Here is a 144,179-nt window from a genome sequence, read left to right on the forward strand (position 1 = left end):
TTTTTGGGGTATCTGTACTTTACTATTTATATTTTTGACAACTTTTACTTTTACTTTACTACATTCCTAAAGAAGTGTATGTACTTTTTACTCCATTCATTTTCCCTGACACCCAAAAGTTACATTTTGAATGCTTAACAGGACAATAAAATTGTCTAATTCACACACATATCAAAAGACCATCCCTGGTCATCCCTACAGCCTCTTATCTGGAGGACTCATTAAACACATGCTTCATTCGTAAATTATGTCTGAGTGTTGGAGCGTGCCCCTGGCTATCCACAAATAAAATTAAAACAAGAAAATGATGCCATCTGGTTTGCTTAACAGAAGGACTTTGAAATGATTTTGATACTTCAGAATGTTTTATCAATTACATTTACTTTTGATACTTAGTAAATTTCAAACCAAATACTTTTAGACTTTTATTCAAGTAGTATTTTACTGGGTGACATTTTACTTGTCATTTTCTATTAACTTCTTGGTGACGGGGCAGTATTCGGAAATTCAGATTAATAACGTGTCCAAATTAAACTGCCTGCTACTCGGGCCCAGAAGGTAGGATATGCATATTATTAGTATATTTGGATAGAAAACAAGTTTCTAAAACTGTTTGAATGATGTCTATGGGTATAACAGAACTCATATGGCAGGCAAAAACCTGAGAAAAAATCCAACCAGGAAGTGGTTTGTAGTTTTTCAATTGATTGCCTTTCCAAACTACAGTGTCTGTGGGGTCATTTTGCACTTCCTAAGGCTTCCACTAGATTTCAACAGTCTTTAGAACCTTGTTTCATGCTTCTACTGTTACTGGGGAGAGAATAAGGGCTGTCTCAAGCCTGGGACCAACGAGTTGTTTACTGCGCAGGTACACAGGCGCACCGTTCCTTCTTTTTCCTCTGTAATGGATACGCTATTGTCCGGTTGGAATATTATCAAAGATGTATGTTAAAAAGACCCTAAGGATTGATTGTAAACATCGTTTGACGTGTTTCTACGAACGGTAATGGAACTATTTGACTTTTCGTCTCTGGTTTTGCACTCGCGCATTATGCCTTTGGATTAGTGATCTGAACGCGCGAACAAAACGGAGGTATTTGGACATAAATATGGAGTTTATCAAACAAAACAAACATTTCTTGTGGAAGTGGGAGTCCTGGGAGTGCATTCCGACGAAGATCAGCAAAGGTAAGTGAAGATTTATAATACAAATTCTGAGTTTTGTTGACTCTAGAACTTGGCAGGTAACTGTATAGCTTGCTTTGATGGCTGAGCTCTGTACTCAGAATATTGAACAATGTGCTTTCGCCATAAAGCTATTTTGAAATCTGACACAGTGGTTGCATTAAGGAGAAGTGTTTCTATAATACTTTCAATAACTGTTGTAAATTTTATCAACGTTTATGATGAGTATTTTTGTAAATTGATGTGCTCATTCACCGGCAGTTTTGGAGGCAATACATTTTCTGAACATCACGCGCCAATGTAAAATAGGGTTTATGGATATAAATATGAACTTTATCGAACAAAACATACAGTGGGGAGAACAAGTATTTGATACACTGCTGATTTTGCAGGTTTTCCTACTTACAAAGCATGTAGAGGTCTGTAATTGTTATCATAGGTACACTTCAACTGTGAGAGACGGAATCTAAAACAAAAATCCAGAAAATCACATTGTAAGATTTTTAAGTAATTAATTTGCATTTTATTGCATGACATAAGTATTTCATCACCTCCCAACCAGTAAGAATTCCGGCTCTCACAGACCTGTTAGTTTTTCTTTAAGAAGCCATCATGAGGAAGGTGAGGGATCAGCCCAGAACTACACGGCAGGACCTGGTCAATGACCTGAAGAGAGCTGGGACCACAGTCTCAAAGAAAACCATTAGTAACACACTACGCCGTCATGGATTAAAACCCTGCAGCGCACGCAAGGTCCCCCTGCTCAAGCCAGCGCATGTCCAGGCCCGTCTGAAGTTTGCCAATGACCATCTGGATGATCCAGAGAAGGAATGGGAGAAGGTCATGTGGTCTGATGAGACAAAAATAGAGCTTTTTGGTCTAAACTCCACTCGCTGTGTTTGGAGGAAGAAGAAGGATAAGTACAACCCCATCCCAACCGTGAAGCATGGAGGTGGAAACATCATTCTTTGGGGATGCTTTTCTGCAAAGGGGACAGGACGACTGCACCGTATTGAGGGGAGGATGGATGGGGCCATGTATCGCGAGATCTTGGCCAACAACCTCCTTCCCTCAGTAAGAGCATTGAAGATGGGTCGTGGCTGGGTCTTCCAGCATGACAACGACCTGAAACACACAGCCAGGGCAACTAAGGAGTGGCTCCGTAAGAAGCATCTCAAGGTCCTGGAGTGGCCTAGCCAGTCTCCAAACTTGAACCCAATAGAAAATCTTTGGAGGGAGCTGAAAGTCCGTATTGCCCAGCGACAGCCCCGAAACCTGAAGGATCTGGAGAAGGTCTGTATGGAGGAGTGGGCCAAAATCCCTGCTGCAGTGTGTGCAAACCTGGTCAAGAACTACAGGAAACGTATGATCTCTGTAATTGCAAACAAAGGTTTCTGTACCAAATATTAAGTTCTGCTTTTCTGACGTATCAAATACTTATGTCATGCAATAAAATGCAAATTAATTACTTAAAAATCATACAATGTGATTTTCTGGATTTTTGTTTTAGATTCCGTCTCTCAAAGTTGAAGTGTACCTATGATAAAAATTACAGACCTCTACATGCTTTGTAAGTAGGAAAACCTGCAAAATCTGCAGTGTATCAAATACTTGTTCTCCCCACTGTACATGTAACATTGAGTCCTGGGAGTGTCATCTGATGAAGATCATCAAAGGTTAGTGATTCATTTTAGCTGTATTTCTGGTTTTTGTGACGCCTCTCCTTGCTTGCAAAATGGCTGTGTGGTTTTTCTTGTCTCAGCGCTGTCATAACATAATCTAATGTTATGCTTTCGTCGTAAAGCCTTTTTGAAATCGGACAATGTGGTTGGATTAACGAGAAGTGTATCTTTAAAATGGGATATAATAGTTGTATGTTTGAGAAATTTAATTATGAGATTTTTGTTGTTTTGAATTTGCCGCCCTGCTATTTCACTGGCTGTTGAATTGTGTGTCCCGCGGGTGGGACGCTAGCGTCCCACATACCCCAGAGAAGTTTAAGGTATCTGTACTTTTATTATGACAATTGGGTTCTTTTTCCACCACTGACTGTAAGCTACGCTTTCTCGAGCACACCAATTTATGTAATTCAGAAACACTTTGGTTTTGAATCATAAAGAAGCCTTTTCTATTCCACTTCCATTGTCGTGCCGTCAAACTAATATTGTTATAATGCAGCGTTTCCCAAACTCGGTCCTCGGGACCCCAAGGGGTGCACATTTTCTTTTTTGCCCTAGCAACTCAAATAATCAACTCATTATCAAGCTTTGATTACTTGAATCAGCTGTGCAGTGCAAAAACCAAAACGTGCACCCTTTGTGGTCCCCAGGACAGAGTTTGGGAAATGCTGGAATAATGTCTCTCACGCGTCCTGAAATTAGGGCTGGAAATAGACTATGATTTTGGAGCTCAAAATGATAACCATATAAATAGAATGATTAATAGTAATAAAATGCTTAATTATCCATTAGTCTCCCACAGTGGCGATTTTAGCATGTAAATCTTGGTGGGGCAAACAAAAAACATTATTTTTAGAGGCATGCCAGCAAAACCACAACACATCTCAACACTAAACAATATATTAATTGCATTATAACGGTGACAAACAGTTCCCACAAACTGTTAGGGCCTACATAAAGCTGTCCCAACAGCAGAGCTTTCTTTTCAGCAACATTGAGTGAATCCTTACCACTGCTACACTTGGCTATCAGAGGAGCTTTGTCTGGCAGCAAAAAAGTTCATTCAGCCTCATTTACTGCCTTTAAAAAAACATAACTTATATGACTGACTTGCTTAAACAAATGTGGTTCCTACTGAAAATAGAGATGTACAAACTATGGCATAAGGGGAGGAGAAGCGGATAAGAGGAAATCCGTAATTTCGATTAGACATTAATCAAGAGCTAGACAGACGTAATCAATATAACTATTTGTTCAGCACTTTTGAAATGTACAGCGACATAATTCAGAACATGGGCCGCTCTTACAGTATTCTCCCTATACACAAAGTCAGAATCGTAGGAAAATCAAAGGGGCATATAAGCAGACAATGAAAGCTCTTACAATATTCGATGATTACATTTCTGTAAAACAGGCTATAGGCTACATGTGCATCACCAAGTCAGAACAGTAGGCAAAGTTATGAGGGGGACAGGGACCAAATGATTTTGGTGAGGCACATCGGCTATTAACAGATTACTACACAACATACACTTAATATTACTTTCTTAGCTACAGTATACATATACCCCTGGTACTTTACATCATTTATGCGCAGCATACAACACATTTCTGACATTCTCTGGATTTAACGTGCTTCAAGAAAACTGGGAACTCGGGGGGGAGTCAGCGATCTTCAGAAAGAGTTCCCGACTTGGAATTCCGAGCTGGATGACCGTTCAAAACGTATTTGTCTTGAACCAGTTGTCTTGAACTCATTGAAGTCTGAAATGTCCCAGTTCCCAGTTTCCAGTTGTTCTGAAAACAGCAGAAGTCATGCTGGATTAACAGCATGGCCAATGTATTCAAACTTTTCTGGCCCATGGTGTTGAATATTTATCCTTTTAAGCTAGGAAAAGAGACCCTTAAACCCAGACTTGGACCACACACCCACTCCATTGAATAGCAGGCTAGTAACTGCTTTACAACACTTGCAGTTAGCCACTGATTCCTTCCAAAACACTCATTGTTGAATTTGCGATTTTCAACTTGTTGTGTAATGTTTATGTCCAATGGCAGATGAGCACGGATACGTTTTATCTATAATTTATCTTCATATGACAAGGGTTGAAAAGGATTTGCCAGTAGATTGTCAACGTGATTCATGATGACTGCTTGTCTAGCTTGCTAGCTAAGATTTTGAAAGTATGATGTTGACATGATCAGTCCAATCAAAGCTACGGCAGAAATAACGTGATTTGACGTCATTTTATCTGTGGCCAATGACCTTGAGCCTTCATGGATGGGCACTTCTAATGTAAATCTATGGCAGCACCCAAGGGGCTTGAACTTCCGAGCTCTCCGCATAGATTTTGCGGTGACGTAGTGTCCCGATGAGTGGCAAAACACTGAGCCAATCACGGTGCAACTAGAGAACATTACCAACCCCTATGATCCATATGTTCTGCTGGCTGCCCCACCACCACAGAAAGCACTGAGCTAGGCTGAAACACCTGCATTTTAAAGCTGCTTTACTCAAGAAAGCAAAAAAGAGACCATGTTTGTATGAGGCTTTATTAACTCATTGATTTATTTTTATTTTTATAGCTAAACAGGCTCTGCCCTACCTGCCCTGAATGACAGGTCGCCACTGATCTACCAGTTTCAGCATCAGACCTTGCCCAATTCCTAACCTGTTTCACCATCAGTCCTTGCTCAATTCCTAACCTGTTTCAGCGTCAGACCTTGCCGAATTCCTAACCTGTTTCAGCGTCAGACCTGGCCCAATTCCGAACCTGTTTCAGCATCAGACCTGGCCCAATTCCGAACCTGTTTCAGCGTCAGACCTTGCCCAATTCCTAACCTGTTTCAGCGTCAGACCTTTTCCAATTCCTAACCTGTTTCAGCGTCAGACCTTTCCCAATTCCTAACCAGTTTCAACGTCAGACCTTGCCCATTTCCTAACCTGTTTCAGCATCAGTCCTTGCTCAATTCCTAACCTGTTTCAGCATCAGACCTTGCCCAATTCCTAACCTGTTTCAGCGTCAGACCTTGCCCAATTTCTAACTAGTTTCAGCCTCAGACCTTGCCCAATTCCTAACCTGTATGCCACAGACTTTATTTCACTCAGGCCTATACATTCACATTACGTAACTGAAGCGTAATCCTGAACCTCACCACCCCTATAGGGAGATGTACTGTAAGTCTTATACAGGTGGGCAGGGTGGTCGTAGGAAACATTCCAGGTATAATTTGCCCCTAAGCACTCCTGACCACTTGACCTGACCCAATGCTAACTCTAAACCTTGGCTTCATTGAAATAGGGGTCACCTTGGTCAGTGTTATGCTTTGGGAGACACCTATCTGTCTTAGGATCCCACAGCATTTTGTTGTTTTGATTGGGTGACATGTTGGTTTTTAGGTAAAGTATGTCTGTGAGAGGTCTTGTGTTTTATGAGCGAATGTTTTATTAAGATTGAGATTATGTGAGGGTTAGGAGCTGATTCCACCTTAGATTCTCAGCGCTTTGCCCTTCGGGACACATTGTTCATTAAACCTTTTAAGTTACACAAGATGTCCCGAATGTTTGTGATGAATATCGTGTAGCATGTGGGCAATTCCATAGTAACCGAATTATGCCGAGACCCAGATTTTTTACCCTAAAATGTATGCCAAACAAAAAACATTGATTTCAAAGTTTAATAAACCATACAACTCTATGCAGAGGGACTACTTTGAACAATTTACACAGAAAATGTCACAAAACACATTTACTGGAAGAACTTTGCAGATGCAAAGTTTGGTAACAGAATTACGGTAAAGTCTCAACCACGTTTTCCAATAAACCCTATTAAATATATGCTCCGAATTTGACTTTGAAAAAACGTTTTGTTATTGAACTAGTGAAGTGGATTTACACCCGGTAACGGAATTACATCACGGGTCCCTGATCTGTACTAAACAGAAGTGCATAACTATGGAAATGAATTTCTTTCTCTTCATGGTGTTGTATCTTGAATAGGTATACAAAGCTAGAAATATGCAATGTCATCCTTTACATATATGGGTATTATTCTACACACTGGATATTATTCTAATGAGCTCCCCCCCCCCCCCAAACAAGACCAAATTTGGTTTGTCGAGAACAGACCAAATCTGAACCCATTATAGATGTCTATGTTACGCAACTTTGGACATCACAGTACAGCACAGTAGAGCACAGTATAGTGCAGTACAGCACAGCACATCACAGTACAGTAGAGTCCAGTACAGTAGAATACAGTATAGTTCAGTACAGTACATTAAATACAGTACAAACAGTACATTATACAGTACTCCAGTATGCTCTACTGGACTGTACTGAACTCTACTCTACTGTACTGTGCTTCACTGTAATGTGCTTTCCAAACTTGTGAAACATAGACATCTATGATTGGTTCAGATTTAGTCCAGTCATCGATCATGGACGTCTATGTTTGGGACTGGACCAAAAATCAACGCCTTTGGACGTTGAAATCAAGGCGCATGTGCGTACCGATAGTACGCATGGGGTGTGAGTAGCTCTGTTTTGTACCTCCAAAACTGTGGTTATATGTAGAAACCAGACAACAAAGTTTAAATCAATCCTCTAAAATAGATAAATCAACATATCCCTAAGCAGCTGGGAAAGTGTGAGCAATCAGTTATGTACAACCGCAAACCAATCAGTTGGAATCCAACAAGCCATGGCTTCCCCCAGAGGAAAAGACAAGGATCAATTTGGAGATGAAAATGAGAGTAACGAACTGTTAAAAGGCTATCCAGGAAAACATCGCTAAAATGCTCTCAATGCACACCAAAACTAACTAACTGGTACAATTGTTATTATAAAAGTAGATTTACTCGAAAAGAAAGTAGAAAGTCTCCTATCGTGTCAGACACGCACAATCAAGGTGTGTGCATGAATGAACAACACAACAAAATTTGCCTTTTGGAAAACAAAGTTGCAAACTTTAGAAGACAAATTGGACCAGCAAGAAAACAGAATGAGATTAAACAACATAAGAATATAGTCCTTACCGGAAAACAAGGAAGAAGGAGACCTTTACACCTGCATGGCCAAACTGATATCAGAGGAACTTCACGTGGATATAGATCTGGTGAAATATCCCCATAGGATAGCCGTGAAAAACAGAAGAATGCTAAATACCCACGTATAGTCATCTTCAAACTGTGGAACTATCAGACCAAAATAAACATTCTGAGGGCACAGGGAGAAAGGAGATCAAAATCCACGTTGGGTTCATTCGACCTGTCTGCTAGGCTGAGAAAGAGACGCAAGGAATACATTCCGATCAGACAGTCACTGGAGGAAAATGGGATCAAGTCTCAGCTCCGCTTTACGGCAGTTCTGTGGGTAAGGAAGGGAACACAAAGGATGAAATTCACAAGCGCCCGATGAAGCCCTAATCAAGCTACAAGAAACCGTCCCAGTTGAAGTAGGAGATCCCCCTACTCTGAGAAGAGGACGAAGTCGGATAAAACGATGAGCGCATTAGGCTACATTTTTTTTTTGTGTTATTTAACCTAATATATTTACATACAGTGATGCCTAAGACCAGCTTATCGTAAATTGAGACAGTGTCCTTTCTCCCTCCTCCCAATACAATCTATACTCTACTTTCCCCAAGTAACTGTTCTTCTCTATGAAGTAATGATAGAAGTAGCCGTTGCCAATGGGCTACATGGACACTGAAACGACAATTCAAAGGGGGACATATAGCATGTACTGTATGTCAATAACTGTTCTATGGATGTGCGTGTGTGGGGGAGTGTAGGTATGTACACTGCTCAAAATAAAGGGAACACTTAAACAACACAATGTAACTCCAAGTCAATCACACTTCTGTGAAATCAAAATGTCCACTTAGGAAGCAACACTGATTGACAATAAATTTCACATGCTGTTGTGCAAATGGAATAGACAACAGGTGGAAATTATAGGCAATTAGCAAGACACCCCCAATAAAGGAGTGGTTCTGCAGGTGGGGACCACAGACCACTTCTCAGTTCCTATGCTTCCTGGCTGATGTTTTGGTCACTTTTGAATGCTGGCGGTGCTTTCACTCTAGTGGTAGCATGAGACGGAGTCTACAACCCACACAAGTGGCTCAGGTAGTGCAGCTCATCCAGGATGGCACATCAATGCGAGCTGTGGCAAGAAGGTTTGCTGTGTCTGTCAGCGTAGTGTCCAGAGCATGGAGGCGCTACCAGGAGACAGGCCAGTACATCAGGAGACGTGGAGGAGGCCGTAGGAGGGCAACAACCCAGCAGCAGGACCGCTACCTCCGCCTTTGTGCAAGGAGGAGCAGGAGGAGCACTGCCAGAGCCCTGCAAAATGACCTCCAACAGGCCACAAATGTGCATGTGTCTGCTCAAACGGTCAGAAACAGACTCCATGAGGGTGGTATGAGGGCCCGACGTCCACAGGTGGGGGTTGCGCTTACAGCCCAACACCGTGCAGGACGTTTGGCATTTGCCAGAGAACACCAAGATTGGCAAATTTGCCACTGGCGCCCTGTGCTCTTCACAGATGAAAGCAGGTTCACACTGAGCACGTGACAGACGTGACAGAGTCTGGAGACGCCGTGGAGAACGTTCTGCTGCCTGCAACATCCTCCAGCATGACCGGTTTGGCGGTGGGTCAGTCATGGTGTGGGGTGGCATTTCTTTGGGGGGCCGCACAGCCCTCCATGTGCTCGTCAGAGGTAGCCTGACTGCCATTAGGTACCGAGATGAGATCCTCAGACCCCTTGTGAGAACATATGATGGTGTGGTTGGCCCTGGGTTCCTCCTAATGCAAGACAATGCTAGACCTCATGTGGCTGGAGTGTGTCAGCAGTTCCTGCAAGAGGAAGGCATTGATGCTATGGACTGGCCCGCCCGTTCCCCAGACCTGAATCCAATTGAGCACATCTGGGACATCATGTCTCGCTCCATCCACCAACGCCACGTTGCACCACAGACTGTCCAGGAGTTGGCGGATGCTTTAGTCCAGGTCTGGGAGGAGATCCCTCAGGAGACCATCCGCCACCTCATCAGGAGCATGCCCAGGCGTTGTAGGGAGGTCATACAGGCACGTGGAGGCCACACACACTACTGAGCCTCATTTTGACTTGTTTTAAGGACATTACATCAAAGTTGGATCAGCCTGTAGTGTGGTTATCCACTTTAATTTTGAGTGTGACTCCAAATCCAGACCTCCATGGGTTGATAAATTGGATTTCCATTGATTATTTTTGTGTGATTTTTTTTGTCAGCACATTCAACTATGTAAAGAAAAAAGTATTTAATAAGATTATTTCATTCATTCAGATCTAGGATGTGTTATTTTAGTGTTCCCTTTATTTTTTTGAGCAGTATATTTGTGTGTGTTTGTGTATATGAATGAGATTGTGAAGGAAGAGTGAGGGATGAAGAATGTGAATATATGTAAGAGGGTGGGAGAGAATGGCTATGTGGATGCATAGGGTATATGTTGGGCGGGAATGAATGAGAATGTGTGAGTAAGTCGGGATGGATGGATGGATGGATGGATGGATGGATGGATGGATGGATGTAAGTGTGTCTGAGTGGTAGGGTGGGTAAAGATAGGAAGTTGTGACAAGCTTGGTTTGGGTGGGCAAGGATGGGTAAGGATTGGAGGTTGGGACAAATTTGGCCTGGGTAAAGGGGGGAGAAAATCAGGAGGTGAGGTGGAGAGGGATGGTTTTGGCTTGGGAGAGAGAAACGGAAGGATTTAACTATTTTTAGCAAACCTGCTGTAAAAGGAATATGATTTCTGGACAGATTAGGAGAGGATGTTGAGTCGTTATTATTACTTGTTTATCATTATAGCAATGTATAGCTAATTCAATGGGGGTTATTGGTGAGAGTGGAGAGGGGCTCTATCTGAGCGATTGGGACGGGGTGACTGGTAGGGCATCAGACACTTCTCTGAAGTATGTGTGGGGCCTCCACTCATCTCACTTCAGTCTCTTGGTAGACCCACTCTCCCCAAGTAGGCCCCCACCAGACACTATACTTTAATTTACAAGGTAATACAAACTGACCACATTACTTAAGTGAGTCTTTCTCCAATGTATGTGGAATGACATAATCCACAGACTTTTGGTACATTAGGTGAGTAGTTGGAGCTTAAAACCCCTAAAAAGGCATGAGGCGGCTTTTGGTTTTAATTTAGAATCCTCCAATCCTCTATATGTAATTATTAGTCACGTCATATTGTCACGTCCTCACCAGTAAAAGGGGTTGTTTGTTATTGTAGTTTGGTCAGGGCGTGGCAGGGGGTGTTTGTTTAGTGTGTTTCAGGGTTTTTGGTTTATGTTCTATGTTTTCTATTTCTATGTGGTTTTTCTAGTTATTCTTTTTCTATGTTAGTTTAGTCAATGACCTCCAATCAGAGACAGCTGTTTGTTGTATTCTCTGATTGGAGGCCATATTTAAGTGTGTTTGTTTTCACTTGTGTTTGTGGGTGGTTGTTTCCTTGTATAGTCTGAGCACCTTACAGGACTGTTTTTGTCGTTTGTTAAGTGTTTTGTTTTTTCCTTCTAATAAAAAGAAGATGAGCAACATAACCGCTGCATATTGGTCCAATGATTTCTCCTCTTCAGACGACGAAGTTTATGACACATATTTTTCGATATACTGTATGCCTACCATAGGCGACATGAGTCTCACTAGTGTTGAGTAATGTGCTGTTAAAAGTAATGTAGGTCGTATTTATTTAAAGAGCATATTGAAGTTAGAAGCAATAGGATTTGAAGCACAAGGTATCAAAATACAGAGAGGTGTTGGTAAAGGTATATTGTCCTGCTAATAGCCCATAATGGGCTATTATAATACTGTACATGGTGTCCAGGTCAGGATAACCCAAACATTTCCTTATTAAAGACTATCAGAAATAATTTGGTACTTATTTATTTTGATCCAAAGCCATGAATGAGTGAGTCACTCAGCTTTATGTAGGTGCAAGGCTATATGACTGTGCCACGAACTTGATAATATATAATGATATTTTGGAGGTTATTTCGTTTTCAAAAAAGCTAAAGTGAGCGATTGTAATCTGAATAAAAGCCAAAATAATATTTGTGAAGGCCAAAACATTTATTTCTGTTTTTAGAGGGAGAGAAAATACTGGGCCAATTGTGCACCACCCTATGGGACTCCCAATCACGGTTGGATGTGATACATAATAATAATAATAATACTTTTTGTTGTATTATTTGTTTTGTCTTTTCTGATGGATTAAACTGAAATTGCAACCAATCACGGCTAACCTAACTAAGAAATACATTTGACGATAGAATTCTCCCCCTACCCTCCTTCGAGGCAAGTCTATTGTCCAGCTACCTGCTTATAGCCATAATGGCGCTGTACAACGTGACCATGTGTGTTTGAAAGAGTATTGTCCAGTAAGCAACAATTTGTTTACCTTCATTAGTAAACCTTGTTCCAATATTTCTGTAATTCAGTGATATTTATTCCCATAGTAATTCGTTCTGGATCCATAACTAAATAAACATTGGCATTTTGAAAGAGTATTTTTATCATTATTTTATTAACAAAAGCATAAAGATGCTGATGAAGAAATACAGTACTAAACAGTGTATGCTTTTACATTTGGATAATAAAGCATTTAAAGCATTTTGAAGATATAAGCCACCTGCATTTGTTTATTAGGCGTATTTATTTAAAGAGCAGCATAACGGTCCTAATGGACCTTGCTGTGCCTGGTGAGCAGTTGGTCAAATTCTGTTGTCAGAAGAGGAATGGAAATGTCAGGGTGAACCGACGACCTGATGAACCCGCCAGGTATGTTGACTCTGCCTGTCAGAGGTGGAGTTCCAGAGCTTACAGGTGCCTGGCATGGATTGTGACTCCATCTCGTTCCTCGCCCTCTTCAACGCGTCATCCTCTGCCTGATATTCCACCAATGCCGCCTGGCTCTGGACCAATGCATCAGCTGTCGCCCGTATCTCTGCCCTCAGATAATGTTTCTCTTTCTGCTGGTCTGCCTTCAATGACTCGATCTCGGTCTTCAAAGTTTGAATCTGATCTATGTGCACCTTCATCAAATGAGCAGAATGGTACCGCCCTGAGGCCCCATCGATTACAGTGGCCTATGAACAGGTACAGTAGGCGACAATACTGTAAAGTAGGCCTAATAATGCTAAAAAGAATGCTTAAATAAATCGACTACTGGTCTTTACTGAATGCTGCACATTTTTACATTGTATTCCATTTCCAGCGAGACTATTCAAGCCATCGACTCACTGATGAATGAAGATGATGAGGGATCGGCCATCTGTAATCTGATGGCATCACGGCACAACATCAACATCACTCTAATCACAGTCAGAAGACAGGTGAAGAAACTTGCGTGGACTTATGGAAACGCTCGGTAAGACATGTTTTATATAAATCTAATTTTTTTCAGAACATTAAAAACTTATTTGGGATCGGTGTCCTGTCCACGGGAACAGTTGAGCTTACAAAGGCTAATGCGATTAGCATGACGTTGTAAAGTAACAAGAACATTTCCCAAGACATAGACATATCTGACATTGTCAGAAAGATTAAATTCTTGTTAATCTAACTGCACTGTACAATTTACAGTAGCTATTACAGTGAAAGAATACCATGCTATTGTTTGAAGAGAGTGCACAATTTTGAACATGAAAAGTTATTAATAAACAAATTAGGCACATTTGGGCGGTCTTGATACAACATTTTGAACAGAAATGCAATGGTTCATTAGATCAGTCTAAACTTTGCACATACACTGCTACCAACTAGTGGCCAAAATCTAAAAAGCACCTGGGCTGGAATAATACATTATGGCCTTTCTCTTGCATTTCAAAGATGATGGTACAAAAAAACGGTATTATCTTTTACCAGATCTATTGTTATATTCTCAAATCAAATCAAATGTATTTATTTACATCAGCTGATGTCACAAAGTCCTGTACAGAAACCCAGCCTAAAACCCCAAACAGCAAGCAATGCAGGTGTAGAAGCATGGTGGCTAGGAAAAACTCCCTACAATGGCCAGAACCTAGGAAGAAACCTCGAGAGGAACCAGGCTATGAGGGGTGGTTAGTTCTCTTCTGGCTGTGCCGGGTGGAGATCTTCTACATTCCTTTCAAATGGTACCAAGAATATGCATATCCTTGCTTCAGGGCCTGAGCTACAGGCAGTTAGATTTGGGTATGTCATTTTAGGGATAAAAAAAAAGGGGTGGATCCTTAAGAGGTTTTAACAATGTGTGTTCGCTTGTTTTGTACTGTTCTGTAATTTTGACCCGATGATTCGTCTGACAAACGAAGAACTTTGCGTCCTGCAGGCCCAGGCATCAATAAAAGCTGGCGAGACATTCAATGATGTCATCTTCACAGACGAATCAACCGTGGCCATTGAGCAATTTGCTCAAAATTTCTACAGAAAAAAAGGAAGAAGGTCAAGCAAGCCGAGTCCTAAGCATTCGCTCAAACTCCATGTGTGGGGGGAAATTTCTCGTCAGGGACCAGGCCCATATTTGATTTTTGAGGGTAGGTTTGGCTATTTACAAATCAAAAGGTACATAAAATGTTGTAGCCTACACCGCACGGACTGCTATGTGTTCCACAATAATTCACTGTTGCCTCCTTTTTCAGGTATCATGGCTCAAAATTTCTTTCAGGAAGAAATCATTAAGAGGTATGCTGGACCCTATGTCAGAGAGGTGTTTCTGGGACCACATCGTTTCTTTCAAGGTAGGATTATAGCAATATTTTGTTATGTTTAGGCCTATGTACATGTATATTTCTAGTATTGTTGGCTGTTAGGCTGAATGTCTGCATTTGGAGAAGAAAAAAAGACAATGACCCAAAACACACTGCCGCCCGGGTTTGCATTGCAAATGAGGGCATAAACTGGGTCAAGACGCCAGCAGAGTAAGTAGACCTTTATGTAGGAAAATAAAGGTTAAATAAAAAATAAATAAAAATACTTACAACACCTACAGTAGGCCTACAGTATATCTAAAAATGTTTTTTTTTTATCTCTACATGTAGGTCTCCTGATTTAAACCCGATCTAACTTGTTTGGCATCAACTGAAAACATTCATCCATATCTCTTCCAAGCCTACAAGCAAAGATGAATTGGTCAAGGCCATCAAGACGTTTTGGCTAAAGAAATTGACGATACTATAATGTGTTAGGTTCTAATTCTCAGAGTAAAAACTCGATGGACACTATGAAAGTTTAAACCAAGTTTATTCTTCCCAGAGGGTCAATACAGCTGCATTTAGACAAAGACATTGTTCACACAAGCACTGATATTTAACCCTTTCTCTATGCTGAGTCTCCTCCTACACATCTGAACAAACATTGTGTCTTTATAGCTTAACATGCCCTGTACTGACCACAATGTACCGAAATCATGAACTACTCCAAATGCATATTGAGAATCAGTGTATATTGTCACATTCTCCCCTTCTGACAACCTACAGGCCTCAGCTAATGCATGTAACTCCGCCCCCTGGGCTGACACCGAGGCTGGCAGTGGGCCAGCCTTCATTATTCCCTTGTCATCACACACAGCGTACCCCGTTACTCTCTTCACTTCTATGGTCATGTAACTAGAGCCATCTGTATACAATACTTGTCCCGATTCCAATGCTGCCTCTTGCAAATCAGGCCTAGGCTTTGGAGTAATCTTATCTGGGTCACATGTATGCAATTCACCCTCCCCAGGCAACGGCATTAACGACGCAGTAGTCAAAGCACCAATCTTATGAAATTGTAGATTTTCCACATTTAACGTTAACTCCTATTTTGTCCATTTGCACTAGTAACATGTTGTGCTTTCGTGCTGTTAACTATGGTTGCTACTGCATGTGGAACATAGAAATCCACTTTTTGACCCATTGTAATCGAAGCCGTGTTATCCAACACCATTTCTGTTGCCTGTAGCGCCCTAAAGCACGGTGGCATTCCTCTCGCCACCGAGTCTAGCGATTTACTCCAGTACATAACTGGTCTTTCTCTATCCCCATGATTTTGCGTAACCACTGCGCTACAATGTCCTTCCTGTTCATGAACAAACATTTTAAAAGGTAATTTTAGGTTTGGCAATCCCAATGCTGGCGCTTGACACAATTGCTTCTTTAGCTCGACAAACGCTTCCTCGCACTCTTAACTCCACTCTATCCTTTCTTGGGGACCCTTCCACCCTTTTGTCAACTCTGTAAGTAGCTCAGCAATTTCAGAGAATGACGGAATAAAATGTCTCACAAAATTGAAAACTCCTAAGGTTTTCCTGAGTGTGCGAGGAATGTTTGGCCGTGCCAAAGTAAGCATTGTTTCTACCCGATCCCGTGTAATGTGTTCTAATGGCCCGTGCCTTTAGAAATCAAAACCAAAAAATATGTTACCTCTTGCTAAAAAGGTAAAAACTCGATGGACACTATGAAAGCTTAAACCAAGTTTATTCTTCCCAGAGGGTCAATGCAGCTGCATTTAGACAAAGACATTGGTCACACAATCTCTATGCTGAGTCTCCTCCTACACATCTGAAATACATTGTATCTTTATTGCTTAAGCAGTAAACTAAGTAATACAGGCCACAAAGTTGGATTTCTCCCTTATTGTGACCTGACCTGATCTCGACCCCCCTTCATCGCTAATCCATGGCTCTCTCTCCTTATCAATGCCTGCCACATGTGATCGCTTTCTCTACACTCAGTACATTCCAAGCTTAATTGCCCCCACCATATACTTTCCTCCTACAGATAACCATTAACCTCTGGTGTAGCCCCTCGGCTATGGCACCCCTCATTTCTCTTTACAACTAATGATTAATAAGGATTTAAACTTCATGAATACAAACCTATCAAATGTAACAAATACATTGATCATCTCAGCAAGGTTTAACCCGTGGTCGTGGAGCTGGGTGGAATTTCAACTAAAATGTAGGTTAAATAACCATCTGCATTTTGAATGTCTTTTTTATTGTTATTTTATTAACCTGTTAGGGCTAGGGGGCAGCATTTGCACGTCTGGATAAAAAAATTTACCCGATTTAATCTGGTTACTAATCCTACCCAGTAACTAGAATATGCATATACTTATTATATATGGATAGAAAACACTCTAAAGTTTCTAAAACTGTTTGAATGGTGTCTGTGAGTATAACAGAACTCATTTGGCAGGCAAAACCCTGAGACATTTTCTGACAGGAAGTGGATACCTGATGTGTTGTATTACCTTTAAACCTATCCCATTGAAAAACACAGGGGCTGAGGAATATTTTGGCACTTCCTATTGCTTCCACTAGATGTCACCAGCCTTTACAAAGTGTTTTGAGTCTTCTGGAGGGAGATCTGACCGAACAAGAGCCATGGAACGATGATGTCCCATTAGACACCTGGCGCGCGAGTTCATGTTGGGTACCCTCGTTCCAATACGTTATAAAAGAGTATGCATTCGTCCACCTTGAATATTATTCATGTTCTGGTTAAAAAAGGCCCTAATGATTTATGCTATACAACGTTTGACATGTTTGAACGAACGTAAATATATTTTTTCCCCTCGTTCATGACGAGAAGTCCGGCTGGCTTACATCATGTGCTAACAAGACAGAGATTTTTGGACATAAATGATGAGCTTTTTTGAACAAAACTACATTCGTTATGGACCTGTGATACCTGGAAGTGACATCTGATGAAGAGAATCAAAGGTAATGGATTATTTACATAGTATTTTCGATTTTAGATCTCCCCAACATGACGTCTAGTCTGTATCGCAACGCGTATTTTTCAGGGCGCAGTGCTCAGATTATTGCAAAGTGTGATTTCCCAGTAAGGTTATTTTTAAATCTGGCAAGTTGATTGCGTTCAAGAGATGTAAATCTATAATTCTTTAAATGACAATATAATATTTTACCAATGTTTTCTCATTTTAATTATTTAATTTGTGGCGCTGACTTGACTGCCGGTTATTGGAGGGAAACGATTTCCTCAACATCAATGCCATAGTAAAACGCTGTTTTTGGATATAAATATGAACTTGATAGAACTAAAAATGCATGCATTGTCTAACATAATGTCCTAGGAGTGTCATCTGATGGAGATTGTAAAAGGTTAGTGCATCATTTTAGCTGGTTTTATGGTTTTGGTGACCCTGTCTTTGACTTGACAAAACATTACACACAACTCTTGTAAATGTACTGTCCTAACATACTCTAAATTTATGCTTTCGCCGTAAAACCTTTTTGAAATCGTAAAACGTGGTTAGATTAAGGAGATGTTTATCTTTCAAAGGGTGTAAAATAGTTGTATGTTTGAAAAATTTGAATTTTGACATTTATTTGGATTCAAATTTGCCGCTCTTGAAATGCACCTGCTGTTGATGGAGTGCACCACGGGTGGCACGCTAGCGTCCCACCTAGCCCATAGAGGTTAACGAAACCATAAAGATGTTGATGAAGAAATACTGTACTGCTGTTTTGAGTTACAAATGTAACACTTCAGAGTACTTAAGCATCGAATACATTGCAGGTAGGGGGATGTTCACACCTACAGTAGCCGGGCTATAAAGAGTCTATTGTCCTGCTAATCGGGCTTCAGGTGTTTGAAAACCTGTTTTCAAAATGCCAAAAGTTTGGGATTCATTTGATTAATGGTGTTTCTATTCCAAGAAAAACGAAAAACCCTCTGGGTTTCTGTTTATTATGGAACGGAAAATATGGCGCTGTACAACGTGACGGTCGAGAGTAGGCTACAGTACTGGGCTATTTAGCTAAAGAATCCCTGTGTTGTGCGGGCACGTGGGAGACCAGGGTTAAATTCCCCAATGGGGAGGAAGGAGTAGGCTGTCCTTGTAAATAAGAATTTGTTCTTAACTGACTTGCCTAGTTAAATAAAGGTTACACTAAGAGCATAACATTTCTACACCCTCATTTTATAATTGTAGTGTAACCAATACCCAAACGGAGATTCAGTCAAAATAAAAATATAATTGATTTATCAAGACCAGTTCCCATGCTTGTCTCAGAGCAGCACGAAACAGTGCTAAAATAGTTGTAGGCTATTTGCTTCCAATTCCATTGCTTCTAACTTCAATATGCTCTTTAAATAAGACCTACACCACTTTTAACAGCACATTACTCAACACTAGTGAGACTCATGTCGCCTACGGTAGGCCTACAGTATATTGAAAAATATGACGTGACTCTCCGCCAATAATTATATATAGAGGATTGGAGGATATTTCTGTAATTCAGTGATATTTATTGCATAGTAATTAGTTACGAATCCATAACTAAATAAACATCGGCATTTTGAAAGAGTATTTTTATCATTATTTTATTAACGAAAGCATAAATATACCATTATTAGTTACATTATTTTAGTTTGAAAGTGCAGACTGGCACTACGAACAGCAGGTACGTTTCCCTAGTCCTTATTAGTGCAATGCCCTTTAAAGTGCTGCTCTGTACTACCCATTGTGGTGGGGTGGGGGTCCATCCTCCCTCTCCCTTCCTCCCTCTCCCTTCCCCATGGGCTAGGTGCGTCTTCTGTGTGCGACTCTGTGGCCCATCCCATGCCCCCTGCCCTCATGCCTTGAACCTTGCGCTCTTTCAATGGATACAGCTGGAGAACTGCAAGGCAATTCCATTGTGTGCCACTCGGGAGCCATGACCAATATGACCAATATATATTGTCCTGCTAATAACAGGGTTAATAATATATCTCTGAGAATATCCAAGGAGCTTTTATATCATTATAAATTATTAATAATAATAATCGCTTTGTTTAAAAAAATAACAATATTTTGGAGATTATTTAGTTTTCAAATAACATTAAAAGAGTGAGGCCAGCATGGGTATTGAACTAGCATCTAGTAGCAACACAGCTTGCACTGCCATGCAGCGTCTTAGACCGTTGCACCACTCAAGCACTGCACAACGTGACCAGTTGGGAATGGGCTAAACTACTACAGTAAGAGTAAAATAATCCTGACAAAATAAAATAATAAAAACCTTAGTGTAACAACAGATTTAGTAAGTAATACTAAAGTTGTGCACAATTATCAGTTTCTATTTAGGTTTATGTCGCCCATTCATTCTCAGTTAGAGACACAGTAGGACCCCCTAACTCCCCCTTGCGCTGGTCTGGTGCAATGAAGTGGTGACGCAGGGTACCGTACTAAACCACAAATTACCTCTAAGTACTGCAGCATAATCACACAACTTTTAGTGGAGCAACCACTGTAGCACCTCAAAGTACAAAGAAGTACTGTGCTTTATGTCTTTTGTGTGTTCTCTGTTAACTTCTTATGGATGGTGGCAGTATTGAGTAGCTTGGATGACTGACGTGCCCAGAGTAAACTGCCTGCTACTCACTCCCAGAAACTAAGATATGCATATTATTAGTAGATTTGGATAGAAAACACTCTGAAGTTTCTAAAACTGTTTGAATGATGTATGTGAGTATAACAGAACTCATATGGCAGGCAAAAACCTGAGAAATAATCCAACCAGGAAGTGACTTGTAGTTTTTCTATCTAATCCCTATTCACACTACAGTGTCTGTGGGGTCATTCTGCACTTCCTAAGGCTTCCACTAGATGTCAACAGTCTTTAGAACCTTGTTTTATGCTTCTACTGTTACTGGGCAGAGAATAGGAGCTGACTCAAGCGTGGGACCAACGAGTTGTTTACTGCGCAAGCACGCAGGTGTGCCGCTCCTTCTTTTCCTCTGTAATGAATACGCTATTGTCCGGTTGGAATATTATCGAAGATTTATGTTAAAAAGACCCTGGATTATTTTATACACCTATTTATGTCCCCTTTATTTTGGTGGCAAGGATAAAGTCAGATTTTGAAAAGCGGGGATTGTAAACATCGTTTGACATGTTTCTACGAACGGCTCGTTATGCCTTTGGATTAGTGATCTGAACGCGCGAACAAAACGGAGGTATTTGGGCATAAATATGGAGTTTTTTGAGCAAAAATAACATTTCTTGTGGAAGTGGGAGCCCTGGGAGTGCATTTCGACGAAGATCATCAAAGGTAAGTGAAGACTTATAATACTAATTCTGAGTTTAGTTGACTCCAGAACTTGGCGGGTAACTGTATAGCTTGCTTTGATGGCTGAGCTCTGTACTCAGAATATTGAACAATGTGCTTTCGCCGTAAAGCTATTTTAAAATCTGACACAGTGGTGGCATTAAGGAGAAGTGTATCTATAATTCTTTCAATAACTATTGTACATTTTATCAACGTTTATGATGAGTATTTTTGTAAATTGATGTGCTCATTCACCGGATGTTTTGGTGGGAATACATTTCTGAACATCACGTGCCAATGTAAAATGGGGTTTATGGATATAAATATGAACTTTATCAAGCGAAACGTACATGTATTTTGAAACATTGAGTCCTGGGAGTGTCATCTGATGAAGATCATCAAAGGTTAGTGATTAATTTTAGCTGTATTTCTGGTTTTTGTGACGCCTCTCCTTGCTTGGAAAATGGCTGTGTGGTTTTTCTTGTCTCGGCGCTGTCCTAACATAATCTAATTTTATGCTTTCGCCGTAAAGCCTTTTTGAAATCGGACTCTGTGGTTGGATCAAGGAGAATCTTATCTTTAAAATGGTGTATAATACTTGTATGTTTGAGAAATTTGAATTATGAGATTTTTGTTGTTTTGAATTTGCCGCCCTGCTATTTCACTGGCTGTTGATAGTGTGTACCGCGGGTGGGACGCTAGCGTCTTAGATGTCCCAGAGAGGTTTTAAGCCATTCCCATGGAGAAAAGCACCAGGAATCGACAGTTTCCTATAGAATAGTATTTAACATTTTGGGACAAAGTAGCGCCCCTATTTACACAAATGACAACACACGTCACTCAATTCAGTGCTTCCTAGTTCCATGTATCAAACAGTTATTAAGTTTTATTAAAATAGTCTCCTGCTAATTACAGACCCATAAGTTTAATAAATTGTGACAATACAATAATAACAAAGGTCATAAGCAACAGAATGGCAAAAGTCTTAGAAATAGACACTTACAAACAAATACAAGAACATGTTCCAGTTTAATGCAATATGCTAAAAAACAAGATATAGATTTATCAATAATTTCTGTTGATGCCAAAAAGGCTTTCGACCATCTTGAATGGCCGTTTCTATTCAAAACTTTGGAAGCTTTTAACCTGTTAGGGCTAGGGGGCAGTATTCGCACGGCTGGATAAAAAAATTTACCCGATTTAATCTGGTTACTAATCCTACCCAGTAACTAGAATATGTATATACTTATTATATATGGATAGAAAACACCCTAAAGTTTCTAAAACTGTTTGAATGGTGTCTGTGAGTATAACAGAACTCATTTGGCAGGCAAAACCCTGAGACATTTTCTGACAGGAAGTGGATACCTGATGTGTTGTATTACCTTTAAACCTATGCCATTGAAAAACACAGGGGCTGAGGAATATTTTGGCACTTCCTATTGCTTCCACTAGATGTCACCAGCCTTTACAAAGTGTTTTGAGTCTTCTGGAGGGAGATCTGACCGAACAAGAGCCATGGAACGATGATGGCCCATTAGACACCTGGCGCGCGAGTTCATGTTGGGTACCCTCGTTCCAATACGTTATAAAAGAGAATGCATTCGTCCACCTTGAATATTATTCATGTTCTGGTTAAAAAAGGCCCTAATGATTTATGCTATACAACGTTTGACATGTTTGAACGAACGTAAATATATTTTTTCCCCTCGTTCATGAAGTGAAGTCCGGCGGGCTTAGATCATGTGCTAACAAGACGGAGATTTTTGGACATAAATGATAAGCTTTTTTGAACAAAACTACATTCGTTATGGACCTGTGATACCTGGAAGTGACATCTGATGAAGAGAATCAAAGGTAATGGATTATTTACATAGTATTTTCGATTTTAGATCTCCCCAACATGACGTCTAGTCTGTATCGCAACGCGTATTTTTCAGGGCGCAGTGCTCAGATTATTGCAAAGTGTGATTTCCCAGTAAGGTTATTTTTAAATCTGGCAAGTTGATTGCATTCAAGAGATGTAAATCTATAATTCTTTAAATGACAATATAATATTTTACCAATGTTTTCTAATTTTAATTATTTAATTTGTGGTGCTGACTTGACTGCCGGTTATTGGAGGGAAACGATTTCCTCAACATCAATGCCATAGTAAAACGCTGTTTTTGGATATAAATATGAACTTGATAGAACTAAAAATGCATGCATTGTCTAACATAATGTCCTAGGAGTGTCATCTGATGGAGATTGTAAAAGGTTAGTGCATCATTTTAGCTGGTTTTATGGTTTTGGTGACCCTGTCTTTGAATTGACAAAACATTACACACAACTCTTGTAAATGTACTGTCCTAACATACTCTAAATTTATGCTTTCGCCGTAAAACCTTTTTGAAATCGTAAAACGTGGTTAGATTAAGGAGATGTTTATCTTTCAAAGGGTGTAAAATAGTTGTATGTTTGAAAAATTTGAATTTTGACATTTATTTGGATTCAAATTTACCGCTCTTGAAATGCACCTGCTGTTGATGGAGTGCACCACGGGTGGGACGCTTGCGTCCCACCTAGCCCATAGAGGTTAACTCTCCAGCTGAAAATAATAAACATTATAAAAATGTTATATAAATGTCCTAATGCAAAAATATACACAAATAATCTGATGGAATTGCTTTAGAAAGGGCACCAGACAAGGATGTTCTCTCTCCCCCTCCTATTTGCACTGGCAATTGAACTGCTGCAGAAATAATTAGACAGGACCCAAACGTAACAGGTATCAGTATTGGTAAACATGAATATAAACTTATTTCCAGATGATCTCCTGATATACCTGACCAATATTGAAAACTCAATGCCCCCCTTGCTAAAAATATTTTCAGAATACTCTAAAATCTCTGGATATGAAATGAATGTGGAAAAAAACAAATAATGGCAATAATGGAAAAATTAAAAGAATTGCAGCCATTTAAATGAACCACAAAAAATATAAAATACTTAGAATGCTTAATAAGTGACCACAAACAGCAAATACATAAAGATAACTTTATCCCACTACTCAACAATATGAAAGCAGAATAAACCTCTTCAGAATGGCATGTCTCCCAAGGTTTTAATATTTATTCTCGGTAATAATAAATACCCAAATGAAAACATTATTGAAAAAAAATACTTGGTAATAAAATACTTTATATAGCTTTTTATAGGTTTTAACCTTCCAGACTTGGAATTGTATCTTGCGACATATAGTTAAATACACTAAAGAGGAACAATGTGTACATATTGAAGATGCACATGCTCATCCAGCTCATCCAGCAAACTTGTCTATTTTCAAAGAATAAAGCAAAGAACATTATCAAGTTCATAGTTAAGAACACTATAACAATATGGAAGAAAATCTAATTCTACAAGAACCAATCTCACTTCCTAAAAACACAACCCTATAGAACAATCCTTGGATAACTTTTCAGAATTCACCGATAAATTGGTCCACATGGAAAACTAAAAGCATAGAAACTGTAAAAGACTTGGTATTAGGAAATAAATTTATTTCCATGACAGAATTAAAAGCAATGTTGGCCTGACCAATGAAGATATTTTCAAATACATGCAACTTAAATGTTTCATATCACAAAATTAGGATTTTAATATTTTGGACATCAGCGCAATCTTGAGGGAATCCTATTTGAGTCAGAAAATGATATGATAGGTAAGATATACAAAACCTTGCAGAGAGCCTATCCAACTGTCAGTCTTGTTGAACACGGAACGAGGGAGAGCTCGGTTTATTGTTTTGGAATGTTTGTTCTTTTGAAAGTGTATTGGAAAGTTTCTTAGTAGCTAGCTAACTTTTGAGTTTGGGTCTTGCAACGCAGTTGGTATCAGTTGCTGGGACTGCAACTCTCTGTCCAGTGATCCTGCCGACCAAGACCGGGTCTGAGGAGCTATTTGGCGTAGTAGCTAGCCTAGCTGCTAGCTAGCTGCTTATCAAGCTAGCAGGGTTTTCTTGAGCCCGCGACGCGGTTAGCCATTGTGTCACGGCTCCTCCTCTGCAGTGCAGGGGTGGTTCCCCCTGCAGGCAGAGGAGGGTCGTTAGTGATTGCAGCTGGTGTGATTGGAGCCACCTGGGCTCAGGGTATTTAACCAACTGCTCCACTAACCTCTCTCTGGTCTGTCGGGTCTGGCTCCTCGCTGAGCTTCTGGCTCGCTGGGCTTGCTCTCTTTCTCCCTGCTCCTCCAGGTATGATCCGGTTTTGTTTGTTCCTTTGTAGATGTATTTAGTTTCCACTCAGTCATGTTTACACATACATATTCACGCATCCATGCACCTTACATACACCTTACATTATGACATTTCCACACCTCATTCCTTTTTCTTTGTTTAAAGTTAATAGTTTTGTTTTATAATAAAGAACGTTTTGAATTGGCCTATACCAGTTATCGATGTCCTCTCATTTATGCCGCAGGCTATGAGCCGGCCTGTGACAAGTGGGGGCTTATCCATAAGTTGTGACAATTGTTGCTAGGACCACGGATTGTCCCGGGTTTGTGGCTGTCTAGATCCCTGCTGTTTGTTGTTTTCACTCTTCCCTGTAACCTGCCCTGTCTGGAACTGCCAGGAGTAACAGCATAACCTACGTTGCTAGCTACCATGACAAAGACCAAAGCCGGCAGGAGTACCGTTGAGGATTGGGGTCTCTCTATCACAGTTGAAGGATCTTTTAAACCATCAAAAATAACTCTACAAGCAGTTGTTACAACAACAAGAAGAAAATAGCATCAAGTGTTATGTCCAAATACTGGTGGATTCAACTAATAAAATTATGAACGACCTGACCAGAGAGGTCCAGGACCTGAAAAACAGTTTGCAGTTCTCCCAGGGTCAGCTCGAGGAGTTGAAACAGGAGAACAACAAGATGACAGCAATCTGTAAGTCATTGAGAGAGGACATCAGTTCTGTGTGTGAATTCATGATAACAATGAGAATAAATCTCGAGGGGCAATCAAGGCGGAACAACATGGTTGTGGACGGAATTACAGAATCTCCACATGAGACCTGAACCGAGTCTGAGGACAAAGTGAGGGAAATTATTTTTGAGAAATTGAAGATGGACCACAGGAAGATTGAGGTGGCGCGAGCCCACAGGACGGGAAGACCCACCACTGGCCCAGGTGACAGGCCCAGGCCGATAGTGGTCAAGTTCCTGAGGTTCTAGGACAAGGTAGCTGTTCTGGGAAGAACCAAGAACTTGAGAAGAATGTATCTCTTCCTCAATGAGGACTATCCTGAAGCTGTGGGCCAGAAGAGGAAATAACTTATCCCGGCCATGAAAGCTGCTAGAGCCCGTGGGGACATTGCTTACATCCGCTATGACAGGCTCATTGTCCACCCTCCCTCCCAGTAGACTGGAAGGGATGAGAGAGCCAAGCCTATGGTTTCGTAGCTTCAACCCCGCAGAACACACACACACACACACACCAATTGATCAATGGACTGCTGAATGTATATTCTTTCTATTGCTTTGTTTGCTCTTTTCCATATTATGTCTATCTCTGAGAAGCTACCCAGGAAAGGGTTAAAAGTAGCCCATATTAATATATGTAGCCTTATAAATAAGGTTCATGAAATCAATAACTTGCTAAGATAACATTCATATATTAGCTATTTCTGAGACTAACTTAGATAATTCATTTGATGAAACAGCAGTAGCAATACAAGGATATAACATCTATAGAAGAGACAGAAATGCTTATGGGGGAGGTGTTGCTGTATATATTCAGAGCCATATCACTGTAATGCTTAGAGAAGATCTTATGTCAAGTGTTATTGAAGTGTTATGGTTGCATGCTCACTTGGCACATCTAATGCCTTTTCTTTTGGGGTGTTGCAATAGGCCACCAAGTGATAACAGTCAATATCTAAATTCTTGATAGTGTATATGATGTAAACAGAGAGGTCTACTTTCTTGGGTACCGGAATATTGACTGGTTTTCATCAAGCTGTCCGCTCAATAGGAAGCTTCTCACTGTAACCAGTGCCTGTAATCTGGTGCAGGTTGTTAAACTACCTTCCAGGATTTTACAAACACTACAGGAACAAGTTCACAAGTTCCAAAAACTGGGCCTAAAATAATGTATAAGAGATCATAAAAAATATTTTTCTGTGACTCTTATGTGGATGATGTTAAAAATATTTGTTGGTCTGATGTGATTAATAAGGAGCATCCAGATGCGCACTTGATGAATTTATGAAATGTCTTCTTCCAATTATTGATAAACATGCACCTGTTAAGAAGCTGACTGTTAGAACTGTTAACCTCTTGGGGCTAGGTGGGACGCTAGCGTGCCACCCGTGGTGCACTCCATCAACAGCAGGTGCATTTCAAGAGCGGCAAATTTGAATCCAAATAAATGTCAAAATTCAAATTTTTCAAAAATACAACTATGTTACACCATTTGAAAGATAAACATCTCCTTAATCTAACCACGTTTTACGATTTCAAAAAGGTTTTACGGCGAAAGCATAAATTTAGAGTATGTTAGGACAGTACATTTACAAGAGTTGTGTGTAATGTTTTGTCAAGTCAAAGACAGGGTCACCAAAACCATAAAACCAGCTAAAATGATGCACTAACCTTTTACAATCTCCATCAGATGACACTCCTAGGACATTATGTTAGACAATGCATGCATTTTTAGTTCTATCAAGTTCATATTTATATACAAAAACAGCGTTTTACTATGGCATTGATGTTGAGGAAATCGTTTCCCTCCAATAACCGGCAGTCAAGTCAGCGTCAGAAATTAAATAATTAAAATTAGAAAACATTGGTAAAATATTATATTGTCATTTAAAGAATTATAGATTTACATCTCTTGAACGCAATCAACTTGCCAGATTTAAAAATAACCTTACTGGGAAATCACACTTTGCAATAATCTGAGCACTGCGCCCAGAAAAATACGCGTTGCGATACAGACTAGACGTCATGTTGGGGAGATCTAAAATCGAAAATACTATGTAAATAATCCATTACCTTTGATTCTCTTCATCAGATGTCACTTCCAGGTATCACAGGTCCATAACGAATGTAGTTTTGTTCAAAAAAGCTCATCATTTATGTCCAAAAATCTCCGTCTCGTTAGCACATGATGTAAGCCAGCCGGACTTCTCGTCATGAACGAGGGGAAAAAATATATTTCCGTTCGTTCAAACATGTCAAACGTTGTATAGCATAAATCATTAGGGCCTTTTTTAACCAGAACATGAATAATATTCAAGGTGGACGAATGCATACTCTTTTATAACGTATTGGAACGAGGGTACCCAACATGAACTAGCGCGCCAGGTGTCTAATGGGACATCACCGTTCCATGGCTCTTGTTCGGTCAGATCTCCCTCCAGAAGACTCAAAACACTTTGTAAAGGCTGGTGACATCTAGTGGAAGCAATAGGAAGTGCCAAAATATTCCTAAACCCCTGTGTTTTTCAATGGGATAGGTTTAAAGTCAATACAACACATCAGGTATCCACTTCCTGTCAGAAAATGTCTCAGGGTTTTGCCTGCCAAATGAGTTCTGTTATACTCACAGACACCATTCAAACAGTTTTGGAAACTTTAGAGTGTTTTCTATCCATATATAATAAGTATATGCATATTCTAGTTACTGGGTAGGATTAGTAACCAGATTAAATCGGGTACATTTTTTTTATCCAGACGTGCAAATGCTGCCCCCTAGACCCAACAGGTTAAGGCTCCATGGATTGATGAGGAATTGAAGAACTGTATGGTTGAAAGAGCTGGGTCAAAAGGCATGGCTAATAAATCTGGCTGCACATCTGACTGGCTGATTTACTGCAAATTGAGAAATTATGTGACTAAACTCAACAAAAAGGAGAAGAAACTGTATTATGAAGCAAAGCGCAATGATATAAAGACTGATGGGGGAAAAATTACAATTATATTATGTCCAGAAACACCAAAAATTGGCAACGTGGAAAAAATGTAGCAGGAAATGCCATCAATGAACAGTGAGCCATCAAATTCATGCATAAAAAATAAATCATGAAAGAAAAGCATTGCAAGTTTGAATTTCGTAAAGTTAGTGTGGGAGAAGTGGAGAAATTATTGTTATGGATCAATAATGGCATTGAAAACTTAGATGGAAAGCTACTGAGGATGGTAGCTGACTCTATAGCCACTCCTATATGTCATATATTTAATCTGAGCCTAGAGGAAAGTCTTTGTCCTCAGGCCTGGAGGAAATTCAAAATAATTCCACTACACAAGAGTGGTAAAGCGGCCTTTACTGGTTCTAACAGCAGACCTATAAACTTGCTGCCAGCTCTTAGCAAACTGTAGGAAAAAAATGGCGTTAGATCAAATACAATGCTATTTCACAGTAAACTAATTAACAACAGACTTTCAACATGCTTATAGAGAAGGGCACTCAACATGTATTGCACTGACACAAATGACTGATGATTGGTTGAAAGAAATTGATTATAAGAAGATTGTGGTAGCTGTACTGTTAGATTTCAGTGCAGCCTTTGATATTATTGAGCATAACCAGTTGATGAAAAAAACATATTTGTTATGGCTTTTCAACCTCTGCCATATCATGGATTCAGAGCTATCTATGTAATAGAACTCAGAGGGTTTTCTTTAATGGAAGCTTCTCTAATGTCAAACATGTAAAGTGTGGTGTACCACAGGGCAGCTCTCTAGTCCCTCTACTCTTTTCTATTTTTACCAATGACCTGCCACTGGCATTAAACAAAGCCTGCGTGTCCATGTATGCTGTACACGCATCAGCTACCACAGTTAATGAAGTCACTGGAACCCTTAACAAAGAGTTGCAGTCAGTTTTGGAATTGGTGACCAGTAATAAACTGGTCCTGAACATCTCTAAAACTAATAGCATTGTATTTGGTACAAATCATTCCCTAAATTCTAGTCCTCAGCTGAATCTGGTAATGAATGATGTGGCTGTTGAACAAGTTGAGGAGACTAAATTACTTGGCATTACCTTAGATTGTAAAAACATGGTCAAAACATATAGATTCAATGGTTGTAAAGATGGGGAGAGATCTGTCCGTATTAAAGAGATGCACTGCTTTTTTTGACACCACACTCCAAAAAGCAAGTCCTGCAAGCTCTAGTTTTGTCAAGGAAAGGCCTAGTTAACCTGCAGCTTGACCAGAACAGAGCGGCACTTCATGATCTTCATTGTAATCAGAGGGCTGATATAAATACTATGCTGCCAGTCTCTCTTGGCTAAGAGTTGAGGAGAGACTGACTGTATCACTTGATCTTTTTATAAAAAACATGAATGTGTTGAAAATCCCAAATTGTTTGCATAGTCAACTTACACAAAGCTCTGACACACACACTTACCCCACCAGACATGCCACCAGGGGTCTTTTCACAGTACCCAAATCCAGAACAAATTCAAGAACAGCGGACCGTATTATATAGAGCCATCTCATATTGCTCAAATGAACAGCAAACCTGGTTTAAAAAAAACAGACAAAGCACTGCACAACGCCTCTCCCCTATTTGACCTAGATAGTTTGTATGTATTGATATGTAGGCTACGTGTGCCTTTTTTTTTTAAAGTAATTTTTATTCTTTATAGTTATTTATTTACAGTGCCTTCGGAAAGTATTCAGACCCCTTGACTTTTTCCACATTTTGTTAGCTTACAGCCTTATTCTAAAATGTATTAAATTGTTTTTGTTCTTCATCAATCTACACACAATACCTGTCACGTCCTGACCAGTAAAGGGGTTATTTGTTATTGCAGTTTGGTCAGTATGTGGCAGGGGGTGTTTGTTTTATGTGGTTCAAGGTTTGTTGGGTTATGTGTTATGTTACTCAACCCGCTGCGCCTTGGTCCACTTCATACGACGGCCGTTACAATACCCCATAATGACATAGCTAAAACAGGTTTTTAGACATTTTTCTTAACTCTGGCAGCTCCGGGCAGACGGGCCACTCTGGCAGCTCCGGGCAGACGGGCCACGCTGGCAGCTCCGGGCAGACGGGCCACTCTGGCAGCTCCGGGCAGACGGGCCACTCTGGCAGCTCCGGGCAGACGGGCCACTCTGGCAGCTCCGGGCAGACGGGCCACGCTGGCAGCTCCGGGCAGACGGGCCACTCTGGCAGCTCCGGGCAGACGGGCCACTCTGGCAGCTCCGGGCAGACGGGCCACTCTGGCAGCTCCGGGCAGACGGGCCACTCTGGCAGCTCCGGGCAGACGGGCCACTCTGGCTGCGCCGGAGGACAGGCGGGCGATTCTGGCTGATCCGGCTCAGGATTCACCAGGCTGGGGAGACATGAGGGAGGCCTGGCTCTGGGCGCAGGCCCTGGACTCACCAGGCTGGGGAGACCCGCTGGAGGCCTGGTCTGAGGAGGCGGCACAGGAGAGACCAGGGTGGAGGGATCCACCGGGGGACTGGTCCTTGGAGGAGGCACAGGACGAACCAGGATGGGGAGACCCACTGGAGGACCGGTCCGAGGAGGAGGCACGGGCTTGACCAGGATAGGGAGACCCACTGGAGGACTGGTCCGTGGAGGAGGCACAGGCTTGACCAGGATGGGAAGACATGCAGGAGGCCTGGTTCTGGGCGTAGGCACAGGACATGCAGGGCTGGGAAGACATGCAGGAGGCCTGTTTCTGGGCGCAGGCACAGTCTTCACCAGACAACCAGCACGCACCTCAGGACGAGTATGGAGAGCTGCCTCAGGTGACATCATTTCCACGACACGCTCCGTAGGGCGAATGCCGTGCCTTATGCACCAAACTAGCAGCTCTCTCATCTCTCTCCTTTAATTTCCCCATTAACTCCATCACAGTCTCTGCCTCGTACCCCTCGCTCACCTCCAATGTCACCCCGGCTGGCTCTGGTTCCGACCTCGGCTCCGCCGACTGTCCCGTGTGACCCCCCCCAAAAAATTATTGGGGCTGCCTCTCGTGCTCGTTGCGCTCTCTCTCCTCGTAATATCGCCTCTCTGCTCTCGCCGCTTCAATCTTCCACTGCGGGAGGCGATAATCCCCAGCCTGAGTCCATGGTCCCTCTCCGTCCAGGATTTGTTCCCATGTCCACGAGTCCATCAAGCTGTACTCCTGTTGCTCCCTCCTTCTCCGCTGCTTGGTCCTGGTTTGGTGGGTAATTCTGTAACGGCTGTCTTTCGAGAGAGTGGACCAAATTGCAGCGGAGTTAGTGTTCATGATATATTTAATGAAACGGAACACTATACAATTACAAAAACAATAAACTGACAGCCAACACAGTCCTGTCAGGTGCAAACACTGTAACAAGAACAATTACCCACAACCCCCAAAGGAAAAGTAGGCTACTTATGTGTGACTCCCAATCAGCCACAACCCTCTACAGCTGTGCCTGATTGGAAGTCACACGGCCAAAATAAACGAAACAATCAAAACACACACTTCTTCTTCTGCCACGTCCTGACCCAACTACACCCTCTACTGGTCAGGACGTGACAGATCTTTTATTTCAGCTCATGAAACATGGGACCAACACTTTACATGTTGCGTTTATATTATTGTTCGGTATATCTCTCAAGCAAGAATATTGCTAGGACTGTCTGGGAGAGGTCTTAGTGGGGAGGGGAAAACTGAAATCTAGCTGTTATTGGCAGAGAGGTTTGGTAGTAGCTTTGTTATTGGTCTATTAACCAATTTACTGCAAGGTGATGTCACCATGGAAAGCTGAAACTCCCACCCATGCAAACCTGCTTATTAGAAGGTCCTGTGTAGATTGTATTTTCAACCAGCAACTATCAGGAAATAACACTCAACAAATGTTTTCACACTTTTACAGTGATTGTTTTAGCAGCCGTTGTACAATGTGATATAAAACACAGGGGAAACAGAATTTTGACTGTACTGGGTCTTTTAGGAGTGGCATATAGTACCAGTCAAAAGTTTTAGAATACCTACTCATACTCATTCAAGGGTTTTTCTTTATTTATACTATTTTCTACTGTCACACCCTGACCTGAGAGAACCGTTTTTCTCTGAGCACTTTCCTGAGCACTTACCACGCTGCACCTTGGTCTCCTCTCTACGACGTACGTTACAGAAGTTCCCACCACAAAAAGACCAAGCAGCGTGCCCAGGAGGAGCAGGGATCCTGGGCCCGGGAGAAGAGAGAGTGGAGGACGTCCTGGACCTGGGAGGAGGTAATGGCAGGGGACAAGACCCTGCCATGGAAGCAGGTAGAGACAGCGAGAGAGGAACGGCAATGATACGAGGAACTAGCGCGGCAACAACGGAAGCACGAGAGGCAGCCCCCCTAAAAAAATGTTGGGGGGGGCACACGGGGAGATTGGCAGAGTCAGCGTGGAGACCTGAGCCAACTCCCCATGCTTACCGTGGGGATCAGGTGAACAGCCAGGCATCGTGTTATGCTGTGATGCGCACTATATCTCCAGTGCGCATTCATAGCCCGGTGCGCTGTGCCTGCGCCCCCGCATTTGCCGTGCTAGAGTGGGCGTTCAGCCAGGACGGATTGTGCCGGCTCAGCGCTCCTGGTCTCCAGTGCGCCTCCTCGGTCTAGGATATCCTGCGCCAGCTCTACGCACTGTGTCGTCAGTACGCCTTCACAACCCAGTTCATCCTGTGCCAGCGCCCCGCACTTGCCGGGCTAAACTGAACATCCAGCTAGGACGGGTTGTGCCAGCCATACGCTCCAGATCTCCAGTGCGCCTCCACGGCCCAGGATATCCTGCGCCAGTTCTACGCACTGTGTCGCCAGTGCGCCTGCACAGCCCAGTTCGTCCTGTGCCAGCGCCCCGCACTTGCCGGGCTAAAGTAAGCATCCAGCCAGGACGGGTTGTGCCAGCCCTAAGCTCCAGACCTCTAGTGCGTCTCCACGGCCCAGTATACCCTGTGCCTGCTCTGCGCACCCGGTCTCCAGTGCGTCTCCCCAGTCCGGTGAGACCTGTTCCAGCTCCACGTAAGAAGCCTCCAGTGATGATCCATGGTCCGAAGCCTCCAGTGATGATCCATGGTCCGAAGCCTCCAGTGATGATCCATGGCCCGGAGCCTGTAGTGATGATCCATGGCACGAAGCCTCCAGTGATAATCCATGGTCTGGAGCCTCCAGTGATAATCCATGGCACGAAGCCTCCAGTGATAATCCATGAACCGGTGCCTCCAGTGATAATCCATGGCACGAAGCATCCAGTGATAATCCATGGCCCGGAGCATCCAGTGATAATCCATGGCCCGGAGCCTGTAGGGATGATCCATGGCACGAAGCCTCCAGTGATAATCCATGGCCCGGAGCCTCCAGTGATAATCCATGGCCCGAAGCATCCAGTGATAATCCATGGTCTGGAGCCTCCAGTGATAATCCATGGCACGAAGTCTCCAGTGATGATCCATGGCCCGGAGCCTGTAGGGATGATCCATGGCACGAAGCCTCCAGTGATGATCCATGGCCCGGAGCCTGTAGGGATGATCCATGGCACAGAGCCTCCAGCAACAGTCCTCGGTCCGGAGCCTCCAACGACGGTCCCTGGAGGCTGGGGCCTCCAACGACGGTCCCCGGTCCGGAGCCTCCGGCGACGATCCGCGGTCCGGTTCCTTCGACGACGATCCACTGTCCGGTGTTACAAAAGCGGAGGGATCAGCGGGCGGAGCGGGGGCTACGCCCCGAACCGGAGCCGCCACCATGGGTAGATGCCCACCCGGACCCTACCCTATAGGTTCAGGTTTGCGGCCGGGAGTCCGCACCTTTGGGTGAGGGTACTGTCACGCCCTGACCTGAGAGAGCTGTTTTTCTGTTTGGTTAGGTCAGGGTGTGATATGGGGTGGGCATTCTATGTCATTGTATTTCTTTGTTTTGGCTGAGTATGGTTTCCAATCAGAGGCAGCTGTCTATCGTTGTCTCTGATTGGGAATCATACTTAGGCAGCCCTTTTTCCCTCCTTCAGTGTGGGATCTTGTTTTTGTACAGCTCAGTGAAATCCTGCAGAACGTGACGTTTTTTTTCCTTTATTTGTAATTTTTGTTTAATGTTCTGAGTATAAATAAAATGTAATCATGAGCACTTACCACGCTGCACCTTTGTCTCCTCTCTATGACGTGCATCACATCTACATTGTAGAATAATAGTGAAGACATCAAAACTATGAAATAACACATATGGAATCCGGTAGTAACCATTAACCTCTATGGGCTAGGTGGGACGCTAGCGTGCCACCCGTGGTGCACTCCATCAACAGCAGGTGCATTTCAAGAGCGGCAAATTTGAATCCAAATAAATGTCAAAATTCAAATTTTTCAAAAATACAACTATTTTACACCATTTGAAAGATAAACATCTCCTTAATCTAACCACGTTTTACGATTTCAAAAAGGTTTTACGGCGAAAGCATAAATTTAGAGTATGTTAGGACAGTACATTTACAAGAGTTGTGTGTAATGTTTTGTCAAGTCAAAGACAGGGTCACCAAAACCATAAAACCAGCTAAAATGATGCACTAACCTTTTACAATCTCCATCAGATGACACTCCTAGGACATTATGTTAGACAATGCATGCATTTTTAGTTCTATCAAGTTCATATTTATATCCAAAAACAGCGTTTTACTATGGCATTGATGTTGAGGAAATCGTTTCCCTCCAATAACCGGCAGTCAAGTCAGCGTCACAAATTAAATAATTAAAATTAGAAAACATTGGTAAAATATTATATTGTCATTTAAAGAATTATAGATTTACATCTCTTGAACGCAATCAACTTGCCAGATTTAAAAATAACCTTACTGGGAAATCACACTTTGCAATAATCTGAGCACTGCGCCCAGAAAAATACGCGTTGCGATACAGACTAGACGTCATGTTGGGGAGATCTAAAATCGAAAATACTATGTAAATAATCCATTACCTTTGATTCTCTTCATCAGATGTCACTTCCAGGTATCACAGGTCCATAACGAATGTAGTTTTGTTCAAAAAAGCTCATCATTTATGTCCAAAAATCTCCGTCTTGTTAGCACATGATCTAAGCCAGCCGGACTTCTCGTCATGAACGAGGGGAAAATATATATTTCCGTTCGTTCAAACATGTCAAACGTTGTATAGCATAAATCATTAGGGCCTTTTTTAACCAGAACATGAATAATATTCAAGGTGGACGAATGCATACTCTTTTATAACGTATTGGAACGAGGGTACCCAACATGAACTCGCGCGCCAGGTGTCTAATGGGACATCATCGTTCCATGGCTCTTGTTCGGTCAGATCTCCGTCCAGAAGACTCAAAACACTTTGTAAAGGCTGGTGACATCTAGTGGAAGCAATAGGAAGTGCCAAAATATTCCTCAGCCCCTGTGTTTTTCAATGGGATAGGTTTAAAGTCAATACAACACATCAGGTATCCACTTCCTGTCAGAAAATGTCTCAGGGTTTTGCCTGCCAAATGAGTTCTGTTATACTCACAGACACCATTCAAACAGTTTTAGAAACTTTAGAGTGTTTTCTATCCATATATAATAAGTATATGCATATTCTAGTTACTGGGTAGGATTAGTAACCAGATTAAATCGGGTACATTTTTTTTATCCAGACGTGCAAATGCTGCCCCCTAGCCCTAACAGGTTAAAGTGTTAAATAAATCCAAATATATTTAATAAACAAATTACAAAATAAAAAGATACTTCAAATAGCCAACCTTTACCTTGATGACAGCTTTGCACACTCTTGGCATCCCCTCAGCCAGCTTCATAAGGTAGTCATCTGGAATGCATTTTAATTAACAGGTGTGCCTTGTTAAAAGTACATTTGTGGAATTTATTTACTTTTTAATGCGTTTGAGCCAATCAGTTGTGTTGTGACAAGGTAGGAGGGGTATACAGAAGATAGCCTTATGTGCTAAAAGACCACGTCAATATTATGGCAAGAACAGCTCAAATAAGCAAAGAGAAACGACAGTCCGTCATGACTTTAAGACATGAAGGTCAGTCAATACTGAACATCACAAGAACTTTGAAAGTTTCTTCAAGTGCAGTCGCAACAACCATCAAGCGCTATGATGAAACTGGCTCTCATGAGGACCGCCACAGGAATGAAAGACCCAGAGTTACCTCTGCTGCAGAGGATAAGTTCATTAGAGTTACCAGCCGCAGAAATTGCAGCCCAAATAAATGCTTCACAGAGTTCAAGTAACAGACACATCTCAACATCAACTGTTCTTAGGAGACTTTGTGAATCAGGCCTTTATGGTCGAATTGCTGCTAAGAAACCACTACTAAAGGACACCAATAAGAAGAAGAGACTTGCTTGGGCCAAGAAACACGAGCAATGGACATTAGACCAGGAAATGTGTCCTTTGGTCTAGAGTACAAATTGGAGATTTGTGGCTCCAACCGTCGTGTCTTTGTGAGACGCGGTGTGGGTGAACGGATGATCTCGGCATGTGTATTTCCCACCGTAAAGCATGGAGGAGGAGGTGTTATGGTGTGGGGGTGCTTTGCTGGTGACAATGTCTGTGATTTACTTAGAATTCAAGGCACCACAGCATTCTGCAGCGATACGCCATCCCATCTGGTTTGGCCTTAGTGGGACTATCATTTGTTTTTCAACAGGACAATGACCCAACACACCTTCAGGCTGTGTCAGGGCTATTTTTCTGAGAAGGAGAGTGATGGAGTGCTGCATCAGATGACCTGGCCTCCACAATCACCCGACATCAACCCAATTGAGATGGTTTTGGATGAGTTGGACCGCAGAGTGAAGGAAAAGCAGCCAACAAGTGCTCAGCATATGTGGGAACTCCTTCACAACTGTTGTTAAAGCATTCCAGGTGAATCTGGTTGAGAGAATGCCAAGAGTGTGCAAAGCTGTCATCAAGGCAAAGGGTGGTTATTTGAAGAATCTCAAATATAAAATATATTTTGATTTGTTTAACACTTTTTTGGTTACTACATGATTCCATATGTGTTATTTCATAGTTGTGATGTCTTCACTATTATTCTACAATCTAGAAAATAGTAAAAATAAAGAAAAACTCTTGAATGAGTATGTGTTCTAAAGCTTTTGTCCAGTAATGTATGTCAATGGTGCCCAGCTGTCAATGAATTTTATTAGGTGAGATGATGATGATAAAACTGATTTCACAGTCCAGATCCGTCTACAATTGTATGATATTCAGACACAATGCGTGCCAGAATACCTCCTGAGGTGGTAACGAAGATCTGACCACAATCAGACCACGATGCCTCAATCATCTACACCTGTCTGAAAATGTTGGTGGTCATGGGTCCTTTTACATGGAAATGACTATGTGTAACCAGCTTAACTTGATAAAGAGTCTTTATTTGCCATTTGTCCCACAGAGAAAGTATTACATGATTCCATATGTGTTATTTCATATTTGTGATGTCTTCACTATTATTCTACAATGTAGAAAATAGTAGAAATAAAGAAAAACCCTTGAATGAGTAGGTGTTCTAAAACTTTTCACCGATATTGTATGTCAATGGTACTATATTAGAAAGTGCTTTTTATGCCCTCTGGCATTTACTATCCATCTAATTTTCTACATGACTACTATCCAACCGCATATGAATTAGGCAGGAGTGACATCTTTTGCACAAATTGGATATCTGCTCAGGTGGTGATTGGAGGATGTAGATGTCATATTAAAGTAATGAAATGTCTTATGAATAGTATATATTCTATGTGACTGTATGTGGAGGGATCTACATGTGATCAAGGGGGCAACATAGGTTATTTTGATCTATAATGTCTGATTACTGAGATAACTAACCTGTTGCCAAGCGTGTGTGTGTGTGTGTGTTGTTATTTAGATTGTGTATATAGTGTCCAATAGAGCTATTTTAGTCCCCAACAGTGAAGACTTCACTAGCAGTCAACAACATGTATACCTTCCTTAATAATTGGTAATGATAACCTGCTGTACAGAGGCAATTTTATCATATAAATCTTGGTGGGGTAAAAAAAAAAAAAGTGGGATGCATGCCAGCAAAGCCATTACACAACACAACCCTAAACAATACATGAATTGCACTATAACGGTGACAAACGGTGTCCACAAACTGTTAGGGCCTACATAAAGCTGTCCCAACAGCAGTCTCAACATCTTACCGCTGCTACACCTGGCTATCAGCGGAGCCTTGTCTGGCAGCGAAACACCTCATTTACTGCCTTTTAATATATATGGCTGACTAGCTTAAACAAATGTGGTTTCTAATGACTATTGAGATGTACAAACTATGGCATAAGGGGACAACAAGCGGATAAGAGGCAATCCGTAATTTCGATTAAGACATTCCTGAGCAAGCGACGACGGACATAGTCAATATAACTATTTATTTAGCACTTTTGAAATGTACAGCGACAGAACTCAGAACATGGGCCGTTCTCCGTAGGATAAATAAAGGGGGCATATAAACAGACAATGAAAGCTCTTACAATATTCAATGACTACATTTCTCTAAAACAGGTTATAGGCTACATATGCACCACCAAGTCAGAACAGTAGGTGAAATTAAGAGGGGTAAATAGACGAAATGATTAGGCTGCTGCACATGGGCTACTAACATCTTACTACACAACATACACTTAGTATTACTTACTTAGCTACAGTATACATATCTCCCTGGCATATTACATAATTTATGCAGCAGCATACAATACATTTTTGGACTCACCTTGTTGTACTGTGCTCACTTGAACAGGAAGTTGGCGCGGCGGTCCTTCATGGGCAAATTTTGTCATAAAAGTCTGGCATTCTCTGGATTTATGGTGCTTTCAAAACAATTGGGAACTCTGATAAAAACAAGGTTGTTGAACTCACTGAACTCAAGAGTTGTTGAACTCACTGAAGTCAAGTTTTCGCAGTTCCGAGTTAACTGTTGTTTTGAGCACGGTACAAATCATGCCTCATTGACAGCATGGCCAATGTTGAATGTTTATCATTTTAAACTTGGAAATGAGTCCCTTAATCCCATATTTGGGACCACACAGCCACTGTCACTAATTCCTTCCAAACCACTCATTGTTGAATTTGCGATTTCCAACTTGTTGTGTAATGTTTATGTCCAATGGCCGAAGGAGAACCGATTTGTTTTATCTATAATTTCTCTTCATTATTTCTCTTCATATGACAAAGATTAAAAAGGATATGCCAGTAGATTGTCGACTTGATTCATGAGGATGACTGCTAGCTAATATTTTGAAAGTATGATGTTGACATGATCAGTGTCACGATTGTCGTAATGAGTAGACCAAAAAGCAGCGGGAAAATGTATACTCATCTTCTTTTTTATTTGAAGAAGGAAAAACAAAATAAACACGTATACAAAGACAAACGACTCCAAACAGTCCCGTCAGGTGCAACAAACACTAAACCAGGAAATAACTACCCACAAACCCCCATAGAACAAACACCCCTATAAATAGGACCTTCAATCAGAGGCAACGAGAAGCAGCTGCCTCCAATTGAAGGTCAACCCAATAAACACCAAATAGAAATAGACCAACTAGAAATAACATAGACATACACTAACATAGAACATAACCCAAACAACCCCGAAACACCCTAAACAAACACACCCTGCCACGCCCTGACCAAACTACAATAACAAACAGCCCCTTTACTGGTCAGGACGTGACAGTACCCCCCCAAAGGTGCAGACCCCAGATGCACCTTAAACAACAACAAAAAACACTAAAATAAACCCCAACACAAAAATAATCCCCTAACTAAAGGGAGGGAAGGGAGGGTGGCCACCGTCACCGACGGTTCTTGTGCTACACCCCCCCCCTCCCCAACCTCCTACTACGGAGGTGGCTCAGGCTCCGGCCTTACTCCCCAACCTAACCTGTCCACCCCCGCTAACTGCTTATTATTATTTACACCTCCAGAAGTCTCTGGACTAAGGCGCATCTCTGAAGACCTCGGGCTGATGCGCGTCGCTGGAGACCTCGGGCTGATGCGCGACTCTGGGAGCTCCGGACCTGAGGGCGACTCTGGGAGCTCCGGACCTGAGGGCGACTCTGGGAGCTCCGGACCTGAGGGCGACTCTGGGAGCTCCGGACCTGAGGGCGACTCTGGGAGCTCCGGACCTGAGGGCGACTCTGGGAGCTCCGGACCGGAGGGCGACTCTGGGAGCTCCGGACCTGAGGGCGACTCTGGGAGCTCCGGACCGGAGGGCGACTCTGGGAGCTCCGGACAGGAGGGCGACTCTGGGAGCTCCGGACAGGAGGGCGACTCTGCTGGCTCCGGACTGTGGGCCGTCTCTGCTGGCTCCGGACTGTGGGCCGTCTCTGCTGGCTCCGGACTGTGGGCCGTCTCTGCTGGCTCCGGACTGTGGGCGGTCTCTGCAGGCTCCGGACTGTGGGCCATCTCTGCAGGCTCCGGACTGTGGGCCGTCTCTGCAGGCTCCGAACTGTGGGCCATCTCTAGATGGGGCCCTGTAGCCGGAAGCTCTAGACGGGGCACTGTCACCAGAAGCTCTGGACGGGGAACTGCCACCGGAAGCTCTGGACGGGGAACTGTCACCGGAAGCTCTGGACGGGGAACTGTCACCGGAAGCTCTGGACGGGGAACTGTCACCGGAAGCTCTGGACGGGGAACTGTTGTCGGAAGCTCTGGACGAGGAACTGTCGCCGGAAGCTCTGGACGAGGAACTGTCACCAGAAGCTCTGGACGAGGAACTGTCGTCGGAAGCTCTGGACGGGGACTGCGCACTGAAGGCCTGATGCGTGGGGCTGGCTTTGGAGGCGCCAGACTAGGGACACGCACCACAGGGCTAGTGCGAGGAGCAGGAGCAGGACGAACTGGACTGGGCTGACGCACTGGAGGCCTGGTGCGTGGGGCTGGTACTGGAGATACCAGACTGGAGACACGCACCCCAAGGCTAGTGCAAGGAGCGGGAACAGGACATACTGGACTGGGCTGACGCACTGGAGGCCTGGTGCGTGGTGCTGGCTTTGGAGGCGCCAGACTGTAAACAAGCACCTCAAGGCTAGTGCGAGGAACGGGAACTGGATACACTGGGTCATGAGTAGGCACCGGTGGTCTGGAGCGCACCGCCTGCACAACCCGTCCTGGCTGGATGGTAACAGTAGCCCTGCACGAGCGGAGTGCTGGCACATGGCGAACTGGGCTGTGCAGAGGCCTGATGGCTGTCGTGCGCAGAGCAGGCGTAGGGTAGCCTGGTCCTAGGAGGCGCACTGGTGGCTAGATGTGCTGTGCAGGCATACTCCTACCCGGCTGGATGCCCACTCTAGCACGGCACTGTGCGTGCGCATGGGCGAGATTGTGCGCACTTCCGCATACACCGGTGCTCTCATGATCCGTTGCTCCCCATAATAAGCACGGGGAGTTGGCTTAGGTCTATTACCTGACCTAGCCACTCTCCCCGTGTGCCCCCCCCCAAAAAAAGTTATTGGGGCTGCCTCTCGCACTTGCCAATCGGCGCGTATAACGCCTCGTAATGGCGCCTTTCCGCCTTGGCTGCCTCCAGCTCCTCCTTAGGGCGCTGGTACTCCCCAGCCTGATGCTATGGTCCTGCCCCGTCCAGGATCTCCTCCCATGTCCATGAATCCTTATATTCCTCCTGCTGCTCCTTCTTCCGCTGCTTGGTCCATTTGTGGTGGGTAGTTCTGTCACGATTGTCATAATGAGTAGACCAAAACGCAGCGGGAAAATGTACACTCATCTTCTTTTTTTATTTGAAGAAGGAAAAACAAAATAAACACGTATACAAAAACAAACGACTCCAAACAGTCCCGTCAGGTGCAACAAACACTAAACCAGGAAATAACTACCCACAAACCCCCATAGAACAAACACCCCTATAAATAGGACCTTCAATCAGAGGCAACGAGAAGCAGCTGCCTCCAATTGAAGGTCAACCCAATAAACACCACATAGAAATAGACCAACTAGAAATAACATAGAAATACACTAACATAGAACATAACCCAAACAACCCCGAAACACCCTAAACAAACACCCCCTGCCACGCCCTGACCAAACTACAATAACAAAGTTGTAGTTTTATCTGTGGCCAATGACCTAGAGCCTTCTTGGATGGGCACTTCTAATGTAACTCTATGGCAGCACCCAAAGGGCAACATTTTTCGAGGTCTACCCTTAGACTTGGTGGTAACGTAGTGTCTCCATGAGTGACAAAACACTGAGACTATCATGGCGTAACGCTCCGTATTTTCTGCTGGCTTGCTCCACCACCACAGAAAGCCCTGAGCTAGGCTGAAACACCTGCATTTTGGAGCTGCCATACTCAAGAAAACAAAAAAGAGACCATGCGGCTTTATTAACTCAATGATATATATGTGACACGTTTTAATGCCCAATTTCTTTATTTTATTTTAATACTTTTTTAGCTAAAATTGTGGGGCTCAATGTGCCCTGAATGACGAGTGGCCAATGCTGCTATATGATAACCTGCTGTATGATAACCTGCTGTATGAAACATTTAGCTTACCATAATCAGCAATAGATAATTACTGTTATTGTTACCCTAATCGTAATCAATCAAATGTATTTATGTAGCTCTTTTTACATCAGCAGATATACAGAAACCCAGCCTAAAACCCCAAACAGCAAGCAATGCAGATGTAGAAGCACAGAGTACAGATACAGGCCAGGCTAGAGCAATGCAGCCAGCTAAGTTAATTCCTTTCATAATGGAAGGTCTCCTCACATATGTATTAATAGAAGTGCTGCTTATGTGACCATGGACCTTGTATGTAAGTATGTACTGTGACATGTAGAGAGAGGGGAGAGCTGGAAGTAGGGAGGTGGTTTTAAGAGCCTGAGGCGATGCCTCCAGCTCCAGCTCTTCTATAAGTCTGAGAGAGATGTACTGGAAAGTCACCCCAGGTAGAGAGAGTGGGTGTGTTGTGTGTGTGTGTGTTGTTATTATGACCCTGATCTTAACGAGTCCAGGCCAGGCTTAATTAAGCAATGCAGCCACCAATTGAATTCCTTTCATAATGGAATATCTCCTCACATTTATGCATTCACCGTGAGACACAGAGAGGTGAGGGGGTGGAGAGGAATAGGAGGGGAGATGGCTTTAAGAGCCTGAGGCTTTGAGCTCCAACACAGGTGTGTATATATGCTTGTGTGTGTGTGTGTGTGTGTGTGTGTGTGTGTGTGTGTGTGTGTGTGTGTGTGTGTGTGTGTGTGTGTGTGTGTGTGTGTGTGGTGTGTGTGTGTGTGTGTGTGTGTGTGTGTGTGAGCATGTATGTATGAGAGAGTCATTAGTTGGATTAGTAGGCCTGACTGATCTAATGTCATCCACAAGTCCCTCACGTAGACGGAGAGAGACACTCCTCACAGTCCCTCAGGAACAGGACTGATTTAGGATGGGACACACATCCATGCACACAAACACACACAGGCACTTAACCTGAGTGATGCTGCTATTAATGGCTTCAAGAGGTTCCTCTCCTCTCCTGTCATCTATTCTTAACAGAACATAGGCTGTGTCTCTAATGGCATTTTATTCTCTATAGTGCACTACTTTGGTCACCAGGGTAGGGTACAGTACTGTCCATAAAGATAAATCAGTGCATCATCTTCCAAGGGTGGGCAACTCCAGTCCTCGAGGGCCTGATTGGTGTCACACTTATTCTCCATCCTTAGCGAACACAGCTGATTAATCAAATTGCATTCTAAACTGGAGATCATGATTAGGTGATTATTGGAGTCAGGTGTGTTAGCTGGGGCTCGGGCAAAACTGACACCAATCAGGCCCTCAAGGACTGGAATTGCCCACCCCTGATCAAGACAATATTATGGCTTATTCGCTAGAATATATGTTTATTTTGATAATGGTTCAACATTTACAAATAACTATTTTTTATATTGAACAAAATAATAAAGTAAAAAATCTATCCAAAATAAACGGACATTCACAAACAGAAACAATACACCGCAAAAACAAAACACACAAATACATGCACGCACTTGCCCACAATCACACACAAAAACAAAAACGCGACATGCGCACAACCACAACCAGTCAGAAAGTTGGAAACCCCCGAGCCCCGACCGGCACGCAAGCGCATCACAAGTAGCCGTCACTTCCAATTAAGCACCACACTCCCCCGAGATGGTCCACATATGGCCTCCAAACTCTGTCATATAAGTCTGTTTTTACTTCGTAGTATATAGAAACCTAGTGGGATGTAACTAGATAGTTCAGTCCTCCAGTTTGTTATTGTGTGAATATGAGGCGTTTCCAATTAATGGCTATACATATTTTTGCAGCAATTGGAGCTAGATTAGAACACTTTCTCTAATATTGATCACCAATATTAACATTTCCCAACAGACAAAATCGTGGAGATGGATGGATATAAATTCCTAGCCACAATGAAATAATAGCACATACAGTACCAGTCAAAAGTTTAGACACATCTACCGATTCAAGGGTTTTTCTTTATTTTGACTATTTTCAAACTTGTAGAATAATAGAGAAGACATCAAAACAATGATATAACACATATTGAATCATGTAGTAACCATTTTATATTTGAGATCCTTCAAAGTAGCCACCCATTGCCTTGGTGACAGCTTTGCACACTCTTGGCATTCTCTCAACCAGCTTCACCTGGAATGCTTTAACAACATTCCTGAAGGAGTTCTCACATGTGCTGAGCACTTGTTGGCTGCTTTTCCTTCACTCTGCGGTCCAACTCATCCCAAACCATCTCAATTGGATTGAGGTTGTGCCACATCTGTCGGAAGGATTGGACCAACGCGCAGCATGTTGAGAGCTCATCTACTTTTATTAACATATAAAGTGAACACTTAAACAAAATAACAAAATGACAATCGACAGTTCCGTAAGGTAACATAGACTATACGAAAAACAACCACCCACAACCCACAGGAAAAAACAGGCTGCCTAAGTATGGCTTCCAATCAGAGACAACGGAAGACACCTGCCTCTGATTGGAAACCATACTCGGCCACACATAGAAAATGAACATAGAAAATGAAAACTAGAACAAATCCCCATGAAACAAACTAACCCCAAAACACACAAAAACAACACCCCCTGCCACGCCCTGACCATACTACAATGACAAATGACCCCTTTTACTGGTCAGGACGTGACAGTACCCCCCCCCCGAAGGTCAAAACAAAAAACCCCACAAAAACAACCCAAAACCTAAAGGGAGGGAAGGGAGGGTGGCCACCGTCAACGACGGTTCCTGTGCTACAACCCCCCTTCGCTAATCCACCCACTACGGAGGTGGCATTGGCTCCGGGCATAGCTCCCGTTCTGCGCTGCCGACCTCCGCCGGAGGCTCTAGGCTGCAGACCACCGCCGAAGGCTCCAGGCTGCAGACCACCGCCGAAGGCTCTTGGCTGCAGACCACCGCTGAAGGCTCTGGGCTGCAGACCACCGCTGAAGGCTCTGGGTTGCAGACCACCGCTGAAGGCTCTTGGCTGCAGACCACCGCTGAAGGCTTTGTGTTGCAGACCACCGCTGAAGGCTCTGGGTTGCAGACCACCGCTGGAGGCTCCGGACTGGGAGGCGTCGCTGGAGGCTCTGGACTGGGAGGCGTCGCTGGAGGCTCCGGGCTGAGGAGCGTCTCTGTAGGTTCCGGACTGGGGACCTTCGCTGCAGGCTCCGTGCCATGGATCATCACTACTGGTTCCGCGTCATGGATAGGCCAGGTCATCTGATGCAGCACTCCATCACTCTCCTTCTTGGTAAAATAGCCCTTCCCCAGACTGGAGGTGTGTTGTGTCATTGTCCTGTTGAAAAACAAATGATAATCCCACAACGCAAACCAGATGGACTGGCCTATCGCTGCAGAATGCTGTGGTAGCCATGCTGGTTAAGTTTGCCTTGAATTCTAAATAAATCACTGACAGTGTCACCAGCAAAGCACCGCTACACCATCACACCTCCTTCTACATGTTTCACAGTTGGAAATACACATGTAGAGAGATCATCCGTTCACCTACTCTGCGTCTCACAAAGACAAGGTGGTTGGAACCAAAAATCTAAAATTTGGACTCATCAGACCAAAGGACAGATTTCCACCGGTCTAATGTCCATTGCTCATGTTTTCTTGGCACAACCCAATCTCTTTTTATTATTGGTGCCCTTTAGTAGTGGTTTCTTTGCAGAAATTTGACCATGAAGGCCTGATTCACGTCTTCTTTGAACAGTTGATGTTGAAATGTGTCTGTTACTTGAACTCTGTGAAGCATTTATTTGGGCTGCAATTTCTGAGACTGGTAACTCTAATGAACTTATCCTCTGCAGCAGATGTAACTATGGGTCTCACTTTACTGTGGAGATCCTCATGAGAGCCAGTTTCATCATAGCACTTGATGGTTTTTGCGACTGCACTTGAAGAAACGGTCAAAGTTCTTGAAAAGTTCCGCATTGACTGACCTTCATATCTTAAAGTAATGATGGACTGTCGTTTCTCTTTGCTTATTTGAGCTGTTCTTGCCATAATATGTACTTGGTCTTTTACCAAATAAGACTATCTTCTGTATACCACCGCTACCTTGTCACAACACAACTGATTGGCTCAAACGCATTAAGAAGGAAAGGAATTCCACAAATGTAATTTTAACAAGGCACACCTGTTAATTGAAATGCATTCCAGGTGACTACCTCGTGAAGCTGGTTGAGGGAATGCCAAACGTGTGCAAAGCTGTCATCAAGGCAAAGGGTGGCTACTTGTTTAACACTTTTTTGGTTACTACATGATTCAATATGTGTTATTTCATAGTTTTGATGTCTTCACTATTATTCTACAATGTAGAAAATAGTACAAATATTTTGTAAAAAAAACCTTGAATGAGTAGGTTTATACAAACTTTTGACTGGTACTGTACATTAGTGGAGGCTCCTCAGAGGAGGAAGGGGAGGATCATCCTCCTCAATGAATTTCGTAAAAATAAAATTAGTGAAACATAAAAAAAATGTGTCCTTTTTAGATAAAACTATACTAAATATATAGTTGATTAAAACACACTCTTTTGCAATGAAGGTCTACAGTAGCCTCAGCAGCACTCTGTAAGGTAGCACCATGGTGTAGCCAGAGGACAGCTAGCTTCTGTCCTCCTCTGGGTACGTTGACTTCAATACAAAACCTAGGAGGATGTCACGTTCGCTGGAATAAATGTCGGACCAAGGCGCAGCGTGAGTAGCGTTCCACATCTTTATTATAAAGTGAAACTTAGCAACATACAAAACAAACAATAAATTAATAAATGAACCGTGACTACAGAGATGCTACGTGCACTAACTCAAAACAATATCCCATAACCCACAGGTGGGAAAAAGCTACTTAAGTATGATCCCCAATTAGAGACAACGATAGCCAGCTGCCTCTAATTGGGAATCATACCAAACACCCAAACATAGAAAACTAAACTAGAACCCCAGATAGAAAATAATAACTAGAAAAACCCCTAGTCACGCCCTGACCTACTCTACCATAGAAAATAAGAGCTCTCTATGGTCAGGACGTGACAGAGGCTCATGGTTCTCACCACCTTCCATAGACTTACACAGTAATTATGACAACATCCGGAGGATGTCCTCCAACCTATCAGAGCTCTTGTAGCATGAACTGACATGTTGTCGACCCAATCAAAGAATCAGAAAATTAATCTAGTACTGAAAGCATAAGCTACAGCTAGCTAGCACTGCACTGCATAACATGTGGTGAGTAGTAGACTCTAAGATAGTGTTGTGTCTTTGGCATCATTAAAGGGAAGACTTATTTTATCAAATGAATTCTCTGTAATTATTATTATTACGTGATTAAACTAATCATGTAAATGTAATTAATGAGGAAGTTGGGGCACCAAAGAAAATCTTCAGATTACAAAGTTATAATTTTCCTAATTTAACTTTTCTGATATTTTAATATCTGATCAATTAGTCTTCTAATTAATTAATCATTCTTTACCTCACATTAGTCTCATTCCAAACGTCGGAAATTGTTGGTTATCTGCACGAACCCAGCCTTCACTATGAATCATCCATACATCAATTGTCTTAATAATTTATTTACTAACTAACTAAATAATCACAGAAATGCATAAACAAACAACAATATATATGGTTACAAGGAAATGATAAGGGAAGTGGGTGTGGACTGAGAAGGCCAGGAAAGACAAGAGACACTACACAGTTGATAATTATAATAATTTAAATGCTAAACCCTTGTACATGAACGCTCACTCATTCGGGAATAATTGCAATCAATATATATATTTACGCTCAGTGTGTCGTCATGATCTCTGTTGGAATCGTCCGTCTTTCTGTTGGAAAGTTCATCTGAACTTCTCTTTGCGTCCCTGGAGTCTTTCATGGTTAGAATGGACACTTCAGAGTCCCATTCAGAAATGTTCTTATAGAATAGATGTTTCGGCGGTTGTCGGTCTTCGCATTCAGTCGACATAAATTCTAGCTGCAGATTAGTAATTAGTTTCTAAAGATTTGCTCTTATTCTGTTGGTATCGATAGTCCCAGAGTTTAACCATTTCCACCAATGTAGCCAATGCTCCACGTGGTTTGGTTAGGAATTCAACAACCGAGGAATGCATGGTCTCTACTCAAACCTTAGCCCTCTCGGTAATCGAGGTACGCATGGTCTGCAGATGATCTCTCTAGGTGGGGGTTTTATTCAGAACAGCAGAAAAGGCTGTCCCATGACGCCAGATCAATGTTTGTGCTCATGGGGCGGGCCAATGACTTAGTTAACTTTAAAGGGAATTGGATTCTCTTAAACAGTTTTAAATCACATTACATAATTTCACAAATATTTTAATCTTTACTCATTCATTTTATTCAATAATTAGATACAAATCTCATAACGGAGACTCTTGTATAAACAGAGTTATGGTAATGTGGCTGTATTGTCTCTCAATGACGTCACAAACATTAAACAAAATGGACCGTTCGTAGCTGGATTCTCCACCGACCGTTTACACATTCTCCAAAACATGGACATTGTTCAGTTCTCAAGTTCTGTGATGTAGAAGAAGTTCCTTTGTTCTCTCTATGAACCCTCTCTCTATACTGCATGGCCGGGGGGGAAGAGAGTCCTCTAGGAATTTACGACCTGAGATAACAGAACCTGAGTGTAAGAAGGAGAGATAGGGGGAAGGCACTCGCTATACCCAAAGAGGGCCACGTCATGACAATAGAGAAAGACAATAGTTTAACAGTTTTGAACAAAGTCATTTCTTAAAAAATGGAGAAGCAAGAGAGAGAGAGATTGAGAGCTATATTTTGTCATTTTACTTTCACTTTAACGTTATGCGCTGAGAGTCGGGAAGCAAGTTTAGGGAGTGAGTGTTTTAATTAAATAATCAGAACATAATATAAAAACAAGAAACACTAACAGCACACAGACATGAAACAGAAACAGAAACAATGACGCCAAAGGGAGTGACATACAGTTGAAGTCGGAAGTTTACATACACCTTAGCCAGATACATTTAAACTCAGTTTTTCACAATTTCTGACATTTAATCCAAGTAAAAATTCCCTGTCTTATGTCAGTTAGGATTTTAAGAATGTGAAATGTCAGAATAATACTAGAGATAATTATTTATTTCAGCTTCTATTTCTTTCATCACATTCCCAGTGGGTCAGAAGTTTACATACACTCAATTAGTATTTGGTAGCATTGCCTTTAACTTCTATGGGCTACGTGGGACGCTACAGCGAAAGCTACAGCGAAAGCAAAACATTAGATTATGTTAGGAGACTACATAGACAAAAATAATCACACAGCCATTTTCCAAGCAAGGACATGTGTCAATAAAACCCAAAACACAGCTAAATTATGCACTAACCTTTGACGATCTTCATCAGATGACACTCCTAGGACATTATGTTACACAATACATGTATGTTTTGTTCCAAAAAGTTCATATTTATATCCAAAAACAGCGCGTGATGTTCAGAAAATGTATTCCCACCAAAACGTCCGGTGAATGTGCACATCAATTTACAAAAATACTCATCATAAACGTTGACAAAATATATAACAATTATTTAATGACTCCAACCTAAGTGTATGTCAACTTCCGACTTCAACTGTACATATGGAAGGTAATCAGGGAGGTGATGGAGTCCAAGTGAGTCTGACCACTCGCAGGTGTGTGTAACGATGGTGACAGGTGTGCACCATAATGAGCAGCCTGGTGACCTAGAGGACGGAGAGGGAGCACACGTGACATTCACTTACTTAGCTAGCACATGCAGCGTTCACTGGACACTGACGATATCCCCAGACAGGGCCAACCAGGCAGTATATGACCCCACCCACTTTGCCAAAGCACAGCCCTCCACACCACTAGAGGGATATCAACAGACCACCAACTTACTTCCCTGAGACAAGGCTGAGTATAGCCCACAAAGATCTCCTCCACCGCACAAGCCTGAGGGGGGGGGGGGGCGCAAAACCAGACAGGAAGATTACGTCTGTGACTAAACCCCTCTCCTAGGGATGACATGAAGAGCACTAGTAAGCCAGGGACTCAGACACCGTAATAGGGTCAGAGGCAGAGAATCCCAGTGGAGAGAGGGCAGCCGGCCAGGCAGAGACACCAAGGCAGTTTGTCGCTTCAGTACCTTGCCATTTACCATCGCAACTCTGGGCCAGACTACACTCAATCATAGGACCTACTGAAGAGATGAGTCTTTAGTAAAGACTTAAAGGCCGAGACTGAGTCTGCGTCTCTCACATGGATAAGCAGATCATTCCATAAAAATTGAGCTATATACGAGAAAGCTCTGCCACCAGCTGTTTGTTTAGAAATTCTACGGACAAAAAGGAGGCCTGCATCTTGTGACCGTAGTGTAAGTGTAGGTACAGTTGAAGTCGGAAGTTTACATACACTTAGATGGCAGATGGCGCAATAGCATATGTATCATCCGCGTATAGATTAACTTGTCTATTTTAACAGATTAACCAATGGTGTTTTTTTTAATAGTGAAGAGAGCAGGTCCCAAAATCCACCCCTGTGGTACACCTTTATGTACTTGGAGAAATTCAGACTTAACCCCATCAATCTCGATGGCCTGAGTTCTGTCATTAAGATAATCATGAAACCATAAACAGACGTCAGAGCTCAGGCCTATCGAGGACAATTTATTCAATAAAATAGCCTGATCAACAGTATCAAAAGCTTTTGACAGATCCAGAAACAAAGCAACACGTTTCATTTTAGTGTCTAAAGCATTGACAAGATCATTAACAACTATAGTGGTTTCTGTAATAATGCTATGCCCAGGCCTAAACCATGATTGGTTTAGATTTTAAAAAAAGCTAAATTGTACATTTACCAAGGATTCAAGGATGTTAGCTAGACAAGGAAGCCACGCCCTTATGGTGTGGCAGCACAAGAGCTGAGTTTCATACTTTTGGAATATTTCCTAATAACAATGTTAAATAAAAAATATGGGTTATTGAGCAAACAATGATGGGTGCTGTACACTTAAACAGACCAGTATCCAATTGGTCGGCCCCTGTGGATTTCTTGTTGTCTATTGCTAGCAAAGCATCCAGGACTTCTTTTTCTGTAAATAGCCTAAAAGAAAAGCTTTGACTATAATTTCTCTGATCATTCAGCAAGTTTCCCCTGTCAGCTTCAAGCGCAAGATCATTGTGAATATTCAGACACTGGTCTCTTTGAAAAAACTTCTAAGACAAAGCACGTTGAAATAAAATGCTGATTAAATGCATCAATGATGACATTTCTTTTTTAGTAATGAGACCAGTGTCTGAATTAATTTGTTGTGGCCCGAAGGAGTAAGTAGAACCCTTCAGGGATTTGACATTATTCCAGAACTTAGCCATGTTCCCATTACAATCCAAAGAGCGGTTACATAACAATCAGATTTGGCCTTTCTGATTAGTTTTACACAATGATTCCTCAGTTGCTTAAAAGCTTGCCAGTCCAGGCCCAAGGCTGTGTTCTTGTTCTTGACCCAAGCATCATGTCTTTTATGAATGACTTCTGATAATTCCGGAGTGTACCAGGCATTTGATCTAGCTTTAACCCTTAATTTTTGGAAGGGACCATGATTATCCACAATAGTGTGGAAGAAATCTGCAAAAAGGCTCAAAGCTAAATCAGGTTCAAGGATAGCTGAAATACAAGCAAGGTCACTAAAATAAAGATAATGTAAAAAAAAACTATTCACTGATGTTTTTATAGTTCCTCTTTGTGATGACATGAGGCTAGGATTGTTGTTTTCTCACATCTCAAACACAAACAACGGGTCAAAGGTCACTAACGTCTTGGGCGAAGACACCAGTATAAGGGCGAAAGTAAATACATTTAAAAAAAGAAGGGAGCAAAAGCAATTGGGAAAAAAGTACTGTGTGCTTACATTTTCAGGTTCTTAGGCTGTATGACATTTGATCCCTCCCAGTCTTTTTTCACATATGGGCCGTTTAAATTCTTTACATCCACCCAGGCCTTTGGAGCCTATCAGCTGGGCAGCATTCGCAAATAATTGTCCAGATCATAGCAATCATCACGTTGTCCTGTTCACTTGTCAATTTGTTACTTGAACAAATAGATCATGGCTATAGCCTACCAATGAATTGGTTGTCATTTAAGCTGCATAGCCAATAGTCATTAAAGTGTTATTCATTTAGACAGATCTCCTGAGTGGTGCTGTATTTTCAAAAAGCGTGTTTCAGTATCCTAAACAGTTCAGTATTCCAGTGCCCCATCTGTCATACATTGTCTGTTGAGAGGCTGTCCTGTAGTCTATACAGTTCATTCATTGCCATTTCCACCGTTGTCCTTGTCCAGGAATCAGGTATCTTCTTTTGCTGATTTTAGTGGGATGTCTCTTTCCTTCCATTTGACCTGCAGTTGTTTGGGGTATACCACAGAAAACGGGATTTGTTTTTCCAATAGCTTTTATATTTAACCTCACTAGGATAGGGGGCAGCATTCGGAATTTTGGATGAAAAGCATGCCCAAAGTAAACTGCCTGCTACTCAGGCCCAGAAGCAAGGATATGCATATAATTGGTAGATTTGGATAGAAAACCCTCTAATTTCCAAAACTGTTAAAATAATGTCTGTGAATATAACAGAACTGATATGGCTTGCGAAAACCTGGGAGTCTTGTGAGTGCAACCATATGAAGATCATCAAAGGTAAGTGATTAATTTTATTGCTATTTCGGACTTTCGTGACTAATCTACTTGGCTGCTAACTGTTTGTAATGTTTTATGTGCTGAGCGCTGTCCTCAGATAATCGCATGGTTTGCTTTCGCAGTAAAGACTTTTTGAAATCTGACACGGCAGCTGGATTAACAACAAGTTAAGATTTATTTTAATGTATTGCACTTGTGATTTCATGAAAGTTAAATATTTATACTAATTTAATTTGAATTTGGCACTCTGCAATTTCACCAGATGTTGTCGAAGTTAATTCAATGTGTGTAAGGGGTGCGTAACTGGTGGCAGGGAAGTCAAATGCAGGAGAGCAGAACTTGGTGAATAGCCGGAGCAGTTTAATATATAAAACTAACGGCATACAAAACAACAAACACATGGGTACAAAACCCGTAGCGCACCAGTAACACATAGCACAAGTACATACAATAAACAATTCCCGACAAGGACATGGGGGAAACGGAGGGAAAATATACAACATGTAATTAGGGAATTGAAACCAGGTGAGTGTGAAAACATGACAAAACAAATGGAACATGAAAAATGGATCGGCGATGGCTAGAAGACCGGTGACGTCGACCGCCGAACACCACCCGAACAAGGAGAGGAACCGACGTCGGAAGAAGTCGTGACAATATGCATTGAAATGAAACCAATTTACGTTTTATTGAGTTATAAATATCATGCTGAAGTCCGAACTCGATCTTACTTTATCTTATCTATCTCCTGTGTATTTGGAGTTAAAGGTAACGTGATATTTTTTGGCCCACATTAATTTACTCAGACGAAGAACCTCTGCCAGAGGCATATACTCTTCATATTTCTTTTATCTGGAAATTATATTAGGCTCAAAATGGGATCCTTGTCAGATCCTATCAGACCTGTTTTCTTGTCTATTACTGATGACCTCAAATACTCCCAATCAAACGAACTGAATGTGCTCGCCATTCATTGGCACAACAAAAGACCCATTGAGAAAAGATTCACAGTTTATGCAACCTTGATGTTTTCCTGTTGGTAAACAGAGGTTTCTTTTTAATGGTCCAATCTCCATGACAGCATGAGGAATCTAGTTCTGATCTTCAGTTAACCATCTCTGTTGTCTGAAAATTAAACGGTTAACTCTCTATGGCTCATGGTATTGCTCTATCTTGTGCTAACTTTATGTAATCTCTTTCACTAAACCATTACACGGGTCTGGGCATTGAAGGTATGTTGGAATCACGTGGAGACCATGGTGACCAAATCAATCTCTCTCCGGAGGGATTCATGTGCTTTTTGAATGCCTAATAATGTAGTGTTTACCCAGACAAGAAAATAACCAATGTTAGCCTGGTGGGATTGTTGGGTCTGGTCTGGGCGTTGGGAAATGGAGGGTTAAGGCAAGGTCTAACAGCTTCTCCCTTGCTACTGTTGTGTGTGTGTGTGTGTGTGTGTGTGTGTGTGTGTGTGTGTGTGTGTGTGTGTGTGTGTGTGTGTGTGTGTGTGTGTGTGTGTGTGTGTGTGTGTGTGTGTGTGTGTGTGTGCGCGTGTGTGCGCGTGTGTGCGCGTGTGTGTGCTTGCGTGAGAGAGAGTATACAAGGAACTAAAAAAAACTGTTCACAGTTTGCTGAGCGCACAAAACAAATATTAGCCAGTATTTGCAGTTAATCCTTTGGTTTATCATCTCCAGGTCACCTCACCTCTATTTTACATCTAACAATAAAGCTCCCGTTTTCTCTCTCTTCCTCTTGTCTTTTCTCTCTTTTCCTATTTTGTCTTTCTGTTTCTCTCTCTCATCATATTGCTCTTTATTCTTCCTTCCCGTTTTCTCTCGCTCCCTTCCCTTTCCCTCTTTGTCTCTCTCCCCTCTCTCTAGCTATATTGTCCATTGTGGGGAACCTGCTGGTGCTCATTATGGCATTTAAGCACTCATCTCACATGAAGCCCCCGGAGCTGCTGAGTGTCAACCTGGCGGTGACAGACCTGGGAGCTGCTGTCGCCATGTACCCTCTGGCTGTGGCCTCGGCCTGGAACCACCACTGGCTGGGAGGAGACGCCACATGCATCTACTACGGCCTGGTAGGCTTCTTCTTTGGCACGGCCAGCATAATGACCATGACCGTGATGGCTGTGGTGCGTTTCGTCGTCTCCCTCAGCCTCCAGTCTCCCAGTGAGTATATAGAGCATTGTGGAGCAGGAGTACCACAGGGAATGATGTTAGGACCATTGGAATTTGTGTATGTTTGAGTCAGTTTCTGTATAGGCTGTGTGAGTGAGTGAGTGAGTGATACCACCACTTGTCATCATAGGAACATTTAGGAAAGTAATTGTGAATGTTTGGAATAAAAAACACACAAACTAGGAAGCATTTACAAAAGTGGTGTGTGGTTAGGGGCCCCAACTGATTTCTCAAAGCCCACCAAGCATTTAAACCTGAAATATACCTCTTGTTTTTGAAGAGTACAACCCAGAAATAGCAACAGATAAACTATATAAAGCTTCTCAAATTATATTCACACTCTCACACTACAGAGATCAGGGAAAATGTCTATAATCCGGACCTTGAGGTCAGAAGTGTAATATATACCACTTAGCAGACGCTTTTATCCAGAGCAACTTACAGTACAGTGAGTGCTTACATGTTTGGTATGCGTATGTGATCCCTCCAGGACATGAGCTCATGGCCTTTCCGTTGCTAGTGTTCTTACCAGATGAGCCATACAGGAAGTACTGCTCTCCCCCTAAACCTCTTAGTGACCCACTGTCTGTGTGTGTTTCCCTAGAGGAGAAGATCAGCCGGAGAAACGTGAAGCTGCTGTGTTTGTGGACGTGGCTCTATGCCCTGCTGTGGGCCTGCTTCCCTCTCCTGGGCTGGGGCCGGTACGGTCCAGAGCCTTTCGGCCTTTCCTGCACCCTGGCCTGGGGAGAGATGAAGGAACAAGGCTTCTCCTTCGTCATCTCCGTCTTCTCCTTCAACTTGCTGGGGCCCTCCTTCATCATCCTCTGTTGCTACTTTGGCATTGCCTTGAAGCTGTACATTACCTACAAGTCCCTCGAACACAGCAAAAATATCCCAAACATCATCAAGATGCACCGTCGCCTTCTCATAGTGAGTGACTTGCTGACTTGGAGTTGAATTCCTATAAAGTTGTTTTTGTCACACCATCTTACTTTAAATTGATTTTTTAAAGGACTAGAATATGGACATTATACAGGCCTATTTACACATAGTTTTAACTTTATACGTTATATATACTGACCAAAATATAAATGCAACATGCAACAGTTACAGTTCATATCAGGAAATCAGTCAATTGAAATAAATAAATGATTCTCTAATCTATGGATTTCAGATGACTGGGAATGCAGATATGTGTCTGTTGGTCACCGATATCTTTAAAAAAAATGGTAGGGGCGTGGATCAGAAAACCAGTCAGTATCTGGTATGACCACCATTTGCCTCATGCAGTGGGACACATCTCCTTCGCATAGAGTTGATCAGGCTGTTGATTGTGGCCTGTGGAATGTTATTCCAGTCCTCTTCAATGGCTGTACGAAGTTGCTGGATATTGGCGGGAACTGGAACACGATGTCGTACACATTGATCCAGAGCAACATGGGTGACGTGTCTAGTGAGTATGCAGGCCATGGAAGAACTGGGACATTTTCAGCTTCCAGAAATTGTGTACAGATCCTTGCAACATGGGTCCATGCATTATTATGCTGAAACATGAGGTGATGGCGGCGGATGAATGGCACGACAATGGGCCTCAGGATCTCTGTGCATTCAAATTGCCATTGATAAAATGCAATTGTGTTCGTTGTCCGTAACTTATGCCTTATTGCGCGCTCCCTCAAAACTTGAGACATATGTGGCATTGTGTTTGTGACAAAACTACACATTTTAAAGTGGCCTTTTATTGTCCCCAGTATAAAGTGCACCTGTGTATGATCATGCTGTTTAATCAGATTATTGATATGCCACACCTGTCAGATAGATGTATTATCTTGGCAAAGGAAAAAATGCTCACTAACAGGGACGTAAACATATTTGTGCACAAAATTTGAGAGAAATACATATTTTATTTCAGTTCATGAAACATGGGACCAACACTTTACATGTTGCATTTATATTTTTGTTCAGTGTATATAATTATAACTTTATTTCATGAGTTGAATGAATGAAACTGCATCTTTCACTATGGGCTCTATTTTAGGCTGGGGTTAAGCCGGCGCAATTGTCAAACGCACACTCATTTAAATGTTGACCTGTTAAAGCCGGCTCTGTTCTATTTAAATAAAAACACGTCATACCTTTTTGTAGTTAATAAATCTAATTTGAAACATAATAACTATAGTATCCTTAACTAGCATTGAAAAAGTGAATCCATTCTTCTCTAAAAATTCTTCTTTAAAAATCTTTCTTCCTAATTTCACGCTTGTAACATCAGTATTTTTCAGCTGGTAGTCAGGCAGTCACTGGAAAAAGAGTTCTGTTCCGGAACAGTATAGATCACTTTCGTTCCCAGTTTTTGTTTCTGTTCCCTGAACCGGTTCCAACTTCCGGAGAAAACTGAGAATGGATTAATAACAAAAATCATCCAAAACATGCAACAAGGTGCTAAAGTAATACTGAAAAAAACAGCAATAGAATACACTTTTTGGCCTAAATAGAATACACTTTTTGGCCTAAATGCAAAGCCTTATGTTTTGGGCAAATCCAACACAACACATCACTAAGTAACTGCCTCCTTATTTTCAAGAATGGTGGTGGCTGGTATGGGTATGGGTATGGTATATGGCTGGTATATGGTATGGATATGCTTGACACACTGGGCAGTTTTTCAGGATGAAAAGAAAAAGGATAGAGCTAAGCACTGACAAAATCCCAGAGGAAAACTACAAGAGCTTCAACCAGAGGGGAATACTCAGTTTAGGTCCACCAAATTTGGCCAGACTGCTTTTTCAGTCAGAGCGTCTGGATTATGGAACACTCTGCCAACCAGTGTGAGAGAGTGTAGTACCTTTGCTAGCTTCAAGGCAAACCTGAAAAAGTGGCTAAAGGCAAACCATTAATGTGAACATTAAGACATTCCGACTCTTAAGATGTCAGATACTGTAGGACTAAGGGGACATTGAAAATCTGATGTAATATTATCATTATATTGTCTATTGTTGTAAATTTCATTTTTTTAAATAAAATATATGAGGTACTAGTCAAGAGTTTGGACACACCTACTCATTCAAGGGTTTTTCTTTATTTTTACTATTTCCTACATTGTAGAATAATAGTGAAGACATCATCACTATGAAATAACACATATGGAATCATGTAGTAACCAAAAATGTGTTAAACAAATCAAAATATATTTTATATTTGAGATTCTTCAAAGTAGCCACCCTTTGCCTTGATGACAGCTTTGCGCACTCTTGGCATCCTCCCCACCAGCTAAAAATAAAGAAAAACCCTTGAAAGAGTAGGTGTGTGGAAAATTTTGACTGGTACTGTATATAGAGAGATATTTATATATGGAGAATTAGTGCCAAAAAGGGGTTACATACATGTAAAAACACTTCAGAACAAACTTCCTTTTGAATAAACATATTGTATAAATTATTCTGCCTCCAGCTCCACTGCTCAGACATTGAGAAATGTGTGATATTTTCTTCCAAAAGGAGAGGAACAAACCGCCCTCTACTTGCTGCTTCTAAATAATTTGTTATTTTATACTTTTGTACTTTTTGCGTTTTTTTAATGATTATTCAGATAATACAGACAGAACAGGTAGAGGGCAAAACACACACTGATCCCCTACCAAATCAAACCAACCCCAACCCCCCCATGCTCCAACAGAGCCCCACCCCAATACCAGACTTAAAGCAGGCATGATATAGAATGAGTAAAATAATCAAATAGTAAAAAATACAATAAAATATATTCTAAAACAAAAAGTAAAAAATAGTAAAAATAGTTATATAAATTCTAATTTGGGTTGGTTTATGGAGTTGTGAAATTAGCTGGGTCCATGTCTTCTACAAAGGATAGGAAACGTTGCCAGATATTATAAAATGTAATTGCAGATCCCCTAATAGAGTTAGCGTATTTTCTCTAGCTTGAGATGTTGCATAACTTCCTTTATCCAATAAACGTAGGAGGAAACCAACCCTTCTACTTAGATAGTAGAAGACATCTAGCTAGAAGAGTAGTACATGCCAGCATATTGCCATAGAACTGTTTAGAGGGGCCTCCTGTGGTGCCACTCTATAGAACTGTTTAGAGGGGCCTCCTGTGGTGCCACTCCATAGAACTGTTTAGAGGGGCCTCCTGTGGTGCCACTCCATAGAACTGTTTAGTTGGGCCTCCTGTGGTGGCACTCTGAATAATGCAATAAAGGCAGAAGTTTTTATAGGTCTCTCCAGTATCTTAGAAAACGTCAAAGAAATTGTCAATGTCCAAAACGTGTGCAATAAAGTAGCAGGAGCCTGCTTACATCGGTCACAAGTGGGATCTATTTCTGGTCTAATCTTGGATCATTTTGCCTTTGACCAACGCAGCCGATTAACTATTTTAAAGTGAATTACAGCATGTCTTAGACATATACACTACCATTCAAAAGTTTGGGGTCACTTAGAAATGTCCTTGTTTTTGAAAGAAAAGCACATATTTTGTCCATTAAAATAACATGAAGTTGATCAGAAATACAGTGTAGACATTTTTAATGTTGTAATGCCTATTGTAGATGGAAACGGCAGATTTTGTATAGAATAACTACATAGGCTTACAGAGGCCCATTATCAGCAACCATCACTCCTGTGTTCCAATGGAACGTTGTGTTAGCTAATCCAAGTTTATCATTTTAAAAGGCTAATTGATCATTAGAAAACCCTTTTGCAATTATGTTAGGACAGCTGAAAACTGTTGTTCTAATTAAAGAAGCAATAAAACTGGAATTCTTAAGACTAGTTGAGTATCTGGAGCATCACTGTCATGACTTCCACCGAAGTTGGTTCCTCTCCTTGTTCGGGCGGCATTCGGCGGTCGGCGTCGCCGGTCTTCTAGCCATCATCGATCCACTTTTCATTTTCCATTTGTTTTGTCTTGTCTTCCCACACACCTGGTTTCAATTCCATCATTACATGTTGTGTATTTAACCCTCTGTTCCCCCCATGTCCTTGTCCGGAATGTTTATTGTAGTGCTTGTGCACGTTATGCTGGTGTGTGACGGGTTTTGTACCCATTGATTTACTGTTCTGTTAACAGGGGGGTTTTATTATTAAACTGCACCATTGTAAATCAGTTTTTGCTCTCCTGCGCCTGACTTCTCTGCCGCCAGTACGCACCCCTTACAATCAGCATTTGTGGGTTCGATTACAGGCTCAAAATGGCCAGAAACAAAGACCTTTCTTCTGAAACTCGTCAGTCTATTCTTGTTCTGAGAAATGAAGCATATTCCATGCGAGAAATTGCCAAGAAACTGAAGATCTCGTACAACGTTCAGTGAGGAGATCCCTTTTCCAGCCCAGATATGAAACGCCCGGTCTAATAATGATGGAGAGAATGTATAGTTCTTTAATAACGGGACAGAAGTTTAAAATTCACTGAGACCAAACGATAGCCTGAACTATTTCCAGATTTTTAGAGAATGTTTCACAATAGGGTTTTTAATGTATTTGGAAACTGGCTCAGCTAGTTTAGAACAGAGAAAGGCAGCTAAGGAGGTGCGGCCACAGGATGAAATCTCCAAGGTCAACCATTTCGGGCCTGTAACATCTGGGATTTCTGTCATCCAATATAGACCGATTTCTATATTAGCTGCCCAGTAATAATATTGAAAAAGTTCGAAAGTGCTAGACCACCCTGGGGGCGAGATCTCTGTAATACGCTCTTACGTATCCAAGGGTTTTCTTGTTCCAGATAAAAGCAGATATCAGTTTATCTATGGAGATAAAAAAAAAAGATTTGGTCAGAAAGATACGAATACATTGAAATAAGTATAAAAACGTAGGTAATACATTCATTTTAACAGTGTTATTTCTTATGCCCAAAGAAAGAGAAAGTAAATCCCACTGTTCAAGATCCTGTTTCAGGGAGAGTGTCCAAATCAGATTTTAACTGAAGATGTGGATTCAACAACAATGTTTCAACTGCATGGTCTTCAAAGTATATTTAGCTGGTTTGCTTTCTGCCCTCTGTTTCAGATAGTTTTCTCTGCCGGCCCATTTTCACAGTGTTTCTTCTATCTTACAGATAGCAGTCCTGATCAGCTTGGGCTTCATCTTATCATGGGCTCCATACGGTTTGGTGAGCCTGGTGTCTGCCGTCAGGGGCAGTGAGTTCCTCCCCCCAGAGGTGACCATGCTGCCCTGCCTGTTTGCCAAGTCCTCCACTCTTTACAACCCCCTGATCTACTATATCTTCAGCAAGACCTTTAAGCAGGAGGTGAAGCAGCTGTGTGGTAGATCCAACGCATGCCACGCTTCCAGCGCCAGGAACAACATCACGGACAACCCCATCTACCTGGTGTGTGACAGCAGCCGGACAGAGAAGGAGGAGAAGGTGGTGGCCACGGTGGTTGGGAGGACCACTGAGGATAAGTTGTCCTCTGGGAAGAACCAGGAGATGGAGACCAGGTTAAACTCCTGCGACAGCCAATAGGAAGGCCTCGGGGAGGCGGGGGGTATAGTGTATGATGTCCTTTCTCATGACAATCTTATCATTCCTCATCCAGTCAGGGTCTAAATGACCATAAAAGTTCACCATTGAACTTGGTGAACTCCACCCGTGGGCCTCGGTGATGAGATGAGGTTTCACAGAATGCTGAATTGATGAAAACTTTTAGAGACAATGGTGAACTTTTATAATAATTTCAACCCTGACTGGATGAGGAATTATAGATTGTCATGAGAAAGGACATCATACAGAATATAATTTGAAACGAGCTAAGACCAATATCTATGATTTTATTGTTATACGCCTTTATCAATTGCTGTTGGCATGAAAATTGCTTTTACATAAAGACAAATTATACTTTAATAAGCACAACTAGTGTGTGCAACATAACTTGCAGGGTAATATCAAATCCTGTATTGATGGTTGAATGAAAGAGGGCGTGTTTGCACTATTGTATCTTAACTTAATGGATGTGAGTGAAAAATGGCAACCAATGAGAGGATTGGAGGACTGGTTCCCAAGCCAATTGGCTTCCAGGGTGAAGAGGATTGACAATATGCTATAGCCAAAAGGGAATCATAAACCGTATATGGTTTGAATGGACGGAGCGTACAGTAGGTGGGCTGTTTTCTTTAGAGAAACACAGCTGCCATTGATCAATGCAGAGGAAGGAAGTGACCGTATTCCCATGGAGGAGAGGATGGATGGAGACACTAAGCCTGGGTCCACCCTATTCCCTATGTAGAGCCATATGGGCCCTGGTCAAAAGTAGTGCCCTGCACTAAAGAGGGAATACACTGTTAGTGCTCAGGACTGATCCAATGAGGAGAGGAGAGGATGGAGAAATGGATGCTTCTAGTGCTCAGGACTAATCCCATGAGGAGAGGATGGAGAAACAGATGATTCTAGTGCTCAGGACTGATCCCATGAGGAGAGGAGAGGATGGAGAAACAGATGCTTCTAGTGATCCCATGAGGAGAAGAGAGGATGGAGAAACAGATGCTTCTAGTGGTGCTCAGGACTGATCCCATGAGGAGAAGAGAGGATGGAGAAACAGATGCTTCTAGTGATCCCATGAGGAGAAGAGAGGATGGAGAAACAGATGCTTCTAGTGGTGCTCAGGACTGATCCCATGAGGAGAAGAGAGGATGGAGAAACAGATGATTCTAGTGCTCAGGACTGATCCCATGAGGAGAAGAGAGGATGGAAAAATGGATGCTACTAGTGCTCAGGACTGATCCCATGAGGAGAGGAGAGGATGGAGAAACGGATGCTTCTAGTGCTCAGGACTGATCCCATGAGGAGAAGAGAGGATGGAAAAATGGATGCTACTAGTGCTCAGGACTGATCCCATGAGGAGAGGAGAGGATGGAGAAACGGATGCTTCTAGTGCTCAGGACTGATCCCATGAGGAGAGGAGAGGGTGGAGAAACGGATGCTTCTAGTGCTCAGGACTGATCCCATGAGGAGAGGAGAGGGTGGAGAAACGGATGCTTCTAGTGCTCAGGACTGATCCCATGAGGAGAGGAGAGGGTGGAGAAACGGATGCTTCTAGTGCTCAGGACTGATCCCATGAGGAGAGGAGAGGGTGGAGAAACGGATGCTTCTAGTGCTCAGGACTGATCCCATGAGGAGAGGAGAGGGTGGAGAAACGGATGCTTCTAGTGCTCAGGACTGATCCCATGAGGAGAGGAGAGGATGGAGAAACGGATGCTACTAGTGCTCAGGACTGATCCCATGAGGAGAGGAGAGGGTGGAGAAACGGATGCTTCTAGTGCTCAGGATGGATCCCAGCCCAGCCTCAAAGGTCACACGCCAGCCACTAAGGGGGTTGAAAAGTCATAGTTGAGGTCGGACGGAATCTGAATTTGTGACGGACGAATTGGGTGTCTGTTCATATTTCCTTTTAATTCTGTTTAATATCCCCACGGCCACATAGCTTGGAAAACCCACTTTACCATGACTGTAATTTCTTTTGGATAAAATCGTCTGCTAAATGGCATATATTCTATATAATACTGTATTATATATTATATTTGTCTTGAGACTTAGCAGGCACTCTTATCTAAAAAGGATGCTAGCATGCTAAGTAGCAGTCAGCCAGGACTGCGAGCGGAGCCTGCTGAGGCTCCTTTGGGTGGGCAACCATGGATTGATGATGGGGATTTCATGCATCTAGTTGACCGGGCTATGCCATAGACTGTACACTAATCTCATAGGTGATGCATCTGGGTTCCTACAGATATATACGTAGTTTAGGAGCTCCATGCTTCATGAAGATAAGATATACAGTACATAACCTATTTCCCATGTATAGTGGGGTGGGCAATATGACCCTATATGACCCCAAATAATGTTGTCATGCTTGTCATGCAACCATAGTATGTATAGTTTGGAACCTTATTGTGAATACAGTCCTGTGGTATTGAGCAGATCTGGTTTTTGGAATGTAGTTATTATGTAAGCATCTTCATGGATTGTTCATTATCACTGATTTGTCAATGTCCTCACCCCCAGTGTTGTCTTAAGTGTTGCATACTAAATAACTTCCCTCTTCGTACTCTTTTTAAAGCAATGTTTGAAAAATACAATTACATTATTGTCAGGGAACCAAAAGTTTAAATGTATAGGCCTGTCACAATCATTAGATCATATCTCTAAACCTTCACGGAAGAAATACATATATATATAAAATCTTATAATACTCTTTGTTTGTTATTATATAATTTTGCCCCCTCACATGTTCCTCAATGTTACAAAAGACACTTCACACCGATTCAGTTGTCAGACTGAGTGCAGTTGTCTGCTTTTAAAGGGCAGGGTACAGTATAATAATTATATAATTATATATGCTTATATTTGTGCTATTTCACACATGTACAATTGTTTATTAACATGCACATTTGAATTGGAAATGTGAGACACCCTCAGGGAGTGGGGTCAATCATTTTAAAGGGGCTCCCGAGGTGTGCAGTGGTCTAAGGCACTGCATCTCAGTGCAAGAGGCGTCACCACAGTACCTGGTTCAAATCCAGGCTCTATCACATACAGCTGTGATTGGGAGACCTATAGGGCGGCACACAATTGGCCCAGCATCATCCGGGGTAGGCTGTCATTGTAAATAACAATTTGTTCTTAACTGACTTGCCTAGTTAAATAAAAAAAACTGATATTTTTAAATGCCATTATGAACAGCAACTCTGGAGCAATTAGGGTTAAATTGCCTTGCTCAAGGGCACATCAGCAGATTGTTCACCTTGTCAGGTCAGGGATTTGAACTAGTGACCTTTCAGTTACTGGTTCAACACTCTAACCGCTAGGCTACCTGTCACCCAGTGTTTTGCAGGTGGTGAGAGAACTAGAGAGGGTGGAGGAGGAGGCTTGAAGCGCTGGGCATCTTGTTATGACATGCATTATCTGAATTCGGTCCACAGAATTATACCTAGGAGGAGAGGCTTCTATGAAGGAACTTTGAATGTCTTTTGAGCTAGCTAGCTAACAAGCTTGTGTGTGCAGAGTGGCACAAGATTTAAAAACTCGTTTTACCTTTTTGTAGTTAATAAATCCAACATGAAACGTGGTAACTATGCCTATAGTATCCTTAACTAACATTGAAAAAGTGAATTAAATTAATTAGCTAATTAAAAATCTCTCTTCCTATCTTCTGAATCAAGATTGTAACTTCAGTACAGTAGCCTATGCTTCGGAGGGGGGAGGGGCAGGTAGCCTAAACACGCACACACATTGGCAAAGATTTTTAGCTTGCAGGCTGACACTGAAGTAAGTTTCTGAGTGACAGAGTGAGGGCTTTGCATAGGTGCTTTGTTCGTTTTTTTGTGGGACTAGAAAAAAAAAATAACATTATTAACCAGTTCCCATGCTTAAAAAAAAAAAATCTGTTTCGGTTCGTTGAAAAATGTTGTTATTTTCCAGTTCCAACCCCTGATAAAATCGCTGTTATACAGTTATAAAATTACTGTTTCTGAAAGCCCATAAAAACTGTTTCAGATGTGGACATTTTAATCACCTACAGTAGCATCACTATAAGTCATGTTTTGAACTGATAAAGGACACAATTCACATCCCCAAAACCATCTTTGAGTTTTGCAACTCAAGTAAAGATCCCTTTGACACGCATGAAGTACACATTGTACAACAGGTGTATATATCAGAGAAGAAAAATGAAGAACTTTGGTTGAAGTGACTTCAGCACACTGTGTACTTGCAAACCAACATTTAACTAAGGGCTGTATTCAATCAATAATGCTGAAGATCAGCATTGTAGCGCGGTTGAAATGTAAAGGTAATCTTCAACTGAGCTGATGCAGCATTTACCGTGAAAGCAGTTTCCGCCAACGTGGAAACATTGAATTTCAATCACGCTGTAATGTTGAACTTCAGCGCTACGAATTGAATCCATTCCTAATAGCTGATTATGAAAAAGCAATACCTAATTAATACATTTGTATAATTTATTATTGATGTTTGCAGAAGTACCCCCTACCATTCTATTTCTGGGTAGGTCCCATCTCAGTCAAACTATAGAAGATAAGCAAATTCCCATTGTATTGTAGAATAATGGTTGATTCTTGCCTTGGCCCGCAACAATGTTTACAGATGGCTCGTTGCGCAAGCTTCCGTAACAGAGGTTTCCCATCAACAGAGGCATATCCAATATCCCAAGGAACAATAATTTCGATTCATCAAGTTGAATGTGTCCTTTGCTATCAAATAAGTATTTAAAACACATTTTTAGCCTGGGTCTCCCATTTTCCTCCTGTAGAAGTGGGAGATTACATAGTAGCCTGCTCTTGCATGGTCTAGACAATGGCAGCACAGAGGCGGAAAATGGGAGATGTGTTTCAAAGGACACATTCAACCTGAGGAATCGTAAGTCTTGTTGCTAGAGATATTAGATGTGCCTCTGTTGCGGGTAAACTTTATTTTTGTGAAACCAAATAATTTAGGTTTGGTTGATAAAGGACGCCAGGCTACAGAAGCCTCTGTAAACAATGGGTTGTTGCAGGACAAAGCAAGCTTGATTCATGAAAGCATGGGAGACTTATTACAATTATTCCGTTTCCTATGGTCGACTCCCTTACTGCAAAGCCATAATAAAAACCTGTCAACCTGTTGTGTTCAACTGTGTGGATGTGACGTTCTGTTTGACTGCAAACCACTTGTATCCCCTATAATGCCCACGTTTGATTTAAAAAAAACAATTGCTGACAAGAATCTAGACACAAGCCGTGCGTAAGCTTTCAAACGCCAGACTACGTCCAAATGTAAAGGTTGCCTCAGAGAAAAACGGTGCAACGAGCAGTACCGCAGATATTGAGATGAGTGTGATGCAAGACTTCGCTCTCTCAGTCACACACAGTATCTGCGCATTCGGGTTCACTTCACACAGTTCACATCGTGGTAGCCACGTGACCAAAACAGCGGAGAAGTTGAGCCTCAATCTTCAATGCTATTAGTTGACCCACTATGCTGTTTACTTTCTACATCATTTCGCTGAGTCTACCTTTACCTACAAAACATGCATAATATGCTTATAAGGGTTGCGGTGTACAGTAAATCATTGATGCTCCTACAGAGACAAACAATTATACAGCGAGAGGACAGTCAATTTATTGATAAATTATTGGCTCAGTGGGCCGTACTGATTATATTTCCAAAATGATCATCTACTATTATCTAATGGACAATGTTAATGGTTCATAACACCTCTAGCTGTTCAATGAAACTGATGATCATTGATCCTCTGAATATAAATGGTTAGAAAAGTATTTATTCAGACAGGCAGATTGGTTGATATTTGCATAATTGATGCAGAAAGAATTCAAACAGTCATTTATTTCAATCTGTTGTGTTTCTCTGATGTAGCTTTCTGTTCATTTTACTGCTCAAAGCAAATGATCAGAAATACAATTTTCATTACAGAAAAATAAAACACTGGTGTTGGCACCATCATTTTGTGGAGTGATGATTATTCTTTCTGACCAAGGACATTCTTTGTCTCTAACATATATTTTCAATGAAATACATTACGTTTCCATTTGAAAAATGTATAAAACATTAAAAAAAATATATTCTAATCTACGCACACGCGCAAGGTTTCTTTAATTGATACAGCTACTTCTTCTCTTCTTTAAAAAAAACCTGAAACCCATTTATTTTAGAACCTCTTTTCTGTCATGCCAACAAAGATTTTAAAAAGCGAGATCAGATTTAAGTTTCAGAAGGCACATTTTTCACTTGACATAACCATTTTAACAATTGAAGGTTGTCTCTATAACTGTTGACACGGATGTATGTCTACCTCTCACTAGCCACAATCCTCTCTGGATGGTGTACGTCAGAGACCGGACTAAAATAGAGGGGAGAAAATATCGTAAAACGACAGTTGCAATATTTGATTGGGAGCATATGTGCTATTCTCCACGGCCGCCATGTGTCTGGCAAGCAAGACTACATTGGTGCCAACTGGAGAGGAATTATGGGAAAGTGCTAATTGGTGTGATTAATTTTCATTTTTAATTCGGTGAGAAGCTCATTCATTTAATCAAGAGGTGCCATTGACATTTTTCAGGAAGACAAAAACAGGAGCCAACATTACTGAGATAAAAATGCCTGGAGAGGCTCAATTAAATGGATATGGAATACTGTATAACTGAAAACTACTCTTTAACTCTTTAAGAGAAACATTCACACAAAATCGAAAAGATGGGGGAAATATTTCGGTCTTTGGAGAAGAAGTGATGTCATCCTCACACTCAACCATTATTACTGTCAAAGATTATGGCTATACTGACAAGATACATACATGTCTCTCTGCCCTAACAATGGGAGTCGTTGTCCACAAAGTGGCATGGCGGGCAGTCTAGTGTAGCTCCCACGTACCCTTTCATTGGATTGGTGGATACATCTCATTATTGTAAACCTATTTTCAATATTCAATCAAATAAACCTCACATAGACAATAAGCCATTAACTTTTATGTTGACCAAATTCCACACTTTCACATTGACCTCCATACAAAAACTCCTTGCATGTTGGGTGAAACAATGAAAAACGCCACCTGCTGGAGGGAGACAGATATTCTGCCGAGTTGGGCCTCTCTCTTCCTCTGTTACTGTCGCTGGGCATTTTAATAAAAACCCTGTTACTTTTCTATCATGGCTAGTCAATAAAAAGTATCTTGAAGTGACTGAAAGCATCTTGTCTTGTCTTGCTGAAGACATTACCGTCCATTATTTAGTGATCTGGATGTGTCCAAGCAAAGACATGGCAAGGATTCACACGGCTGTTGAGCTGGCTGACTGGGGAGAGTAGCAGTTCAAATTCACACAGAGGAAGATGATTGCCACTCTCTCCAACAGCCACTCCCCAACTATCACTTTCCTCTCACTGGCTATCCCATCAGCCTTGCATACCACTTAAACGTGCTACGTTTCATCTCAATGTGAAATCTGTAACAATGAACAACACTTTCTGTGGGAAAATGGGTTTATCCGACACTGTTCATCTCAGGCTTATGAAGTGAGGGTGTGTTTAGGGTGACTGAAATCATCTTACAAGGACAGACTAAAAGGGGGAAATTATACATAGCACTGTCACTGCTTTTATGGCAGATCAGCAATGTAGGCAATGTATGGCTTGAGAAAGATTTTGTGACAGCAAATTCCTGAAGAGAGAAAAATCCACAAGGAGAGGATTCCACGATAGACTATTAAGATGGAGCTGCAGTGTCATGGAGAGGGATCCACTATAGACTATTGAGATGCAGCCGTAGTGTCATGGAGATTGTTTTTATTTGAAAGAAATGGCTGCAGTCACCTTCAGAGCAGAGAAATCCCCACCATCATGTGGCTCTCATGCTGTTCTCCTCTCAGGCCCTGCGTAGAGGAATACATAGCATGGAAATCATAATGAGACGAAGCACCCTGGTCTCACACTGGGTAGTCATGCTGTTCTGACTAGAACAACAGGCATTATATACTGTAAGACCCCTTTTGCAACACTCACTCATCTATCTTATTCCTCACACAACCGTCACCCCTTAACCATTCTTCACAACTTACCCCCTCCCGTATCCCACGTATCTCACCCCTTCTTCAATTAGGCCTCAAACACTCCTGACCCCTCCCTCCATTCAGCTGTAACCTATCTCACTCTCCTCCACCATGGCTCTTTTACCCGGAAGAGCCAGATTTATCATGTGAAGGCAGATCAATACTAAGACAGCCTCTGAAAATGTGGCACCAAATGGCTGTTAATAGGAATATCGACTGTTTAAAACATTAAGACATGCTTGGCTGGTGCCGTGACTAAAACATATTTTATACAAGGAAAGCCCCATGACTCCCTCACCCATTTATCCACCACCCTCACCCAACATTCACTCCTCCTTCCCTCAACCATTACCCACTCCTGTCATTCTCAACCAGCCTAACCCTCCCATCCCCTCCTTCGCTCAGCTGTCAACTGAAGACAATTTTGCAGTCTCACCATGAATTTCCTCGCTCTCCTCTACCATCCTCAAGTCTCACCCTGTCAGCCAGCCAGCCAACTGGAAGAGACAGATTTATCATGTGAAGGCAGATCAATACCAAGACAGCACCTGAGAACGTGGCATCAAATGGCTGTTATTAGGAATATTGACTGTTGAAAGCTTTCCTAAGCTTTTCATAAGACATGCTTCACTGGCCATGGCTTCATGGGAGGATTTACCTTACATTACTATCAGGGCTTTTGTCAACACCAAGCAGTCAATATAATGAAGAATTTGTTCTTAATGGACTCAGCTGGATAAACAAAGGTTAAATAATTGTATTTATTTTTTAAACACAGTTCTAACCCTGCATATAATTACATAGAGAGAAAGAAAGAAAAAGAGTGAGTGTGTGTATGAGACAGAGAGAAAGACCACAACACAGATAAAAGGGAGAGCCTCAGTTTAAAGTTAAACACTTTATTATTTAATTCGTTAACCACGTTAGTGAATCTCAGGGCAGAATCACATGTAGAAAAATACACTTGTCTTTGATAGCTATCTGTGACTCCAGGCATGAAGAGATGTAGAGGAAAACATGGAGTTCATCCTCAGACAAAATACACAACCATTCTGCTACTGTGGCCCTGTACAGAAATAACCCCTAGCTCCTAGGTACTTGAAATGAATGGGTAGGAATAACCAATATGCTAGTAGCTCTGCCTCCACCTCACACTCTGATAATAGTTGATTCCAAAATGTTCAGATCAAGTTACAGAAGTGCCTTGGGGTACCGACTATATGGGTTAGTGGTCATCTCTTATGGCTAGGTGTTGTTTCTGGATGGTGATTGACTGTGGCTTAGTGGGGATGGACAGAGAGAAAGAAAGAGAAAGAAAGAGCTGTTGAGCTTCCTGTTGTTGAGAGCAGAGACGTGAGCTTACGCAAGTCAGCCGCAGTCAGCGGGTATAATCAGTCTCCATAGCACTCAACTCTTATTCCAATAAGCCGGTTGAAAGCTCCAGCAGATGGGTTTTTGAATAAGATAAAGATAATACAAAAGACTGTACATAAAGGCAAAAGGCTATCTGACTAAATGCGTAATGTAGCCAGCAACGGTCCACTATGTATTATGTCTGATCTGATCTGCTTGAGCAAACCTCTGACCTTCCATCATCAGTTAGAGTCTCCAACTTGAGAGCTTGTGATAAGAGAATCAGGAAAATCTCTAACCCATTATGACATAATGAGTGATTTAGATGTGTAGTCAGAGCTGCTCTTGCGTTTCTCCAGTTATGATTTGTTCCGGTTTCCATGATCTATATTGAATTTAGTCATTACTATTTGTCTGAGGGCGAGTTCTGGAGATAAAGGGTCTGTTAGGATTCACAATGTCACACATGATAAGGAAGAGCGAAAGTAAAAATACTTATGAGAGCAGTAGCGGTGCGTGGGTAAAATCACTGGGGAAGCCAAGCCTGGGAAAAAAAGCCATATTACAACCAATTGTATGTGTTGTGATAATTGCATTGTTTGCTCTATAACCTGTTAGTTCAAATGCCTTGGCACCGTGATATATAGGCCTAAGACCGAGACAATAAGACACAGCGGCATCACAAAACCGGAGAGCAACATATGTCCGGTGGAGTCCACAAAGCATATTGCATGTGACAAACAGTTACATGACCTACAGCATGGTCAATCAAGCTAATGTTTCCGACATCTTCAGACTACTAAACAACTATTGATTTAGAACCCCGAAGAGTTACACAAGTCCCACGGAGAAGAGGAGCTGCCTCCACTATTCCAGCACCATTTCAACATCATCAAATAACCTATGCTTAGTCAATTACAGTGACAACTAAAAGATTGCAAAAACGATTTATTCCAATCACTGTAAGCTACACTATACAATGCATTCGGGAAGTATTCAGACTCCTTGACTTTTTTCACATTTTGTTACAGCCTTATTGGATTAAATCGTTTTTTAAATAACCAGAACGTAACCATTCAGAACCTTTACTCAGTACTTTGTTAAAGCATCTTTGGCAGTGATTACAGCCTCGAGTCTTCTTGGGTATGACGCTACATGCTTGGCACACCTGTATTTGGGGAGTTTCTCCCATTCTCCTCTGCAGATTCTCTCAAGCTCTGTCAGGTTGGATGGGGAGCGTCGCTGCACAGCTATTTTCAGGTCATTGTCCTTTTGGAATGTGAACTGTCACACCAGTCTGATGTCCTGAGTGCTCTGGAGCAAGTTTTCATCAAGGATCTCTCTGTACTTTGCTTCGTTCATCTTTCCCTCGATCCTGACTAGTCTCCCAGTCCCTGCCGTTGAAAAACATCCCCACAGCATGATGCTGCCACCACCATGCTTCACCGTAGGGATGGTGCCAGGTTTCCTCCAGATGTGATGCTTGGCATTCAGGCCAAAGACTTCAATCTTGGTTTCATCAGACCAGAGAATCTTGTTTCTCATGGTCTGAGAGTCCTTTAGGTGCCTTTGCCAAACTCCAAGCGGGCTGTCATGTGCCTTTTACTGAGGAGTGGCTTCCGTCTGGCCATTCTACCATAAAGGCCTGATTGGTGGAGTGCTGCAGAGATGGTTGTCCTTCTGGAAGGTTCTCCCATCTCCACAGAGGAACTCTGGAGCTCTGTCAGAGTGACCATCGGGTTCTTGGTCACCTCCCTGACCAAGGCCCTTATCCCCCGATTGCTCAGTTTGGCCAGGTCTAGGAAGAGTCTTGGTCGTTCCAAACTTTTTCCATTTAAGAATGATGGAGGCCACTGTGTTCTTGGGGACCTTCAATGCTGCAGACATTTTTTTGGTACCCATTCCCAGATCTGTGCCTCGACAAAATCCTGTCTCTGTGCTCGATGGCCAATTCTTTCGACCTCATGGCTTGGTTTTTGCTCTGACATGCACTGTCAACTGTGGGACCTTACATAGATAAGTGTGTGCCTTTCCAAATCATGTCTAATCAATTGAATTTACCACAAGTGGACTCTAATCAAGTTGTATAAACATTTCAAGAATGATCAATGGAAACAGGATGCACCCGAGCTCAATTTCGAGTATCATAGCAAAGGGTCTGAATACTTATGTAAATAAGGTATTTCTGTTTGTTATTTGTAATACATTTGCAAAAATTTCAAAAACCTGTTTTTGCTTTGTCAGTATGGGGCATTGTGTGTAGATTGATAAGGGGGGGAAATTATTTAATCAATTTTAGAATAAGACTGTAATGAATCGAAATGTGGAAAAAGTCAAGGGATCGGAGAATACTTTCCGAATGCACTGTACCGTAATTTCCGGACTATTAAGCGCACCTGAATATAAGCCGCACCCACTGAATTTAAAAAAACATATTATTTTGAACATAAATAAGCCGCACATGTCTATAAGCCGCAGGTGCCTACCGGTACATTGAAACAAATGAACTTTACACAGGCTTTAACGAAACACGGCTTGTAACAAAAATAAATAGGCTTTAACGAAACACGGCTTGTAACAAAAAATAAAAAATTATCAGTAAGCTTTAGTTGTCTTTTTGCACTGAGTCAATTCCTCACGCTGCTGTTTCCAACGTCTTATCATCGACTCATTAAGACCAAGCTCCCGTGCAGCAGCTCTATTTCCTTTTCCAACAGCCAGATCAATCGCCTTCAACTTGAAAGCTGCATCATATGCATTTCTCCATGTCTTTGCCATGATGAGGGTGACAAAATGACTACCGTAATCAGAATGATGGGAAGTTTGAGAGCGCTCGATTTAATCTAAACAGTAAACAAAAAAGTTGTTTGACCGTAACCCGTTCGGCAATTTCATTGGTCTAATGAAAGCTTCATGCCGGCAAAAAACTGAGCACGTCACAGAATGTGTTTTTTTGGAGAAAAAAAATTTGAAAGCGGGAAAAATCCATATATTAGCCGCGTCATTGTTTAAGCCGCGAGGTTCAAAGCCTGGGAAAAAAGTTGCGGCTTATAGTCCGGAATTTACAGTATATACAAAAGTATATCGACACCCCTTCAATTGACTGGATTCGGCTATTTCAGCCACACTCGTTGCTGACTGGTGTATAAAATCGAGCACACAGCCATGCAATCTCCATAGAAAAACATTGGCAGTAGAATGGCCTTACTGAAGAGACCAGACTACCCCTGTCTGGTCTCCTTCACCACCAGCAGTTACCATACACGGTCTGCTACGTGGTTGCTACTTAAAGTCCCCAGGACATTCACAGTATTAGGCAAGACTGCCTTCTCATCTTGTGCACCAGACGCATGGAATAATCTCCAATCCATGCTTCATCTAGATATGTTAGTGCCACTGAATGAATTTACATATTGATGGAAGACTCTGTTACAGAGGAGTGTAAATGCTTTCTTAGGCTGGATCATGTTGTATGTTTTAATTACATAATGTATTGATTGTTGCTGCCTTCTTGGACAGGTCTCCCTTGAAAAAGAGACTCTGGGTCTCAGTGGGCTTTTCCTAGTTAAAAAAAAAACTGTGACCTTCAATTAGCCATAGGATGCCACCTTTCCAACAAGCCAGTTCATCAGATCTCTGCCCTGCTAGAGCTGCCCTGGTCAACTGTAAGTGCTGTTATTGTGAAGTGGAAACGTATAAGAGCAACAACAGCTCAGCCGCAAAGTGGTAGGCCACACAAACTCACAGAACGGGACCGCCTAGTGCTGAATTGCATAGCGTGTAAAAAACGTCTGTCCTTGGTTGCAACACTCACTACTGAGTTCCAAACTTCCTCTGGAAGCAAATTCAGCACAAAAACTGATCGTCGGGAGCTTCATAAAATGGCCGAGCAGCCGCTCACAAGCCTAAGATCACCATGCGCAATGCCAAGTGTCGGCTGGAGTGGTGTAAAGCTCGCCGCCATTGGACTCTGAAGCAGTGGAAACGCATTCTCTGGAGTGATGAATCATGCTTCACCATCTGGCGGTCCGATAGACAAATCTGGGTTTGGCGGATGCCAGGAGAACGCTACCTGCCCCAATGCATATTGCCAACTGTAAAGTTTGGTGGAGGAGGAATAATGGTCTGGGGCTGTTTTCATGGGCCCTTAGGGAGGTAACCCTTAATTCCAGTGAAGGAAAATCGTAACGCTGCAGCATAAAAATATCATTCTAGACGATTCTGTGCTTCCAACTCTGTGGCAACAGTTTGGGGAAGGCCCTTTCCTGTTTCAGCATAACAATGCCCCTGTGCACAAAGCGAGGTCCATAAAGAAATGGTTTGTCGAGATCGGTGTGGAAGAACTTGACTTGCCTGCACAGAGCCCTGACCTCAACCCCATCGAATAACTTTGGGATGAATTGGGACACTGACTGCGAGCCAGGCCTAATAGCCCAACATGAGTGCCCGACCTCATTAAAACTCTTGTGGATGATTGGAAGCAAGTCCCCGGAGCAATGTTCCAACATTAGTGGAAAGCATTCCCAGAAGAGTGCAGGCTGTTATAGCAGCAAAGGGGGGACCAGTTCCATATTAATGCCCATGATTTTGGAATGGGATGTTCGATGAGCAGGTGTCCACATATTTTTGGTCATGTTGTGTAAATTTGATTTGGTTGTCCATGGTACTGATTTTTGTGTGTGTGCGTAGAAAAAAACACGTTGATTAACCCTAGTTGTAGAGAAACGCCAATGCCTTTGTTCTCTCTTACATGTTGCCAAAACAGTCTATGACTCTGACATACCCCCCCAAAAAATTATAATAAAAAATACAGTACACGCTTTTGTTGTCCTAGGCTACCTGGCTCAAATGCTTGCTCGCTAGCCTAACTTCCTTTCAAGGACAACAATTAGCCAGCTAGTTAACATTAGCCTACTATATCTAGCTACATAAACTCAGCAAAAAAAGAAACGTCCCTTTTTCAGGACCCTGTCTTTCAAAGATAATTCGTAAAAATCCAAATAACTTGACTTCATTGTAAAGTGTTTAAACCCTGTTTCCCATGCTTGTTCAATTGACCATAAACAATGAATGAACATGCACCTGTGGAACGGTCGTTAAGACACTAACAGCAATTAAGGTCACAGTTATGAAAACTTAGGACACTAAAAAAGGCCTTTCTACTGACTCTGAAAAACACCAAAAAAAGATGCCCAGGGTCCCTGTTATAGTCATGATACCTGACAAAGACAAATCATTTTGATTATTCTGAATATCAGCTACCATAGGCGGCGCGTCCTAAAGTTAATTGAAATAAATTTACCAAATGTATATAATTAATCCTGCCTTAAATTTAAAAAATGTTTTAAAATACTTAGCCACAGAGGATCATTAGCTTCTTAAAAAGAAATTGCTGTGGATTGTTTCAAAACACAAGTGAGTAGGCTTATGCCTAAATTGGGAAGTCTGCAATTTGGCCAGCATGTGTGGCATTAGGCCTAGCTGATTATTGAGTTCTGCCTGTCAGTGAAAAGCATCTAAAATATGTGTGAAGATAATGTGTCTTGAGTATAATTTAAAATGTTGAGACAAGAAGAAGGGGAGGGGTGGGGGGCTGAATTTATAGGCGCATCTCTCTCCAGAATGCACTCCCGTCAATTCTTGCACATTGTTTCATTGTATGAATTGTTTGCCCTTTGATTGTTTATTTTTTTCAATTCCCCATTACATACTGTATGTCACCAGTAGAAAATGTACTATTAGGAAAAGAGGGATACCTCATCAGTTGTACAACTGAATGCCTTCAACTGAAATATGTCTTCCGCATTTAACCCAACCCCTCTGAATCAGAGAGGTGCAGGGGGCTGCCTTAATCAACATCCACGTCTTCAGCGCCGGGGGAACAGTGTGTTAACTGCCTTGCTCAGGGGCAGAACGACAGATTTTTACCTTCCCTGTCATTTGGTTACATAAATTTGTCACGTCCTGACCATTGTAGGAGGTCATTTGCCATAGTGGAGTGGTGAGGGCGTGACAGGTGGTTGTTTTGGGTGGTTTGGGGGTTTTCAGTTTCTAGGTGGGATCGTGCTAGAATTCTATTTCTATGTTTCGTTTTCCATGTTTTGGCCGGGTATGGTTTCCAATCAGAGGCAGGTGTCTTTCGTTGTCTCTGATTGGAAGCCATACTTAGGCAGCCTGTTTTCCTTTGGGGTTTGTGGGTAGTTGTTTCCGTTTAGTCTAGTGTACCTGACGGGACTGTTGTTGGTCGTTTTGTTGTTTTGTTGTTATGTTGTTAAAGTGTATTCATTAAAGACAAAGAATGAGCACTATACCTGCTGAGCCTTGGTCTCCATTCAACGACCCCTATGACGAAATTCCTGTTAATGCATGTATTAATTAGTAATTTACCTTTCTCATTCTCGGAGTGGAATTGTTGTTTTGGTTTATTTCCTATCATAATTTACGAGTTTTATAAATGTTTTTATTATTTTGTTTAGAGCGCTCCATATGAGCGTGTGTATGGTTTGTTTCTCTGTGCTAATGTTGACCGAGTGCCTGAGCATGCATAAAGTAGGCTACCTAGCCTGCTGCGTGCAACTGTAGGAAAGTGCGAATTTGGGGATGTCTGATTTCTGACCACCACTAATAATAAGCTGAGTTTAAATCATAAGTGGCACGCAGATTGGTAGAAATGGTAGGATAACACACGTTGCCTATTTCAGCTACCCAAAATGATCAGGCGTTGCGTTATCTTGGAAAATGCAGTTCGTATTTTCTTCTTCACCATGATCAGATCAGAAATTGACCAATCACTAATTATCATGACAATTTAGCCCACTGAGTGAAACTCCCAGACAACAGTCGTGAGTAGCCTTATTTCATTCCATAGGCTTTTGTCAATTTTTCTTTAACCCATCCTGTTTTTAGGATATGTTGTGTTAACATGTTAATTCATATTCACATCGAAGCATATTTTTATTTGATAAGGTGCCATTTAGGCCATTTGATAGGAAACACGCATGATGTAAATAGTTTCTGTCTCATGAAATTGTCATAAATTTGTTGCCCTGTAAGCTACAGAAATGGCCACAGAGGCTATATACTCATTCTACCGTAGAGGCTACGCTGCATCATGCCCCTGCCTTTGGCAAAGAGGGCACTGTTTATCTAGGGACGGCATCAGTGTTCACCTTAATAGCCCATATGCCTCTCTATCCCCCCCATCTCTTCCTGGACTGGGCGAGAGGGTAAGAGGGGCTAGAGGAGACAGATAGGCGAGAGGGATTAGGAGAGAGAGGTTGAGACTGCTGCCTGCTAATGAAACTCAGGACTATAGGGTACAGTAGGTCTACCTAAGGGGAAGTAGCTACTAGAGCACCAATAACAGAACATAAGACTGAGATTAGCCTTATTGTGAAAACAGTGGTGAAACGGTAGCTTAACAGGCCGGTATGCAGCTTTGAAGTTCGTATGCCTATGTAGGGAATGTTTTGGTTGTATTTGCCTTCCATGGAGTGGACCAGAAGAACTCACAGACACAGATGAATTACAGCTTTAATCATTTGAACGGAGGCTTTACCGAGGTATGGCCCACCTTTTTCCACGTGTGAGTGTTATGTGGTATGTCTGCACATGTTAACATTGCTGCATTAGAGGTCCATTGTTAGCACACTGAGTTCCATAGCGTGATCATTGTGTTATACCTGGCATAGCTGATATGTGATTGACTGCCTTAACATGTAAGAATTTGTTAAGTTATGAATAAAACAACATTGAGGCCTGGATTCAATCCAAAGCAAATTAACAACCTATGCAAAGCAATAGATTTAAATATAAAGGCAACTTCCCAGACAATGGCAGAGATCACATTCACTGTTAACGGCTTAATCACAGTACACAGGTTGTTTATCTGCTTTTGTTTGAATCCCTGCCTCAGTTGATCTCCACACGCTGTCCTGGAGTTATCCTGTTCTTTGAAGACTTAATCTTACATCTAGACGTTCCGCTAGCGGAACACCTGCTCCAATATCCAATGATGGGCGTGGCGCGAAATACAAACTCCTCTAAAATCCGAAAACTTCCATTTTTCAAACATTTGACTATTTTACAGCATTTTAAAGACAAGACTCTCGTTAATCAAACCACACTGTCCGATTTCAAAAAGGCTTTACAGCGAAAGCAAAACATTAGATTATGTCAGCAGAGTACCCAGCCAGAAATAATCAGACACCCATTTTTCAAGCTAGCATATAATGTCACAAAAAACAAAACCACAGCTAAATGCAGCACTAACCTTTGATGATCTTCATCAGATGACAACCCTAGGACATTATGTTATACAATGCATGCATTTTTTGTTCAATCAAGTTCATATTTATATCAAAAAACAGCTTTTTTACATTAGCATGTGACGTTCAGAACTAGCATACCCCCGCAAACTTCCAGTGAATTTACTAAATTACTCACGATCAACGTTCACAAAAAAACATAACAATTATTTTAAGAATTAAAGATACAGAACTCCTCTATGCACTCGATATGTCCGATTTTAAAATAGCTTTTCGGTGAAAGCACATTTTGCAATATTCTCAGTAGATAGTCCAGCCATCACGGCTAGCCATTTAGACACCGACCAAGTTTAGCCCTGACCAAAGTCAGATTTACTATAAGAAAAATGTTATTACCTTTGCTGTTCTTCGTCAGAATGCACTCCCAGGACTTCTACTTCAATAACAAATGTTGGTTTGGTCCCAAATAATCCATAGTTATATCCAAACAGCGGCATTTTGTTCGTGCGTTCAAGACACTATCCGAATGGTAAAGAAGGGTTACGAGCACGACGCATTTCGTGACAAAAAATATTTGAAAATTTCGTGACAAAAAATATTCCATTACCGTACTTCGAAGCATGTCAACCGCTGTTAAAAATTTGTATGCTAATTTTCTCGTAAAAAAGCGATAATATTCCGACCGGGAGTCGTATTATCCGTTCAAAGACGATATAATAAAAACATGGTGTCGTCTCATGCACGAGCATGAGTCCCAGTGTCCGCTGATAGACCACTTGCCAAACGCGCAAATGTGTTTCAGCCTGGGGCTGCCTCGATATCATTCAGCTTTTTCCCGGGCTCTGAGAGCCTATGGGAGCCGTAGGAAGTGTCACGTTACAGCAAAGATCCTCAGTCTTCAATAAACAGAGACAAGAAGAACAAGATCTTGTCAGAGAGGGCACTTCCTGTTCAGAATCTTCTCAGGTTTTTGCCTGCCAAATGAGTTCTGTTATACTCACAGACACCATTCAAACAGTTTTAGAAACTTTGGAGTGTTTTCTATCCAAAGCTAATAATTATATGCATATTCTAGTTTCTGGGCAGGAGTAATAATCAGATTAAATCGGGTACGTTTTTTATCCGGCCGTGAAAATACTGCCCCCTATCCATAACAGGTTAAAGAGAATTGAAAGAGTATGTATTTCCCAAGTCCAATAGCTAGCTACAAAGCTCACCTGGAAAAGCGGTCCGAGGTCGACGTCGAATCCCAGATCGGCAAATCCCGTGGCGATGACCTTTGCCCCCCTGTCATGACCGTCCTGGCCCATCTTGGCCACCAGCAGACGAGGGTTCCTGCCCTCATGCTTCTTAAACTCCACTACCCTGGGAGAAGATTAATAAATCATATCAATAGTGAGACTTAGGGGGTTGAAAACAGAGCAGAGGAGAAGACAATTTTAAGTACTATTCTCTCCTGCTTTTACTGGTTATGTGCTGTAGAGATCTTCTCATGCTCTCCAAACTCGCTGCGAAAAGGCTCCACTCACCATTCTGGTGCTGGCTTTATGTTCCCCAAACACAGCCTTCATGGCATCCGTGATCTCCCCTACAGAACATCTGGGGAATACACAACAGCATGTCTTAACAAATCTTCTCATTTAATCACATACAGTGGGGTCCGGAATAATTCGATCCCTTGAAAAATATCAGCTAAAAAGACTATATAAAATAAAAATAAATACTGAGCTATTTATTCTGGTCCTGGTGCCCTTGTTAAGGTGAACAGCATCATGAACTTTACCAAGTACCAGGACATTTTTGCCAAAAACCTGGTTGCCTCTACAGGAGTCCGAAACATGGCCACAAGTGGATCTTCCAACAAGACAATAACCCCAAGCACAAATCCAATCCACAAAGAATGGTTAATTGACCACAAAAATCAACATTTTGCAATGGAAATCTCAGTCTACGGACTTGAACCCCATTGAAAACCTGTAGTTTGAATTGAAGAAGCTAGTCCATAAGCGCAGACAAATAATTTCAAGGATCTGGAAAGATTCTTTATGGAGGAATGGTCTGATCCCTCCCATTGTGTTCTCCAATCTCATAAAACATTTTAGAAAAAGGCTCAGCGTCATTATCTTCGCAAAGGGAGGGTGCTAGAGTATTGAAAACAGGGGTGCCAATCATTTTGACACCTATTTTTTTTATTATTACTTGTTAAACTAAATATCTTTAGCTGAACAATTGAATTAGTATAAAATACATCTATTTTTAAATGTGAGCATATGATATAGCTCAGTATTTGTATTATTTATTTTATACAGTCTTTTTTCTCATCTTTATCAAGGGATCCAATAATTCCGGACCCCACTATACATAAGCAGGGTTTTTTACAAAGCTCTCCTTTCAATACTCCCTGCCTGTAAGTGTTGTTACATAGATGCTGTGTTCACTATGCATGATTAATACATAATTCAAGGTTTATTTGATGTAGTAAATAAATAAATGATTTATTGATGTATAGATAAGAATTTAAATGTGATGTAACAGGTAAATTAACGTTAGGCCATTAATTGTGTTTTTATGTTCCATCCCGGAACTAACGTTCTCTGTTGTGTTACTGCTACGGAATTTGTTAATTGACTGTGTGCAATCTAACTTAAGCAGATCTTAGTCTGAGTCATAATTGTTGATGGCAGAGGCTAAGAAAGACAGTAAAGGGACTTTCAAGGGACTTTAAGAATTCAAGAACCTCTTTTCAGGACAAGCAGCCAACGAGGTATTTTGTTCAACCTATAGAACTTTGTTTATAGTCGCGCCAAGTTCCATTTGTATTGTCGCGCCAAGCGCCATTTGTATTGTTGCGCCGAGCGCCATTTGTATTTCTTTGTTTCAGTACTGTATAATTTATCAACGTTACTGTGTTCATTCAAACATATAGTTCTCACGGCGTGACGTGGATGCATCGGAGAAAAAGACGTGCAATGCAATAAACGCCCGTTTCAAAGAACCAACCTGTCTGTTGTCGTGAAGAGAGCGTGTGTGTTGATGAAAATTACTTGAGAAGGAGACCAAGTCAAGACGATGGACCAGGTGGATTCAGTATATAGTAAGGCTATTTATTATGAGACAAAGATATTTGGCTGAGCGTGCACGGGCTCGTTCGTTTAGCTCTTAGGGAACTAGCAGAAGAGAGAGCCCCGAAACATAGTGTACATCCAATTTATACAATGAAATAACAGTGTGTTGACGTTGAGTCTAGTAGGTCCGCTCTCCTGACTGGTCGATGAGTGGAGGGACGGTCCACTCTCCAGGTGGTGTCAACTTCCCATTGGCCCTTGGCAGTGTCCTTTGTCCTCGGAGTCCAACACACCTAAGTGTGTGTGTGTGTGTGTATTTCTGGTAATTCGTGTCTGGGTGCTTGCGATATTCATGGAATGTTGTTCTTTACACCAGTGGTCAGTTCGTGTGGCTAGGGCTTAAGTCAGCCATCTGTCTCTGGGTGTGGTCGTGATTGGTATCAGTTGGTCGCTCAATATGTCTCTGGAATTTTGTTGTGTGCTGTTGTGAAACATGTTGTGCAAATGCCCTCCTTATATATCATTAGGTAAAACGTTAGATTATCTTTATTACAAGTGAGAACTCGCCTGCTCAACACGGGTAGGAGAGACAACAAGATCGCCGCGGGTAACGACACAACGAAGATCCAGCAGATCAGATAAACAAAGCCCATGACATTGTCGGCTTAGCGACAGCAAGCAACGGTGATTGGACTGTGTTGAAAGCGCAACTTTTCAGGCCAAAAGCACTCTACCACAACATTCAAGTTAAGGTGGTATGAGAAGTGGTTCTACTTGGAAATTGCAACTAAGGACTCAGCTCTATGAATCGTACATACTGTGCTTAGCCTACATGTTTTGGGGATAAATCGAATGTGCTGGTGTTTGTGGTTGTTACGTGTTACGAGATTTAAAGGGAAACTTAACTCCATAAGCAAGTGAACACGTTTTGAGTAAAGATAAAAGATAATCATACATTGAAATTAAGATGAATGTTTTATGAAAAGTGGTGTTAGCCAAGCTTAAAGAGCAATTTAAGCAAAGTTTAAAAGGTACCTCCACTGATGTGAAATTATTTTATTATGTGAAGTGATATGTGATTTAATGCATTATATGCATATTCATTCTGTGATTAAGGTTTATACTAAGTTTATTTGTACCAAAGTAATTTTCAATCTTATTTTGAAATTGAAGTCAACTGGAAGTCTAGCTAAGTTTAAATGCTGATAGTTATCTTGATGCAATACTGAAGTTTATATTTAGAAGTTAGGCTACCCACCTAGTCTTCACACAGTTAAGGAATTCATACAGTTATTAACCTTCCTGGCTAATCACATTTAGGCCTACTGTAGCCTACATTCACCCATAGCCTAATATAAATCCAATTCAAGCTCAATAGTTGAGACACACATACCACATCCATCTCAAAATGTCAGACGCAAACACTGAGACATGCCGTGAAATTACCTCACCTGCTCAACCCGACGCAACAGACACAGAGTCTGCAGAAGAAGTGGAAAGGCTACGAAGAAGTGAAAGAACCCGATCCCTAACAGAGAAAGGAAAAGAACTTCAAGAAGAAAGGCTGAAGAGTGTACAACGTCGGTACAGGATCATCCATGAGAAGTGGAAGTATCATGCAAGAATAGGCAAGGAAATATTGACTGATTTGGCCTCCGAGGACGAATTAAATGAGCTGATTGAGAACATGAAAAGCACCTGTTCTGATGTACAGGTCATTTATGAAGAGTTACGTAGAATGCAAACTCCTGAACCAAACCTGCGACGCAGAATTGACACGTGCATTTCGCTTTCAGGATTTATCATTCAAAAGGCAGAAAGGCAACTTAAAGGGCATACATCAGATGAGGAGGAAGAACCTTGGCCCGATGTTGGCTCGATCCTAGACTCAACAGGTTCTCTATCAAGGCCACCGTCTCGTCGATCAAAATGTGTTTCTATCCACTCTAGCATCCACTCAGTTAAAAGAAATGAGGCTGCAGCTGAAGCTGCCGCATCCAAGGAGATTTTGGCAGTGTTGGATGAACAAGAAAGGGAAGCGATAGAACTTCAAAGGCTAGAGGCTGAAGGAAAACAGCAGCTGACACAATTTGAATCTGAGAACCTAGCCAGACAACAGGCAATGCAAGACAAGCGTAGAAAGCTTGAACGTCTAGAGGAAGTGAAGAAGTTGAACGCTGCAAGAGCTCGAGTAAAGGTCTACGATCAAGTCGAAGACAATTTTGAGATCACTGACTTTCTGCATGATGTTGAACCAGCAGGAGAACTTCACGTTCTTAACCTCACAGTTCCTCCAGACCGCCCTCAATCTCTACCAGTCACAACACAAGCCCTATATGCCTCAAGTCCCTCATTCATTCCTCAATCTCTACCAGTCACAACGCAAGCCCTATATGCCTCAAGTCCCTCATTCATTCCTCAACCTCTACCAGTTACAAGTCAAGCTCTTAGTTCCCAAAGTCCACAATTGGTACCTCAAGCTCCACCAACTTCAGTGTCCATGCATCAAGTGCAGAACAGCTTTGATCTGGTCAACATGCTAGCAGAAGCTATAAGTGCCAATCGTCTCCCAACACCAGAGCCTGCATTATTCACTGGAGATCCTTTGAAATTCAAAGACTGGCAGCTATCTTTCGAAACATTGATAGACAGGAAAAACATTCCAAAGAATGAAAAACTGTATTACCTAAGGAAGTACTTAGGTGGTGCCGCAAAGAAAGCTGTTGAAGGATTTTTCCTACTAGGCACTGAAGCAGCATACGACTCAGCCTGGCAGCTGTTGCAAAAACGTTTCGGAGACCCATTCATAATTGGGAAGTCCTTCAGAGACAAGCTGCATGGATGGCCAAAGATAAGCTCTAAGGATGGTTGTGAACTAAGAGACTTTGCAGACTTCCTCAAGAGCTGTGAGGCTGCAATGCCCCACATTAAGACATTGGAAGTTCTCAATGACTGCAATGAGAGTCAAAGGATTCTGCTGAAGTTGCCAGATTGGCTGGTATCCAGTTGGAACCGCAAAACGATGGAAGTCAGACAAGCAAACGCTGGGTACCCACCATTCAAGGTGTTTGTAGACTTTCTATCAAAGGAAGCAGATCTCGCTTGCAATCCTATATCCTCAATACAAGCGCTCAAGAGTGTGGAAAGCGAGAAACCAAAGCATCCACGAAGTCAAACCATTCAAGCAAAGACGCTGTCCACAAACACAACACAGAGCAACATCCCATCATGCATTTTTTGCAAAAGAACAGGACATGTCCTCGTCAAGTGCAGAAAGTTCAGTGAACAGACGGTTCAAGATCGTGTCAAGTTTGTGCAAGCAGAAAAGCTTTGCTTTGGATGTTTGAAGACCGGTCATCACTCAAGAACGTGTGATAACAAGAGTACGTGTGAAAGATGTCAGAAGAGACACCCGACATGTTTGCATGATGACAAGTTCAAGGAACATCAAAGGTCGACACCTCCAAAGGTAGACGACTACTCAAAGCACAGGGCAGACACCAAGGAAATAGCTGCAGCAGCAATTACCAACAGAGTCATACAAGAAGGCCTAAGCACACAAACATCCTCAATCATACCAGTCTGGGTCTCGTCCACAAAACAGCCAGATCAAGAAGTTCTCGTCTACGCTCTCTTAGACACGCAAAGCGATACGACTTTCATCCTAGATGAAGTAGCCCAAGACCTCAACACAAACAAAGAGAATGTCAGTTTGCGGCTGTCCACAATGTCTACAAGGTCAACAGTCATACCCTGCCAGAAACTGACAAGTCTACAAGTGAGAGGGTACAACTTAAAGAAAAGGATCCCATTGCCACCACTTTTCACACGAGAATTCATTCCAGCAGACAGGTCGCACATTCCAACTGCTGAAACAGCTCTAAAATGGCCTCATCTGGAACAATTGGCAGACAAGATTCCACCACCACTGGATTGCGAAGTAGGCCTTCTGATCGGCTATAACTGTCAACAAGCCCTTCTTCCAAGGGAGATCCTGTCCGGTGAAGAAAATCATCCATATGCACAGCGAACTGATCTCGGCTGGAGCATTGTTGGCTGCTCAACTCAAGCAAGTGACTACGGTGATGCAATAGGAACCAGTCACAGAATCATAGTGCGACAAGTGACACCTGCCGTGCAACCATCAGTTGAGCTGAAGAGAGAAGTACACTTTGTGTGCAAAACTCAAGTCAAAGAGATCCAACAGACATAATCAAGGTCCTCGAATCTGATTTTGCAGATCACACTGCAGATGACAACCCAGTTTCTCAGGAAGACCTTCTCTTCTTGTTTAAAGTGAAAGAAAGTATAAGGCAGAAGGAAGACGGCCACTATGAACTCCCACTTCCTTTCAAGACGGACAAACCTAATCTTCCAGACAATAAACGAAGTGAAGTTCAGCTGAAAGAGTCTAACTGGCTGAAAGGACCCAACTTTCTTTGGCAGTGGAGTCTTCCACGTGAAGAGGAAATGGTGGGAGAAGTAGAAACAACCGATCCTGAGCTTCGCAAGGCCCATGTCCACGCAGTCAAGATGAAAGAAGTGAATTCAATAGTGAATCGCTTCATTAAGTTTTCTGACTGGTCCAGAGCAGTGAGAGCCATCGCCAGGCTCCAGAAATTTGTCAGGGAATTCAAAGGACTCACCAAGAAACTAGTGGAAGCTTGCCAGGGTTGTAGAAGCTCATCCTACTGCAGACGGCATGGTGCGAAAGCTGAAGCTACTAGTCAGTGACACTACACTTGGTAAAGGAAAACCATACACTAGATCAGTCCACCTTGAAAGGCCTATTCACAAGGTAGTTACCTTACTGGAGGCTAACTAAACCACATGCGTTCATTCAGACTTAAAACATTTTATTAATTATTTTCATAATTTTGTTTAAAAGAAAATCCCACATTCCAAGTTAATGAGTGATTTGGTGGGAGTGTAAGTGTTGTTACATAGATGCTGTGTTCACTATGCATGATTAATACATAATTCAAGGTTTATTTGATGTAGTAAATAAATAAATGATTTATTGATGTATAGATAAGAATTTAAATGTGATGTAACAGGTAAATTAACGTTAGGCCATTAATTGTGTTTTTATGTTCCATCCCGGAACTAACGTTCTCTGTTGTGTTACTGCTACGGAATTTGTTAATTGACTGTGTGCAATCTAACTTAAGCAGATCTTAGTCTGAGTCATAATTGTTGATGGCAGAGGCTAAGAAAGACAGTAAAGGGACTTTCAAGGGACTTTAAGAATTCAAGAACCTCTTTTCAGGACAAGCAGCCAACGAGGTATTTTGTTCAACCTATAGAACTTTGTTTATAGTCGCGCCAAGTTCCATTTGTATTGTCGCGCCAAGCGCCATTTGTATTGTTGCGCCGAGCGCCATTTGTATTTCTTTGTTTCAGTACTGTATAATTTATCAACGTTACTGTGTTCATTCAAACATATAGTTCTCACGGCGTGACGTGGATGCATCGGAGAAAAAGACATGCAATGCAATAAACGCCCGTTTCAAAGAACCAACCTGTGTCTGTTGTCGTGAAGAGAGCTACACTGCCAGTTCAGCTTACTTTATTTATTTAACCAAATATATATTTTTTGTGTTTAATAGGCTAAGTTACACATTATGTTAACATCTGACTCCAGAGAGATCTGTTGTTGCAATTTGTAGTCTATGACATTTCAGATTTAGGTATGATAATTTTTCACAAAGTAGTTTACATGTAGTGAACTACTTTTTCAAAGTAACTTTAGTTAAGTAAAATACAGAAAGAATTTGTTATATTACAGCCTTATTTTAAAATTGATAAAATAAAAAATTGTCCTCATCAATCTACACACAATACCCCATAATGACATAGCGAAAAAAGTTTTTTTGAAATGTTTGCAAATTCATTACAAATAAAAAACAGAAATAACTTATTTACAAAAGACCTTTTGCTATGAGAATCAAAATTGAGCTCAGGTGCATCCTGTTTCCATTGATCATCCTTGAGATGTTTCTACAACTCGATTGGAGTCCACCTGTGGTAAATTCAATTAATTGGACATGATTTTGAAATGCACACATCTGTCTATATAAGGTCCCACAGTTGACAGTGCATGTCAGAGCAAAAACCAAGCCATGAGGTCGAAAAAAATTGTCCGTAGAGCGCTGAGACAGGATTGTGTCGAAGCACAGATCTGTGGACGGGTACCAAAAAATGTCTCTAGCATTGAAGTTCCCCAAGAACACAGTGGCCTCCATCATTCTTAAATGGAAGAAGTTTGGAACCACCAAGACTCTTCCTAGAGCTGACCGCCCAGCCAAACTGAGCAACCGGGGGATAAGGGCCTTGGTCAGGGAGGTAACCAAGAATCCAATGGTCACTTTGACAAAGCTCTACAGTTCCTCTGTGGAAATGGGAGAACCTTCCAGAAGGACAACCATCTCTGCAGCACTCCACCAATCAGGCCTTTACGGTAGAGTGGCCAGATGGAAGCCACTCCTCAGTAAAAGGCACATGACAGCCCGCTTGGAGTTTGCCAAAAGGCACCTAAAGATTCTCAGACCATGAGAAACAAGATTCTCTTGTCTGATGAAACCAAGATTGAAATCTTTGGCCTGAATGCCAACCATCACGTCTGGAGGAAACCTGGAACCATACCTATGGTGAAGCATGGTAGTGGCAGCATCATGCTGTGGGGATGTTTTTCAGCGGCAGGGACTGGGAAACTAGTCGGGATCGAGGCAAAGATGAACAGAGCAAAATAACAGAGAGAACCTTGATGAAAACCTGCTCCTGAGACCCAGACTGGGGCGAAGCTTCACCTTCCAAGAGGACAACAACCCTAAGCACATGACCCTTGAACCCGATCAAACATCTCTGGAGAGACCCAAAAATAGCTGGGCAGCCACGCTCCCCATCCAACCTGACAGAGCTTGAGAGGATCTGCAGAGAAGAATGAAAGAAACTGTCCAAATACAGGTGTGCCAAGCTTGTAGCGTCAAACCCAAGAAGACTCGATGATGTAATCGCTGCCAAAGGTGCTTCAACAAAGTAGTGAGTAAAGGGTCTGAATATATATGTAAATGTCATATCAGTTTTTTTTGTAAACATAAAAAAAAATCTGTTTTGCTTCGTCATTAAGGGGTATTGGTGTGGTGCGCGATGTCTAATATTAAAGAAGTCTTGAGGTATTGTTCGCCTGAGGTAGAGTACCTTATGATAAGCTGTAGACCACACTATCTACCAAGAGTTCTCATCTATATTATTCGTAGCCATCTAGTTACCACCACAGACCAATGCTGGCACTAACACCGCACTCAACCAACTCTATACGGCCATAAGCAAACAAGAACATGCTCATCCAGAAGCAGCGCTCCTAGTGGCCTGGGACTTTAATGCAGGCAAACTTAAATCCGTTTTACCAAATTTTTTACCAGCATGTCACATGTGCAACCAGAGGGGGGGGGGGGGGGGGGACTCTAGACCACCTTTACTCCACACACAGATGCATTCAAAGCTCTCCCCCGCCCTCCATTTGGCAAATCTGACCATAATTCTATCCTCCTGAGTCCTGCTTACAAGCAAATACTAAAGCAGGCCGTGCCAGTGCCTCGCTCAATACGGAAGTGGTCAGATGACGCGGATGCTACGCTACAGTACTGTTTTGCTAGCACAGACTGGAATATATTCCGGGATTCATCCAATGGCATTGAGGAGTATACCACCTCAGTCATCGGCTTCATCAATAAGTGCATCGACGATGTCATCCCCACAGTGACTATACGTACATATCCCAACCAGCAGCCATGGATTACTGGCAACATCCGCATCGAGCTAAAGGCTAGAGCTGCCGCTTTCAAAGAGCGGGAGACTAATCCGGACGCTTATAAGAAATCCTGCTATGCCCTCAGACGAACCATTAAACAAGCAAAGTGTCAATACAGGATTAAGATTGAATACTACTACACCGGCTCTGACCCTCGTCAGATATGGCAGGGCTTGAAAACTATTACGGACTACAAAGGGAAACCCAGACGCGAGCTGCCCAGTGACGCGAGCCTACCAGACAAGCTAAATGCCTTTAAGCTCGCTTCGAGGCAAACAACACTGAAGCATGCACGACAGCACCAGCTGTTCTGGACGACTGTGTGATAACGCTCTCGGTAGCCGATGTGAGCAAGACCTTTAAACACGTCAATATTCCCAAAGCCGTGGGGCCAGGCGGATAACCAGGATGTGTACTCAAACATGGCGGACCAACTGGTAAGTGTCTTCACTGACATTTGCAACCTCTCCCTGACCGAGTCTGTAATACCAACATGTTTCAAGCAGACATCCATACAGTGGGTGAAAAAAGTATTTGATCCCCTGCTGATTTTGTACGTTTGCCCACTTACAAAGAAATGATCAGTCTATAATTTTAATGGTAGGTTTATTTGAACAGTGAGAGACAGAATAACAACAAAAATATCGAGAAAAACGCATGTTAAAAATGTTATAAATTGATTTGCATTTTAATGAGGGAAATAAGAGTTTGACCCCCTCTCAATCAGAAAGATTTCTGGCTCCCAGGTGTCTTTTATACAGGTAACGAGCTGAGGTTAGGAGCACACTCTTAAAGGGAGTGCTCCTAACCGCAGCTTGTTACCTGTAAAAAAGACACTTGTCCACAGAAGCAATCAATCAATCAGATTCCAAACTCTCCACCATGGCCAAGAGCAAAGAGCTCTCCAAGGATGTCAGGGACAAGATTGTAGACCTACACAAAGCTGGAATGGGCTACAAGACCATCGCCAAGCAGCTTGGTGAGAAGGTGACAACATTTGGTGCGATTATTTGCAAATGGAAGAAACACAAAAGAACTGTCAATATCCCTCGGCCTGGGGCTCCATGCAAGATCTTACCTCGTGGAGTTGCAATGATCATGAGAACAGTGAGGAATCAGCCCAGAACTATATGGGAGGATCTTGTCAATGATCTCAAGGCAGCTGGGACCATAGTCACCAAGAAAACAATTGGTAACACACTACGCCGTGAAGGACTGAAATCCTGCAGCGCCTGCGAGGTCCCCATGCTCAAGAATACATATACATGCCCGTCTGAAGTTTGCCAATGAACATCTGAATGATTCCGAGAACAACTGGTGAAAGTGTTGTGGTCAGATGAGACCAAAATGGAGCTCTTTGGCATCAACTCAACTCGCCGTGTTTGGAGGAGGAGGAATGCTGCCTATGAACCCAAGAACACCATCTCCACGGTCAAACATGGAGGTGGAAACATTATGCTTTGGGGGTGTTTTTCTGCTAAGGGGACAGGACAACTTCACCGCATCAAAGGGACGATGGATGGGGCCATATACCGTCAAATCTTGGGTGAGAACCTCCTTCCCTCAGCCAGGGCATTGAAAATGGGTCGTGGATGGGTATTCCAGCATGACAATGACCCAAAACACACGGGGAAAATCCTTCCAACACTCCTGGCCTCGATAATCACCAAGCCTCGGTGTGAAAGAGCAAAATATCATGATCTGATGATTCCATATACAGTGGGGAGAACAAGTATTTGAAAACCTGCAAAATCGGCAGTGTTTCCTACTTACAAAGCATGTAGAGGTCTGTAATTTTTATCATAGGTACACTTCAACTGTGAGAGACGGAATCTAAAATAAAAATCCAGAAAATCACATTGTATGATTTTTAAGTAATTAATTTGCATTTTATTGCATGACATAAGTATTTGATACATCAGAAAAGCAGAACTTAATATTTGGTACAGAAACCTTTGTTTGCAATTACAGAGATCATACGTTTCCTGTAGTTCTTGACCAAGTTTGCACACACTGCAGCAGGGATTTTGGCCCACTCCTCCATACAGACCTTCTCCAGATCCTTCAGGTTTTGGGGCTGTCGCTGGGCAATACGGACTTTCAGCTCCCTCCAAAGATGTTCTATTGTGTTAAGGTCTGGAGACTGGCTAGGCCACTCCAGGACCTTGAGATGCTTCTTACGGAGCCACTCCTTAGTTGCCCTGGCTGTGTGTTTCGGGTCGTTGTCATGCTGGAAGACCCAGCCACGACCCATCTTCAATGCTCTTACTGAGGGAAGGAGGTTGTTGGCCAAGATCTCGCGATATATGGCCCCATCCATCCTCCCCTCAATACGGTGCAGTCGTCCTGTCCCCTTTGCAGAAAAGCATCCCCAAAGAATGATGTTTCCACCTCCATGCTTCACAGTTGGGATGGTGTTCTTGGGGTTGTACTCATCCTTCTTCTTCCTCCAAACACGGCGAGTGGAGTTTAGACCAAAAAGCTCTATTTTTGTCTCATCAGACCACATGACCTTCTCCCATTCCTCCTCTGGATCATCCAGATGGTCATTGGCAAACTTCAGACGGGCCTGGACATGCGCTGGCTTGAGCAGGAGGACCTTGCGTGCGCTGCAGAATTTTAATCCATGACAGCGTAGTATGTTACTAATGGTTTTCTTTGAGACTGTGGTCCCAGCTCTCTTCAGGTCGTTGACCAGGTCCTGCCGTGTAGTTCTGGGCTGATCCCTCACCTTCCTCATGATCATTGATGCCCCACGAGGTGAGATCTTGCATGGAGCGCCAGACTGAGGGTGATTGACCGTCATCTTGAACTTTTTCCATTTTATAATAATTGCGCCAACAGTTGTTGCCTTCTCACCAAACTGCTTGCCTATTGTCCTGTAGCCCATCCTAGCCTTGTGCAGGTCTACAATTTTATCCCTGATGTCCTTACAAAGCTCTCTGGTCTTGGCCATTGTGGAGAGGTTGGAGTCTGTTTGATTGAGTGTGTGGACAGGTGTCTTTTATACAGGTAATTAGTTCAAACAGGTGCAGTTAACACAGGTAATGAGTGGAGAACAGGAGGGCTTCTTAAAGAAAAACTAACAGGTCTGTGAGAGCCGGAATTCTTACTGGTTGGGAGGTGATGAAATACTTATGTCATGCAATAAAATGCAAATTAATTACTTAAAAATCATACAATGTGATTTTCTGGATTTTTGTTTTAGATTCCGTCTCTCACAGTTGAAGTGTACCTATGATAAAAATTACAGACCTCTACATGCTTTGTAAGTAGGAAACCTGCAAAATCGGCAGTGTATCAAATATTTGTTATCCCCACTGTATACAGTGGAAACATCATACAAAAACAGCTGTCTATCCCAAGCTCACTGGAGCTGGAAACTCTGTGAGTTGATAAAATGTTGCAAGTTACTTTGGGGCAACCCAGTTGATGATTTGGTATAATTTTGCACTTCACTAGCAACAGCTCAAATCAAGACAGATAGAAAGGGAGGCAGACAAGCAGACTAGAGATTAATTAAATATTTCCTACTGTTTTCATTTTTCTACTTTAGGCCTATGTATTTTACTTGGTTATAGGTTTACTGCTGGATTGGCCTATAGAATATCTCTGAGTTCTATGCACTCATTTCGTTAGCCGCCAATAGATCAGTGTATCAATGTGTCCATATGGCAGAGGCTGGTGCTCTCGCCCTAGTTGAATTTGAACTTTTCAGATTTTTATCGTTTTACTTCAGATTTTTATGATGAACAAGGTGACAATGATTTTGAGAAACAAAAACGTTATTATTGAAATTAAAGTTTCACAAAAATGAGCATATAAAAATTATTAGAGCTGGCACACAGATGGGTAGAAATGGTAGGATAAATTGTAAGCTTCCCCAAACTTGAAACTCACAAGCTGCCTATGGTTTTTATTATAAACTGGCTGGTTTGAGCCCTGAATTCTGATTGGCTGAAAGCCATGGTATATCAGACCGTATACCACGGGTATGACAAGACGTTTAGTTTTACTGCTCTAATTACGCTGGTAACCAGTTTATAATAGCAATAAGGCTCTTCGGGGGTTTGTGAGATATGGCCAATATACCATAGCTAAGGGCTGTGTCCAGGCACTCCGCGTTGTGTCATGAATAAGAACAACAAATTTATTGGCCATATACCACACCACCTCCTCGGGCCTTATTGCTTAAGTATAACACTCATTTTAAAAAATGTGAAATGCGCAAGCACGTGCACACATAGGAGGTCCAGTGAAAAAACATGCCTGCCTATGGAAATCAAAGGCAAGTCCAACTGATTAGTTCTACCGCCTTTCCTGGGCAGCACTGATTTTGCCATGGCACAGCGTCACATATAAATGACTGCAGAGGAAACACTACCATCTCACATACTATATGGCTCTAGCCAAAAGCAGTGCACTACATAGGGAATAACGGGCCATTTTTTACCTAGCCCATTTTCTATCAAATTACCCATGTCTCCTTTGATTTCATATTCAGCAATAAAATGTATATTAAATGTTATTTTTAATTGCATGTATAATCAAGTTAAAGTATACAATTGCTGCTGAATTAAATGGTTTAAAAGTCCTATGAAGTGCAATACGAGACTAGCCACCATCCGCTACTATAAGAAAAGCGTCTTTACTTTTCCATCTGTTTTATCCTTGTGGGACTCCATACTTGTAGGGTGATCACTAGTCCTGCATTGTGCAGGACAGTCCCGCATTTTGGCCCTTTTGTCTCGCAACCAAACAATCATGTCCCACATCTCAACAAACTCAAACACCACCAATTTAGATTTTTTTGTTTGTCAGTCTGATATTCCAACCTCTCACGTTGCGCTTATGAAAATATCTATATTATAACAATGTGGTAGCCTAAGCCTAATGGTGATGTTAAACACTTTTCCAATCATTGTTGAGATCTGATATTCTGCGCAGCGCAAGACGAGTTGTAGTGTAGTCCAATGTCAGGCCAGCGGTTCCCAAACTATGGGTCGCCTGAAATGAAAACGGGGTTGCGGGAGAATAATTATGTATATTATAATATCGACTTTGTATCTCAAAATCATTGCAATGTGGTTAACCTTAAAAATCAAAAATTCAACCAGAAAACGCACATAACACTGTTAAACAAAGAATTTATGTTATTGCTAGCAATCAAGAGGAAACTGACTGAACGACTCAAACTCCCCAGTTTATGCTCCAAATGGACGTTAGCGGTGACTGCCGAGATGCCCATACATTGACTTTTGTTCGCTATACATGTCGGGGGATGCTAATCACAAGGACATTATTCTCTCTCACGATTCCCGAGCATGAAACGGCATATGGGATGTTGACGAAAAACAGATACCATATGGGATCGAATGGTGGGCTTTTGCACAGATGGAGCTCCATCTATCATGAGATGGCGGGCAGGCCTCTGAACTCTGGTTATGAATGCTTCTCCCTCTGCTATATGGAGGCATTGTATGATACACAGAGCAACTGGCGGCAAAAGAGCTGAGCACAGAACTCGAGATATACTGCAGCAGGTAACTTCGACTGTAAACTACATCCACTATGCGCACGCCTGTTCACAAAACAATGTGGAGATATGGGATCAGAGCATGACAATATTCTATTTCACTCCGAGGCTTGGTGGTTATCGAGGGGGATTGTTGGAAAGATTTTTCGCATTGAGAGAGGAACTGTTGTCATTCACAATGGATGTAAAAACAACTGACTTGGTTGACTTTCTGTGTAATGAAAATAACAGAAAAAAGCATCAATAGGTGTTCCACATGAGTGATTACTGCTCACCTCCAACGCTTGGAAGGGCACTTTGGGAACAACTTCACAATCCATTGGACTATTATCCTGGCTCAGTTGACATGCTGGTAAGTGAAATCGAACAGCTGATCGTGCTGTCATGTGACCAAATGCTGCAGACAACGCATTCACTGTCACTACGGAGGAGTTTTGGTTCATGGCTCAAAGGGAATACCCTGCTGCCTTCCTCTGAGCATTAATTCCGCATTCAAAACAACTGGGAACTTGGAAATCTCCGACTTCAGTGCATTCAAGACAACTGGGCATTCAGAAAAAAACAAGCTCCGACTGGGAAATCTTTTTCGGAATTCCAACTCGGGAACTCAGGCCTCTTTCTAGAGCTCAGACTTTCCGACCTAAAGATCACTGATGTCAATATTTGACCTAGTATTTTTCTGAGTTCCCAGTTGTCTTGACAGCACCATAGATATCATCCTGACCACCCTGCCCTCTAAATACACCTCTGCTGTCTTCAACCAGGATCTCAGCGATCACTGCCTCATTGCCTGCGTCCGTAATGGGTCTACGGTCAAACGACCACCCCTCATCACTGTCAAACGCTCCCTAAAACACTTCAGGGAGCAGGCCTTTCTAATCGACCTGGCCAGGGTATCCTGGAAGGATATTGACCTCATTCCCGTCAGTAGAGGATGCCTGGTTATTCTTTAAAAGTGCTTTCCTCACCATCTGAAATAAGCATGCCCCATTCAAAAAAATTTACAACCAGGAACAGATATAGCACTTGGTTCACTCCAGACCTGACTGCCCTTGACCAGCACAAAAACATCCTGTGGCGTACTGCATTAGCATCGAATAGCCCCCGCAATATGCAACTTTTCAGGGAAGTTAGGAACCAATATACACAGGCAGTTAGGAAAGCTAAGGCTAGCTTTTTCAAACAGAAATGTGCATCCTGTAGCTCAAACTCAAAAGTTCTAGAACAATGTAAAGTCCATGGAGAATAAGAACACCTCCTCCCAGCTGCCCACTGCACTGAGGTTAGGAAACACTGTCACCACGATAAATTCACGATAATTGAGAATTTCAATAAGCATTTTTTTACGGCTGGCCATGCTTTCCACCTGGCTACCCCTACCAACAGCCCTGCACCCCCCATAGCAACTTACCCAAACCTCCACCATTTCTCCTTCACCCAAATCCAGATAGCTGATGTTCTGAAAGAGCTGCAAAATCTGGACCCCTACAAATCAGCTGGGCTAGACAATCTGGACCCTCTCTTTCTAAAATTATCGCAACCCCTATTACTAGCCTGTTCAACCTCTCGTATCGTCTGAGATCCCCAAAGATTGAAAAGCTGCCGTGGTCATCCCCCTCTTCAAAGGGGGAGACATTCTAGACCCAAACTGTTACAGACCTATATCTATCCTACCCTGCCTTTCTAAGGTCTTCGAAAGCCAAGTTAACAAACAGATCAACGACCATTCCGAATCCCACCGTACCTTCGCCGCTATGCAATCTGGTTTCAGAGCTGGTCATGGGTGCACCTTAGCCACACTCAAGGTCCTAAACGATATCATAACCACCATCGATAAAATACAATACTGTGCAGCCGTATTCATCAACCTGGCCAAGGCTTTCGACTCAATCACCACATTCTTATCGGCAGACTCAACAGCCTTGGTTTCTCAAATGACTGCCTCGCCTGAATCACCAACTACTTCTCAGAGTTCAGTGTGTCAAATCGGAGGGCCTATTGTCCGGACCTCTGGCAGTCTCTATGGGGGTGACAGAGGGTTCAATTCTCGGGCCGACTCTCTTCTCTGTATGCATCAATGATGTCGCTCTTGCTGCTGGTGATTCTCTGATCCACCTCTACGCAGACGACACCATTCTGTATACATTCTGTATACACTTTCACCCAGTTGTCCTCTGAATCATTCAGATGTTCATTGGCAAACTTCAGACGGGCATGTATATGTATTCTTGAGCAGGGGGACCTTGCGGGCGCTGCAGGATTTCAGTCCTTCACGGCGTAGTGTGTTACCAATTGTTTTCTTGGTGACTATGGTCCCAGCTGCCTTGAGATCATTGACAAGATCCTCCCGTGTAGTTCTGGGCTGATTCCTCACCGTTCTCATGATCATTGCAACTCCATGAGGTGAGATCTTGCATGGAGCCCCAGGCCAAGGGAGATTGACAGTTCTTTTGTGTTTCTTCCATTTGCGAATAATCGCACCAACTGTTGTCACCTTCTCACCAAGCTGCTTGGCGATGGTCTTGTAGCCCATTTCAGCCCTGTGTAGGTCTACAATCTTGTCCCTGACATCCTTGGAGAGCTCTTTGCTCTTGGCCATGGTGGAGAGTTTGGAATCTGATTGATTGATTGCTTCTGTGGACAGGTGTCTTTTATACAGGTAACATTCTGAGATTAGGAGCACTCCCTTTAAGAGTGTGCTCCTAATCTCAGCTCGTTACCTGTATAAAAGACACCTGGGAGCCAGAAATCTTTCTGATTGAGAGGGGGTCAAATACTTATTTCCCTCATTAAAATGCAAATCAATTTATAACATTTTTGACATGCGTTTTTCTGGATTTTTTTGTTGTTATTCTGTCTCTCACTGTTCAAATGAACATACCATTAAAATTATAGACTGATAATTTCTTTGTCAGTGGGCAAACGTACAAAATCAGCAGGGGATCAAATACTTTTCTCCCTCACTGTACCTGGTATTCTATTATATTGTTTGCTTACTTATACAAATCATACTGCCAAAGTTTCCTTTAAAGTGACAATGGGCCCAGGGTTGCTGACCACGGGACTAGCGAAGTATACTAGTTCCTCACCTGGCTCTGGCAACCTCCATAGCCAGCTCCAGCAGGTTCCCCTCCCTGGTACGAGCACACTCCTCTATGGTCGCCAGACACCTCTTCGCAGCCTCAGCATCACGACTCGCCCTCACCTGCAGGAGAGATACATAGACTTGATATACATATAGAAATAGGTCTTAACTTACTTATTCCTTTAGCTCCTAGTGAAGCAAATGGCCTCAACAGTGCATCTCCAGCGAACACTATATACAGTTGCAGCCAAATACAATAAATAAATGAAGCATTCAAAGAAAAGAACACCCTGCCCACAATCAAACATGGGAAAGGTTAGATAACGCTGTGGGGTTGCTTTACTGCCTCTGGTACTGGGGTTTTTGAATGTGTGCAAGACATCATGGAATCAGCCGATTGTCAAGGTGTTTTAGAGTGCAATGTGTCCAACATCTGTCTCTCTGTTAAAGGTTGTGGGCCTTCCAGCAGGACAACAAGCCTAAACAAACATCAAAAGCACCCTGGAATGTTTCAAGAAGGAACATTGGACTTTTCTGGAGTGGTCAGAGAAGAGTCCAGATCTGAATCACATCCAAAACCTATGGTGAGAGCTAAAAACAGCAGTTGGTGGAGGGCACCCATCAAACATTGAAGAATCAGAGCAGTTTGCTGCTGAAAAGCGGCCAAATTGCCAGTAGGTGCAGCAAGCTCAGCAAGGGCGGCATGAAGCCTAGTGGTTAAGAGTGTTGGGCTAGTAACCGAAAGGTTGCTGTTTTGAATCCCAGAGCCAGCAAGGTGGAAAAATCTGTTGTTCTGCCCTTGAGCAGTTAACAACTAACCCCTGGGCGCCGATGAAGTGGATGTCCATTAAGGCAGCCCCCCACACCTCTCTGATTCAAAGGGGTTGGGTTAAATGCAGAAGACACATTTCGGTTGAATGCGATCAGTTGTGCATCTGACTATGTATCCTCTTTCCCTTGTGGCTACAGTTATCCTGGCAAAAGGCTGTGCTTCCAAGCACTAGCTCCGGGGTGGCAATAATTTTGTTCATGCCATTTGTCTTTATTTTATAAATTAAAATAGTAAACTTAAGTTACCAAAAATACTTTTGGTTCTGCAATGTTGAAAATCCAATAACATGTGGAGACAAAGTGTTGTTAAATGTCTTATTTTAGTAGAAAATATATAATTATTTAAGAAAAGGGCAAGGGTGCCAATATATTTGGCCGCAACTATATACAGTGCCGTCAAGTATTCATACCCCTTGACTTAATCCACATTTTGATGTGTTACAGCCAGCAGCATACCACCCTGCATCCCACTGCTGGCTTGCTTCTGAAGCTAAGCAGGGTTGGTCCTGGATGGGAGACCAGATGCTGCTGGAATTGGTTACCAATGTAATTAGAGCAGTAAAACTAAAAACAATTGTCATACCTGTAGTATACAGTCTGATATACCACAGCTGTCAGCCAATCAGCATTCAGGGCTCGAACCCCCCAGTTTATAATTACATTTAGACAGTGCCATCACTCTCCAGTTTTTTCACATTTGTAATCCCAGTTGTTAACATGTGTTTTTGTCCTAATCAACCCTGTTAGAAACGCAGCACCATAATAGTGAAAACACAATACCAGATATTGGCAGTTTATCACTTGGAAATGAGATTCTCTTAATTGACCTGTCCTGACTGGCCGAGGAGTCTTTTCTAGTAGCAGTGATTGTGAGTGTGATTGGGACAACAATATAGAGAATCTGTAACGGCTGTCGTAGGAGAGAGAGGACCAAGGCGCAGCGGGTTGCATGCTCATCATTATAATTTATTAAATAACCGTGAACATGGAAAACAATAGACCGACAGTTTCACAGGCTACAATAATAACAGCAGTGCGAAATACAACTACCCACAATTAACAACCCCAAACACATACCTATATATAGGACTCTCAATCAGAGGAAAATAGAAACACCTGCCTGCAATTGAGAGTCCACACCCAAACCTAAACATAGAAAAACTAAACTAGACAGAACGTAGAAAGTACAACCTAGAACATACCCAACACCCAGAACTAACAAATCACACACCTTAAACACAACCAACCACCCCGAACCAACCAAAACAAATACCCTCTGCCACGTCCTGACCAAACTACAATACAAATAATACCTAAACTGGCCAGGACGTGACAGAATCAGGGAAAAAAGAGGATGATGTCAGAAAGGCAGAAATTACAGATTAATAAGGGAAAATCACTACGGTAACTCAACTTTGAGTACCGATAGTGAGTCTGTGATGGGTTTTCCATTAAAAGATTGAAGCTGCCAAGCTAATGACCTTGTTAGAAATTAATTGGCTACTAAACCCAGTCAGACAAAGGAATCACTTAATACTAAGCCTCGAGGACACAGTAGCACACACACCAATCAAGACGTGATCACACAGGAAACTGCAAGCTAGCAAAGGACAGAGAGGGGAGTGGCACAGTATAGGCAGGTCGGCCACCAGGCAGACAGTCAGAACCGTGCACTAGGCCCATTTATCGGCAATCAAAAGCTGTCTCTAGCAATGGAATGGTGTATTCCGCAGCTTCTTGGCGTGAACTTTTTCGCAACTTCTGTAAAGCAGGGCATATCATCAATGAATAGGCTAGGATATTGAGATGAGCGAGATGCAACACTTTGCTCTCACACAGTCACACACAATACCTGTACGTCACACTGTTCATAGAGAGGTAGCCAGGGCACCAAACAGGGGAGAAGTTGAGCCTCGTGTCTCAACACTCTTAGTTGTTGCGGAAATTGACCCAATATGCGGTTAACTTTTTGGTTAGGGATTTTTCTTAACGTTAAGGATCACAATTTTACACCCCGACTGTGTAGAGTGTATTTTGAACCAGCAACTATCAGGAAATAACACTGATAAAACATTCACACTTTACAGTGTTAGTTTCATCAGTTATTGTACTATATGATACAATACACAGAACATATTTTTTAAATAATTCATACTCAACACACCAGTGTTTCCTTCAGGATGTTATTCAACAGCGGTGGCAGAGGTAGAATTGGGGGGGGGTGTAAGACAGGTGGGGTCTTCCTAGAGAAACATTTTTACAATTATAATTAGGTTTCCATACAAACCTTTTCTGGGAGTGGGATCTTTTTGTGTCGGTAAAATATATTATGCGAGAAATGGTGCAAATATTGATATAATAACCATCCTATCGAAGTAAACTTGGAGTCACGCAATGATATGTTGCATGATCCTCCCACAACGACTCAGGAAAGCACGCAGTTTATTAGGCAACAGATTAAATACATTTTGAACTTCACAGGGTGGTGAAAGTGCAAGGTGATGAGTTTGATGCCCCTTTCCAACAAATATCAAGGGTCTTATTCTGGTGACATGTCACGTCCTGACTAGTAAAGGGGTTATTTGTTCTTATAGTATGATCAGGACGTGGCAGGGGTGTAACGCCCTGGCCATAGAGAGGGGTTTTTTGTTCTTTATTTTGGTTAGGCCAGGGTGTTACATTGGGTGGGCGATCTATTTCTTTGTTTTGGGCCGTGTGTGGCTCCCAATCAGGCACAGCTGAAGTTCGTTGTTGTTGATTGGGAGTCACACATAAGGAGCATGTTTTTCCTTTGGGTTTTGTGGGTAATTGTTTCTGTCTAGTATTTTCTGTGTAGAGTTAATCCTGACAGGACTGTTTTGCTGTCGTCTTTTGTTTATTTTTGTAGTGTTCTCTTTTTCATTAAAACACTAATGATGAACACATCCTCCGCTGTGTATTGGTCCACCTTTTCCGACGATGACTTCTCTGTTTCATCTGACGACGAAGACAGCCGTTACAAGGGGGTATTTGTTTTATGTGGTTCAGGGTGTGTTTGTGTATGTGTTCATGTAGAGGGGCTATTTGGTTTATATGGTTCAGGGTGGTTGTGTATGTAGAGTGGTATTTGATTTATGTATTCTGGGGTTATCGTTCTATGTTCTGTCTAGGCGTTTGTATTTCTATGTTTTGGTAATGGGATTGGGGCCTTCAGTTGGAGGCAGCTGTCTATCGTTGCCTCTGATTGAAGGTCCTATAATTAGGAGTGTGTTTGTTTTGGAATTGTGGGAGATTGTTTCTTGTTTTGCTGTAGGCCTGACGAGACTGTCTAGTTCATTTATTTTTTTTTGTATACGTTGTTGTGTTTTTCCTTCACAAATAAAAAGATGAGTATACATTTTCCCGCTGCGTTTTGGTCTACACCCGCGACAGACATGATGATCGATGCTTGGCTGCCGTTTGACAAATAAAAATTATATTACTCTTTTGTCCATTATAATCTCATCATGTAGGCTATACCCACACTGTATTTGCGAGCTGTACGCTAGACCAGAGTGGTCACATTTGCTTTATAATGCTACATTTTTAGTGACAACCATCAGTAGTGTTGAAAACCCATATAACTTATACGGTACATGTGAATGTATTTTTATGTGCACTACGTCATCACGCCGAGCCTTTCCCACAAGTCAATTGATGGGAACACATCTCTGGTGGGGAAAATACACAAATGTTTTTTAGGCAGATTTTATATTCGCATGAAAATCTGTCACCAATTGGATGGAAATCTAAAGGACAATTACTCAAATGCATGAACATTTGAATATTCTCTCTTCCTTTGAAACTTATCTGAAAATCCAGGACAGTTTAATTTGATCTCTTGATCTTAATGACATCGCCAACCAATCCTATTCGGTGCGCTGCTGCTAAATGAATATAGGAAACACTGCACACAGAGAACATAGGCAAGCCCTTAAGATAATCTCTTTTTCTCTTCTCCCTCCCACTATCCTCTTCACATCCTCTCCTTTCCCACCTCATTGTCCTAAACCCAGTCTGACAAAGGATTCACTTATACTGTCTCGAGAATGCAGTAGCACACACACACCAATCAAGACATGATCACGCAGAAAACAACTAACAATGATTCATATTCAACATCTGAGATGTACCTCAGAGATGCAATAAGGAAGCAATGGTACAGACTCCTCTTCTCTGAAGATGCTTTAGACATGACGTCAGACGACAACCAGCAATACTTCATAGTTAAGAGAACACAAGTAAGTAAAGTAGCCTTGGCTCATTGGAGCAGGAGCCTATCTCTGTTTTCTATAGCGTGAGGCAGCTTGATGTACAAGTACACCCCCTGAACAGTACACAGTCTATCGCAGGACATTACCCCCTATCTATCTCCTTTATGCTGAGTGCCAAGCAGGCCACTGACACCAACCACAAGGCCACTGAGTTGGTCCAAGAACCCAGACGAGCCCTTAAGAGAATCTCCTTTCTAATTTTCTCCCTTTCGCTCTCCTCTCTTCTCCCTCATACTCTCATCTTCATATCCTCTAATTTTCCCTCCTTCATTCCCCCTCTAACCTTCCATTTCTCTCACTCTCACTCCCCCCCACTTCCCCTCTCTTATCTCCTGCTCCTCAGTGCCCCTCCCTTCTCCCTTGCCCACCTTTCTATGAATAGGTCCTAAACCCGTCGTCTCCATTTGCCTCGGGTCAAAGTATATGATTGCTTCCATGGCCTGTCTAAAACCTGAGGGGATAACTCACCATAGACAAAACATTTGGTCATTTACATTACCCTGGCCTGACAGCCTCTCTATACCTGATCAGCCATGTAGCTCTTTTCCAATGCTAAGTGACCTTCAAAGAGAGGCAGAGAGAAAGGAATTATACTGTGGCCCACGGACATAGGTAAACAACGTCTTCTTGTCAGTAAGCCTCTACACATGATTGCCTCCTTCCGGACGCACTCACATATTATTACACACATGAACCATCATCACTGCTGGCATGTGCTTGAGGTCACACAGTTGGAAACATTTTGAAGAGAATTATTTAAAAAACGGTTGAACATAAAATTCAACTGAAATCTGTCTAAATTATGAGCTTTCTAAACTGAAACCAACAGAAAGAGGGAGAGAGGTGAAAATATTTGATCCTCCTTTAAAAAGGTCCAATGCAGTTGTTAATAAAAATACACAGTACCAGTCATAAATTGACAAACCTACTCATTCAAGGGTTTATCTTTACTTTTACTATTTTCTACATTGTAGAAAAATAGTGAAGACAACAAAAATATTAAATAACACATATGGAAACATGTAGTTACCAAAAAAAAGTGTTAAAGCAAAATATATTTTAGATTCTTCAAAGTAGCCACCCTTTGCCTTGATGACAGCTTTGGACACTCTTGGCATTCTCTCAACCAGCTTCACCTGGAATGCTTTTCCAACAGTCTTGAAGAAGGAGTTCCCACATATGCTGAGCACTTGTTAGCCGCTTTTCCTTCACTCTGCGGTCCGACTCATCCCAAACCATCTCATTTGTTGAAAAACAAATGATGGTCCCACTAAGCGCAAACCAGATGGGATGGCGTACCGCTGCAGAATGCTGTGGTAGCCATGCTGGTTAAGTGTGCCTTGAATTCAAAATAAATCACTGACAGTGTCACCAGCAAAGCACCCCCACACCTCCATGCTTAACAGTGGGAACCACACATGCGGAGATCATCCATTCACCTATTCTGCGTCTCACAAAGACACGGAACCAAAAATCTAAAATTTGGACTCATCAGACCAAAGGACAGATTTCCACCAGTCTGATGTCCATTGCTCGTGTTTCTTGGCCCAAGCAAGTCTCTTATTGTTGTCCTTTAGTTGTTTATTCGACCATGAAGGCCTGATTCACACAGTCTCCTCTGAACAGTTGATCTAGAGAGGTGTCTGTTACTTGAACTCTGTGAAGCATTTACTTGAGCTGCAATCGGAGGTGCAGTTAACTAATGAACCTATCCTCTGCAGCAGAGGTAACTCTGGGTCTTCCATTCCTGCGGTGGTCCTCATGAGAGCCAGTTTCATCATAGCGCTTGATGGTTTTTGCGACTGCACTTGAAGAAATGTTCAAAGTTCATGACATTTTCAGAATTGACTGACCTTCATGTCTTAAAGTATTGATGGACTGTCGTTTCTCTTTGCTTATTTGAGTTGTTCTTGCCATAATATGGACTTGGTCTTTTACCAAATAGGGCTATCTTCTGTATACCAACCCTACCTTGTCACAACACAACTAATTGGCTCAAACGCAAGGAAAGACATTTAAGGAAAGAAATTCCACAAATTAACTTTTAATAAGGCACACCTGTTAATTGAAATGCATTCCAGGTGACAGCTTCATGAAGCTGGTTGAGAGAATGCCAAGAGTGTGCAAAGCTGTCATCAAAGCTGTCATTGAAGAATATTAAATATAAAATCTTTTTTGAATTGTTTAACACCTTTTTGGTTACTACATGTGTTATTTCATAGTTTTGATGTCTTCACTATTATTCTACAACATAAAAAATTGTCAACTGCATTGTTGGTTAGGGCTTGTAAACAAGCATTTCACTGTAAGGTCTACCTGTTGTATTCGGCGCATGTGACATACGATTTGATTTTTAAGTACCTACTTTACTTTATTGAATGATCACTCATCATGAGCGGCACCATTAGTGGGTTTATGTTTTCACATTATCCCAAAACATTATATAGCCTATGTTTATTTATCACAATGTTTTTGGGATGTCCTGTTTTGCAATGTAAGGTGACACAATGTCTATTGTCTCTCAACCCCCCTGACATAAATAAACTCATCAAAAAAAGAAACATCCTCTCACTGTCAACTAAGTTGATTTTCAGCAAACTTAATACGTGTAAATATTTGTATGAACTCACAAGATTCAACAACTGAGACATAAACTGAACAAGTTCCACAGACTTGTGACTAACAGAAATTGAATAATGTGTCCCTGAACAAAGGGGAGGTCAACATCTAAATTAACAGTCAGTAAGTATCTGGTGTGGCCACCAGCTGCATTAAGTACTGCAGTGCATCTCCTCCTCATGGACTGCACCAGATTTGCCAATTCTCGCTGTGAGATGTTACCCCACTCTTCCACCAAGGCACCTGCAAGTTCCTGAACATTTCTGGGGGGAAGGGCCCTAGCCCTCTGATTCAACAGATCCCAGACGTGCTCAATGGGATTGAGATCCGGGCTCTTCGCTGGCCATGGCAGAACACTGACATTCCTGACTTGCAGGAAATCACGCACAGAACGAGCAGTATGGCTGGTGGCATTGTCATGCTGGAGGGTCATGTCAGGATGAGCCTGCAGGAAGGACATGCCTTGCAACATGCCTACAAGCCCTCAGTCCAGCCTCTCTCAGCCTATTGCGGACATTCTGAGCACTGATGGAAGGATTGTGCATTCCTGGTGTAACACAGGCAGTTGTTGTTGCCATCCTGTACCTGTCCTGCAGGTGTTATGTTCGGATGTACCGATCCTGTGCAGGTGTTGTTACACGTGGTCTGCCACTGCGAGGATGATCAGCTGTCCGTCCTGTCTCCCTGTAGCGCTGTCTTAGGCGTCTCACAGTACTGACATTGCAATTTCTTGCCCTGGTCACATCTGCGGTCCTCATGCCTCCTTGCAGCATGCCTAAGGCACGTTCACGCAGATGAGCAGGGACCCTGGGCATCTTTCTTTGGTGTTTTTCAGAGTCAGTAGAAAGGCCTATTTAGTGTCCTAAGTTTTCATAACTGTGACCTTAATTGCCTACCGTCTGTAAGCTGTTAGTGTCTTAACGACCGTTCCACAGGTGCATGCTCATTAATTGTTTATGGTTAATTGAACAAGCATGGGAAACAGTGTTTAAACCCTTTAAAATGAAGATCTGTGAAGTTATTTGGATTTTTACAAATTATCTTTGAAAGATAGGGTCCAGTTTATCTTTGAAAGACAGTTTACATAGGGAACATATGCTAACCTGTAGAGCACCTAGGCCTATATGTCTACATACTATGGTGCAATGGTAACAACACAATTAGAGGCTAGGTTACATACCTCTGGATGCTTGCTTTGTCACTTTCACTTCCCAAACACGCCTTTGTATTTTTGACACTGCGCCAGATCCAGGTGTCAGAGGCTTTGTCAGAGGAAGGCCCAGAAAAATTGTCAAAGACTCAAGAACCCAAGTCATAGAATGTTCTCTCGGCTACCGCATGGCAAGCAGTACCAGAGCACCAAGTCTAGGACCAAAAGGCTCCTCAACAGCTTCTACCCCCCAAGCCATAAGACTGCTGAACAATTAATCAAATGGCCACCCAGACTATTTGCATTGACACCCCCCCACTTTGTTTTTACACTGCTGCTACTCGCTGTTTATTATCTATGCATAGTCACTTCACTCCTACCTACATGTACAAATTACCTCGACTAACCTGTACCCCCGCACATTGACTCAGTACCGGTACCCCCTGTATATAGCCTAATTATTGTTTTTAAATGTTGTTTAGTTTATTTAGTAAATACTTTCTTAACTGCATTGTTGGTTAAGGGCTTGTAAGTAAGCATTTCACTGTAAGGTCTACACCTGTTGTATTCGGCACGTGACAAATAACATTTGATTTAGAAATACAGCAGCAACAGCTGTATCTTATAGTATCGTTAAGTTTTCTGTCCCCATCATTTCAGATTGACTATCTCGTTCATATGCATTGTTGCTGAGGCACTTACTACACACAAGCAGCCATGCAAGGTTGGCTGCAGGAGTATTTACATCATATTTACCATTTCAAACTGCTACTAACCATCTTCTGCATCTCTCCGTATCTTTTATCGGAAAACAGTGACATTTGGTGCCTTCTTCCCTTGATTTTCTGTATAAAGTGCAGCCAGGGACCGGACACTAGCTTACTGCCATCTCTTTTTCCACTTTGCATAACTATCTTTACCTGCAATGTGCCTAACTATCTACTCTATCAGCTCCTCCTCCCCCCCCCCAAAAAAAAAACTTTAATCTGTGACATCAAGCTCCATATAAGGGCATATCGTGACCTAACCCATCTCCTCCCCTTCATCTACACTGATTGAAGTGGATTTAACAAGTGACATCAATAAGGGATCAGCATTAGAATCACAGGATCATGGAAAAGTAGAAGATGATCATGCTCACAATACATTACAAAATGAGGTAAATCTGCTTCCCATCGCCATCTGTAGACAAAGTGGAGATGACAGAATACAAATCCAGTTGTAACTAACACCAGCCAGCCTTGATTATGACTATAGGAAGCACAATCAGAAGGAGAAAAAAAACCTACCATTCCGGGAAACCCGATTATCAATACAGAACAACAATATAGATCACTTTTCTGAACCTCTACTTGCAGTTGAATGCATCGATGGTTTTCGGAAATATGGAACACAAAACGTTTCTATTCTACCATTTAAAAAACAATCTGGGAAATGCGTCTGCTAGTGGGTCCCGATGCGCGCTAATCAGTGAAGACAAGATTATACATTATGATGAAGGCTTACCTAGACATCTGTATGTTAAGTATGTGTTGTGGGATTTAGTCTCCATTTTTGGCATTCCTGTGATTGAGGTGGAAAAATCAACAAACCAATGACACATTTCCATTTGAACATAAAACTGCTGAGAAAACTTTGAAATTGAGCTTGAACTCTTGACTTTCATACTGAAGCTGATAGACAAGAGTCTACTGATAAATCTGGGTCTTGATTCAGGCTGGTTAAATTGACCAGGATCATAGGGCTATCAACAGGCTATTTGTTTGATCGGCATTGGCACTAATGCATCAAAAGTATGTACTGTAAGACAATGAGGGTTTGTTTTGTGGCATGGTCTTGTTGGGTAAGATTCATGTTACACACCATCTTTATGAAATCCATTCATTTTAATTCTCTCCCGACCTCAAGTCTCATGATTCGGCCTTAATGTTATATTTCATGGACAAAAAAATAAATAAAACTGAAACAGAAATGTATTCTATTCATAATATAATAAAATGATTAGGGTGATAGTGCTGGTAAAGATGTTGATCGAGAGCAACGTGAGGGGAAATGACAAGAATAAGCAGTGTTGTTAAAATTGAACAAATCTAATCATAGGCTTTAAATCAAAATTTCTTGTCACAAATAATACATTTTCATTACCCCTGTTATTATCTCATATGTCTATTCCCTTAGATTAGCCAGTCGTTTGGGGGAAACGACTGTTAGAGAGAACAATGTGTTCCTTCAAACCAGTCGATCAAGAGATGGGGGATTTTTTTTTTTTAACTCTGTTTATTCAGTTTTACACACAAGACAACACAAAACAATATAAATAATATACTCAACTAGAAAAAATACAAATAAAAAAATAAAATAATGAGCTTTAAAGATACCGTACTTTAGACAAGTTAAACACACCGGGCAGAAGGCTACAAAGGTTAAAGGGCAATCTGTAGTACAGGGACAGAGCAAAAACCTCACCATTGTTCCTGTAAACAGTCAAGGGATATGGGTGGAGAAATGCAACCACTCACAGACAGTCATGGCCACAGACCGACCATCCACTGGACCAAAAATAAAATTTACAATGCCTTAAAATAAAACAGTTATTATCATTTTATGTAAGCGTGAACAAAATGTACAAAACAAAAACTGGGCAAATCAAGCTCACATTTTAGTCTCTGACCGGGCAAGATGAACAAGGCATCCGCAGGTCACAATCAATAAGCACATCATCAACCTTAATGCCCCCCCCCCCCAAAAAAAATAAACACTAAGAAATGTTCAAATACAGACTTATTTTGTTTTAAAATGAATGCCATCAGAGGATGGACTGTTTAAAGTAAGAACGGAATGGGGCCCAAGCCTCATAAAACAGTTTGGGGTTCCCACATGTATTGAATTAAAAATGTTCTAGTTTCAGAGAGCACAACATATCACTCACCCAATATTTATAAGATGGGGGAGCTGCCATCTTCCAGTTCTGTAGTATTAGCCATCTAGCTAAAAGAGTTGTATAAGCAACAGTGTCCAACTGGATTCTTGACACGGGGGTACCTATGGACAGTACTCCAAAAAGGGCTGTAAGGGGAGACAGATTTATAACAGTGTCATATATAATCAGAGAAACACTTAAATATGAATTCCCAGAAACCTGACAGTTTATGACAGCCCCAAAACATATGATACAGTGTGGCTGGTTCCGTTTTACATCTGACACAGGTAGGATCAAAATCAGAGAATATTCTTCCAAGTTTGGCCCCGGACCAGTGGATACGATGAACCACCTTGAATTGAATGAGGCTGTGTCTAGTGCTACAAGAGGACAAATGCACCCTGTGCAGCACAGATTCCCAGGTGTCTTCCCCAAGTTCCTCCCCCAAATCCTTTTCCCATCGAGTCTTAAAGGCACCAAAGAAGGGTTCTGTAAGTCATTAATGATTGCATATACATCTGAAATTGCTCCCCTAGGAAGCTTGTTCAGCTCAAAGATGCTCTCTATGGCTGTATTCGCAGGCCTATGGGGAAATTCAGGTGTGTTAGCTCTGACAAAGTTCCTAGTCTGGAGATAGCGGAAAAAGTGGGATTGGGGGAGGTTGAACTTTTCCTGTAGCTGAGCAAAAGAGGCAAATGTATCATCAAAGAATAATTGGGCTAGTGGGGAGAGGCATAGTGAGTGCCAGATGGCAAATGCCCTATCATTCAAAGATGGAGGAAATAAAATGTTCTGATTGATTGGGCCTGATAGAGAAAAGCCTCGGAGGCTAAAGGCTAAACGGAACTGATTCCAAATTTTAAGAGACTGCTTTACAATTGGGTTGACACATCAAATTCAGATTGGAGTAGTTGGCGCTCTTTATGTAGATCAGAGGAAGGATCCGTAGCATACTTCTCATCCAATGTGGCTATGGATGGACAGAGGGAGCTTTGTTTTGGTTGGCTGTAAAATAAATAATTTGGCCATGTAGGTATGCTTTGAGAGACTCCCATATGGTAGAGAAGGACATACCTGGCGCTGAATTAGTTTCTAGGAATAAGGTGATTTCAGAAGAAATGAAATTGACAAACTCCTTATCTGAGAGTAAAATGGGGTTAAGACGCCATTGATAACACATAGGAGGTCGCTGGGGAAACTCTAGTTCAAGCACTAATGGTGAATGGTCAGAAATAACAATACTCTCGTAAGTACACCGCCGAAGGTTAGGCAGACGTTTTTTGTCCAAAAAGAAGTAATCAATGCGGGAGTATGTTTGATGAACATGAGAATAAAAGGAATACTGTCTATCTGTAGGGTGTAGGAAACGCCAGGCCTCACACATAGCATATTTCTGAAGAAAAGATTGAATAAGTAGGGAACATTTAGATGGGCCTGTTGTTCTTCGTGAGGACTTGTCAAGAACTGGGGACATTGTACAGTTGAAATCCCCCGCTAAAATCAACAAATGGGAATCTAAATTGGGTATAGCAGATAAAAAGGAAGAAATTCAACTTGTGACATTCCAATTGAGAGCATAAACAGTAGCCGAAACAAGAGGGGTAGAAAACAGTTTACCGGTTACTATGACGTATCGTCCCTTAGGATCAGCAATAACCTCAGAAGCTACAAAGGGAGTAGATTTATCAACCAAAATGGCAGCACCTCTTGATTTACTATGAACGTTAGAGTGGAACACTTGACCTAACCCAGATCCCTATGCATCCTAAAATGCTCACCAGTCCTCAAGTGAGTCTCTTGTAGAAATGCAACATTTGCATTCAAACCCTTTAAGTGTGCCAGCACCCTCTTACGCTTCACAGGGTTGTCAACCCCTTTGATGTTCCACGAAATGTACTTCATCATATTATTTTCGGCCACCCTGAGCACTCCCGTTATACAACCCTGTCATTAGAGCATAGAGTGGAAAAGCAATGAGTACCCAAAAACCCCAGAATAACTTGTCTCAGACTAATAATGTACGGTGCAAGATATTTGGAAAAAGCACTGAAAAATCAACTAAATAGACAGAACGACAACATTAGAACTGAACAATTCAACCTCCTTCCTCCCCCCAACCACCTCTCCCCATCCCAGACAGTACCTCCCCAAACGAGGTACAAGCCTAAATAGAACACAGTAGAAAAAGGAGGAAGGGAAGCGCTACTAAGGTACACAATAGTAAATGTTGGTAGACAGAAGGTGCTCTTTGGTAAAAGGGGTGAGTTGGTCATCAAAAAGAAATGAGGACCAAGGCACTCTTCATATAATTGATTAAAATGCCTTTATTAGTATGGCATGTTCAATAGAAACAATGTTTTTAAAAATCCAACGCGTTTCGGCTGCAAGGCCTTCGTCAGGGAGTACAAAGAAATAATACAATGTTCTCTTTTTAACAGCTTTTCCAATTAGCCCTAATTTGAAGAGGGAGTGGTTAAAATTGATTGGACACACCTAGTAAGCAATACTATACACACTTTAAAGTGAAATACTGTAGCTATGTTATCATAAAAATTTAACTCCAAGCTAGAAGTATCAGAACACTTAGAAAGGTAGTTCTAACCTTAAATATGGCTGGGAGAAGTGTCAAGAATAAGAAAGCAATATATTCCATAGTACACTAGAACACAACAAAACATGAACAACAAGAGTCTAAACATAGCTGAGGGCAATTGAGCAAAATGTCCACTAGATGACAGCAAATGGACCCATCACAACCCTACAGGAAGGGTGATAAATCCATATCTTAAACCCGGGTATTTAGTGGCCTGCAGTTTGTAAATCCCAAAACTTTCCCTTTGGTTTAACTGTTTAAGACGGTCCCCTTTTCTAATAGAGGCCGGGATATGATCAATACCCATAGCTTTTAGGGAGGCAGGGTTGCCATGGTGTAAGGATGTGTAGTGCCTTGCCATGGGGTAGTCGTCATTGCCTACCCGTATGGCGTACTTGTGTTCCGCTAGGCGGTCTTGAAGGCGTCTCTTTGTCCGTCCAATGTAGAACACCTTGCACTGTGGACATTCCAATCTATAGATGACATGAGTGGTTTTGCAGTTAATGAAATGCTTGACGTAATACTCCATTTTGGAAGCTGTATCAACAAAATACTTTTTCTGTGCAATATTTCTGCAATGGTTGCACTGGTTACATTTAAAAGAGCCGTTGGGTTTGTGGCCAAGCCAAGTTTTTTGAGAGTCACCCGGAAGATAACTGTGGACTAATTTGTCCTTTAGGGTAGGACATCTCTTAAAGCTTATGACTGGTGGCTCAGGAAAGACTTGGCGTAGTAGCATATCTCTTTGTAGAGATAAAAATGATTCAAGGAAGATCAGTGCATTCTGGTGTAATGTAAACAACTGGTAAACAATATAATCATAAAGGCATCATTCTTTTTAATCTTTCAGTTGAACTTTGACTTCTCACTTCAAAGTTTAACCAATCCAAAGTCTTACCTTTTGTCAGCTTAATGCATATCCCTTGAGGATAAAAAAAATAACAAATCTAGGAAAACCTATTTGTAGTGTTATAGGTCAGAGGTTGTCAGACTGATGAGATATCTAGAGCCAGTCTAACAAGATAACAACATTTTCCCAGGTTCCAAGAGTTTGTTATCCTTTTGGTATGATTAGGATTATGTAGCAAGGTCAAGAAAAACATGGCCTTAGCTTTGATACATTGAAGCATTGTAGGCCAACAATACACGGCTTATGTTACATGACATGTACTTACCAGGAATCTCTTATGTTTCCTAGAGGTCTGGACTATTTAGACTATCATACTACTCCTGTAGAGCCATTATCTATGCTCTCTGACTGACCCACCGAAGGGTCTACCAGGCCCAAAGAGCAGAGTGTGTGTGTGTGTGTGTGTGTGTGTGTGTGTGTGTGTGTGTGTGTGTGTGTGTGTGTGTGTGTGTGTGTGTGTGTGTGTGTGTGTGTGTGTGTGTGTGTGTGTGTTGCCTCCCAGGCCCAGCAGCAGGTACATATTTGGAGAAATGAACATAAGAGGGCTCGAGGACTAGTTGGGTCATTTTACACATTGAGTCTTGGGGTGAGTGTGACACTGACCCTCTATAGTTTGTCAATCTGCTTGTTGCGTACGTTGGTGTTGTCGATAGCAGCACATCCACAGACTCCTCTTTCTCCAGACGGTACTTATTCACCCCAACAATCACCTCTGAACCTGGGGGACACAACCAGAGAAACACAGTCAGAGAGGGGAGTGCGAGTCAAGCACACACACACACACACACACACACACACACACACACACACACACACACACACACACACACACACACGTGTAACTGAGTAAGAAATATATCCTGTTTTATTTGTGAGGTTCGCAAAAATTTGTTTCCTAAGCAGTGACTTCATGTTATTGAGTTCATGTTTGAATGGGTCTTATATTTTCAATTATTCCTATTGACAGGTTTCATTCATGGGTACTTGACTGACGTCATGTGGTTGGTTGACGGTATTGCAGCCTAGCTCCTGTATTATTTTTTACCTGTTTCATTTAAGACTGTTTCATGCTGATGGAATTTATGGTAGGTAGGAAATGCTTCTCCACTCCTTTCCCAGTTAAAGGCACTTTCTTTTGATATAATTACGTCCAAACTGTCACAGAATATGTATGAACTAACGTACAATGTAATGACATGTAGTTTTATTGTAATCTAAAATGTATTATGGTTGTTTTAACCAAGTTTTCATGCTAACTTGTTAGCTGTGCTAGCTCTTGTCCTGTTAGCCATGTACACTGTTAGCTAGCTTGTTTTCAACATGTGCACCCCAAACATAGAAGGTTCAACATTTTTGTTGAGTTATCCTTTTCTGTTGTAGGAGTGTGAGAAGCCATAAGTCAACTAACACTGCAGTGCATGTTATTGTCTGTCCCAAGTATGTGAATGAATGTGTTGTCTACGGGGTATTTGTTCTATGTAATTGTTATTGTGTATTTGATAATTTTACATGGAGCTCATATGAATTAAGAAAACATGTTAAAATACTATACGATCAAAACGAGAATAATATAAGATTGTAAATGGAGTTGTAATGGAGAATTAATGGAGGTTGAGAGAAGCCAAAAGTCGAATAACACTGCGGTGTGTAAATGTCTGTCACAGAAATAAAAAAATTAAGTTTACATGAGCTCCAATACCATCGTGTCCATGCCAGCTGATTGGTTGCCTTGGAAAAAGTTAAAACTGGAAGGTTACACACACACTCCACCCCATCTCTCCTAAGTCAACCCCACGACCACGCTGCTGGCTGCAGTTCACTTTTCCACGACGGCTAGTTAACATCATGCACACATTTGAAACTGTAGGGAATAGAAAGTAGGGGAAAAGAAAGTAACCCACCCCTACTGTAATCAATGAGCTCCTATCGGAGCCCCACCTCCTGTCTTCTCCCTTTCTAACTCTCCCCCGCCTCTCTCAGCATGCAACAAAGCAGTAGAGTACAGCTGGGCATCCTTGCGTGCTAACAAGGCCAACCACTGCCAATGTTCACAAGAAGCACATCGTAAATGTGGTACTGGCACCAACCCTTTATATACAGTTGAAGTCGGAAGTTTACAAACACTCAGGTTGGAGTCATTAAAACTCGTTTTTCAACCACTCCACAAATTTCTTGTTAACAAACTATAGTTTTGGCAAGTCGGTTAGGACATCTACTTTGTGCATGACATGAGTCATTTTTCCAAAAATTGTTTACAGATTATTTCACTTATAATTCACTGTATCACAATTCCAGTGGGTCAGAAGTTTACATACACAAAGTTGACTGTGCCTTTAAACAGCTTGGAAAATTCCAGAAAATTATGTCATGGCTTTAAATCAAAACAAAGTGTATTTGTCACGTGCGCCGAATACAACAGGTGTAGACATTACAGTGAAATGCTTACTTACAGGCTCTAACCTATAGTGCAAAAAAGGTATTAGGTGAACAATAGGTAGGTAAAGAAATAAAACAACAGTAAAAAGACAGGCTATATACAGTAGCGGGGCTACATACAGACACCAGTTACTCAGGCTGATTGAGGTAGTATGTACATGTAGATATGGTTAAAGTGACTATGCATATATGATGAACAGAGAGTAGCAGTAGTGTAAAAGAGGGATTGGCGGGTGGTGGGACACAATGCAGATAGCCCGGTTAGCCAATGTGCGGGAGCACTGGTTGGTCGGCCCAATTGAGGTAGTATGTACATGAATGTATAGTTAAAGTGACTATGCATATATGATAAACAGAGAGTAGCAGCAGCATAAAAAGAGGGTTTGGGGGGGCCACACAATGCAAATAGTCCGGGTAGCCATTTGATTACCTGTTCAGGAGTCTTATGGCTTGGGGGTAAAAACTGTTGAGAAGCCTTTTTGTCCTAGACTTGGCACTCCGGTACCGCTTGCCATGTGGTAGTAGAGAGAACAGTCTATGGCTGGGGTATTTCACAATTTTTAGGGCCTTCCTCTGACACCGCCTGGTGTAGAGGTCCTGGATGGCAGGCAGCTTAGCCCCAGTGATGTACTGGGCCGTACACACTACCCTCTGTAGTGCCTTGCGGTCAGAGGCCGAGCAATTGCTGTAATTGCCTTGCAATTGCAGTGATACAACCAGTCAGGATGCTCTCGATGTTGCAGCTGTAAAATCCTTTTGAGGATCTCAGGACCCATGCCAAATCTTTTTAGTTTCCTGAGGGGGAATAGACTTTGTCATTCCCTCTTCACGACTGTCTTGGTGTGTTTGGACCATTCTAGTTTGTTGTTGATGTGGACACCAAGGAACTTGAAGCTCTCAACCTGCTCCACTACAGCCCCATCGATGAGAATGGGGGAGTGCTCAGTCCTCCTTTTCCTGTTGTCCACAATCATCTCCTTAGTCTTGGTTACGTTGAGGGATAGGTTGTTATGCCAGAAGCTTCTGATAGGCTAACTGACATTTCAGTCAATTGGAGGTGTACCTGTGGATGTATTTCAAGGCCTACCTTCAAACTCAGTGCCACTTTGCTTGACATCAAGGGAAAAATCTAAATAAATCAGCCAAAACCTCAGAAAAAAGATTGTAGACCTCCACAAGTCTGGTTCATCCTTGGAAGCAATTTCCAAATGCCTGAAGGTACCACATTCATCTGTACAAACAATAGTACGCAAGTATAAACACCATGGGACCACGCAGTCATCATACCGCTCAGGAAGAAGAAGTGTTCTGTCTCCTTGAGATGAACGTACTTTGGTGCTAAAAATGCAAATCAATCCCAGAGCAACAGCAAATGACCTTGTGACGATGCTGGAGGAAACTGGTACAAAAGTATCTATATCCACAGTAAAACGAGTTCTATATCTACATAACCTGAAAGGCTGCTCAGCAAGGAAGAAGCCACTTCTCCATAACCGCCATTAAAAAGCCAGACAACGGTTTGCAACTGCTCATGGGGACAAAGATCGTACTTTTTGGAGAAATGTCCGCTGGTCTGATGAAATAAAAATAGAACTGTTTGGCCATAATGACAATCGTTATGTTAGGAGGAAAAAGGGGGAGGCTTGCAAGCCGAATAACACCATCCCAACCGTGAAGCACGGGAGTGGCAGCATCATGTTGTGGGGGTGCTTTGCTGCAGGAGGGACTGGTGCATAGCACAAAATAGATGGCATCATGAGGCAGGAAAATTATGTGGATATATTGAAGCAACATCTCAAGACATCAGTCAGGAAGTTAAAGCTTGGTCGCAAATGGGTCTTCCAAATGGACAATGACCCCAAGCATACTTCCAAAGTTGTGACAAAATGGCTTAAGGACAACAAAGTCAAGGTATTGGAGTGGCCAACACAAAGCCCTGACCTCAATCCTATAGAAAATGTGTGGGCAGAACTGAAAAAGCGTGTGCGAGCAAGGAGGCCTACAAACCTGACTCAGTTACACCAGCTCTGTCAGGAGGAATGGGCCAACATTCACCCAACTTATTGTGGGAAGCTTGTGGAAGGCTACCCGAAACATTTGACCCAAGTTAAACAATTGAAAGTCAATGCTACCAAATACTAATTGAGTGTATGTAAACTTCTGACCCTCTGGGGATGTGATGAAAGAAATAAAAGCTGAAATAAATAATTCTCTCTACTATTATTCTGACATTTCACATTCTTAAAATAAAGTGGTGATCCTAACTGACCTAAAACAGGGAATATTTACTAGGATTAAATGTGAAAAACTGAGTTTAACTGTACTTGGCTAAGGTGTATGTAAACTTCCGACTTCAACTGTAGCTCCCTGTCTTATTTCTTCTGTTTTCTTTCACACACACACACACACACACACACACACACACACACACACACACACACACACACACACACACACACACACACACGTTCATTGTTTTTGAAAGAAAAGCATATTTTGTCCATTAAAATAACATCGAATTGATCACAAATACAGTGTAGACATTGTTAATGTTGTAAATGATTATTATAGCTGGAAACGGCAGATTTTATATGGAATATCTACATAGGCGTATAGAGGCCCATTATCAGCAACCATCACCCCTGTGTTCCAATGGCACGTTGGGTTAGCTAATCCAAGTTTAGCATTTTAAAAGGCTATTTGATCATTAGAAAACCCTTTTGCAATTATGTTAGCACAGCTGAAAACTGTCATTCTGATTAAAGAAGCAGTAAAACTGACCTTCTTTAGACTAGTTGAGTATCTGGAGCATCAGCATTTGTGGGTTCGATTACAGGCTCAAAATGGCCAGAAACAAAGACTTTTCTTCTGAAACTGGTAAGGCTATTCCATGCGAGAAATTGCCAAGAAACTGAAGATCTCGTACAACGCTGGGTACTACTCGCTTCACAGAACAGCGCAAACTGGCTCTAACCAGAATAGAAAGAGGAGTGGGAGGCCCCAGTGCACAACTGAGCAAGAGGACAAGCACATTAGTGTCTAGTTTGAGAAACAGATTCCTCACAAGTCCTCAACTAGCAGCTTCATGAAATAGTACCCGCAAAACACCAGTCTCAATGTCAACAGTGAAGAGGTGACTCCGGGATGATGCTATTTTAAATGGACAAAAAAGTAGCTTTTCTTTCAAAAACAAGGACATTTCTAAGTGACCCCAAACTTTTTAACAGTAGTATATATATTCATATATATATTAGTACCAGTCAAAAGTTTGGACACACATACTCATTCAAGGGTTGTTCTTTATTTTTTACTATTTTCTACATTATATAATAATACTGCATACATCAAAACTATGAAAAAACACACATGGAATCATGTAGTAACCAAAAAAGTGTTAAAAGAAATCTAAATATATTTTAGATTTCAGATTCTTCAAAAAGCCACCCTTTGCCTTGATGACAGTTTTGCACACTCTTGGCATTCTCTCAACCAGCATCACCTGGAATGCTTTTCCTACAGTCTTGAAGGAGTTCCCACATATGCTGACCACTTGTTGGCTGCTTTTCCTTCACTCTGCAGTCCAACTCATCCCAAACCGTCTCAATTGGGTTGAGGTCGGGTGATTGCGGAGGCCAGGTCATCTGATGTAACACTCCATCACTTTCCTTCTTGGTCAAATAGCCCTTACACAGCCTGGAGGTGTGTTGGGTCATTGTCCTGTTGAAAAACAAATGATAGTCCCACTAAGTGCAAATCAGATGGGATGGTGTATCGCTGCAGAATGCTATGGTAGCCAGCAGGAATTCTAAATAAATCACAGACAGGGTCACCAGCGAAGCACCCCCCACACCATCACACCTCCTTTTCCATGCTTCACGGTGGGAACCACACATGCGGAGATCATCCATTCACCTACTCTGCGTCTCACGACGACACGGTGGATGGAACCAAAAATCTCAAATTTGGACTCATCAGACCAAAAGGACAGATTTCCTCCGGTCTGATGTCCATTACTCGTGTTTCTTGGCCTAAGCAAGTCTCCTCTTCTTATTGGTGTCCTTTAGTTTTTGATAATGGTGGGACCCAGGCCTCTAATGTAAGCTCTGTTACAGTCAACTATGATATAAGCCATCATGTGAACCATTTTAACTTCGAGCCTGTTTCTTATACTGAGGTCTATAAAGTACTAAAGGCTATAGACACTAAAAAGTCTACAGGTCCAGACAGCCTGGACCCCTACCTCTTAAAGATAGCAGCTGGTATTATTACTCAACCTGTGGCACACATTTTCAACTTGACTCTCGACCAATTCCATACCCAGCATTTGGAAATCAGCTTATGTTCTCCCACTGCTAAAGGGTGGAGATCCCTCAGATGCTAATAACTATCGTCCTATCTCCAAACTCCCTATCCTGGCCAGTCTATGAATCCCTAGTGAGGTCACAGTTAAAAAATGTCTTAATTGAAAAGAACATACTGAGCAGGATTCAGTCTGGCTTTAGATCAGGGCACAGCACCACAACTGCAGCTATGGCAGTGGCAAACGACATCATTAATGCACTTGATAAAAAGCAACATTGTGCTGCTCTGTTTGTGGATTTATCAAAGGGCTTTGAAACAGTTGACCATAAATTATTGCTAGCGAGACTCAGAAACATTGGTTTCAGTGAAGGGACAGTAAATTGGTTTAGGAACTATCTTTCTGACAGAACACATTGTGTATATACTGACAATCACATGTCTAGCTTTCTTGAGATTAATAGTGGTGTGCCCCAGAGATTAATTTTAGCTCCTGAGTTGTTCTCAATAGAGACTGCCAGAGGTCCGGACAACAGGCCCTCCGATTTGACACACTGAACTCTATCAGAGAAGTAGCTGGTGAACCAGGCGAGGCAGTCATTTGAGAAACCAAGGCTGTTGAGTCTGCCGATAAGAATGTGGTGATTGACAGAGTCAAAAGCCTTGGCCAGGTCGATGAATATGGCTGCATAGTGTTGTCTTTTATCGATGGCGGTTATGATATTGTTTAGGACCTTGAGCGTGGCTGAGGTGCACCCATGACCAGCTCTGAAACCAGATTGCATAGCCAAGAAGGTACGGTGGGATTCGAAGCGGTCGGTGATCTGTTTGTTAACTTGGCTTTCGAAGACCTTAGAAAGGCAGGGTAGGATAGATATAGGTCTGTAGCAGTTTGGGTCTAGAGTGTCTCCTCCTTTGAAGAGGGGGATGGCCGCGGCAGCTTTCCAATCTTTGGGAATCTCAGACGATACGAAGGAGAGGTTGAACAGGCTAGTAATAGGGGTTGCAACAATTTCGGCAGATCATTTTAGAAAAAGAGGGTCCAGATTGTCTAGCCCGGCTGATTTGTAGGGGTCCAGATTTTGCAGCTCTTTCAGAACATCAGCTATCTGGATTTGGGTGAAGGAGAAATGGGGGGGGGCTTGGGCGAGTTGCTGTGGGGGGTGCAGGGCTGTTGACCGGGGTAGGGGTAGCCAGGTGGAAAGCATGGCCAGCCGTAGAAAAATGCTTCTTGAAATTCTCAATTATCGTGGATTTATCGGTGGTGACAGTGTTTCCTAGCCTTAGTGCAGTGGGCAGCTGGGAGGAGGTGCTCTTATTCTCCATGGACTTTACAGTGTCCCAGAACTTTTTTGAGTTTGTGCTACAGGATGCACATTTCTGTTTGAAAAAGCTAGCCTTAGCTTTCCTAACTGCCTGTGTATATTGGTTCCTAACTTCCCTGAAAAGTTACATATCATGGGGGCTATTTGATGCTAATGCAGTACGCCACAGGTTGTTTTTGAGCTGGTCAAGGGCAGACAGGTCTGGAGTGAACCAAGGGCTATATCTGCTCCTGGTTCTAAATTCTTTGAATGGGGCATGCTTATTTAAGATGGTGAGGAAGGAACTTTTAAAGAATAACCAGGCATCCTCTACTGACGGGATGAGGTCAATATCCTTCCAGGACACCAGGTTGATTAGAAAGGCCTGCTTGCTGAAGTTTTTTAGGGAGCGTTTGACAGTGATGAGGGGTGGTTGTTTGACCGCAGACCCATTACGGATGCAGGCAATGAGGCAGTGATTGCTGAGATCTTGGTTGTAGACAGCAGAGGTATATTTGGAGGGCAAATTGGTTAGGATGATATCTATGAGGGTGCCCGTGTTTACGGATTTGGGGTTGTACATGGTAGGTTCATTGATAATTTGTGTGAGATTGAGGGCCTCAAGCTTAGATTGTAGGATGGCTGGGGTGTTAAGCATATCCCAGTTTAGGTCACCTAGCAGCATGAGCTCTGAAGATAGATGAGGGGGCAATCAATTCACATATGGTGTCCAGGGCACCGCTGGGGGCAGAGGGTGGTCTATAGCAAGCTGCAACGGGGAGAGACTTGTTTCTGGAAAGGTGGATTCATAAAAGTAAAAGCTTGATATGTTTGGGTACATACCTGGATAGTAAGACAGCCTGCAGAGTTCTATCTCTGCAGTAGATTGCAACTCCGCCCCCTTTGGCAGTTCTATCTTGTCGGAAAATGTTATAGTTAGGGATGGAAATTTCAGGGGTTTTGGTGGTCTTCCTAAGCCAGGATTCAGACATGTGTAACGGCTGTCTTCTGTGGAAATGGACCAAGGCGCAGCAGGTATGTGAATACTCATCTTTAATAAAAATAAAGGAGTAGAGCATCCACTTAACAATACAAACAAAATATAAGACAGGAACAGTTTTGCAGGCACACAACACGCAGTGCAAAAACAACTACCCACAAAACCAAGTGACAAACATACTCCTACATATATGACTCCCAATCAGGAACAACGATCCCCAGCTGTTCCTGATCAGGAGTCACAAGACCAACACAGAACAATCACACACACAAGACTGCCACGTCCTGACCCCAAAACTACAACAACAGCTCCATCTGCTGGTCAGGACGTGACAGTACCCCCCCCCTCAAGGTGCAGACCCCGGAATGCACCTAACAACGAAAAAACACCAACAAACAAAATCCCCAACAAAACCCATAAACAATAACCCCTAAACAATAAGGGAGGGAAGGGAGGGTGGCTGCCGTCAACGACGGCACTGTGCTACACCCTCCCTCCCCAACCCACCTATCCTGGAGGTGGCTCCGGTGCAGGACGTGGACCCTGCTCCACCCTCGGCGTCGCCCACTTCGGTGGAGCCGATAGCTGCGCCAGGCAGACGGACCCCTCGAGCCGGGCCGGAGGACAGGAGGGCCCCTCGGGCCGGGCCGGGGGACAGGAGGGCCCCTCGGGCCGGGCCGGGGGACAGGAGGGCCCCTCGGGCCGGGCCGGGGGACAGGAGGGCCCCTCGGGCCGGGCCGGGGGACAGGAGGGCCCCTCGGGCCGGGCCGGGGGACAGGAGGGCCCCTCGGGCCGGGCCGGGGGGCAGGAGGGCCCCTCGGGCCGGGCCGGAAGGCATGCGGGCCACTCGGGCCGGGCCGGAAGGCATGCGGGCCACTCGGGCTGGGCCGGAAGGCATGCGGGCCACTCGGGCTGGGCCGGAAGGCATGCGGGCCACTCGGGCTGGACCGGAAGGCATGCGGGCCACTCGGGCTGGACCGGAAGGCATGCGGGCCACTCGGGCTGGACCGGAAGGCATGCGGGCCACTCGGGCTGGACCGGAGGGCAGGAGGACCACTCGGGCTGGACCGGAGGGCAGGAGGACCACTCGGGCTGGACCGAAGGGCAGGAGGACCCCTCGGGCTGATCCTGACAGGCCGGGCACCCTGGCAGATCAGGGCAGGCGGGCACCTCTGGCAGAACCGGGCAGTCCGGCCACTCTGGCAGAACAGGGCAGTCCGGCCACTCTGGCAGAACAGGGCAGTCCGGCCACTCTGGCAGAACAGGGCAGTCCGGCCACTCCGGCAGAACAGGGCAGTCCGGCCACTCCGGCAGAACAGGGCAGTCCGGCCACTCCGGCAGAACAGGGCAGTCCGGCCACTCCGGCAGAACAGGGCAGTCCGGCCACTCCGGCAGAACAGGGCAGTCCGGCCACTCCGGCAGAACAGGGCAGTCCGGCCACTCCGGCAGAACAGGGCAGTCCGGCCACTCCGGCAGAACAGGGCAGTCCGGCCACTCCGGCAGTTCAGGGCAGTCCGGCCACTCCGGCAGTTCAGCGCAGTCCGGCCACTCCGGCAGTTCAGCGCAGTCCGGCCACTCCGGCAGTTCAGCGCAGTCCGGCCACTCCGGCAGTTCAGCGCAGTCCGGCCACTCCGGCAGTTCAGCGCAGTCCGGCCAGCTCCGGCGACTGTTGACTGACGGGCAGCTCCGACGACTGTTGACTGGCGGGCAGCTCCGACGACTGTTGACTGGCGGGCAGCTCCGACGACTGTTGACTGGCGGGCAGCTCCGACGACTGTTGACTGGCGGGCAGCTCCGACGACTGTTGACTGGCGGGCAGCTCCGACGACTGTTGACTGGCGGGCAACTCTGGTGACTGTTGACTGGCGGGCAGCTCTGGTGACTGTTGACTGGCGGGCAGCTCTGATGACGACTGTTGACTCCTGATGCGTGGGGCAGGTATTGGACGTACCAGCCTGGAGACACGCACCTCCATGCTAGTGTGTCTAGCGGGAAACACCGGACCGAAAGGGCGCACTGGCGGTCTTGAGTGCAGGGTTGGCATCACCCCTTCCGGCTCGATGCTCCCCTTGCCCTGGCACCTGCGGGGCGCTGGTACTGGGCGAAGTGGGCTGTGCGTCCGTATAGGCGAGATGGTGCGCACCTCAGCGTAACATGACGCCCTCCACCTCGTACGCACCTCCCTGTAGTCACGGGTAGCTGGCTTATGGCTCTTCCCTGGCCTGGCCAAACTACCCGTGTGCCCCCCCCCCAAAAAATCTTGGGGCTGCCTCTCGGGTTTCCTAGCCAACCGTGTTCCAGCGTAACTTTCCCGATGGTTCCTCTGTCCAGCTGCCTCCACTCTCCTGAGTGCCTCCACCTGTTCCCATGGGAGGCGATCCCTTCCGGCCAGGATCTCTTCCCAGGTGTAGGCTCCCTTGCCGTCCAGGACGTCCTCCCATGTCCATTGTTCCCTTTTTCTCTCCTGTGGCTTCCTCCTCTTCTGCTGCTTGGTCCTTTGGTGGTGGGTAGTTCTGTAACGGCTGTCTTCTGTGGAAATGGACCAAGGCGCAGCAGGTATGTGAATACTCATCTTTAATAAAAATAAAGGAGTAGAGCATCCACTTAACAATACAAACAAAATATAAGACAGGAACAGTTTTGCAGGCAGTGCAAAAACAACTACCCACAAAACCAAGTGACAAACATACTCCTACATATATGACTCCCAATCAGGAACAACGATCCCCAGCTGTTCCTGATCAGGAGTCACAAGACCAACACAGAACAATCACACACACAAGACTGCCACGTCCTGACCCCAAAACTACAACAACAGCTCCATCTGCTGGTCAGGACGTGACAACATGGCTAGGACATCCAGGTTGGCAGAGTGTGCTAAAGCAGTGAATAAAACAAACTTAGGGAGGAGGCTTCTAATGTTAACATGCATGAAACCAAGGCTTTTACGGTTACAGAAGTCAACAAATGAGAGCACCTGGGGAATAGGAGTGGAGCTAGGCACTGCATGGCCTGGATTACCCTCTACATCACCAGAGGAACAGAGGAGGAGTAGGATAAGGGTACGGAAAAAGGCTATAAAAATTGGTCGTCTAGTACATTCGGAACAGAGAGTAAAAGGAGCAGGTTTCTGGGCGCGATAGAATAGGTTCAAGGCATAATGTACAGACAAAGGTATGGTAGGATGTGAATACATTTTTACATTTACATTTTAGTCATTTAGCAGACGCTCTTATCCAGAGCGACTTACAGTAGTGATTGCATACATTTAATTTCATGAATTTTTTTATTGTACTGGCCCCCCGTGGGAATCGAACCCACAACCCTGGCGTTGCAAACACCATGCTGGCGTTGCAAACACCATGCACTACCAACTGAGCCACAGGGAAGCCCGTGGAGGTTTAACCTAGGCATTGATTGATGATGAGAGAGATATTATCTCTAGAACATAATTTAAACCAGGTGATGTCACCGCATGTGTGGGAGGTGGAACTAACGGGTTAGCTAAGGCATATTGAGCAGGGATAGAGGCTCTACAGTAAAATAAGACAAATCACTAACCAGAACAGCAATGGACAAGGCATATTGACATTAGGGAGAGGCATGCGTAGCCGAGTGATCATAGGGGTCCAGTGAGTAGTTAGGCTGGCTGGAGACATGGCGATTCAGACAGCTAGCGGGCCGGGGATAGAAAGCTACCAGAAGGGCCTTTGAGGGACGTCGCAATGGAAGAAGTCTGTTGTAGCCTCCTTGTGCAGAGCCTCCTCGTGCGGTTAGTAGGCAGACCAGTTGTGATGGATTAGTAGGGTTCCGTGTCGTAAAGGGGTCCAGTCCAATTGGCAAAATAGGTATAGTGGCCCAAGAAATTGGCCGATGGACCTCTTCAGCTAACAGTCCAATATGGTCTAGACAGCTAGCAGGCCGTGGCTAGCAGGCTAGCAGATGGGCATTCAGGGGACGTCGCGATGTAGGAGCCAGTTGAAGAGCCCCCTCGGGCAGATTACGTTGCTAGTCCAGTCGTGAAGGATCGGCGGGGCTCCATATCGGCAGTAAAAGGGGTCCATGCCAATTGGCAAAATAGGTATTGTTGCCCAAGGAGTGGCTGATGGACCTCTTCAGCTAGCCGGGAGATGGACCTAGCATGGGCTAGCTCCCGGGTAAACTTCCGACTTCAACTGTATATGGTTGGATGACAAGTTGTCCTTTTAAGTTCATGTGGATAATCTTGTGACAAAGCTTGAATTGAAATTGTTTTTTTATTTTCGTAATAAGTCTTGCTTATGAAAGTCCCCAGGACATTCACAGTATTAGGCAAGACTGCCTTCTCTTTTTGTGCACCAGAGGCATGGAATGGTCTACAATCCATGCTTCATCTAGATATGTTAGTGTCACTGATATACATTTTAAATATTGATGGGAGACTCTGTTACAGAGGAGTGTAAATGCTATTTTTAGGCTGGATCATGTTGTATGTTTTAATTACATAATGTATTGATTGTTGCTGCCTTCTTGGACAGGTCTCCCTTGAAAAAGAGACTCTGGGCTTTTTTGGGGCTTTTCCTAGTTAAATAAATAAATACAATTTGTGGTTTCTTTGCAGCAATTTGACCATGAAGGCCTGATTCACACAGTCTCCTCTGAACAGTTGATGTTGAGATGTGTCTGTTACTTTATCTCTGTGAAGCATTTATTTGGGTTGCAATCTGAGGTGCAGTTAAGTCTAATGAACTTATTCTCTGCAGCAGAGGTAACTCTGGGTCTTCCTTTCCTGTGGTGGTCCTCATGAGAGCCAGTTTCATCATAGCGCTTGATGGTTTTGCAACTGCACTTGAAGTTCTTGAAATGTTCTGTATTGACTGACCTTCATGTCTTCAAGCAATGATGGACTGTCATTTCTCTGCTTATTTAAGCTGTTCTTGCCATAATATGGACTTTGTCTTTTACCAAATAGGGCTATCTTTTGTTTACCACCCCTACATTGTCACAACACAACTGACATGCTCAAACACATTAAGAAGGAAAGAAATTCCCAAAATTAACTTTTAACAAGGCACACCTGTTAATTGAAATTAATTCTAGGTGACTACCTCATGAAGCTGGTTGAGAGAATGCAAAGCTGTCATCAAGGCAAAGGGTGGCTACTTGTTTAACACTTTTTTGGGTTACTACGATTCCATATGTATTATTTCATGGTTTTGATGTCATCACTATTATTCTACAATGTAGAAAACAGTAAAAAAGTCAAACCCTAGAATGAGTAGGTGTGTCCAAACTTTTGACTGGTACTGTATATATTTTACATGTTAATTAGTTATACTATTTTGATATTGATCACTGGACTGTTGTGTAGAGCTTGCAAGTTAAGCATTTCACTGCATCTGACCATAAAACTTAAACACCAGCCCTCACTATGTTCATAGGACCCGGCACTGTGCAGGCATCTGATAAGGACAGCCTTAGGTCCTCGATCCTCGAGCAGATCAAACACTTTGAAGGAGAGGTCGGTACTCAGTGTGTGTGTGTGTGTGTGTGAGTGGGCGCGTGTGAAAGCATACATGTGTGCGTGCGAGAGAGACCATATATTATGTGTGTGTGTGCTAACTATGGTGAAAATTACAATATGATGTTATAATGCTGTTATTGCATCAAATGGTTGTTGTATGCAACAGAATAAGGGGTTGTTAGAACGCTCGCCTGTGTGTGTTCTACTGAGGATGGGCCTCTGGCAGATTTACAATGTTTTTGGGTGATACCACATTCCAGAGCATGAGTTAATGTTTCTGTTCAATAAAGGTACCACGGAGAGATGATCCCAGGGCCAGCCTTGGTCTCTACACAAAGAACTGTCTTTACAGCAGATATTGTCTGCTGTGAATTATAAGTATCTTTCATACAAATCTTAACCTTGTGACCCATTCCATACATCTGTTTGTCATGTAGACTGAAGGGGGTGCATCTTGGCTATAAAAGATCTTTGTATCTTTGTCTCGGGGCTCTCAACGAATAATCTGAGGGTGATTCACCGACCAGCCATTATTATCGTAGAGCACTCAATCGATTCACTCTTTATGTGTGTTGTACTGACCTGCTCCCTTAAGTGAATAAAGATTTTGTTTAAGTATAACTCTGACTTGTGTGATAAGTTTCTCACTCCTCATTTGATATTAAAGAAATGAACCACCACAGAACGTGTGCGTGCTAGAGACCGTATGTTATGTGTGTGTGTGTAGCACAAAAAGACTGAGCTTTATATCGTAACACTTTTGAGAGCTGCTGGATTTCATTACTACCTCCCTTTACCCGGCAAGCATGGAGAGATGACAGCAATACAGAACTGGACATGAGATCCTCCATCTATCTAGATCTCTCCTTACCCCCACACTATAGGCAGGTTGCCTAGCGGTTAAGAGCGTTGGGCCAGTAACCGAAAGGCTGTTGGTTTGACTCCCTAAGCCGGCAAGGTGGAAAAATCTGCCCTTGAGCAAGGCAGTTAACCCCCAACAACTGCTCCCAGGGTGGTGATGACATAGATTAAGGCAGTTCCCCGCACCGCTCTGATTCAGAGGGGTTGGGTTAAATGTGGAAGACACATTTCGGTTGAATGAATTCAGTTGTGCAGCTACTAGGTATCCTTTTCCTTCAAATAACTCTCACTTCTAAGCCTCAGACTGTTTTGTAACACAGTCTTACTTTCCCCTGGCCAGTTTTCACTAGGCCTTTGATGAATGTATGATCCAAACCACAGCTGTGGAAACGGACCTCTAAGACCTTAAATGCTACTTAATTCCAGGCAGACTTGTGTTGCTATGCTCCCGGGCAGAACACTTAATCCACCTGCCACAGGCAAATAGTTTGTGTGTCTGAGGGCACTCGCATGCAAATACATATCCACTTTTAAAAATGTATGCGTGCATAGATAGCCTCCATGCAGCTCTATGTGATTTAAATTCGCTAAAACCTCTGAGCAAAGCTTGGGCTATATAAATGCATATTCATACCGGGAGGCTGGAACAAAACTTTCCAATTCATAAGCAGTTATAAAATAGCCTCTGGGGTAAATTTGAAAGTGAATTAATTCATGAATCCTGAGGGGAAACAAAGTCGTTCATCAACCATGCCCTCATGGGGTGTATTTAAGCAATAAGGCCCGAGGGGGTGTGGTATATGGCCAATATACCACAGCTAAGAGCTGTTCTTAGGCACGTCGCAACATGTTGTCACGTCCTGGCCAGTATAAGGTTAATTGTTTTTGTAGTTTGGTCAGGACGTGGCAGAGGGTATTTGTTTTATGTGGTTCGGGGTGGTGTGTTTGTGTAAAGGGTGTTTGATTTAGTATTTCTGGGTTTTTGGTTGATGGTCTATGTGGTTGTATTCTATGGTTAGTCTGGTGTGTGTGTTTCTATGTTTGGTTAATTGGGGTTGGGACTCTCAGTTGAAGGCAGGTGTTGTCTATCTGCCTTTGATTGAGAGTCCCATATATTAGGGTGTGTTTGTGTGTGTGATTGTTCTGTGTTGAGCTTTGCTTTGCAGACTGTCAGTTTATCGTTCGTTTTCTTGTTTGTTATTTTTGTATTCGTGTTGATTTAATTAAATGTTCAAAATGAACAACTGCACACCTGCTGCGTATTGGTCTACCTTTTCTGATGACGATTTCGCATTATCGTCAGAAGACGAAGATACTTGTGACAGAATCACCCACCAAACAAGGACCAAGCAGCGGAAGAGGAAGGAGCAGCGACAGGAGAGAAAAAGGGAGGAATGGACATGGGAGGACGTCCTGGACGGCAAGGGAGTCTACACCTGGGAGGAGATCCTGGCCGGAAGGGATCGCCTCCCATGGGAACAGGTGGAGGCACTCAGGAGAGTGGAGGCAGCTGGACAGAGGAACCATCGGGAAAGTTACGCTGGAACACGGTTGGCTAGGAAACCCGAGAGGCAACCCCAAGATTTTTTGGGGGGGGGGCACACGGGTAGCTTGGCCAGGCCAGGGAAGAGCCGTAAGCCAGCTACCCGTGACTACAGGGAGGTGCGTACGAGGTGGAGGGCGCCATGTTACGCTGAGGTGCGCACCATCTCGCCTATACGGACGCACAGCCCAGTTCGCCCAGTACCAGCGCCCCGCAGGTGCCAGGGCAAGGGGAGCATCGAGCCGGAAGGGGTGATGCCAACCCTGCACTCAAGACCGCCAGTGCGCCCTTTCGGTCCGGTGTTTCCCGCCAGACGCACTAGCATGGAGGTGCGTGTCTCCGGGCTGGCACGTCCTATACCAGCCCCGCGCATCAGGAGTCTAGTGTGTCAACCCAGCCTCGCCAGTCAACAGTCATCAGAGCTGCCCGCCAGTCAACAGTCGTCATCAGAGCTGCCCGCCAGTCAACAGTCGTCATCAGAGCTGCCCGCCAGTCAACAGTCGTCATCAGAGCTGCCCGCCAGTCAACAGTCGTCATCAGAGCTGCCCGCCAGTCAACAGTCGTCATCAGAGCTGCCCGCCAGTCAACAGTCATCATCAGAGCTGCCCGCCAGTCAACAGTCGTCATCAGAGCTGCCCGCCAGTCAACAGTCGTCAGAGCTGCCCGCCAGTCAACAGTCGTCAGAGCTACCCGCCAGTCAACAGTCGCCAGAGCTGCCCGCCAGTCAACAGTCGCCAGAGAGGTCAGACTGCGCTGAACTGCCGGAGTGGCCAGACTGCGCTGAACTGCCGGAGTGGCCAGACTGCGCTGAACTGCCGGAGTGGCCAGACTGCGCTGAACTGCCGGAGTGGCCAGACTGCGCTGAACTGCCAGAGTGGCCAGACTGTGCTGAACTGCCGGAGTGGCCAGACTGTGCTGAACTGCCGGAGTGGCCAGACTGCCCTGAACTGCCGGAGTGGCCAGACTGCCCTGAACTGCCGGAGTGGCCAGACTGCCCTGAACTGCCGGAGTGGCCAGACTGCCCTGAACTGCCGGAGTGGCCAGACTGCCCTGAACTGCCGGAGTGGCCAGACTGCCCTGAACTGCCGGAGTGGCCAGACTGCCCTGAACTGCCGGAGTGGCCAGACTGCCCAGACTGTCCCGACTTGCCAGACTGCCCAGACTGTCCCGAACTGCCAGACTGCTCCGACTGCCCCCCGGCGATGCCAGACTGGCCCGACTGCCCCTCGGCGATGCCAGAGTGGCCCGACAGCCTGGAACGGCCGGAACCAGAGCCACCTCCAGAAATAGGTGGGTTGGGGAGGGGGGGTGTAGCACAGTGCCGTCGTTGATGGCAGCCACCCTCCCTTCCCTCCCTTTAGAAAAGGGGAATTTTTTTTTGGTGTTGCTTGGGGTTATTTTTTAAGGTGCTTCTGGGGTAGCACCTTTAAGGGGGGGGTACTGTCACGTCCTGGCCAGTATAAGGTTAATTGTTTTTGTAGTTTGGTCAGGACGTGGCAGAGGGTATTTGTTTTATGTGGTTCGGGGTGGTGTGTTTGTGTAAAGGGTGTTTGATTTAGTATTTCTGGGTTTTTGGTTGATGGTCTATGTGGTTGTATTCTATGGTTAGTCTGGTGTGTGTGTTTCTATGTTTGGTTAATTGGGGTTGGGACTCTCAGTTGAAGGCAGGTGTTGTCTATCTGCCTTTGATTGAGAGTCCCATATATTAGGGTGTGTTTGTGTGTGTGATTTGTGGGTGATTGTTCTGTGTTGAGCTTTGCTTTGCCAGACTGTTTGTTAGTTGTTCGTTTTTTCGTTTTTGTTATTTTGTATGTTCATTTTTGAAGATAATTAAAAATCATGATGAGCATTCACGTACCTGCTGCGTTTTGGTCCTCCTTCACCGACGACAGCCGTGACACATGTGCCTGGATACAGCCCTTAGCCGTGGTATATTGGTAATATACCAAAACAACCCGAGGTGCTATTATAAATTGGTTACAAACTTAAATAGAGCAGTAAAAATAAATACTTAGTCAGTCATGGTCAGGGGCGAAAATCTGACATCAACTTTGGAGTGGACAATTACATTACATTTTCTCAAGAGCAATTCTTGAGGGGGACACCAAAAGTAGTGCTGTAAGACATAGCCTACATTGTAATATGTTAAATGTATATTGAGGAACCATAATTACTTCTACTGGATAATTGATAGGTACAGTAGTTAACAGAAGGGTTGTCCCAACTTGTTCAAATGTTTAAATCATCATAATACTACTAATAATAATAGTTATAGCAGTGTTCCTTATCAGTCCAGTATGTCTGCAGGTATTTGTATTTACAACCAGCAATACCAAGAAAGGCCAGTAGGTGGCAATGGTACTGTACACTGTATGGGTGCAGTTTTCGTAAATACAATGAACATGGTGTGATCTCGTCTAAAATAATCTCCATTGAGTAACATCACAAAGTTGTTCTCCGTATTGAATTGACCTTTTAATTGTACTTTTTCTGATACATTTATAAAGTCATTAAATATGTGCCACTGGCCTGAGTCTACTACAATAGCTTTACATGAACAAAAAGCTAAAAATAAGTACAGTTCTAAAAGCAAAATAACTACTTCAATGAATAACCCAAATAAATCAACCAAAATATCCTTCAGTCTGTGTCTCAACTCTTCAAACAGCAGCTATGGACAAGTATGTCACACAAAGTATGCAATTTTAAATAAAATAACATGAAATAAATAATTAGTAAGTGTACTGTCATGTACTAAAGCCTCCTGAGGACCTCTGCTGCCTCTCCACTGCTGCTACAGGGGTATTTGTTGTGAAAGAGAGGGATCTGCACTGAAAGAGAATCTATGTTCAGCTCTGGGTACTGATCTAGAGACTCATCCAACTCCCCCGTGAGAAGCACTCTTTCCAACTTTTGCAGGACGTTTAGACTGTCCTGGTCAGAACGGTCGCCAAACTGAACCTCCACATCATCCACACAAAAAAATTCTGCCCTATAGTGATCCACTGCTTTGCCAGCAAATCGTCTTGAGTGTGTCTCAATGGATTCAATAGAGTCAATCAATGTTGTTGCTTTCTCATACAGTGCAAGGTAGCTTTCGTCATTTCTCTTGCCCCTAAGAGATGACCGCACACACTCGACTGCAGCCTGCATACCAGAGACAGTCTGAGTTTTCTTCTGCAGTGAAATGTTTAGACATTCAAGCTCTCCAAGAACAGCAGAGGCAAGTGTGAGGCCCAACACAGTCTTGCCTTTGCTGAAGTGCTCGAATAAGCCACTGGCAGTTGAAGCTGTCTTGGATGCAGTTTTTGCCATCTCCTCTAGGCTGCTTAGTACCCACTCATACTGCCCTAGCACAGCTCTAATAGCAGTATTCCGCACAGTCCACCTCGTTGGACATAAGGGTTTCAGGGTGGTCAGATTTGTATCTTTGGACGTGACAATTGATTCAAACATGCTCTTAAACTTTCCTGACTGGCCATAGAGGACACCTAACTGATGGACCCAAGAAAGGGAATCCCGGATCAGTGGGGAGGCTGTGCAGCCAGCCTGTGTAATCAGATTACACAGTGTGCTCCACAATGCACATAGAGGGCTAATGGCTGCTGCCTCCTCACAATTGCCTGTGCACCTGTGTATTTTCCTGCCATGTTTAGAGTCACCATCGTAGCTCTGCCCACGTAAGCCAGACATGGGCAAATTGAGCCTCAACAACACATCAGTTGCCACTTTCGCAATGCCCTCGCCTGTTGTCTCCGACACCCTGTATAGCCCAATAAACTCCTTGTGAGGGACAAGGTCATGGTCAACATAACGCAGGCAGACACTCCCCTGTTCAGCACCAGAGACATCTTGAGTACCATCAACAATTACTGAAAATTGTACAATCGGAAGAGACCTAATCTCAGCTGCAATGCCTTGAATGACTGTATTGGCCATGATGTTCAGAATTTCATTCTGTACTCCTAACTACCGGTACCCAAAACTACACAATTAATCAAAACAGCAATACCATTGCCTTCAACAAATCTTAGTTCAGTCACCAGTTTAAGTTGAGAGTGGGGGTATCTATGGCATTTTCCAATTATGTCCCTATTTTACAAGTTAAAAAAAATTAGAACCTTTCATAATGTTGCCAAACAAAGACTCAAACTTACCTGAGACTCCCTGTCTCTGCCAGTCTGTCCCCAACTCTGCTGTCTGTGTGCCATCTGTTGCCTGCTCTGCCTAATGACATCAATGTGAAACATTTCTATTAGCATTTCACTTCTTTCTTATGAACATTTTATCAACTAGTCTTTGAGATATTAGGCTACTAGGGTTCTTACTTTGCGTTTTGGTGTACTGATGTCCGTCTTTTTTATTTTTTCTGCCATTTTTCTACCTGGCTGGTTGGCTGGCTACACACACACACAGTGTGTAGGTTATTTACAGTAGGAGATGGGCTTCTATCATCTTATCTTCTATCATTCTATATGGACTTCGATCTAAAAGGTAGCTAGCAAATGTGAAACGGATTAAAATGACAAGAGTTGACAGCTGTATGAGTTCACCATTTACACAACATATGCTGCAACCTTTTGTAATTTTAATCGTTTGTTTCATATTGGCTGGCTTCCAACAATAGCTGAATTTGCAAAGCTAGTGAGCACCAATTCCGTTTCAGTGGTGTTTGCTATAATCTTTGCTACCCGGGTTAAATAAAGTTGAAATAAAATAAATAAAAGTTCCCTTGCGACAATTTAGCTTTTGCAACGAGACCATTAAATATATTTAAGACCATTGTCTTAAATATATTTAATGGTCTTGTTGCAAAAGCTAAATTATAAGAGAGTGTAGTTCTGTTCAGTTTGGATTTCAGTTTATCGCTAACCTTATCACAGGGACTTTGAAGCACTAACTTACATCATCTGCATGCTGATCTCGGAATAAATTGACGATAGCAAAGATTCCATCTTTGACGAGGCCACATAAATGGAATAGGTACTAGCTAGCTTAATAGTTAATATTTGCGCGCTAGCTCTGCATATTCAGCTAGTGTGTGTGCGCGATTGACTGGATTAACCTCACGTCAGTTACGTGCATTGAGTGCCTTTCAGACAGTAGATACGGCCTCTCTGTTACGGAGCAAGCTAAGGAACTGGCAGTGGATCAAACCATTGTGAGGCAAAGGGTGGGGGTGTCGCAATCTTTTGAAACTTAAAAACGCGCTATTAAGTGTCTATAATCAGCACAATTGCTTTCATTGCGTATTATTAATATTATTTAAATTACATAGTTATGTTTCAGTGATATATTGGGGGGGACAAATCATATTTTTCCCAGGATGGGGGGGTCGTGTCCCCCCCGTCCCCCCCGGGATTTCCGCCCCTGTCCATGGTATACGTCTGATATACCACAGCTTTCAGCCAATCAGCATTGAGGGCTCGAACCACACAGTTAATAAACGTAGATAAGAGTTGACCAACTCTCTGGTCTTCCTGGTGAGATACTGGGTACACAGACTTTCTTTCCTACCTGTTGATCAGATCCCGGATATCTCATCTCCCTCTAGTGACATTAAAGAACTGGACAGATGAAAGCTAATTCCAGGTACTACTGTTGACAACCGCCACAATGTTTTCAACTACACAGAGATATGCACAGCAGGAGTGCTTGGTTGTAACAGTCTTCCAGAACTAGACAAATGCCAATGTCACTTCTGTTTTTAGTTTTCCTTGAATAACAAATGTAAACCTATGACTTCACGATACTATCTGGGTACTGCTTCAAGATTTATCAGACATTCTTTGGAGTGGAAACTGACAGTTGAAAACACATAAGAGACCACAGTTAAAGGCATGACACTAAACCACAGCTCTCTGACTGTAGTTGGACTATTGAGACCACTTGTACCAGACGATCTTACACATCACGTCAGCTACTTCCTCCGGGTCTTAAAATTACATCTTCCCTTATTTTTTTTTATTTAACCTTTATTTAATTAGGCAAGTCAGTTAAGAACAAATTCTTATTTACAATGATGGCCTACCAAAAGGCCTCCTGCGGGGACGTGGGCTGGGATAATAAAAAATAATAATAGGACAAAACACAAAATCACAACAAGAGAGACATCACAACACTACATAGAGAGACACCTAAGACAACATAGCATGGCAGCGCAACAACATGGCAGCAGCCCAACATGGTACCAGCACAAAACATGGTACAAACATTGGGCACAGACAACAGCGCAAAGGGCAAGAAGGTAGAGACAACAATATATCACGCAAAGCAGCCACAACTGTCACTAAGAGTGTCCATGATTGAGTCTTCGAATGAAGAGATTGAGATAAAACTGTCCAGTTTGAGTGTTTGTTGCAGCTCGTTCCAGGCGCTAGCTGCAGCAAACTGAAAAGACGAGCGACCCAGGGATGTGTGCGCTTTGGGGACCTGTAAAAGAATTTGACTGGCAGAACGGGTGTTGTATGTGGAGGATGACGGCTGCAGTAGATATCTGATAGGGGGAGTGAGGCCTAAGAGGGTTTTATAAATAAGCATCAACCAGTGGGTCTTGCGACAGGTATACAGAGATGACCAGTTTACAGAGGAGTATAGAGTGCAGTGATGTGTCCTATAAGGAGCATTGGTGGCAAATCTGAAGGCCAAATGGTAAAGAACATCTAGCCGCTCGAGAGCGCCCTTACCTGCCGATCTATAAATTACGTCTACATAATCTAACATGGGTAGGATGGTCATCTAAAATCAGGGTTATTTTGGCAGCTAGGGTGAAAGAAGAGTGATTACGATAGAGGAAACCAAGTCTAGATATAACTTTAGCCTGCTGGCTTTGATATGTGCTGAGAGAAGGACAGCACACCGTCTAACCATACTCCCAAGTACTTGTATGAGATGACTACCTCAAGCCCTAAACCCACAGAGGTAGTAATCACACGTGGGGAGAGAGGAATTCTTACCAAACCACATGACTTTTGTTTTGGAGGTGTTCCGAACAAGGTTAAGAGCAGAGAAAGCTTGTTGGACACTAAGAAAGCTTTGATGTAGAGCGTTTAACACAAAATCCGGGGAGGGGCCAGCTGAATATAAGACTATCATCTGCATATAAACGGATGAGAGAGATTCCTACTGCCTGAGTTATGTTGTTAATGTAAATTGAGAAGAGCATGGGGCCTAGGATCCTTGGGGTACTCCCTTGGTGACAGTCAGTGGCTGAGACAGCAGATGTTCTGACTTTATACACTGCACTCTTTGAGAGAGGTAGTTAGCAAACCAGGCCAAAGACCCCTCAAACACACCAATACTCCTTAGCCGGCCACAAGAATGGAATTGTCTACCGTATCAAATGCTTTGGCTAAGTCAATAAAAACAGCAGCACAACATTGATTAGAATCATGGGCAATGGTGACATCATTGAGGACCTTTAATGGTGACAATGGTGACATCCATAACCTGAGCGGAAACCAGATTGTCTATAGTATTCTCTCTGGTATGCAATCAATCAACTGACTGGCTTTCTTGAAATCAACTTTTGATAAACAATGCAAAATAGAAATAGGCCTATGACAGTTAGGATCAGCTTGATCTACCAATTTAAATAAAGGACGAACAGTGGCTGCCCTCCAAGCAGTGGGAACCTCCCAGAGAGGAGACAGGTTTAAAAGGTCAGAGATAGGCTTGGCGATGATATGAGCAGCAACCTTAAAGAGGAAAGGGTCTAAACCATCTGACCCAGATAGCTTTTTGTGGTCAAGTTTAAGGAGCTCCTTTAGCACCTCGGACTCAGTGACCGGCTACAGGGAGAAACTTTGTTGTGCGGCAGGGGAAAAAGAGGGAGGAGCATTGGGGCTAGTCGCATTAGAGAGGGGTGGGAGATGAGGAAATGTTGGACGGCAAGTCACATACTGTAGGTCAGGGTTCCCAAATAGGCGGCCTGCATATATACTGAACAAAAATAGAAACGCAACATGTAAAGTGTTGGTTCCATGTTTCATGAGCTGAAATAAAAGATTCTCCATATGCACAAAAATATTGTCTCTCTAAAATGTGGTGAATAAATTTGATTACATCCCTGATAGTGACAATTTCTCCTTTGCCACGATAATCCCTCCACCTGACAGGTGTGGCATATCAAGAAACAGATTAAACAGCATGATCATTACATTACATTGTCTCCACCTTTGTGCTGGAGACAATAAAAGGCCACTCTAAAATGTGCAGTTTTGTCACACAACACAATGCCACGTCTCAAGTTTTGAGGAAGCGTGCAATTGGCATGCTGCCAGCAGGAATGTCCACCAGAGCTGTTGCCAGAAAATGTCATGTTAATTTTTCTACCATAAGCCGCCTCCAACGTCGTTTTAGAGAATTTGGCAGTATGTCCAACCAGCTTCACAAACGCAGACCACGTGTAACGACGCCAGCCCAGGACCTCCACATCCGGCTTCTTCACCTGCGGGATCGTCTGAGACCAGCCACCAGGACAGCTGATGAAACTGTGGGTTTGCACAATTTCTGCATAAACTGTCAGAAACCATCTTCAGTGAAGCTCATCTGAGTGCTTGTCATCCTCACCAGGGTCTTGACCTGACTGCAGTTCAGCGTCGTAACCGACTTAAGTGATCACCGGCACGCTGGAGAAGTGTGGTCTTCACGGTTTCAACTGTACCTGGCAGATGTCAGACCACGCATGTATGGCATCATGTGGGCAAGCCGTTTGCTGATGTCAACATTGTGAACACAGTGCCCCATGGTGGAGGTGGGGTTATGGTATGGGCAGGCATAAGCTACAGTATGTTATGGTTATGGTATGCACAGAGATAACGTGACGAGATCCTGAGGCCCATTGTCGTGCCATTCATCCACCACCATCAACTCTTGTTTCAGCATGATAATGCATGGCCCTGTGTTGCAAGGATCAGTACACAATTCCTGGAAGCTGAAAATGTCCCAGTTCTTCCATTGCCAGCACACTCACCAGACATGTCACCCACTGAGAATGTTTGGGATGCTCTGGATCACCGTGTACGACAGCGTGTTCCAGTTTCTGCCAATATCCAGCAACTCCACACAGCTATTGAAGAGGAGTGGGACAACACCCCACAGGCCACAATCAACAACCTGATCAATTCTATGCAAAAGAGATGTGTTGCGCTGTATGAGGCAAATGGTGGTCACACTGACTGGTTTTCTGATCTAGGCCCCTCCTTTTTTTTAAGGTATCTGTGACCAACAGATGCATATCTGTATTACTGTGAAATCCATAGATTAAGGCCTGTTGGGTTCTCAGAATATGAAATATACTTATTGATGTCACTGAGGGAGAGAGGGTAATGTATAACGTTTACATTATGTCAGGATATGTTATTGTTAGCCATCAGGGATCCTATGGGAAGGATCCTCTGAGAGGAGAAGAGACACAGTCTGGTACCAGGCACCATGACAGCTGTGAGATGGGGAGGAGTGAGCACTTTGGGGTAGAAGTCAGGTCAGATGAAGTGAGGAAGAACAGATATCACTAAGGTTCTGTCTAGCAACAAAGATGCATTGGCTGTTCGGATGTGTAGGAGGAGACCCAGCCTAGGAGGAACGGTTAAATATCAGTGCTTGTGTGAAAATGTTTTTGTCTAATGCAGCTCTATTGATCCTCTGGGAAGAATAAACTTGGTTAAGCTCTCATAGTGTCCGTAGAGTTTTTTACTCTGAGAATTAAAACCTAACAGGCCTAATGAATTAATTTCAAATTTCCTTATTATTCAGATTTCCTTATATGAAATGTACTCAGTAAAATCTTTGAAATTGTTGCGTTTATATTTTTTGTTCAGTATATAACATTTTCGTTCTTGGACATAAAATAATAAAATCACCAGGAAATTAGCTCAGTGACTTTAATTTAGAAAATCTGTTCCCAAGTATTTCCACGCATAAATGGAGGCAAATGTGATCGTATCCAAATAGATTATGTTTTTGTCAAATACTATATATGTTAGGGATTCTTGGGATACAAATGATTTATAACTATGTTCCGCCCCTCAAGGAAAAATCTGCCCACGGCTGAATGTACTTGAGGACCCCTGCTGTAGGTAATGTCTATATACAGTATATACTCTATATATACACTCACAGTATATATACACTGTGTGTGTGTGTTCAGGGCTCCAAACTAACTTTTTCACTGGTGGTACTGGTGCTCCCAACTTTTTCAGTTGATGGTACCAGCACATGATTTGGTCACACCAATTTCTTCTGATAATAATGACCTGACCTGTCCCATAATGTACCTAGATTCAATACAGAACCAGGCTAGTAATGACTAGCCATTTTTTAAATTAGCATGCCCTTTGCAGGGCTTGACATTCAGGTAAATTTGCCAGTGCCAACTGAAAGCTACTGGCCCGAATGAAAATAATACAGGCCCGGGAAAGCAGGTAGTCTTACTCTTTAGTCAACATTTAATTGGGAAGATTTTTGGGGAAAGCCTTTAGAAATGATCATTCAAACAGTGCATGATGACTGAAATGCGCATCGCAAAGATTCAACCAAGACTTTCTGAAAACCTGGTCTGCATACCCATTTCTGTTTGAATAAATATTGATAATAAAAACAAACAAAAAAATTGTGAACCATCTATTAGCTACATTCCTTTCACTGGCACCCTAGCTACCAATTAAAAGTTGGTGTCGCACTGCCAAGTCAAAGGGTCGCAAATGCGAGAATTTTGGTCAAGGGCACAACTTTGGTTTTAGAAGAGGGGGTGGGACATATAGTACCAGTCAAAAGTTTGGACACACCTACTCATTCAAGGGTTTTTCTCTATTTTTCTTTACTTTGACCTCGTAACATATCGTATCGGCACCTAAGTATCGTGGAAATATCATATTGTGAGGGACCTGGTAATTCCCACTAAATTACACCTAGGGCTTATAGGAGGGTAGGGGAGATGGAGGAGGGAATAAGAGACTGAGGAGGGAGGGAGGGTGGGAGGAGAGAATAAAGGGGGGACAGGGAGGTGGGGAGATGGGAGAAGGACAGAGGTGCACGTGTGTGTGTGTGTGTGTGTGTGTGTGTGTGTGTGTGTGTGTGTGTGTGTGTGTGTGTGTGTGTGTGTGTGTGTGTGTGTGTGTGTGTGTGTGTGTGTGTGTGTGTGTGTGTGTGTGTGTGTGTGTGTGTAAAGCTGCAGTACCTGTGCCAATGCGAGCTGTCTGCGAGCAGCACACCCCTCGATAAGTAGTTTAGGAATGCCTTCAGCCACAGCTCTGGCCATGCCTCCCACCTCCACGATCTCATTGATAAACTACAAGAAAGGAAATGACATGTCAATAAACTACACATAGAGGAGACACATGGAAAAACATTTGAAGTACTTAAACAACAGAACACAATCAATACAAACAACCATTAAAATTACAATAAAGGGTGTGCAACCCCATGGGCCCAACCCCTGACCTCTAAACCCTCACCTTCAGGGCAGTCTTGTAGACATCGTCGGTCAGCGCCTCCATCATGTGTGACCTTCCCCAGGGGTCAGCAACCTTGGGTATCCCAGACTCCTCTAGGATGATGATCTGTGTGTTACGTGCAATGTTGGCGCTCTTCACCGTGGGTAGACCCAGAGCCTCGTCAAAGGAGTTGGTGTGGAGAGACTGGGTCCCTCCGAACACCGCAGCCATCGCCTCGATCACCGTACGCACCACGTTGGTATACGGGTCCTGGGGAAAACAGAATACAACACAGAAAGGTCACAATAGATTAAATTAGACTAGACTACGTGGTGTAAAGAGATTGTGTGGGACAGGAAGTATCCTCTATCAGCACAGGTGAAGAAATTATCAGACGACAGCTGAGTTCAGTGTTTATTAGATAACATAAGACCAGACAAGAGTGAGTTCACCCTTCATTAATGACTT

General features: G+C 42.8%; 1 protein-coding gene across 1 annotated transcript; it reads left to right on the top strand.

The window, feature by feature from the left end:
• Window positions 1-34,426: 34,426 nt before the first annotated feature.
• opn8b (opsin 8, group member b) lies at window positions 34,427-65,607 on the top strand. The gene is made up of 4 exons (XM_082976175.1): window positions 34,427-34,571; window positions 56,027-56,320; window positions 56,934-57,259; window positions 62,399-65,607. The coding sequence occupies exons 1-4, from the start codon at window positions 34,427-34,429 to the stop codon at window positions 62,804-62,806; spliced, it is 1,173 nt and encodes a 390-aa protein (XP_082832301.1). The 3' UTR covers window positions 62,807-65,607.
• Window positions 65,608-144,179: the final 78,572 nt, after the last annotated feature.

Source organism: Salmo salar, chromosome 06 (genome assembly GCF_965601325.2).
Source record: "Salmo salar chromosome 06, fSalSal1, whole genome shotgun sequence".
NCBI lineage: Eukaryota > Metazoa > Chordata > Actinopteri > Salmoniformes > Salmonidae > Salmo > Salmo salar.

What these genes read in the sequence shown, in the direction of transcription:
- opn8b (XM_082976175.1), top strand. Translation starts at nt 34,427, where the DNA reads ATGGCACAGAGCCTCCAGCAACAGTCCTCGGTCCGGAGCCTCCAACGA. An exon ending in CGACGACGATCCACTGTCCG is followed by an intron (nt 34,572 to 56,026) that starts GTGTTACAAAAG and finishes CCCTCTCTCTAG; the next exon opens with CTATATTGTCCATTGTGGGG. An exon ending in TGCACCGTCGCCTTCTCATA is followed by an intron (nt 57,260 to 62,398) that starts GTGAGTGACTTG and finishes TCTATCTTACAG; the next exon opens with ATAGCAGTCCTGATCAGCTT.